The sequence below is a fragment of the Euleptes europaea genome, chromosome 11, assembly GCF_029931775.1.
Source record: "Euleptes europaea isolate rEulEur1 chromosome 11, rEulEur1.hap1, whole genome shotgun sequence".
NCBI lineage: Eukaryota > Metazoa > Chordata > Lepidosauria > Squamata > Sphaerodactylidae > Euleptes > Euleptes europaea.
Window position 1 is genome coordinate 32,646,570 of NC_079322.1, and position 138,596 is coordinate 32,785,165.

General features: G+C 42.4%; 1 protein-coding gene across 1 annotated transcript; it reads right to left on the reverse strand.

Moving 5' to 3' along the window:
* Positions 1-1,804: 1,804 nt before the first annotated feature.
* Positions 1,805-58,546, reverse strand: TGFBR2 (transforming growth factor beta receptor 2). The gene is made up of 7 exons (XM_056857397.1): positions 58,471-58,546; positions 36,303-36,471; positions 32,588-32,778; positions 9,927-10,726; positions 9,366-9,507; positions 3,130-3,257; positions 1,805-1,997 (listed from the first exon to the last, which is right to left on the reverse strand). The coding sequence occupies exons 1-7, from the start codon at positions 58,544-58,546 to the stop codon at positions 1,818-1,820; spliced, it is 1,686 nt and encodes a 561-aa protein (XP_056713375.1). The 3' UTR covers positions 1,805-1,817.
* Between the last annotated feature and the right edge of the window lie 80,050 nt (positions 58,547-138,596).

Consider the following 138,596-nt stretch of genomic DNA (forward strand, 5'->3'; position numbering starts at 1 on the left):
TCCTGTGCAGTTATTTTCCAATGTGCTACCCTGAGAAACCACCACTAGGGGTCACAAGATCCTAGCTCTGTTTAGGAACATTATCGTTATGCCAATATAATTCTACTTTGCCAGCAAGCTTCACAGTTCAGACAGTCTGTGTTGCTATTAAAATGACAGCATGGTTGGAATTTCATTTTCATTGTTGATCTCCTGCCCTCTTAATGCTTAAATATTTCTTTTTCATATAAAAAAGCAAATGCAAAAGGCTTTCTTTAAAAAATAAATATTTTTTCATCATAAATTTTAACTCCTATGTGAATATACATTTTTTCCCCTATTGGCTATACAAAGCAACCGCTTATAGGGGAAAAAAATCAGTGTCCCATATGATAAAAAGATTTAGGATTGCACTTGATAAAAATCTTTTAACTTTGCGGGATTGTTTCTGGGGCTGAGCAATTTAATTATGCGTCAGTAACAAATTCCTTGTTTCGAAAAGGGTGGGGGGAAGGCATTGAAGGCACTTGATGACAAACTCCCTGATCCTCAAAGCTGGCAGGAGCTCCAAAGTTCAGAGACCCTGAATGATCAAGCAGGGAAGCACTGACTGTCGAAATTCCATCAGTTAAAATTCCTCGAGAGGCCAGCTCCAAATCTAAATATTTTGGAAGACTGAAAGAATGTAAGCCATGCCTTGTGGAGATCAAGTTTAGGAATGTGCTCATATTGCCAGCAGTTGTGAATGGCTGCAGGCCGGGGAGACCAGAATTCAAGTTGAAGAAGACTGAAACGCGCCTGCAGTGCTTTTCCTCAGCATCATGTGCTGTCCCTCTTCTTATGCACCAGGCATGAAATCAAGTGTGAACTTAACGGGCTCAAGAAACTAGACATTATGTTACTGATCCCAGAAAAGAGAAGGGGGGGGGGGAGAGAAGTCCCACTTGGTGTCAGAATGCACAGCAAATGCAAAACATCTGTTCCAATTCAAACTGACCCTGCCTGGTTTCACAAAGCAGGGAAGCCTCCCTCCTCCAGTCAGGGAGGGGGCTGTCAAGCAAGCCCAAAGAAAGACAGAAGGAGTTAACAATCCTCTTCTACAGGAACAAAAAGCATCCCCTGACCGACTCCCCAGTTCTAAATCCCGTGAGGTTTTGAAGAAAATTAGACCAGCAGTGGTCAGCTGAATGTGCACCCTCTGGATGTTCAAGAACCAGCTGAAACATCATTGCATTGTTATAACAAATGTGCTAACAAGGGCTCTAGCACGGCCAACCCCATCCCTATCACCTGCCTCTCAACTGCACAAAAGAAGTGCAGCGTGTACAGTATTTTCTGTTTAGCAGCACCTTCCCACTGTTCTTATGCGTTGGGTGAGGCACATCAGGCACTGTTGCTGCCAGCGCCTCGGCAGACGCCCTAACCATCCCTTCTGGGATTCTCTGACCTGCTGTTAGCTTCTCAGAAGACTCCTTGCAGAGCTTTTGCTGTGTGTGTATATTATATCAGTTGCTCTTCCATAGTTATATACAGGCATTGATAAAGTGCAAACATTATTGGCATTTTGTACAATCTTGTCTTTGTGAGGAAACACCAACGTAGCTTATCCTATGACATGGCCAAGGCACCCGCTGCTGTTGCATGACACCGCGCCCTGTTACGGCTTCCCATAAAATACGAACTGTTCTCAGGAACAGCAGAGTAAAGGGAGAGGTGGGAATTCCTTGATGCCACAGGAAGCACAATCCAAATCTAAGGACTGGGGGCTCCTCCTGCTGCAAATTTACGCACAAAGCCAAGAGAAAGCTTCTCTCTTCCGTGCAAGTTTTGGTCTGTTGCTACTTGGCACTGTTCACAGAGCTGTCCTCTGGGATCTTTTCTTCTGAGCTGCTTCTTCCCGACAGCCTGTCCTGGTACTCGAGATCGTTGAACCGCTCAGCCACACACTGCGCAGTGAGACGGGCCTCAGGATCGTGGTCCCAGCATTCAACAAGGGTCTCACAGACCTTCTGGATGCCCTGAAAATACACAAAGGCAATGAGTTGACTCTTCTCCCAAAACATTATACACCATGATGGGGAATATTAACTTTGATTTATTGTCATGAGCTTAGAGAATACACAGGGACGTATGGAGTACCCATAAAAGCATCAGCATGCCACGGTGAGGTTTCTAGGTTTCTACTGTGGGTGCCCTATTCTATGTAACAGTCCTATTTGAGAGCAAATGTAATCTACATCTTACTCTCATAAGCACTTGCTGGACTGTGCTCAGGCAGATTAATTCATTAAATGTTAAGTGTTTGGCCTCCCCCCACACCAAAACAGTAGAAATCATACATCTAAACCCAGCTAATATCAAGAAACGGTTTCATCCATTGTCACAAAAAGTGACACTAAACAGAATTAAAATATTAATTATTCTCATTTTGTTAAAAAAAGGGAAAAGCTTCAAAGCGCTGCCTGACTGTATAATTTACCTAATGGATGATGCTGACAGATGTCAACAGCACAATGATATTGTAAGTATACAAATAATATTCATTTTCTGTTGGCATTGAAATTACCGACATTAAAGTGAAATTAAATATTAAACATTAACGTGAAATCAGTAGTGCAACAAATCTCATTAACAGGGTGAAGGGGGTGGGGGAGAAGCAGCACTGAGCAAAATCCATTTCAGAATTTAGCATTATGAATAATGGGTTCATTACAAAAACACAACTGCAGAGGAGGAGAACGAATATGGAAGAACTATATAGCATAAGCATCTGCTGCAGATTTTTTAAAAGATTTGCAGAAGTCCTAGGAGTATTCCAGGGCAGTCAGCAAACACTGAAGGCTGCTTCATATTGTAACTTTGACTGGTGTTTGATGAGTCCAGTCACCAAATAGACCAGCTGTGGCTGAGGGTCACAAGACACCTATGGTACACACTGCAGCCACAGCTCAAATTTTAAAAGTTTAATCGCATGAATCCATTCATAATTACGCTAATGAAATTATATGCTCTTGAAAGTACTAAGCTCAGTGAGAAATACAGAGGGGAAAGAGTTACTATGGGGAACAAGGTTTGTAGTTCTGTCACCCTAAGCCATTGGCCCTGCCCAACACGGAGAAACAGTTATGATACTCGGGCCGATTCTCTTACCTGATGGTTGAGCCATGAACTGGGTATATCCGGTCGCCCTCTGTCCCTCAAAACGTTGTCCTTCATGCTTTCAACACAAGGATGTTCTCGCACTTTAGAGCCAAATGGTGGTTCATAGTCTTTCACCTCTGCCATGAGAATAAGTTAACACAAGGATACTCAATTAGTCTGACCTGTCAAAATCACATGGGTCTTGAAAGTGGCTGCAAGCTCAGCGCTGCAATAGTCTTTGCTTCAAAAGACACCGAACAGTTAAAAACTGGCCTCTCCACTGCATTAAAAAGAAAACCTAGTCTGGCAACCAGAGGAATAAAACACTCATGCCAGTCAAGCTGGCCAGTTTGCAACCAGAGCCTCATATAATTTTCTTCAAATCTCAACTGGAGCTCAAAATTAGTATTACCTGCAAAATTATAAATGGTGAACAACAGTTTCAAATGTCTATTTTATTATGACTTGATTTGGTTGCTATCCTAACAACATATCCTAGGAAGGACCCAAACAGATGCAGCATCAGGAGGTTCATGATCACAACTTCATAGGGTTTTGAAAAGCCCAATAGTGGCCATACTGAGTCCAATTTGGATTGGGGCTATGGAATAGGGGCCAAGTATTTTAACCCTCTCCACTCTCTATGCCCTCCTTTCTTCTTTTCTAGGACAAAGGACAGCATGTGGGTGGCACTGCTGATTGACAAAACTCTACCAAATGGGAGAGATAAAGTGCTTCTCTCCCCTCACCACTGACTCAACCCAATCAGGGCCCCAACTCAGCAGCTCTGCGCCCTTTAAAAGTGCTGGGAATGCCTAAACCTGGATCTCCCAGCATCACGGCTGTTCTGGACCTTCAAAATGGAGGAGAAGAGAATAATGTAAACCACTTTAGGCCCTTGTGGGGCAGAAAGGTGCATTATAGATAAATGCATTTCAGTAAACTTTACAGCGTTTCTACAGCACAAGCTCGATTAATGTGGCATACTGGAACAACCTGAAAAATTTGGACAACCACCACAAAAACCTGGGGTGGCCTATGTACAAAACTACCTTTCTATCCAGGTTTCTAGCACAAGTTGTTTTCTGAATTTATACACACACTTGCGGTTTCTATACAATCTTGAGATAAAGTATAGTCCACGTTTTATTATGATGACCACTCTACTAAACCTATCACTGCTGCTGAACATACTAGGCAGGCTGAGGAAGGTAATTCCACATTAACTAACTTTCACGTGAAGAGATACAGGCCAAAACAGGAACACATTTCAGAAACAAAAAATGGAGACAAACTTTGTTACATGGAACCAGTCTAAGGAAACAAATATGGCTTGAAGTACAATATAAGGACATTAGAGGAAACGTAACATGTTTTGACATACAAAAGAAAGCAAAAAATCTGCACAGTTATAATTATGAATAACTTCCAGCTAAAGCAATGGGGCTTGTATACTGGAGTCGGTTGCAGCCTACATGTTTTATTTTACTTAAAGGCGGTACAATTAAAGGCAGAAAATAAAACTATGTGGGAAAGCTAACAATCTGCATAGGGTAGTTTTTTATTCAGCTGTTCAGGGGCCAAGCACTAATCCTCTAAGCCCTCTTCAAGCTTATAACATGGACCCCATACACACATGACCCTATCCCACTATACAAACTACATGTAAGAAGAAAATCCTCCATTTGAAATGGCAAAAATTGACCATATTTTGGTAATGCACCTAATGCACAGGTTTGGGCCCTAATAAACCCCTAAGCATGGGCTCCATCTATTATCTCTCAATCCTCTGAGGAGTTTGGGGCAGCATACATGATACACGGTGTCCTTTCTTCCATTTATCCTCACAACCGCCCTGTGAGGCAGGTTAGGCTGAAAGAGGGTGACTGGCCCAAGGTCAACCAGTGATGCTAGAGCAGGATTTGAACCCAAGGTCTCTCAAGTCCTATGCTCTAACCAGTACCGGCTCTCTGTAAGTGCCGTGATAAATTCAGTATCTTTGCTATATCATGAGCTTTCCCTCTTTTTTGGACACCTTGGTCATTTATGCTTGGTAATTAGCAGCGCGTTACAGGCTGAAGAGCCCCGCATATTTTTTTTATTTTTTCACGCTGAACCGTCATTCAGGAAGTGACTGTGAAGCCGGTGCATACTTGCTTCGCATTTCTTAAGAGCCCCTTTAGCGTATGTGTTTGCTCTGCCCCCACGTCGAAGAATCCCCTCAAGGAAGCATGCAAAATGACAGCCACGTGTTAGCTATGCAAACAGCGGTTGGCTAATGGAAGGAACTAAGGAGCAGGCGAGTGGTGGGGTGGAATTTCTCCTTTTGCGTTGGGACAGTGAACAGGCATTTTAAAGTTCGCATTTTAAAAAAGAGCTTTGAGCGAGTATCAAAACTGACCCCGCATAAATGGCCCCTGAGATTCAAGTGGAAGTCCCAGGTTGCGTCTCCTTTCCCAGTGAATGTAACCCTACGCCTTCCACAGGAAACCTCACACTGCCTTTGTGCCCTGACAAAAGAGGGCCTGAAGCAGCCTAGAATCAGTCAGAAGTACTGGGCTTTGGCTCCCCACTCCAAACATACAACTAAGCCCTTTTTCCCACTCTGTGGCTTTTTGTTGTTGATGACAATGGTTTCAAAACTAAGCCGAAGGAATAGTTTTCAAATCAAGCTAACTTCTCTTTTAAGCCTCGCAATATTGCTTAGGAACAGAAGTTGAAGGAACAGAAGCCATTTTGAAAGCTGTTTTCCAGATTATTCCCAGATAACCTTGGTTATTCTCACTGATGTCATGTACTGGCAACAAAGGTCTCAAAAATAAGCGGCTTTTAGAGGGCTGTCAGATCACTTAACGCTCGCTGCGCTTTCCTTTCTCACAGTATCCATGTCAACTGCAAAAGCAAAATGCCTGCATGGAAATGATATTTCTCACAAAGCATAACATCTGGTACACAGCTGCTGTGCCGACTGAAATACCAAGTTAACAGGGCAGCGGAGCAGTTCGAGCTTTCCCAAAAACAGCATTGCTGGGTTTCTAAATATGACTTCTAAATTATACTCCAGTGAAACATTAAGAAAATGATACCCTCCTTCCCACATACCAGATTCTCAGCATTCAGGCCAGCTAGCAGCAGACTGGCCTGTTTCTTCAGCCCACTTTTTTTCCACCTGCAACTATGCTCCTGTTTACAACTCCAGTATACAGATTACAACTCCACGCATTTTAAGCAAACACAGAGTAAAAAAAGATTTGGGATACTGTGAAGAGAGTGCTCAACAAATCGTTGCTTCGCCACACATAGGAAGGAGCATTGTGCATCTTTCACAATCTCATTCCCAAGCAGAGCATAGTGCATCCTTTGTTACAAAAAGGTGAAAGCCATTTACGAATGACACACTGTTCTGCTAACCAGAGACAGAGGCAACCTGGTTGGCCACTGTGTGAATAGACTTGCTGGACTTGATAGGCCTTGGTCTGATCCAGCATGGCTGAGCCAGCATGGTGTAGTGGTTAAGAGCGGTGGACTCTGATCTGGAGAACCGGGTTTGATTCCTCACTCCTCCACATGAAGCCAGCTGGGTGACCTTGGGCTAGTCACAGCTCTGATAGAGTTCTCTCAGGCCCACTTACCTCACAGGGTGTCTGTTGTGGGGAGGGGAAGGGAAGGTGATTGTAAGCCAGTTTGAGTCTCCCTCAAGTGGTAGAGAAAGTCGGCATATAAAAACCAACTCTTCTTCTTATGTTTGTGGCTTCCTTGCCCCCCACCCACGATCTTGCACCATTATAAAAAAAAACCTGCCAATCTTTCCCACCTACCCCTCTTCCCACTGCAAGCTGTGGTACCCCCAACAGCTGCTCCAGAAAGCCAGGGAATCTTCCAGAATGGCATCACATACAGCTCATGGTCTGCGTTGAGAGGAGGAATTGGAAATTCCTATTTGCTTCTGGAGAAAATAAATGCATTTCCACTCCGAGGAGGAAGAGTTTGTTTCCCTGAGTAAAGCTGTTGCTGATACAACAGCTGATGCCAGCTTAGCTGGCTGGTATCTTTGTTTTACCAATAAATATGCAGCTGCAGGTTTATTATACTGTTTTCCACTACTGTACTATTTCGTGGATGTGTTTCACCCATGTGATAACCCATGGTCAACTGTTGCCACAGACTATTTTAAAGAGACTATTGTAAGAGGCCCCACCCTTTTCTAACTCAAGTAGGACATTATTCCCTCCCCCCACCCCACCGGATAAAATCCTGATTCTATTCATTTTAGGCAACTCTGTCACTTCCTAAATAGAGCTGCTGTGAGGGTGGTTCTTACCAAAGGCACTATTCCTAAGTGCTCATCGAAGAAGAAAAGGAAGAGACCTGAGGCATCAGCAAGGATGGAAGAGTCTTCCTGAGCAAACAGCTAGCTCACACATGCCTTAAAAAAGGAAAGCTGCCGACAGCAATAAGCCAGAATTCCAGAAAGGCCGGCACAAATCCGATCAACTTTTAAATCTCTTTATAAGGCATGTTGACACCTTGCAAATTACGAGTTGCATTTTGGGAGGACAAAAGCATATATCAATCAGGATGCCATCGAAATGTTCAAATAGTCACCCCCAACAAAACATCTGAAATTTCTTCAGAGCTCCCCCTGACCCACAAGATCCCATATAAAAGGTAGGCAATGGTTAAGATACACAGCAACTTCAGGAATCTATTTAGTAGTCTAGCATGAAATTCCAATACCTTTGGTTCCCTCCAAGGTGTAATTCAAATCAACTGTGTAGCAAGAGAGATCCCATTTGCTCAGAGAAATGACTTTTTATAGAGTCTCCTATAGATGTGGAATTGTAAGCCATCTGGGTGACAGTATAAGATTAAAAAAATTATGAATTGAAATAACCACTGCATACTGGTAGCTTTTGAAAGGCATGCTAATATCATATACCATAGTTATAAATTAAGCCTAATTCCCACCCTGACCTGGATGGCCCAGGTTAACCTGATCTCATCAGATCTTGGAAGCTAACCCAGGTCAGCCCTGGTTAGCACTTGGATGGGAGCCCACCAAGGGAGACCAGGGTTGCTATTATGCACAGGCAGACAAACCACCACTGTTCACCTCTTGCCTTGAAAACCCTACGGGGTCACCATAAGCAAGCTAGAACTAGTCAGCACTTTTCACCACCAAGCTAATTCCCCATTTTGAACACACAGGTTGCATTTATAATTGCACCTTGATTCCTTCAGCAACATTATGAAAAAGGTAGTCTTGCTGATTTCAGAAATGAACAAGGTACTCAGTACTACACTCCCTTTTATCAGGCCTCTGCTTCTTCACTAGAGACTATATCAACAGGACTCAAAGTTATCAGTAAAGCAATGGATGCCACAATCATTCATGAGAGGGCTAGAAGGGTAAGTGGGAAATCAGGATCTATCATTTTCCTGATATGGTCAACAATGTAAACATTAAAATGTGAATGACAGGTAGCGAGTGTTCATGCTAGGGCTTCCAGAAAAATCCTCCTTGAAGCTCTTTGGTTGTCATTTGTGCCTGGGGTCTACCTGGATGTCACATATGCAGCTTGGAGAATTTTTCCTTCAGATTAGATTGCTTTGCATGAGCTTCACTTGTGTGTATAGGTTTTTACAGCAGAATACTTCTTGACTCGTGCAAAAGATCATATAAATCTGATGTGAAACATCTTGTTCCCTCCTTTACTTACAGCACATCAAAATGCACCTGTGGTGAGCTAGTTTACCAAAGGGTTAAAATTGCACTTTGAAATGTTGCTTATTGCCTATAATTTTTTTTTGTGCACTTGAGCTTGCACTCTGCTTTTCCTCCAAAGCAATCAGAGCAAGTTTCTCCCTGTGTTGTTCTCCCCGCCCGCCCCGCACAAAGCAGTCTCCCATCGAGGCAATTCTCAGGACCGAACGGGGCTTAGTTCCAAAGCAGAAGTTTGCTACACTTGGTCAGTCAAGACAGGTCTCAACCATGTGAACTGTCACAATGAATACAGAAGAAAAAATTGTTAAGAAGGTGCAGGGCAGCTGAGAGAGGGGTCTGGAGACTCAGGGTACAATGCCGTTCCTGAAACTAAGGTTTAGCTCTGCAAACTACTTGGATGGTGGGCCAAGGTGTAATAAATACATAATTAAACAAATTCCTGGAACTTTTAGAGGTCAGTACTTAAATGCCACCTGCAAGAAAATAATTGTCATTCACAGAAAGAGGCTGTCTCTCTTACCTCCAACACAATTGCAGCGAGAAGTCACTTCCCAGAGAACCAAAGCCATGGAATAGACATCAGTCTGCTTAAAGGACTCAACATTATCCAAGTTCATTCTGGATTCCAGAACTTCAGGAGCCATGTACCTCGCTGTGCCAACCTGTAAATATTTTACAAAAGGAACAGTTAAAAAGGCAGTCTGGACAGTTTATGTCACTCAGTAATCTATTCTGGACAGTAAAATGTGTCTAGTTTCCACATGGGTAAATGTAATTATCTGAGGCAGAAATGTAAAAAGGAGGATTGGGGCTCCATGTTAAATTGTTGATGCTGTGCACCAATGTGGGGACAAGTGAACAACAGCACTTGTGGATACCACAGCAGTGAAAGCAAAACCTGCTCTCTGCCCCTGAAAAAGGGCCAGCCAGCCCTAAGAGGTCAGGATCCTGTAGTGAAATACAGAATCTCTCCTATGGTGTGCAAGGCTTATCTCCAAATACAGCCTACCCAACACAGTGGCAGGTGCTTTGCTAGCTTTACTTTAAACACTTTAGCTTTTCTACCATGCTCTCGGCTCACCTGTCCACTGTTAGCCAGATCATCTACAGAGAGAGTAGGATCCAGCCTCAGAGATAGCCCAAAGTCACAGAGGCAGCATGTTAAATCATTTTTCACCAGGATATTGGAACTCTTTAGATCTCTGTGGACAATAGGCGTCTTGGGTCGGCCACAAGGTGTATGGTCACTGTGAAGGTGAGCAATCCCACGAGCCAAAGAGCCACCCAGTTTCCAGAGGTCCTCCCAGCTAATGATGTGTTTTATGAGGTATTCCTGCAAGTTTCCCCGTGAGTGGAAAGCAGTGATCAACCAACACTGTTTGCCCAAATCTGTTTTGCGCTCCTCCGCTGTCAAAAACTGAAGGATGTTCTCATGTTTCAGGTTTATGTCCGAGAAGATGTCTTTCTCCGTCTTCCAAGATGCATATTCTTCAAAAGGGAAGATCTTGACAGCTACTGTTTCAAACTGTTCTGAGGTATTTTGCTTCAGTTTCGCTTTATAGACTTCGGCAAACCTCCCTTTGCCCACAAGGGTGTCCAACTCAATGGGCAACAGTTCAGTATTATGGTTAATGTTGTTGGCGCAAGTAGAACTGATGTCAGAACGGTCATCATCTAACATGATGGCACAAACATCGCTACAGTCTTGTTTCTTGGATTTCACGTTCTTCTCCCATGCCTTGTTGAGCTGCCTTCTCCTCTGAATACGGTAGCAGTAAAAGATGAGAATCACAGCCATAGTAACCACAAGCAATGGGACAAGGCTTATTATTGCAACTTTAGAAATCACATCTTTCACTTCTTCAACACTTTCTGGGATTTCTGGAAGAAAGATAAAATCGTGCTTAAGTATGCTTTGTGTAGATACTTTCTTGTCCTGACAATATGGTAACATGATATTACAAGAAAAATTGAACATGATTTCACATAAGCAATGAATTTTATTTCAACATGACACAGGATCCACAGAACCATGCATTTGGATACACATTCCTGAGGGGAGGCCATGAATTTCAGTTTCTTAAATGGTGGAGTCCTTTACCACATGACAACTAAAAAAGAACCGTTAAAGATCACTGAACCAGTGTGGTGTAGTGGTTAGAGCACTGGACTGGGATCTGGGAGAGCCAAGTTTGAAACCCCATGCTGCCAGTAACGCACTCTCAGTCTAACCTACTGCAAAGGGTTCTTGTGAAGATAAAATGGAAGAGAGAAGATGTAAATAGCTTTGAGTCTCCTTCAGGGAGAAAGATGGTGTATAAATGAAGTAAAAAAAAAACACACAGCAGCATTGCCAAAGGACTTGGGAGAAGATATTTAATCATTGTCCTCTACCCTCCAGTGCCTTCATTTATTGTCACTACCTTTTTTTTTTTAATGTAAAGCTTATATTTATTGGCTCTTATTGTCAGTTACCTTGGAAACCTGTTAGGCATATAAAAGATTAAAAAATCACTGCAATTGCACTGGATGCATAGAAGTAATTGAAATGACCAGAAGTTCTTCAGATCCTGGCCACAGTTTTAACTGTTGTAATACTTACACATATTATGGTAAAACCGAGAATGCCATGCTGTATTACTTTCCCTTCTCTAATACTCTGTATTTTACACTGAAGTTAAAAAAAAAGGAAACTGGTGTAAATATCCGGTGAGTGCATTATGCAGAATGGGGTCTGTCCCAGTTTCTTAGTTCAGCTAGATCACTAGATCTGATTAGTATGAAGCCAGTAAAATTGTTGCTAGCACAGAACAGACAGTCACTATAGGTGACTGTAACTATAGGTCTCAGACTAAAAGAGGACGCTGGCAATACTTCCCCCTCCCAAAAAAGCATAAGAAACTTAGTCTAGACTATAATAGTGTTGCACCTTTATTTTCATTACCAAATTAATTTGTTAAAGCACAATACTTTGAGATGAGTCCTTTGCTTTTGTGTAAAAAGTTTACTCAATAACAAAATCTAGCCTGAGTGAGACAGACATGGAACTGGTAACCCCAGTGGAATAAGTAGCTTGTTTAAACAAACTCTTGGGTTATCTATACCAACTCTCTTTTAAGCAGAGGTTTCAAATACTGAGAAAAAAGTCAGTATTGAAAAGTGGAAAAAAAAAAGAGACCCAAAGCTGACAGTGGACTGTAGTTGGAATTGAAAAGCCACCTAAAATGTCACCGTGGCATGAAAAGGGTTAGCAGCTAAAAAACCCAAAGAGTGAAAAGTAAAGGCTGACAAACCGCCTGGCATTAGTATAACCATAGCCCAATCATCATTTTTGTACAGGAAAAGCCACTTCTGGAGAGGAGGGGGGAGAACTCAGAAGTAACAAGCTGAAAGATGCATAACTTTTGTCCAAAACCAAATCACCCCATCCCATCTACTCTGGTAGAGTTTCGCATGGTTGATAGGGGTGGGGGGAGAGATTTGTCCAGGGAGAAAGGGGACAGAAAAAATGGTTAAGCTACTACTTCTACATTTTATACCACAGAAGCGGCTTTTCCTGTACAAAAAAGGGCCTAGGGCTATCACTGTATGTGTGTGTGTCTCTCTCTCATGTGTAGTTTGGTCCGTCAAAGGGAACTGAGTTGAAACAACCCTAGTTAAACAGTCGGCCTGCACATCACATTTTAATGTTGTTAGGCGCCTGAGAAAAGTTGTGTTTTGAAAAAGTTTCTAGACTGTCTTGTTAGACATTGTTGAGCTCTCAATCTGAAAGATATGCTGAGAACATTCCCTTACTGCAGCTACAGACATCGCTTATCAATGCAGAACATACTCGCTATAGGCAGAACATCAGAACAGTGAAAGTCTTAACCACCCACAAGATGGCTGAAATTACTTACTGAGTTGATGAGCCAGGCTTTCCCTTGCACATCATCTGGTGAAGTACTGCATTTTAATTCCATCATACCTTTTGTCACAGCAATGGTGGTGACGCACTGCACCCTTTTTCCTTTTGCACATGGACTATATTACACATGGACTATATTGACACAGCGGTATAACATGATGCGGGGTGGTATTCCCAGGGCAACAGAGAGTTCTGCCGTGTCTAGACCTGAGGCTACATTTTCAAACAGCCCAGCTGTTTGTGCAGGCTTACTGGGACCCCTGTTAATACAGAAGGAGGACCAAGGCTTGAAGGCTGGTGATCCTCTTGTGGTTGCCTAGCAAAAGCCACTGAGTTTCTTAAAGCCACAGTGCTGCTTCTATTATTTGAGGGAAGTTAATGAATTTGTTTTTCAGATTCTTTTTTTCAGGTTTGTAGAAAGATCTGTCTTGTCTGTTCATGGTTTCAATCTCTGGATTTAGGTATCCACAGATATGGCCACAGTGAGAATTAGGTATATTAGTGATGGTTTTTAGTCACATCAGGTTACCAGTAATTGCAAAATTTAACAATATTTCTGCAGGCCTTCCAACAATACTTTGTGGCTCTAGTCTGACATTTATACTTGCCTCCTCCCCTCATTTTTCTCTCCTGCAACATTAAAAAAACCTCTCACACAGGTATCAGAGGTAGCCAGATGGCCCCTACTCATTCAGTGCCCACCAATTTATTATTTAAAACATTATTAGCCTACATCTTCTCCAAGGACCTCATGAGGCTTACATTTAAAAAACCCCACAGAGTCAAGTTTAACACACCTAGGGCATTTAAAAAAAATTAAAAATACAGATTTTGAAAGCCTTTACAATAGCACCAAAAAGCCACCAGGAAGACCATTCCACAATACCAGGACCACCACAGAAAAAGCCCCGAGCCCAGGCAGCCAAACTTTCTCACCAGCGGGAACCAACAGGAGGCTTCCTTACACACAGCATAACAGTCACGAGGAATTAGCCCGGAAGAAGGTGGTCTTGCATATGTGAGAGCCCTGAGCCATGAAGAGCATGGAATTCCTTATGTGCTCCGCTTTCAGTTGTCCTAAAAATGAGTAGGCAGTTGTCCATATTGCTCTGGCACAGGATTACTATAAAAGGATATATAAACTAGGGTTGCCAGGTCCCTCTTTGCCACTGGCGGGAGGTTTTTGGGGCAGAGCCTGAGGGGAGTGACTTCAATGCCATCGAGTCCAATTGCCAAAGCGGCCATTTTCTCCAGATGAACTGATCTCTATCTGCTGGAGATCAGTTGTAACAGCAGGAGATCTCCAACTAGTACCTAATATAAACTCATGCCACAATGTACCAAAAATAAATTTCTACTAAACCATACTAAAAACAGCCCTCTACCAAAACGTGAGTTAAGCCTTAAAAGTTAAATTACTCAATTGCATGGGCATTTGTTTAAAAGGTAGACTCCCTTAACAGTTCTAAATGGCCTCACATTCACTAAGCTCACTGGGGGTGGGGATGGAAAATGAAAACAATAAAACAGAAATAGCTATCCTGGAATTGCTTGTCCTGAATAAGTATTTCAGCGTATACAAAGACACCCACCAGATTTGCTACTCTGATTCTCAAAACGCTGCAAACTGGAATGTACTCAAAAATTTACTGAGTTATATTTAGAAACTGTAGCCACTGTGTCAGCTACAACATTCTACACTTTTATGCGGGGTTTTGGAAAAGGACTAGTGAATAGTGCATCCGATGGGGTGGACACCAATTCTGATTACACCTTAAAGAGATTAAAGGTTCTCTTTTAAAATTTTCAGACTTTGGTTATAATCCTGCACACAATTAGGTAATGTAATGCCACTGACTTGTACAGTTATGAATTATTCTATCAGATGAACACAGTCTATGTAACTCTAAGCCACAACTTGTAAACAAGGTATAATCCATTACAACTGATGGTAAATGATTATCTAGAAATGATATCCTAATTTAAAAAAACGGATCTCATACTTTAACTTGTACATTTAAGCTCTCTGCTACTGTTTGTTGGTAATTTTCCAGAACAAATCCATCTCACTAGACAGTCTTTGTTCCCCTAGATGACACACACATTAAGCAGTTTTATTACATTCAGCAAGGGTTGGATCCTGCCTCCACAAGTTTTCAGAATTATTGTTTTGCTTCAATTACTGAAATCTCTTCTGAGACAATATCATAAAAGCTGTCTGTGTTCCTGCTTTACAGAATTCGGCAACCAAATTCTGCAAATCTGCTGCCTTTCAATGGAGCTGAAAAGGCAAATTTGAAAAAAGCATTCCCCCCACCCCGATTTTCAGGTCAATTTTACCCTAGGGGAATCTTTGCAGGGCTCTGGGGAGGCTGTGTTTTGAGATAGAGGCACCAAATTTGGAATGTAACTGCAGGAGACTCTCCATACAAGAACCTCCAAGATTGGTGAAGATAGGACCAGGGGGTACAATTTTATGGGCTCCCAAAGAGGGTGCATCATCCATTCTCCATTGGTTCCAATGGAGAAAAAATTGGGTCCCATAAAATTGGACCCCCTGCCCCAATCTTCACCAAACTTGGGAGTTCTTGTAATGAGTCACCTGAAGCTACGCTGCAAATTTTGTGCCTCTTCCTATAAAAATTGCCTCCCAGTGCCCCACAGGGTTTAATAAGCTCCAACATTCTTGGATATTTCAAAAAAGCAACACACAAACACCCATATTGGTATGGGGATTTGGCTTTTTTCGGATTTTCAAAAAAATTCGGGTTTATTAAATCTAAATCCAAAAAATACCAAAAAAAAATTTAGTGCCCACCCCTAGGTGTAACTATTTTTTAAGGATTGTACTGTTAATGTACTCAAACACATAGTCTAGATGCAAGAAACATTCTGGTGTGAAAATTAGTAACAGAAGTCAAACCCTGGTAATAAAAGTCAAACCCCATTCTTCCCTTCTCTGCACTTGCATGCCAGATTAAATGAAAGGCCAAGGCTGCACTCAGAACCAAACTAAGGAAGAACACAGAAAAAAAGTGGTTTAAAATTTCTTCCCTTTCCTTTGAAAGATTCCCGTCCTTTATCTTTCCACATCCTTTCACCTTCTAATTTTTAGCATTTGTACTAATTTGCTTTTTCTGAAGCTTATATTACCTAAAGAAAGAAAAATCACATCACTCTGGAGATGAACTGCATTCTGTAGAATTACTGCAAACAGATACACAAGCAAGTATAATTGGTTCAGCTAAATGTTCCAACAGCTACAAATGAATAGCACATGTAAGGAAATTATGCTTAGTTTGCACCACATTCCAACATGATGTTCAGGGATCATTCCCTGGCTTGACTGATATATCTATACATTCCATTTACCAGTATTCAAGACTTATGAGCAGAGCTGTACACTCCGAAGCCATGTGGCATGCCCTTCCAAGACCAATTTAATGCAGATATTAGGCTAGAGGATGATGTTGGAACGCACTTAAGGACAAGGATTGGTCTGTAGCCAGAAATGTTTAAGCATTTTGGACATTTAGGTTGTTGCTGGTCAAGTTGACTCATAATAGTCTTCCTCCTTCTCAATATGCCTGTATAGCCCCTTGCTATAAGTTAATAAACTTTTAATTAAGCAGACTTTGATTTCAAGTGCCAGGTGCCCAGTTGCTCATGTGAACCCTATATTTTGTGGCAATTAGACTGATATTCCATTCACTACAGAGCATTTTCACCTCTCCAGTGTAGTATTATCTCAGAAAACAATTATTACATTTTGGAAACATAAAATCACGGTCTCATTAGTGGAAGTAACAGTTTAACCAGTGAACTAATCTCATTTTAACATAATTTTACAAATTATGCTTTGCACTGTTTTTTATTGATGTTACCCAACTTAGGTGCCAGTTATCTAGGAGAATGGTGTGTTTACAAATGCTTTACATCAGTGGTTCCCAAAGTAAGCAGTACCACCCCTGGGGGGCGGTGGGATTACCTAGGGGGGCACTAAGAGGCAAGGGGGCAGCAGGGGGCACTAGAGGTGGGCCCCTTCAACCGTGTTGTTCACTAATTTACAATAGATCAAGCTATGGCACCATGCTGGCAAAGTGGTGGAAACTATCAGAATTTTTTTACAGACTTTGAAGAGCTGGTACCACTGGATCAAGTTCATCAGTTTTGCTGAATAAATTTCAACTGGAAAGTTTTAATTTGATTTTGAATAGATGTGCAATTAATTGCTGTTTTGAAATTTTGTTGTTATTATCGTCTTTAGTGCATCATGCAAACCCTCTTCTTTTGAATAATGCTTTTTATAAGGTTGGTAGGGGGTGCTGAGATTGAGTTTGTGGAACCAAGGGGGGAGTGGCCCGAAAGATTTCGGAACCACTGCTTTACATAAAGTATGATCTCTGAAGGAAAATGTCTACAGGCTTAGTATTAAAAAAAAAACCTCAGAAACTGGAAACTCAAAGAATGGGTGAGGTGTATTTTAAGGGAGCTTTGCACCCACACGTCACTAGGCATCCTTCCACCTGTCGCTTTTAAGACACTAATGTTCCACAACCAAAAGAGCCAATGTGGTGCAGGATCTGGGAGATGCAGGTTTGAATCCCCACTCTGTCACAGAAGCTTGCTGGGTGACCTTGGGCCGGTCATACACTCTCCGCCTCATACGGTTGTTGAGAGGAGAATGACCCTTTTGAGTCCCCCATGAAGACACTAAATACATTATATCTTTTGACCCAAGGGATCGTTTAAACATTTCATGGCTTACTTTATGCTGAAGTTTATAGAATTATTATGCTGAAGGTTATACAATTATTTAAATCTTTAAATAAATACCTAAACTGAATCAATTCCTACACTTAGAGCTTAGTGAAATATATATTGAATAGGGCAGTGATGGCAAACCTTTTAGAGACCAAGTGCCCAAACTGCAACCCAAAACCCACTTATTTATCGCCAAGTGCCAATACGGCAATTTAATCTGAATACTGAGGTTTTAGTTTAGAAAAAAGAACTCATTCACATATTTTGCGTTAAAAGAAAAACACAATAACAGAGCTTTCAATGATATAAACAACTTTTTATTGAAAGGTAAAAGTTTGCATTTGGCATGCATCTCTCCAGGACTCGTCCTCTGCTCAGCCTGAACCTCCTCAAGAAGTGCTTGAAACTGTCGACAATTCAGAGCACGAGCCATGATGTAATTCACCATTTTCGTGACATCTTTGAGGACATCATCAAATTTTTTGAACAATTAATGTGATTTTTGCTGTTGTGTGCATGCTGATAATTTGTCTACCCTTGGCTCATAATTTGTAAGTTTGAGAGCAACACATGCAGCACTCATGTCATCTGTTAGCCTGTTTCTGGTGTCAGATTTGATGTAATTCAAAGCTGAAAACAGCTGCTCACAAGCATAAGATGATCCAAACAAAGTCAGGAAAGCAATCCCAAGTGCTTTCATTGACTTAAAATTATTTGGCAGAGAATTCCACACTTTAAGGATTTCATTTTCAGAACTAACTGTGCTGTCCTTTGGCATCCCTTCTATCTTCTCAAGTGTTTCACGCAGGTCATAGAATTTATTTTTCCAGATAGAGCTTTCTTGAAATTCTATTAGCTCCATTTCCAGATTTTCTAAATCTAACCAGTGTAGGCAGGAAAGATCAAGTTCTTCAAATTTGGCTTTATCTGGAGAAGTAAGAAAACACAGGGTTGTCTCCATCTTACAGAACTGTAAAAATCTGTTACTAAAATTCACCTTTGCAGCTGCTACAATGCTAGAAAATTCCTCAGCGCCCTCACTACGGCAACACGGCACAGCCCTAGGCAGACGCCACGGGTCCGCGCGTGCCCACAGAGAGGACTCGGTGTGCCGGCTGCGGCACGCATGCCATAAGTTCGCCAACACGGGAATAGGGTATAATATTCTTTCTTTCTTTACTTCATTTATACCTCACCTTTCTTCCCAATGGCGGACCCAAAGCAGCTTGCGTCATCCTCCTCTCCTCCATTTTATCCTCAAAATTACCCTGTAATGTTGGTGAGGCTGAGTGTGTGTGACCGGCCCAAGGTCACCCAGCAAGCTTCCATGGCAGAGTGGGGAGTCAACGCTGGGTGTCCCAGATCCTAATCTGACACTCTGATCACACCACCACACTGGCTCCTAAAGTGTACATGAGTTTAGTTTGGATAAAAGGAAACTTCAAGTGGTGGTGGAACCCCCAGACAGACCATGTGCTACTTATGACTCTCCCTAAGGTAGCCAAGTACAAGGCTGGCAGCCCGCAGGAGACTTACCAGTCGTGTGGGGCCCATTGGTAAAACCATAGAGTTTTGGCTGAATGCTAGAAGGTTGCTGGTGATGCAGTGACGTTGCTTCCAATCATGCCAGAAGTGATATCATTGAATCACCAGCAATGTCACTACATCACCAGCAACCTTCTAGCATTCAGCCAAAACTCTATGGTTTTACCAATGATGTTGATTGACCCCTATCTCCGCCCTCCAATTTTTCTCCCCCCCGCCCAGCTGAGCAGCAGTGGGAACAGCTGGCAGGCAATAAATCAGGAGACCTGACACCCCTAACTCCCCCACATCTACAACCACCTTGGTGGGGTAGGGTCAACATTTCTGCAAAACTGTCATTGTTTTAATATATATTGCTTAACATTGTTGCAATACACACACACACACACACACACACACACACACACATTGCTTAACACCAAACTCATACTTAATAACTTCTCTAAATTAATTGAGAGACACTGTCCTTCAGTGTTACTCCTCTGAAGATGTCTGCCACAGCGGCTGGCGAAACGTCAGGAAAGAAAATACCAAGACCACGGTCAAACAGCCCGGATAACCTACAAGAACCGATGAAGTCTGACCGTGAAAACCTTCGACAATATAATTGAGAAATATTCCCATCTTGAAATCATGACAGCTAGAACACACAGGACAGGCAAGAGTTGGAAAAAGAGAGGCGTAAGACTCTCCCAATAACCTATGAACCACTGGTCTAGCTTAGCTAAAAGAATAAACACCCTGCAGGGAACTGCAGACTTTTAAATAATCATCAATCATTCTCCTGCGTGTGCACACACGTGTCACCATTCAAGCTGCAAAATACTTTGATGTTAAATCCTACTGCAGGTAAAATCTATCTATGAAAATATTTTTAATCTTGAAAGTACAGACAGAACCTTTATGCCTTATTTTCTACATCTAAGGTTTTTTTTAAATGCTAAGATTTTGGATTGTCTTACTCTCCCCACCCCGGACTTAATTATTCCTACTGGAAGTAAGTGCTACATAACAGAGTACAGGGCTGGCATAATACTTTTGTTTTAGAAAATATTATTCCCCATTGAAATACTGCCAGACACAGAGTCTCAGTTTGTGTAGATTCCTTGCCAACCTGACATAATTTTTGTTTGTGATAGAGACCACACTTTAACCACCATATGCCAGTAAGACCTAAATTTGTTTCCCATCAGGAGCTCCCCCCAGCCCAATATACACACATGCTTTCAAATTTTAGATTTCAAGCAATTATTAGTTGAAAGAATATCTTTTTCCCAACTCAAATTATGATTTTAAACTTTGGTATTAAAATGAATTATATCCATTTTGTTAGGCACACACTTGGTTTCACTGTGCTCCTCCCCTTCCCTCAATGTGGATGATTAAAAATAAAATCCACAAGAAAAGCAGTATTTGGGTTTAATTCTTCCTACTGCAAACATTTTCAAAACCAGGTTTTTCTTGGGGGCTCTCAATAACCCCCATTACTGACAATCCTAGTTAAATAGGGAGAAATGTGCCTTTAGAGACTGAAGTTAGCAATCTCAGCTTTCACAAGATTAAGGACGACAGTTCCTTAAACTAACTTGCCTGTAGCTAAGAGCTATTTCATTAGGGGTTAGTGTCTAGCTTCTCCGGGAAATTAAAATCTGCTGCTGCGTTTACCATTTTCTGCCTTTAAGTCCAAAACAAGTGTGTGTTTCTGTTCTTTAAAGACATGAATCCAATGCATCCTTAACAGTCTGGCACTTACAATTGCTGGTGAAATGAAAAAGTTCGATTAACACATGGGGAAAAATTCAAGTGAACTAGGACCTACATTCAGAATCCATTCACATTACTTTTAAGTCACTTTGCTAATACTGGTAAGGCTGCTTCTGAAAAACACACACCACCCCTACCTATAGGGCAGAAGGAAAATCTAAAATTACATACAACAAAATCCACACTTCATTACACAAGCAGACGCAGCATGCATGCATGGGACACAAGCCACACAAAGGGTGCATCTGGATGACAGTCCAAAAGACAAAATTATTATAGGCTGTTATCTAGTTGTCTGGAGGAGCAGTAGACCAGCTGGTCGTGATGTTCTACTCAGAGTTAAACACAGACAGGAAACCGCATGTCTGATACTGTAAAAATCGTTTGTCTTCCTGCCATTGCTAACCAGGCAAGCAATCCAAAAGGGCTGTTTTCATTTAAACGGAACACTAATCCACAACAATAAAAAGGGAATGACAACGCATCACTTGTGTACGGAGCAAAAACCAGTATTTCACAGGAAGTTTTGCGTTTCATTAGAACATGTTCTAATTAGCCGATCACTCCTTTGGAGGCAGACAGATCCTTTGAAATTTGGCCTATCAAATTTGCAAAGGCAGGTTTTTGAATACAAGAGAAGAATGTTCCTGGATGTTCAGACATACGTAAAACCAGCCAGCAGGATAGTTTAAAACTTCCCCAGTTCAGAATTAGAAAGCACAATGAGATATGTTGCTCTGCTGGCAAGCAGGCTTTCCCCCCATTTTTTAAGTGGGGGTACTTGGAACAAGAACACATCCAGAACAGAAGAGTGAAACAGAAAAAGATCCTGGGGGTCTTTTAGAACTGCCAGACAAAATTATGATTGTGCACCATTGCCCCCTGATTATATAGCCAGAAAGAAAGCTGGACAAGGCTGAATTCTATTCATCTCATTTAGTGGATGCCTATTAAACCTACACTAGCTTAATCTGATACATAATATAAACCACTGGCCCATCTTCAATCCCCCCCCTTCAGCATCTGGACAAGATTATTCAATCATGATCTTTGTTCTGGATACATTATTCTGTTGGGGGAAATAAACAAGGACAAGTCGCTCTCACGACCAACTGACTAACAAGGGAAAAAAGAGCCCCTTTAAGGTTTCTAAAAATGGGGTCAGGGACTGTTTGCCTTGGAGAATGAGGGTGGAACCAGCTTCTTTCGACGTGTAGGAATGCATTTGAACTCCCCCCTCCCCCTGGCCATCACTTACCTAACATCCACATCACCTCAGAGCACTAGCTAGAAAATGTGCTGACTGGTTTACTGGGTTCAGAAAGTTCAGCCCTAGGAACACTAATCAGTTGGCAGAAGTTGCAACATTTGTGCTGGGAAAATTTAAAAAAAAATCCACTTAATATCTTTGATTAAGATCAACCCAACTAACATAGTAAGCTTTTGAGTTAAGAGCTTTTGAATTGGTATGGTGGCTGGAAAGTTAGAATAGGTCTGGAGAAATCTGGATTCAAATCCCCACTTGACATGGAACTTCCTGGGTGACCCTGGGCCAATCATTGTCTCACAGCCAATTTTACCTACCTCACAGGGTTGTTATGACAATTAAATAGAGGAAGGGAGAGTAATGTATGCTGCACTAAGCACCTTGGATGATGGGGTGGGATAAAATGCGCTAAATAAGCTCTTTATAAGGCTGGATGTTAAAATAAAAGGGGGAGATGGGAGACTGCCACAAAGGTGGTACAGGTATAAAAATGAACGGTTTTCACCCTGCTTTCCAGTGCAAATAATTTCAGCGTAGAGACAGACTGACACCTCTGCATCCACAGATGATAACTACCAATGGCAGTTTTCTTTTGAAAATGGCAGTTCCAGTTTGATGTGATGTTGGTCTTTTTTTCTTTTTTTTAATGAACAGCTCTGAACGTTTTTTCTGTGTCCTGTTCAGCTGGTCTCTGGCTAGAAATTATAAACCAATAAGTAAGTTTCCTACAGTTCCCAGGGCCAAGTCCCTTCCAGCCAAGGAGTGACACTACTAGAACTTGGGTCAGGACCATCTGAGCTGTGGCCCTGTAGAATCAGATGCCCTCTGACACCTGACCTTCCAGGCCATGTACAGGCAATAGTAACATTTCACTTAAATCTTACTTTGAAGTACAACTGATGCCATTTTTACTGTATTGTTCTGAGATGCAGGAGCTCTCCATGCGGCATTCAGGCTTGCTGTACACTTTGAAAGAACATGGCAGGCTGACACTAGTGAAGGAAGAAAGGACTGCTTGGAGGTCCGTGAAAAGTGTTAAATCAAAATGGGGGTCCCCAGGGTGCTAAGGTTTGAGAACAGCTGTGCTAAAGACTTCCAGTGAACAATTAGATGGGCACATGCTTGGAGATATGTTGGGTGTCAACTATATTAAATGATTCACTGACTCCTTTCCAAGCTTTTGATTCTCTGAGATCAAATGAAGCTACTTGACTTAGAATAATGACACTCACACAGAGTTCTACATGACACTTTGACCGAACAAGATGTCCTTCCTGGAAATAAGAAAACAGCTCTTGGTGTATTCCTGGGGCGATATTTTGTAAGAACAGAGACAGGAAATAATTCCAACATGCTGACTGTACTCCGTTGTATGTTTTAAGCAAAAGCACGTACAGTATGACTAACTTATGAGAAATCAGCCAAAGTACACAAGGGTGTGTTGGTTGGGTTTGGAATGCAAATCCTCCTGCACTGACATATGATTACAATTATTATTATTAGTCAACAGTGAAACAGCGATTACTTATGGTAATAAGCACTGCTAGACTGGATTTCTAATGGGTAACATGTTAAGAAATGCAAGCATTCTCTGTATGTGTGGGGAAAGTGAGAGGTTTTTGTATGCTCTGCACATAGCACACAAATCAAATAAATGCAGACAACATGCTTCGCACTTGAATAACAAGCCCATTCAGCACAGAAAGGGAAAGCTGTGATGATTACCAAAGAAGGGGAATACAAGGTCCAATTCACTTGTGATAAAATAGTAGTAGGGATAATGCACATTTCTAACGAATTGGTACAAATTTGCAACACCCTGACGCACCATCACTGAAAAGATGCAGCTTGCTACCCATGTACTTTTGCATGGACTAATACTACACATAATTTTTCACCTCACTCTATGTTTTCACCCAACCCTGGCCCAACCTAGACTACACACTGCAAGATTAGCATCTGGTCTTCCCAGGATTTTTTAAAATGGAAATTGCAGTCACAAGAGATTCCAATTTGGATTGTGACTTCCAATGCATACATACCCTGGGGGGTGGAGGTTGTCCTTCCTACCCCATGTGGAATTGCTAGTCAAAGCCAAGTCCTTCCTGTTATTATGTATTTCTTGTATTTAAAAACATTCCAGCTGAAAGGGAGGCAGTTTCAATTGACAAAAACTATACAGGTTTGGAAGTTTAAAGCCCTTCCTCCTGCTGTCGCCCTGATTCAAATTAGAGGATTTCATAGCTCCAGTTTCCACTTAAGGAATGGTGAGAAGATCCTAACATAACATCTTCCAATCTTGTCTGATTTGGCTTTCTCTTTCATTTATGAATAGCTTACCTTAAAAAAAATGGTGAAAGCAATGTCAGAGTACCTGAGTTATAAAAATCAAGCTGGTATGAAATGGAGCCTTGATTACTTACCGTGAAGGCTCCTTCTCTCCTGAGGCTAAGGGCGTCTTGAGCAGTGGGTTGTTTTCCTTGTTCCATCCGGGGAAGGCAGGACTAAAATCTAACTTCCTGTCCCCCTGGTGGGAAAACAGCCTGCAGAAGCCCAGTTACTGGCTTGCCTAGCTCAATGGACAGGAATGAGAACTGAAAACTGATAACATTAATAATACCAACAACAGCAACAGAGTAAAGGGAGAACTAAAGAAACCTTAGTTTGCTCAACTTGTGGACGACATTCGTCCTTGTGTATGCATACTGAACAAATCACTATTAGAAGGTTCGGTATTTTTTCTATTCTTTGCCCAGGGTGGGCAAGACGCCCTTCGCCTCAGGAGAGAAGGAGCCTTCACGGTAAGTAATCAAGGCTCCGTTCTCCTCTGAGGCAACGGCGTCTTGAGCAGTGGGACCTTCAAGAGCTCCCAAACGGGCAGGTTAGGAACCTTCTTCAACCACATGCTGCAAGACCCTCTGGCCGAAGGCTGTTTGTGCAGAGGACCCTGTGTTGATCTTGTAATGTTTAATAAAGGTAGAAATTGTAGACCATGTGGTGGCCTTACAAATTTCTTCTAGTAGTGCTTGCCTGTTAAAGGCTGCGGTTGAGCCTGCACTACGCAGAGAGTGAGCTATAATGCCATCTGGGACTGTAGTCCCACTGGCTTTGTATGCTTCTATGATGCAATGTTTAAGAGTGTAACTAATTGCTGCTGTGGACATCCGTTTTCCCTTAGTGGGATTTTTGATGCCTATGAACATATAGTCCGATTGTCTAATATTGGCTGTTCTACTGATGAATGTGCGTATCGCTCTCCTAAGGTCCAAGGAATGCCAGGCGCGTTCCTTAGAACAAGATGGTTTTGGACAAAAGGATGGTAAATTTATTTCCTGCGATTTGTGGAATGGCGAATTCACTTTTGGACGGAAGGTCGGATCTGGTCTCAGGACCACCTTATCTCTGTGAAACACACAGAGGCCGTCTCTGATGGATAGGGCTCTAATTTCCGACACCCGTCTAGCTGAGGTGATAGCCACCAAGAACAAAACCTTAATCCGAAGATATTTGAGGGGCACTGATGAGAGAGGCTCGAAGGGAGCAGCAGTGAGTGCGCTCAGCACTAGGTTGAGGCTCCATGAGGGGAACCGATGTACAACCGGTGGTTGTGTTTGAGAAATTCCTTTGAGAAAAGCTACCACATGTCTGTGCTAGATGTAGGTACCCCTTCTGTGACGGGGATTACTGTGGTTATTGCCGCTATTTGTCTTTTCAAGGTGGAAGCTGAAAGCTTTAAGTGTACTCCCTCCTGTAGGAATTCTAGGATTTTTCTGTATCCCTGGATGTAAGGGATCGACTTTTTTCCTTCTCGCCCAACGTACAAATGCCTTCCAGGAGGCGTTGTAGATTCGTTGGGTGGCTGGACGCCGCGCCTCCATAATGGTGGCTGCAACCTCCTGAGAGTAACCCTTGTCTAACAGGTGTCCCCTTTCAAGTGCCAGGCGGTTAAACAAAACCATGTGGGGTCTTGGGTGAACTCATGGGCCCTGACGGAGAGTTCCCCAGTGAGTTGGAATCCTCCATGTTTTCTGGACTGACAGCTGTTGAAGAGTTGCAAACCACTGTCTGCGGGGCCAAAAGGGAGCTATTAGTATGACACTGGCCTTCTCCTGAAAAATTATTCTTAGGACTTTGGGTAGAATGGGTAAGGGTGGGAAGGCATACAGAAGGCCTTTGGGCATTCGGATGGAAGTACCTTGTGAAGAATCTTGGTAACTGTTTGCGTCTGAGGCGAACAAGTCTACCTGAGGTGTGCCAAATTTGGTGGTAATTTGCTGAAAGGCATCTTGATCTAGTGACCACTCTCCCTTGCCTAGGGTCTGGCAGCTTAGCCACTCTGGACGTTGAGGGCCCCTTTTATATGTTCTGCCCGTATTGACTTGAGGTGTACCTGTGCCCATGTGAATAATGCTACCGCCTCCAGGTGTAGGAAGGAGGATCTGGTCCCTCCCTGCTTGTTTATGTGCGCTTTGGTCGTGGTATTGTCCGACCTCAGGACATGATGACCTCGGAGGACTGATGAGAACTTGAGTAGAGCTAGTTTGACCACTCTCATTTCTAGTAAATTGATGGGAAGTTTGGTCTCGGCTGGGGACCAGCGACCTTGGGTTATGTGTCTGTTGAGGGTGGCTCCCCATCCCTCCAGACTGGCGTCTGTAAACAGTTGTAATGGCTCGTTGTGAATGTATTGGCTTGCCTTCTGTAGGTTTGACGGGGGAGCCCACCAACGTAGGCTCTGCTTTGCCTTCTGGGATATGCGTATAGGCCTGTCCCTCTTTTTGGCTATGTCTTTTTGGAACGGCCATATTAACCACTGGAGTGGTCTTGAGTGAAAACGGGCCCAGGGCACCACTGCTATACAAGCGATCGTGAGACCTAAGAGTCTTGCCAGACGCATTAGACGGGCCGACTGTGATCTGATTATGGACGATGCTAGGGTGACAATTTTGTGTATCCGTTTGGGAGGCAAAAAAAGGGAATCCTCCTGGGAATTTATCCGAACCCCCAGGTGTACCATAGAACGGGCGGGTGTCAAGGAACTCTTGTTGAAGTTGACTATATATCCATGCTCCTGGAGCACCTGTACTACTCTTGTAGTGTGATGTATGGATTGTAGCCTGGATTGGGCACAGATCAGGATGTCATCCAGGTACTGATGTACCTGGATTCCTTCCTGTCTGAGAGCAGCTATGACCGTTACGAGGATCTTCGTAAAGACTCTCGGGGCGGAAGCCAGGTCAAAGGGCAGGGCCCTGAACTGGAAATAGAATTGACTAGTTGCAAAACGGAGGTACCGTTTGTGTCGTGGATGAATGTGCACATGGAGGTAGGCCTTGGTTAAGTCTATTGCCCTCATGTACGTGCCGGGTCGTAGTGACTCCACGATTGATCGTAGGGTTTCCACTGGATATCCAAAAGGATAGCACTGAAATGTTTCCGTGCTATCCTTTTGTTCACGTACTTGAGGTCCAGGATGGCCCTCCAGTCCCCGTTTTTCTTGGGGATGGTAAAAAAGATGGAGTAGACCCCTTGGCGCATTTTGTGTATGGGTACCTGCTGTATGGCCCTGATCTGGAAGAGATGTTGTACGGCCCTGATTGTTCTGGCACGCTTTTCCCTCTTGAGGGATGTCGGGGAAAGGATAAATTGGTCACGTGGCTGGTGGGTGAATTCCAGGAGGTCACCCTCTGATAGGATTCTGGAGACCCAGTTTTCCGGGTTGAAGGCTAGCCACCTGGTTCTGAAATACTGAAGCCTCCCCCCGACCCCTGTGGGGTTGATATCACTGGGTATTTGGTTTGGTGAACTTGTCACCTTTATCAATTCTGTTGTGATTTTGTGATCTTTGAAACCTTCCGCCTCTTTGAAAGGGCCGGGAAGTATTCCAGGATCCCCTCTTGAATTCAGGTCTATACCTAGATTAGACTCTAGAGGAATGAAAGGACGGATAGTTAAAAGACCTCTGTTTCTTTCGGATTTGTCTAGGCATGGCTTGCTTTTTTATCCTTGGTTTCCACATGGATCTTATCCAATTTTTCACCGAATAGTTTTTCCTCTTGAATAGGGTAGGCCATGAGGGTGTTTTTGGCTCTAAAGTCTGCTGGCCAAGCTCTTAGCCAGAAAGCCCTTCTCAGTGATGTGAAAGAGGCCATGGACCGAACTATGAACGACATGGAGTCTAAGGCGGCATCAGCCATTAAGCTGACCACACTTAACACGCTTTCCAATCCTCCAACAACTCTGTGGTTCTCCTCGGCAACCAACTGAATGAGTTTTTTGACCCAGAGGTAGGAAGCTTTAGCAAAGATGGACATAGTAGCACTGGATTGAATTGCTAGAGCCGAGGCCTCGTGTGCTTTCCTGGCCAGGGAGTCAGATTTTCTGTCCAGCTGGTCGCGTAAGGCCCCCGCCCCATCCTCCGGGACTAGACCTAGGTTTTGAAGGTCAGCCACTGGGGCATCTACGAGGGGTACCTTGAGCACGGACATGGCGTGTGGTGCAAGAGCGTACAGCTTCTTTATATTAGGTGGCACCTGTTTTGTAGAGGATGGATTAGCCCACTCCTCTCTGACTGTTCTTAAAAAGAGTTCAGGGAAAGGAACCAGGTTATTGGAAACTTTGTTTCTGGGAAAGCACTCCTTAACCCCCTGTTTTAGTTTGGGTTTGGATTCATCTGGGGTGACATCCTCTTCGTTTAAATCCAAAGCCAGTATGGCTTTGGCTAATAGTCCCTGATAGTCTTCTCCAGTAAATAGTCTGGTAGACTGCTCCTCTGACTGAGAGGACTCTGCCTCTGAGTTGAATTTCTTTTCTTCTCTCCCTTCATCGGAATCTTCAGATGATGCTGTGGACTCTCTTTGATTTGTCTGTGGCTCTATTCCCTTTGATTTCAGTGCAGCCTTAGTTGGCCACTGAGAGGAGGTAGAAGCCTGTATTTGGAAGGAGGGAGAAGCTTGCGTCTGATTTTGGACTGATTCCTTTTCCCTGTTACTCAGAGAGTGGGAAAGGGAAGTGGAGGGAGACTGCAGGGGACCCGGTCAGGGAAAAGGGGGAATTCTTAATTGGTAAGCCTGAAATGCTTGCCATAGTGCCAGATTAACCAAATCATCTGCCTTCTGCTGGGACAAACACCGATCGCCTGCGGCATATACAAGGGAGGGAGAGGGTACGTTACCAACTCCAGGCAGTGAGGCATCCGAAGAACCCGGGAGGGCAGATAGAGCTGCGCTCGCAGCAAGAGTAGAATAGGAGGGAAATTTCTTCCCGGCTTTCTTGGACTTAAAGTTGCAGTGGCCCGCGGTTTTGAAGCCGTACTTCTTCTTTTTGGCCCCCTGTTGCCACGGCTCGACTTCCTCACTCTGCAGCGTATTTGCAGAGCTGTCGTTCCCGAAGGGCTCGCTACTGCGGCCTTTGGGTGAATCGGACTCGATGCGGGTAGATTTAACTAGCCCGAGTTAGTAGTCCTCTACCGAAAGCAAATCGTCCTCCTGGGGACTAATGGCGTTGGCCATTTTAGATTTCTCAAAAGAACTTCCCAGAGAGAAAAAAGCCACACCGGGAGGGTTGGGAGGGGAGTAGAGGACAGAAGATAGAGTAGGTATGAGGTATAGAATAATAATAGACAGATAGAATAGAATATAATTACCCTACACTGACTAAATCACGGAGCTGTGCTACAGAGCCTGCTTCCCCTTAGAGGCAGGAGGAAACTGGGCTTCTGCAGGCTTTTTCCCACCAGGGGGACAGGAAGTTAGATTTTAGTCCTGCCTTCCCCGGATGGAACAAGGAAAACAACCCACTGCTCAAGACGCCCTTGCTTCAGAGGAGAACTATCCAGAATCAAACATCCGATACTAAAAATATTGTCATCAAAAACAAAATGCACCAAAGCAAATATAGTTACACAGAACACAATAGCAGCAAAAGTTATATACTGATTAACCCCAAGGCCCTATTCAAGTGGCAAATGTGAGGAGAAGCCTAATAGAAACATTTTTCGCTAACTTCTGAAATTAACTAATAAGGATATTTAGCAACCTTCACTAGGGAAAGCATTCACTGACTCAGCACTGCTGTTAAATGTACCTGTCTCACAGGTAGGACCTGGAACAGTCTTTGTCCAAGTGATCTCAGCTGCCAGCGTAGATCAAACGGGAGAAGGTAGTATGGATGTGTGTGCGTGCATATGCGCACATGTGTGCAGGCATGCATGCATATGTGTGGTATCTAGAATATATTGTGCCATGTTCTAGGTCATGATACAGCCAGGCACAACAGTTTATTCTTCTGCTCATTCACTCACTGCTCCTAGAAAGAGAGTTGGATCCATATGGTTCAGATCAGATGATTAAGAAGAAGGTTTGACAAGCAGATGAAACGGATTTCAATGCAGCAGATATGCTTGATGGTCAAGGGAATGCTGTAACAATAGGCCATTGGTGGGTCCTTTGAGAGTGGAGGGGTTATTTCCCCCGGGAGACAGGAAGTCTGAGGTGTTTTAGTTCCTGCCTCCCAGAATACGGATGGAAAATAACCCGAGCTGAAGATGCCCTTCTCTCTCAGAGCAAGAATGCTGTAACAATCACCCATTGGTGGGTCCTTTAGTGTTAGCAGATATTTATAGACGTCATGCCTGTATGGTCATGGGACTAGGAACCATTTATAAAAATAGCTGCATAATCACTACAGATTAAATGGTGTTTCAAGGAAGACCTTGCTGGCAGCAAGTCAGCAGCAGCTGAGTTCCATCTGGGCTAAATTCTGTTTTCCTCTCCTTGCAGGTACTTAAAACCTGGGTGAGGCCAGAGGACTGAGCCCTTGAGTGTGAAAAAGGCCCTGTATGCATACAGGTTTTTGTAAGTGTAAAGACAGTTGTCTTAACAAAGCATTCTAAAGCTAGAAAATAAACTCTTGACTTGGGGAGAAGCTGGGGCTCAGTGGTAACTTAGCATGCAGAAGGTCCCAAGTTTAATCCTCTGCATCTCCACTTCAAAGGATCAGGTAGCAGGTAATATCAAAGACTCAAGACCCTGAAGAACTACTGTCAGCCAGAGTAGCCTGTACACACCTTGACTAACCAATGGTATAAGGCAGCTTAATGTGTTTTTCTGTGTTCAAAAGGACCGTTTCAAAGTTGGCAAGGATATGGCTATACAGGTGGCTCTTGTCAACAGTGGCAGACTTTAATTCAGTCAAATTAATTCCATTAACCAAAGGGCCTCCTCTTTGTGTCTCAGCAGAGCCTCTATATTACTTCTGTGTATGGGGACAACATAGCAACACACGCCACACAAAGGCGTTGTCAAAGACTAAATTGCCATTGATTTTAAAATGCTATCATTCTCATTAGTTTCTGTAAGTACCTTTTTACTCAGTTTTCAAAGAGGAGGGTAAACAACGAACAAGGCATGAATGAAATCATTAAAGTCAGCTACTGGCCCATTATCTACTTGACTGCCCTGCCAGCACTGAGATAATGGGCATCATCAAATAGGCAGACAAGATAAAAAGGAGAGCAAAGAAAATTACAGTAAAAGATCAAAACCAAAGCCTCCCTAAAGCAGCCTCAACAAGCATCTTTATTGGCGGTGTAAAGCTATGGGTTTTACACTTTCAAAGAGCAAGCTTACACCGATCCAGGTAAACCTAGCAATTTTGCCATAAGCCAGTTTCTTACAGAAAATGTATGGTCTACTGTGGTTTCATGCTGTTTGGAGACTCAGCAGGAACATAAAAAAACCTAACCCCCTGTCAAGGCTGGATGACTGAAAAAATCTGCACAGGTGCTGATTGCTTTACTCTCTTTCCCCTTTCCTCCCTCCTGCTTTGTTCATACCTACAAAAAATCCTATTTCTTTCCCACTCCAACCATTGTGCTATTGTACAAAAACTGGGGGGGGGGGGAGATACCACATGGCACAGAATGACACCTTTTCCTCCCTGTTGGTGGTAAAACTTGTGCTAGAAGAAGATGTGCTCAGGGTTTGTGAGCAGGTGGTAGCAGATGAACTGTACCAGACTCCCTGAAAAACTAAAGCCCATGCAAATGCCACAAAATACACCAGTCCCTCCTCCTCAATGCTGTTATCGAGCACAGAGGATGTCAACAGAAATTCCTTAAGAAGGAGACAGTTTGGAAGGAGAACAAACTGCCTTCTCCTGGAGACTAACACGTTTCATTAAACTTCCTATCAACGTTAGGGTAAAGCCTCTAAAGTATAAACTTGAAGCCATTCCAACAGACTGATCAGCTGCAACTCTCAAAATGATGCAACGACTTCTCAAGATCAGTATTCCCTCTAGAATAGCCTCTTGCCTTTTTTCTCCTAGTGGCAGAGGAAGGTCAGAATTTCCCAAAACAGGAAATTCAATAATCATAGGAAATCTTCAAGGGAAAAAAAAATAGCAGCACATTTTCCCGGCAGTACAAAGTGAAGGGTGAAATAAGGGAAGGAAGCTACAGTGGAACACACAGAATGATACCATAGGCACTTACTGTCTGAAAAAATAAGTTTATCATTGCATTCTTCTTCACTGCAGGAGCACATGAACAGCAATTCACCAGCAACCTTCATTTCTTTCATCATACAGTTCTTTGAATTGAAGTCTTCCAGTTTGTTCCCATGGAGCTCTTGTTTGGGATCATGACATATTGTTTCCAAGGTTATGTTTTCATCATTTTTTCTCCTAAAAAAGGGGGGGATGGAAATTTTAAAACAGAAAAAAGAAAATTCAAGGGTGAACCAAGTCCATTTTGCTAACACTGAAAAATTCAGCCTGGCTTAACCTTTGCTACAGCTACCAACTTTTTGTCACTTAACTCCTGAGTAAGTACTCTTCAGCTTCATTGAAACATGTACAATCTGTACTCAAGACTAAATTATTGGAAAAGTGCTTCACTGAGCATCTGATGACAACCTGAACCTGGCTGAATATGTTGCTAAGTCACTTTCAGTTTGGTACATCACAGTTTGTACTGGCCTGATATAATTGGGCCAAAGAACCTTTATATGTCCAAGCAGCTGCTGGCAGACTTACAACGCAACCCATCTATGTCCACTGAAGTAAATGGGCTTAGAAGCCTGCAGCTTTGTACAGTGCCATATATCCTCTTCCGTACTGTTCCCAACCTAGACAGAAGCACTTGGACAGCCCTGGCATTTTGTAGAAGGGATGAACCCATTTGCCCTTTTGGCATTCTTTCTACCACAGACAAATCTCATTCCTAAATAGGACAGCAGATGGCTAGCTGTGTTCTGCTGCAGATCAGAGAAGTTGGTGCCAGACCGAGATGTAAGATTTCCAGTAACTCTGATGTATTCTTTTCCTCAAAAAAGATAATGCCAAGTCCACTTACTGCATTGTGAGGTAGTCACGCAGCTTGGTGGTCTTATTATTAATGGATACAGCATTACACTACATCAGTGTCAAAGAAGGGCTAGATGTCCCAACCCACCACTGTCGTTCCTTGGGATGGACCGAAGGAGACTGAGCGTTGCCATACCTCCATCTCCTTCCCATGTAATATCTCCTCCCACCGCCGCCCCTCCCAACCCCCCTGTCCCTACCCAACCCCCCTGTCCTGGGATCCCTAACTCAATGCTGACCTCCCCTGGGAACACTAAGCCCAAATCCAGATACATAGTATGATATTTGGAATTGAAATTATGTCAACCTCTGATGTACTTTTAGTTATCCTTACTGGTACAAAGTCAAGATGGGCTCATAACTTTAACAGTATTCCTATATAGAAACCGTACTAGTTCCCCATTAGCAGTCCATGGCCAAATTCCTGCACAGTGTGATAGAGCTGAAGGAATGTGATCGCAGCTTCCAGCCAGGAAGAATGAGAGAACTTTTGCAGACAGGAGGACACTCCTCTAAAGACTCTGTACAAAACCTGAATTGCACAACATTCAGTTCTCCAGAACAGTATCGAGTCCTAATGGAGCTCAAACTTTTATTGCTTCCCATGTGCTTCAATCAAGATACACATTGAAATGGCACACATGGTTCTTATGTTATATGAAACTCAGCAAACAGAGCTTTTGATGCTACGAATAAAGCCATGATGAATCACTGTGAGTAAAACAGCTAGCTTGAGTCAAGCTGGAGAAAACCTTTTAAAGTTCCATCTGCTCTCTTGCCCTCTTCAAAAGTCAATGAGACATTTTAAACAGAGTTGTTTAAAAAAAAAAGTTAAACCAACAGGGAATGTTTCTGTTACATACAATATAAAACATTAACTTCTCTGTCCACCTAAAGAAAAGTTCTGTGTAACTCAAAAGGTTACCAAAATAAACAGGTCTGGTAAAAATATTTCACTTGTCAGCATTTTTTTGCATGTATTGGGTTAAACTGAAGCAAGGGTCAGTTGCTTTTTTAAAGTGAATGGAATTCATCCTCACCTTGTGCCACTAATTTTGTTGACATGTCACTAGACATTATTTCCTGTATGCGATGGGGTTCTGAAGTTTGAAGACAAGCGTGTGAGGAAGCCCTCTCCCTTGCACAGACAGCTCTTTGTTGGATATTACGGAAAATGGTACAGGGTGGGTCATGATACCTTGTAAATGGGGCCACTATTACAAAAGCCATTGCAGGACTGGATCTACATGGGGACCCCCTAAATTTATCCAGCTCTGATGGGGAGCGTTTGTTTAATGGCTGTATGCCCCGTACGCCTTTTTGGGGTATCTGTGTATACTCCCCTCTCCCAGGATGTGAATAAAAGTTACTGGGTCCCCCTTTCTCTCATTTCTCATATGATGGTCTATGGAGGGCAAGGCATTTTTTAGAACATAGTCCGGGCACTACCAGAGGGAAGAAGAACTCCAACGCCACTACACTAAGAAGCAGCAATATTAATTAGGCTACAGTAAACTTCCTTGTGTGTGCTGAAATCACTGCATTTAGAAGCCACTTAGTTTCAGTCTATCAGAGGGAGGGTGGGATAGAGAACACACTGCTCAAACTTCACATCACTCGTGCTCTAATGTCATTAAAAAGCCCCAAACCTTCAGAGATCTTGGGACAGTCATTCTCCCTCAGCCTAACTCACTTCATATGATTTCTCAGGATAAGATGCAGGAGGGGAGAGCCATGAGCTCCTTGGAGGAGCAGCAGGATGAAGATGTAATAAATAAATTACCGTGCATGTGCTGAGGTTCTTGTCAAGAACAGCAGGCACAGAAGAAAAAATCTGGGTAATCTGCACTCATTTTACAAGGCAATTGTTCTCATAAAGAATTAAACAAAAGATTATATGTTTATTTATTTCATTTATACCAGGGGCCCCCAACCGTTTTGAGCCTGCGGGCACATTTGAAATTTTGACACAGCATGGTGAGTGCAGCAACAAAATGGCTGCCACAAAATGGCTGCCACAGGAGGCAGAGCCAGCCACACAATGATTGCCACAGTTTAGCTTCAGTAACACACTGTTGATCCTTATGCTGTTGTGGCAGCTGCTGCCAAACCAACATTTTTAAAAAGCTGCACAGCCAATCAGATACTTAATAATCCATCAGAAGCCTTGCTGGGTAAGCCCTGCCTGGCTCCACCCACATCCTAAAAACACGTGGCAGGACCAGAAAAGGTGTCAGCAGGCGCCATGGCACTCATGGGCACCACGTTGGGGAGCTGATTTATACTGTGCCTTTCTCCCCAGTGGGGACCCAAAACAGCTTACATCATTCCCCTCTCCTCCACTGTAGCCTCACAACAACACTGTGAGGTAGGTAATGTTGATTAGCCCAAGGTCAGCCTGTGAGCCTCCATAGCAGAGTGGGGATTCAAACCTGGGTCTCCCAGATCCTAGTCCACAACTCTAACCCCTATACCACACTAGCCCATGCTTATCATAGTTCTGATTAATACTTATGTTAGTAAATAAAATGAAATGAGATGTCTGTCATTCAAACTCCACAACTGTTTGAAAGTCTCAGATTGGTTTCCACTCTGATAATGCAGACAGATGCAGTCAAATGAAGTTAAAATATGAAATGTCTTAGAAAACAACAGAACAGAGCACACACAACAAGATTTTTGGCATCCAACTTTTTAAAAGTTCGCACCTACTATCAGAATGCAATGTGAAGACAAAGAAAAAATATTGTATTTGAAGGAGTATACCTTAAAAGCCCTGAATCTCTTGTTAACTAAAAGGATATTACAAGACAAGTACATGCACGTAGCCAGAACGAACTTACCATACTGCTGCACATACTTCATTCACATTTTCACAGATTGAAGTGATGTTGCAATCACTGAGACAATAGCCTTCATTTGTGCAGGTTGTTGCCCTAACATCACAAAACTTGCAAAGCCCCCGCAGTTGGACTGCACCATGGAGCATCATCTTAGCTGCGTGACCTTCAGCTGAAAAAAAGAAAGAAACATGACATAGCAATTAATGTAATACTCTTAACTTGTTGATCCGGTATATAATATGTGGAAGCAAATTTCACTGGAATAAATGGGAACTCTTCACGACTGCGAGGCCCACAAACCAACAAACATTGTACAAACGTTTTAAAATGTACTTAGCAGGTTTTAATCATCAATAGCTAACTAAATCAAGCATCCAAATTTGTTCAGCTGAAAACCTTACTGTCTTGTGACACATGAAAGACTAACAATGTGGCATAACCTATAACACAGCACAGCCCATCTGATATATATGATTTATTTACTTCATTTATAGCCTGCCTGCCATTTCCTCAATGGAAACCCAAAGCAACTTACATAATTTTCCTCTCTTCCAATTTTATCCCAACAACCACCCTGTGAGAAGTTTAGGCTGAGCAGTCCCAAGGTTACCCACCAAGCTTCCATGGCAGAATGGTTAAACTTTAAGGGACCATGTATTTTCTGCTAAGACAAAAACATCTACCCCCTGAACAACGCTAAGGTCCTTTTTAATGATGCAGACTTATATTTATCCAATTTTAAACACAACTATTGAGCTTATACATTTTCCTTACAAGATTTTCCGTAGAAGAATTTTTATTCTACAGAATTACGTAAATGCATGTAGATTTACATAAATTATACATATGAGTTTTTATTAGCTACCAATTTCATATATGCCCCCAGCGATCAGATCAGATATTATCCAATGATATGAAATTGTGAGCTGTGTCCAACCAACAAGTCAGTTAAATCCAAATTAAAAAGGTAAGAAGAATATAGTTCACTTGTATCCAAAGAAATAAATTTGAAGATAATCAGACCCACGCTGTAATCCTTTGCAATTAATAGACTTACACTGGAAAACTCTGCCTATGATTGCCCTGACAGTCACTTGAAACAATCTTATACTTGCCAAATGTAACCAAATAATGGAATGATTGAAAAGGAACTATTCTTTACAATAGACTGAATGATGGGAAAAGAACTATTCTATATTGCAAGTCAATCATTAGAGAATTCATAACTACACACAAAATCCAAAGAACTATGTTATTCAACTATAAAATCTATTTATTATAAAGTTAAAATGTCCTATATAATCTGGACTCCCACTCCACAGACAATTTATACTTTTGAAGACCATTTTTTTTCTTTTATCTTATGTGTAACTTAACAGCAGCTTTCAGCACAATGACTCAGTCAGTCAGTAGTACTCTTTTTTGGAGTAGCCACTGGAAGAAGGAATTTCCTCTTAAAGAGTTCAGAAATTCCTTAGGGTCTAACACACCAGCATGAAAAAAATTCTCAAACACAGATTAAATTAAGGCAGGTGACACAAAACACTGCCCTATGAACAAGCATAGATTTTCCATGTACATGGGAAGAAGGGGAGAATTTGCAGGTGGAAGGGGAGAGTTTAATCTTTCCCCTGCCTATCAGTCTTTCCTTGAAGATTCCCCATTCTCCCTAGCCAAGATTCCAAGACCAGAAATAATCCCTTTGGGAGACACACAAATTCATGGAATCATATTGGCAGAGGAGAACTCTTACCACCACTTCCTCTTTTCACCTATCAACTCCCTACCTATTTCCCACGTCCTTATACTAGCTCAGCAAACTGATTTAGGAACAAACATCTATTGAAATGATATATAGCTTTGCCCATAGATCACACCCACAAGGAAGTATTTTTTAACTAATTCCATAGAGTTGTACACATGCAAACATTTATAATGATCCAACTGACACGTTTTCCCTGAAACTTCATAAGCAGGATGACAGTCTTCCCATAATGTGCTCAGTGATCTTCCATGGATTATTTCTGTGAATTCTGAATTATAACACAAAGGTTTTGCATGTGTATTCCTTCATGAATCATTGCAATAGCATTCCAGCAGAGGAACATGTGGTATCACAAGAAAGCGTTTTGATTTGCAATTTGTATGTGCTAGTGGTATGGAAGGTTTTGCAGTTTTACAGATCAAACGTGCCCTACATGTTTGTCTCTTTTGGTTTTCTGGTAATTTCACACAGATGATCTGATTCAGACTGAAGCAGGCATGCATGACAAGATTGTACTAGCAACTAACGAACCTAGTACAAACACAGACAGTTCTAAATTTCTAGAAGAATGTTGCTAAGATTTTAAAAACAGAGGGCTTTTTAACAGGAACACATTCTTCAGCAGAGAAAAAACTCAAAGATATCACAAAATTTATCACAGTATCCACAGGGAAGTTGAATCATCTCTTTGGAAACTGGCACATTTCCCACTTTGTCTGTGTTGCCTTTCCCACCAAGTTACAAGTGTCCATATCATATCAGAAAGGGAGGGACTGTGGTTCCGAGGTAAAGCATCTGCTTTGCATACAGAAGACTCTGGTGTCAGTCTTAGGCTTCTCCAGTTAAAAAGATCAGGGAGTCAGTAGATAATGTGAAAGGCCTTGAGACCCTGTAGAGGCTGCCTGAGAGGGTGCTGGTCAAAATAGACAGCGCTGACTTTGATAGGCTGATCTGATTCAGCAGCCCCATGCAGACAACTCACCCACGTATTGATCCACCAAGCAGAGGGGGAGAACAAGCAGGCTGGCCCCACCTCACCTCTGTGCAACTGCTGAGTCACCTGCACAATGCAAATGCATGGAGAGGTGCCCAAGCACATGCTCCCTCCTTGTGATCAGCAACGCTGCTTTCTGAACGCTGTCCATCACAGGGAGGAGATGTACATGTGGGCCCTCCCTCTGCACATTTGTGACTTGGCAATCACATGGAGGCAGGGGGTGTTGCCAGCACCCTTGTGCCTGCTCCCCCCTCCCATGCCACCACTTGTGGACAGGTTGTCTATGCAGAGCTAATGTAAGGCAGCTTCATGTGTTCAGTGTCATTCACTCCCCTCTGAACAAACTTCCCCTATTTTCTTCACAATACACCTACTTCTACAAAAAAAAAAGACAGGCAATACAAAAAATTAGTAGCACAGGCAGTTACACCTCCAAGAATCAGTGCTAGAAGGCAGCATTATGCCCAGTTGGTTGGTCCCTGTTGTGAAAAAGGAAGCTGGACTAGATGAAGCTCTGGTCTGATTCAGCTTATGCTCGTGTTAGAACTGTGCGTATTGATGAAATACTTTCAATGGCTACATTATCCTCTTTCAATGCAAAGTTTATTCTAAACATGTAGTTATCACACATGCTAATTTGTAAGTGATTCTATATACCAAGGAACTAATATCTGTGCTATTGTCAGCCATTGAACACTGGCCCTTTTAAAGTCAAAGGGAGAAACCATTGTAAGGATTTCCCCTTGCTTGAGGAATGAGAATGGGCAAACTGTGTAGGTTCCCTCAAAAAGGACTGACCTCCCAGGGGTCTGAAACTTCAAACTCTTGGTGAAGTATACAAAGGGCTCTTCTTTAGACTGACATTTTGTGGGAGGTACGAGTGGTTTTAACTGAGCAGAGCCAACTCCTGAACTTTTTTGGTGAAATTCTACATCACATATAGGAATGTGTATACTTATTGCAGCAAATTACAGTGCATTCCCAAGAACACCTTCCTGGGAGTAAGTTCCACTGAATAGCCTTGTGTAGGATTCTGAATAGACCTGCTTAGGATGGCACTGCGAGTGCATAATTTGCATTTATTCATATGATTATTAAACAGTTTGGATGTTTGGGTAAGGTAGTATGGATTAATAAAATAGGCAAGCACCATTAGACTTGCTCCAAACATGTGCATGGTAAGATCTTAGAGGCAGAAAAAACTTCCAGTGATGTGGGCAATCTGTTGTTCAACCTTCTGCTTTTTAAAAAGCCCCACTGTAGCAAACAGTCCTGCTGAATAAGGAAAATCAGGCTTGTATGGCTGGCATGTGAGACAAAATAATAAATATTTTGTACATTATAACATGATTCAGCCTCCTGAGACACAGTAGCCTTATTTTCAAGAAATGTAATAAAGAGAATATTCGAATATCTTACTAAAAATGTTCCAGAATCCAATCCTCTACATCAGTAAGGCCAGGTGAAGTATTTATGAGTTTCCACAGTGTAAATATATTCCACGCAGCTTTAAGAGAGCCATGATGAACACCTAACTAAACCCAGCACCAGTCCTCAAAAAAGCTACATCCCCTTAGCTGAATTTTCATTTTCCAGGAGCTCACTGACTTCAGTGTAACCTAGAATGCAATTACAATTGAAGGTGTATCATACTCTTGTATTGTCTACTCTTTGGGAGGGGGAGATATGTTCCATAATGTTTACCAGCTTAAACACTTAACCAAAATAAATAATTTAACCTTTGCCCTCTTTAAAATTGGCTGGATCCAAAGGTTCCATTCTGCTTTTGGCAGAACTTCCCCCATTGGAACAGATGCATTACACTAGTGTAAGGGTCCTTGTGCTGGAGGAATGGTTCCATTTCTAAAATGGAGCTTTTGGATCCAACCAATTTCCTCTGGCTTAGTTTACAATGGGCTATTGGAGGAATTCTCATGTGAGAGAAAAATTATGGAGGATCATCTTGCTCCTGGACATCTAACCGTTTGTCTGTGTGACCCTCCACCTATGGGCATAAGATGCTGGTCACCAGAGACAGGCCTTTTCAGCACTGGTACCCCTGTTGCAGAATACTCCCACTCCACAGCAGCTCACCTGGAGCCTAGGTTGCCCAGCTTCAGGTGGAGACCTTTTCATTTACACAGGGTTTTGGATGTTTTATTTTAATTTTTTATTCTTAATCTACACTATGTGAGTTTCTATGTGCTTTGCTGGCTTTTATGTGACAATATTTTTAAAGTGATATTTTTATCTGGAATTTTGATTTTAAGTTGCTAATAAGGTGCTTTGTTTTACTAGAGAACATTGCAGTTGTATACCACTAACCTAACGTTTTGTGATGTAAAAAAATCCATTATATAAATAAATGGTATGGAAAACGTAGGTAGACAGAATGGGGTATTCAGACACAAACCCCTTGCTTTGCTGATAAGATAAAGCATACATGAGAATTTCTTCCAAATATAGTACACACATAATCAACCTTAAACAACATTTAGGATATGAAACAAACAAACAAAAAAGACAGGAAATTCAAAGACAGGGATGATTTTTTCATTTTCACTCACAAGCCCACACTCAGCCATTCTGAAGATGGGATGTCAGTCTTAACTTCAAATTTCCTGTCTTTTGTTGCAACCATAAAGTTAAATATGAGTTTATGCTTCATTTCCTATGTGGTTTTTTTTAAAGGCCACAAAAGGTCATGAAATGCATATGATCTTCCTGAACTGAAACGGTTTGTCACTTATCTTTACAGTCTCTTGAGAAAGCTGTGTTGTACACATAAATACACAACTATGGTAACCATTTGTAAGAGACAAGTGCCTTTAAAAGGCAGATTACATAAACTGCTAAATATGTATTATTGCAATTTAGGGCTGCCATTACGAAGTTCCTCTATGAAGATAAGACTTATGCGAGACTTCCTGAAATGGTAGTGTATTATTAAATTTAACAATCCAAGAGTGGAATTCTGTGACTGAGTTTAGAAAGGCGCCTCTTCCCATTAATAGATTCAAAAAATTTAATTTTACACTAATACAAATGTGAACTTTTAAATGGGGAAAATATGAATGTTTCAAGGAAACATGATTTTTTTCACCCTTGCTTTTAAATGTCTGTATTTGAGAAAGCCTCCTAAAACAAAACAAAAACTCAAGGATCTGAAGTGAAGTCAGCACTTTGTAATAAAAGTTCTTCTAAACTGGTCTACTTGGTAAAGAGGCCCTTTTCCTCTTTAAAGCCATTGTCTGTCCTGAAAAAACAACAGAGGACAGACTTAGATTATCAGGTTGCAACATTATCTTCTTAGCAAAGTTAAATTACAACTTAAATCTTTTGGGACAAGCATCCTTCAATATATTTTTGGGACTAAAAACCAGATGTAGCCTTCCCAGGATATGATTGTTGGATTTCCTGACAAAGGCAAACAGAATAGGAAAGCCTTTGGGATATACTTCCTTGATAGATACTGTCATCTGAAATTAACAAGAGATCTATATAATAAAAGAACAGAACTTACATAAAGCAACTTTTAAAGCAATCTGGACTATTCTCAGGAAAACGCTCTACAGAACATGCTTACTTGGAAGCTCTCATGATCCCTGGAGAATTATAAATACAATGATACACTGTGTCAATTATCAAGGCAAGGAAATTGGTTAACACTTTATCTGCTGCTTGTTTGGTTACCAGCAAATCTATTTAATGTCTCATTGCTCCCATCAGAAGCTTCCTTTTCATGTTGCTTAAAACTTGGACCTTTGAGCAATCTAACAGACTCTGAATTAATGTGTGTAAAGTGCCGTCCAGTCACAGCTGACTTATGGCGACCCCTTATGGGGTTTTCATGCAAGGGACTAACAGATGTGGTTTGCCAGTGCCTTCCTCTGCACAGCAACCCTGGTATTCCTTGGTGGTCTCCCATCCAAATACTAACCAGGGCTGACCCTGCTTAGCTTCTGAGATCTGACGAGATCAGGCTAGCCTGGGCCATCCAGGTCAGGGCCTGAATTAATACCATGTAGTATTTAAACAGAAATCTAAGTGTAACTTTGTTTTTAGTACTGGCACATGCCTTCAGATAACAAGGACACACACACACCTCTCAAATCAAGGAAGATCTCTGAGGTACACATGGAGCTTACCTGAACAACTTTCCCATTCACTTCCACAGGAAGAAACTTGTCCCTCTACTGAAATTAATGGGACACCTACTCATACAGGAAAACTGAAATTGTTTCATATTAAGCAAACAAGGAGCAGCAAAAAGTAGGAAGGCACACCCACTGCATTTAAGAGCATCTTCCAACAACAAATTCCAAGTAGTCATGTAAAGATATACAACCAATAACTATTCACATGCATTAGTGCAGTGGTTCCCAAACTGTGGGCTACAGAGTTATTGCAAGAGGTCCGCAGCTGCTGGCTGGGCCTTACAAGGTAACAGATGTCTGAAGATACAAGTACATCAGGGCCAAATCTGTATGAAGGCAATGGGTTAACTGTAAATGCCACCAATGATCTGAGTGGGGATTTTTTTTGTATTATAGAAGATGCTTTGGTTATCCATGTTAAGCAAGAACCTGAAACAAAAAAGTTCAGGTTGGGGAGGGGATATTCTGAGCAATGGATCTTGCTACATCAAGAAGTTTAAGATGACGTTACGTGACAAGTGATACCAGAATAAGCTACAAGACTATGGATGTAACATAACAGTTTGATATTTTGAAATGGCCACTAAGATTCAGAAAACAGAAATCTGGTCATATTTGGTGAAGGAAACAACTTCAAGTGGGGAAACAGCTTATCAGATAACCACTATGCAAACTGTCCTGCAAATCGGCCTTTGACCTACTAAAAACCCTCTTATCCATACTTATTTTATTTATTTTTATTTTATATATGTGTTTGTGTGTTTATTTGAAATTCTGTTCCGCATGTTGCATCTCTGTATTGGGCTACCCAATCAAGAGAAATTAGCAGATTCGAGGTTTTGATCAAAGACTGCTTTTGTAGTGACATGTGGTAGAAGCTGCATGCCACGGGAAATCCCTAGTAAGGATCGATCTATTATAGCAACTAGGGCTGTCAAAAAAAAAAAATCCGGTACAGTTCGGATTCGGCCGAATTTGACCCTTGTGGGTTCGGTACGTGCCGAAGTCCGAACTCCCCCGCTTCGGATCCCCGGTAATTCGGGGGGATCCGGAGTTCGGGGGAAAATTCGGCCCCAGCGCGCCTTCAGAGGGATTCCCTGAAGGCGCGCGGGGGCCCTTTAAACTGATCTGAGCCTCCCAGCTGGGAGGCGCAGATCAGTTTAAAGGGCAGCCCGTACCTTTCAGCGGGCTCCGCTGGAGAGGCTCGGGCTGTCCTTTAAACTGATCTGCGCCGAGGCTCAGATCAGTTTAAAGGGCAGCCCGAGCCTCTCCAGCGGAGCCCGCTGAAGGGGGGCGGGCTGCCCTTTAAACTGATTTGCACCTCCCGGCCCGGGAGGCGCAGATCAGTTTAAAGGACAGCCCGAGCCTCTCCAGCGGAGCCCGCTGAAAGGTGCGGGCTGCCCTTTAAACTGATCTGCGCCTCCCAGCTGGGAGGCGCAGATCAGTTTAAAGGGCAGCCCGAGCCTCTCCAGCGGAGCCCGCTGAAGGGGGGCGGGCTGCCTTTTAAACTGATCTGTGCCTCCCGGCCGGGAGGCGCAGATCAGTTTAAATGACAACCCGAGCCTCTCCAGCGGAGCCCGCTGAAAGGTGCGGGCTGCCCTTTAAACTGATCTGCGCCTCCCGGCCGGGAGGCACAGATCAGTTTAAATGACATCCCGAGCCTCTCCAGCGGAGCCCGCTGAAGGGGGGTGGGCTGCCCTTTAAACTCATCTGCGCCTCCCAGCTGGGAGGCGCAGGTCAGTTTAAAGGGCAGCCCGCGCCTCTCCAGCGGAGCCCGCTTAAGGGGGGCGGGCTGCCCTTTAAACTGACCTGCGCCTCCCAGCTGGGAGGCTCAGATCAGTTTAAAGGGCAGCCTGAGCCTCTCCAGCGGAGCCCGCTGAAAGGTGCGCGCTGCCCTTTAAACTGACCTGCGCCTCCCAGCTGGGAGGCTCAGATCAGTTTAAAGGGCAGCCCGAGCCTCTCACGGGCTGCCCTTTAAACTGATCTGTGCCTCCCGGCCGGGAGGCACAGGTCAGTTTAAAGGGCAGCCCGCACCTCTCCAGTGGAGCCCGCTGAAAGGTGCGGGCTGCCCTTTAAACTGACCTGCGCCTCCCAGCTGGGAGGCTCAGATCAGTTTAAAGGGCAGCCCGAGCTTCTCCAGCGGAGCCCGCTGAAGGGGGGCGGGCTGCCCTTTAAACTGATCTGCGCCTCCCAGCCGGGAGGCACAGGTCAGTTTAAAGGGCAGCCCGCGCCTCTCCAGCGGAGCCCGCTGAAAGGTGCGGGCTGCCCTTTAAACTGATCTGCGCCTCCCAGCCGGGAGGCGCAGATCAGTTTAAATGACAGCCCGAGCCTCTCCAGCGGAGCCCGCTGAAGGGGGGCGGGCTGCCCTTTAAACTGACCTGCGCCTCCCAGCTGGAGGCGGGCTCCCCTGAAGGGGGGCCGAATTTGCCGAATTTATTCGCGAACTCCCGAACTCGCTGAATTCGGCCCCCCCGGTTGCCCGCCAGTTTTGAGTTCGGATCCCTCCGAACAGAAAATCACCGAATCAGGGGAAATTCGGTTGATTTTCAGTTCGGACCGAACCGAATTGACAGCCCTAATAGCAACTGTAATAGTTGTGAGAATGAGCCCTCAATGTTGAGGGTTCTCTTTAAGTGGGAAAGTCTACCTATATAAAGCTGCCATAAAATGAGACAAGTCCTAGAATCCTACATATCTGAAGATAAATCTGTTTTTTCTCTTTCATGGCTAGTCTTCTACAGAAGGGATCCAACACATGTTTGACATTTGGGCCACTAAACACTTGATTTTCATTATGGTAAAGGGTTACAGGTTGGCATTACTTAAAAACAGAATACACTTGCTGTTGAAAACTCAGACAATTTTTGGAAAACCTGGTTTTCAGATGTCTAGATCTATGCTGTGGAGAAGACATTAGCTTACTGCTTTTGGTTGCCACATCAGAAAACTGGCTAGTCAAAACTTATTCTTTTATAATATGTTTTTATTTTTCAAACAAATAAAACAAAACATCCCAAACATACACATCAAATCCTTACACTGTACTGGAACTTACTTTATAACTTCTATTCTATTATCCCTTATTTGAGTTATTATATTTGCATATCTGACAGTGCATTCCTTACTTAAATTCTTACATTCTGTTATTTTTATTGGTTAACAGCTATATAGTCAAGGAATACTTTCCATTTTTCACTGAAATCAGAAGTTGCACTAAAGATGTTAACTTAGCCATAGTTGCACATTCTGCTATTTTATTTGTCCATTCAATTACATATGAGTAGTCTTCGCTTTCCACCTTCTTGCATACTCCACTCTTGCCGCTGTCACCATATACTTAAATAGCTCATTATATATATTTGGCATATTATATGGCAAAATATTTAACATACTTTTTGGAGCTAACACAAACTTAATTTTCAATATTCTTTCCATTTCATCATGTATCATTTCTTAATATTTTCTTGCTTTTTTACAAGATCACCACATTTGGTAAAATGTTCGCATTTCCAACATTTCCCATCAAATCCTTGCAATATCTTTAGGGGTGATATACCATTTAAAATACATTCTATAACAGTTTTCTCTCAGCATTTGACTTTCCGTAAACTTAATTTCTTTTGACCATAAATTCTCCCATTGAATTATATCTATAACTGCTCCAAAATTTTGCATCCATTTTATCATACAATACAAACATTCAAAATTTGTCTTTTCTCTTAAAAGTACACCTTCTTTTTTCCCTGTTCTTTCATTATTGGACCACTTGATGATATAGTAGTATGTTATTTCCTTCAACTTTAATCTTTTGCCAGGTTTTTATTTTACCCCCCTTATCCATCATATTCTCAAAAGTTATATAATCTGTTTGTCTTCGTGTAGCATTATCACAATATACATCCACTGGCAATGCCAGTGGCAAAACTTATTGATTCTGCCATGGCCCTCAGTTTGCAAGACAACAGGTTGTTTCCAAAACTACAAGAGTTTCCAAAACAACAGGTTGTTTTGGAAGTCATTGATTAATAGGGTCACCAAGACTCAGAAGCGTCTTGAAGGCACTTAACACATGCACACAATATTTGTCATCATTATGTCTTCAAATATTTTCTGCTTATATTTAAACTTAGTCCAATAGCCACATAAATGAACACTCAACATTATTATTCATACTTAGAAGCCTATTCATATATAGGTTTCTCATTAAAATATGATTTGGGAACTTTAGACCATCAACCAATGACAGAAAGCCCAGTCCAACTTTCCCATTGGGAACAGTCTTCTCAGAAAAAGAACAGAACATTCACCAACCTGGCCTTTAAAAAGTTCAAAAGGATAAACAAGTAGGATATGTAAATGAATTCTCCAACCACTAATACATTGATTACTTACCCCTCAAATCCTGAGCAAACTGCCTTCTCCCACTTTCACTTGTGAAAAAGCCAACAAACGCTGCCTATTTACTGTTAAACGCAGCATTTTTTACTTCCAGTTCCTTGGCAGAAGCCACATAAGAGGCAGCCTACAAAGTGAGGAGTTCAACTTTGTTGAATTCATAGCAGTCTTATCTAAAGAATGAACCCATGGAGTTAGTTTTCCAAAGCAGAAGTATACTTGCTATAAATAAAGCACTTTCCATCTCCAGCTTTGCTGTGGTCTTTATAAGTAAATATCCCCAATTAAATGACATCCTTCAGGCTACTGGCTGAATATCTTAAATAACATTAGAGCCTGCTATATTTTGAGCTACCTTCAAAACAAAAATATTGAGCATAAAAATGAACCTAATTATAAAATATTAATGTCCACAGAGTAACAACGTCAAATCAATTACAGATTATATATAAATTACTAACAGATGTCAAAGCAATAGAAAGCAACAGACACATGTTTAAAACTACTTTTCAACAATTTAAAAAATCATTAAATAAAGTCTTTGAATGCTAAATTATCTAGTGCAAATATCATGTTGGGACACACAACACAATGACAAACTTGGCATTATTTTCCCCCCATTAGATTATTCCAGACAAATATCTACCCAAATATCTTCCCCTTCACATAAATCTTTGTTTTTCCATTTTGTCTGGTTTTTAACCTATTTTGTCTGCCTCTTAGTTGGGATTGTAATATCATTCTTAGTGTGCTGTTCTGCTAAGCTTTAGAGATCATCGTTGTGCAGCAATGATCTTCTGGAGTTGATTTTGGTCCAGGTTCCAAATCCATATATCTCCCCTATGCCCCACACTCATTAACCATCCCTATCTCAGCAACAATGAATTATTCTGCTCTCTCAAAAGCTGCTCTCTCCCTCTATTACATTATTTTCACTTTCCACCAAAAGGTGAAAGGCAGATTTTTATGCATTAATATCGGGGTGGGGGAACTATTCCAGCATATACCACCACCAAAAAAAAGTGGAAACTTTTTTTCAAGGCTACTTTGGCTGCTTCCAGAAGGAACAGTTTGCAGCTACGTAACACACTCAAACATTATGACCAACATCTTCATTCCACACGGGGATGTGTGTGGGTCCCTTCAACAATTCCATCCCTTCTCCAAACATTTCATAATGCCACACATGAATTTCCCTTCATTTTATCCACTTAACAGCCCAATGAGCACCCAGTGAGAACTTCATAGCAGTGAGAACTTCATAGCAGCGTCAGGGTCACCTGAGTTGAAGTTCATCACACTATATGCTGGATACAGTGGGTCACACTGACAGCCATTAAGGTGAAGCGTCGTAACTAAGGTTTAAGCTGTAAAACAGTCCCTAGTTCAAATCTCATCTCAGCCAAGGTACCCTGCCAGACATTAATATGGAGAAAACAATACCTACCTAACAGGGTACAGATTAATATCCTGTATGTGAAGTATTTTAACACTCTAAAAGTCTAAAGTGTGCCCCAAAGGCTAGTTTTATTATAATACCAAGCCAGCTCTCCTAAATTAATTAGCTAAGGTGGCAAAGCAACCAGCATGCCCTAGCAGCACTGAACCTCTTATTTGGTATTATTCAGACACCGGGAGAAAGGAAGCAGAAGCCACCTGGAACAACTGTTGGGTCAACTGAACCTTCCTGTTTCTTTCTGTATTTAAGGATTTTTTGGACAAAAAGGAAGAAGAAACAGACCTGAAGATGGCTCTTCTATCTGAAGCCCAAGGGCTTTCTATGTACAATTATGATAATGATTAATTAGGTTTTTGGCTCATGCTTTTCAGCAACATTTCTGGATGAAAACTATCATTTTCAAGTCAAATTAAAAACTCAACAGTAAATGTACTATTTTTGGTGAATGTGTCACTTGTAAATCTATATTTGTTCTGTGGATGCTATATTTAGGTTGTTGCAAATTTCTACAATAAAATACACAATATTTTTAAAACAACTTCAGTGGGGCTAGGATCACTTTCTTCAACAAGTTAAAAGGAATGGTGGTGGTCTTCTCTGCTGACACTAACCCCTACTCTGCATGGTTGTGCGTCATTTCTGTTTCACACAGCTTGCTGAGCAACAGGTTTGTGTTATAAAGTCACATATCTGCCAGCTTCTTTCCTGACTAGTGTCTACATGGTAAGGAAATACTCCAAGCATTATGGTATTAAAGCTTCCTGGGAGAGGCATTAAAAATAAGTACTGTTGTCAAATAAAGGTATCCGAATGGGAGGTAAAAAACTGGAACAATATATGAATGCGTAGACTGTTGTAGACTGTGTATATTAATTTCAGCAGAGCGTGAAACAATTTCCTCCAACTAGACTGTATAGGCTACATTCAGAGGTCACAACAAACTCTTATTAAACAGAGGTTTTGTCGGTGTTGGGCACAATCACAATTTGGTACACTTACACATTCAACTTGCTCCTACCGCCTCCTTCTCCCTGTAGCGCGCAGAGCTTGATTCAACACTTCCTGGTTTATTCAAGCCATTTGCCATAAAATACAACGTTAATTAATTTGCCATGAAATACAACATTAAGGCTCCTTGGCAAATGGAGGTTGTTGCCCCTCCCCACAAACAAGGATATCTTTCAAGCTCAAGAAGTGGGGTCCTCTGGTTATCCACAGGTATCCCCGATTAGAGTCTAAGGCTCCTTTGGAAACCTAAAGCGTCCCTTTCAAATGAGCATGAGCTACCAAATACCAGATTCATTTCAGATCTAAATACAGCTCATATTTAAACTTGATTCTCAAGAATAACAAACAGTTAAGCCATGCTGCTAACAAGCCCCCTGAAAGGATATTTCAGATGTTTGTGGGCTGCAAAGTTTAGCATTTCAGAAATTTAAAAAACGTCTCTCTTCCTGTAGAATGCTTGTTTTTGGCACAAGCTAAAACATAGGAGGCTTACGTTACCTTGCCCCTTAAATTTTCTAAGTCCTTTCTGTTTACATTTTAAATTAAGTAATGTCGTGTTTGCAGAAAGGTTCCAGGTGATAGCTCCAGATATTCACCAGGCACACAAGGAGGGAAATTTTTGATTACTCAGAGTAGCTCCTGTCCAAGAGAGATGTCTAGGGCCTCTCACAAGACACATTTAAATGGGTACCTCAGGTTTTAATGGCTGAACAATACCTATCATTAGAAATAAAATAGTAGGTGTTCGAGGCCATTAACTAGTAGACATGTACAATTTTGCCTCAGAATATCTGTAGATTTGTAAGCACAATTTTTTAAAACCCCTGCCCCTCGGAACTACCTATGCACAGGGTTGCCAACCTCCAGGTGGGTCCTGGAGTTCCCCCAGAATTACAACTAATCTCCAGACTACAGAGATCAATTCCCCTAGAGCCGTGTTGGTGAACCTATGGCACGCGTGCCGCAGCCAGCACGCCGAGCCCTCTCTGTGGGCATGCGTGGACCCGTGGCGTCTGCCTAGGGCTGTGCCGTGTTGCCATGGTGAGGGCGGTGCTCCTTCTCCCCAAGCCCATGCTCCCCAAGCCTACGCTGGCACCCTTCTTCTCCTTGCACCCAGGGCAAGCCCCTCCCTCTCTCAGGTGAGCTGCAGCCGCAGCTCAGCTGTTTGTCGGGGCGCCCTGCCTGTCTTCAGTATGGACCGGGAGGCTGTGGCCGAGCACCTTGCCAGCCCCCCTCTCAGCTGAGCTGCGGGGCATTGTAGCAGCTGCAAAGGTGAATTTTAGTAACATATTTTTACAGTTCTGTAAGATGGAGACAACCTTGTGTTTTCTTACTTCTCCAGATAAAGCCAAATTTGAAGAACTTGATCTTTCCTGCCTACACTGGTTAGATTTAGAAAATCTGGAAATGGAGCTAATAGAATTTCAAGAAAGCTCTATCTGGAAAAATAAATTCTATGACCTGCGTGAAACACTTAAGATAGAAGGGATGCCCAAGGAAAGCACAGTTTGTTCTGAAAATGAAATCCTTAAAGTGTGGAATTCTCTGCCAAATAATTTTAAGTCAATGAAAGCACTTGGGATTGCTTTCCTTACTTTGTTTGGATCATCTTATGCTTGTGAGCAGCTGTTTTCAGCTTTGAATTATATCAAATCTGACACCAGAAACAGGCTAACAGATGACCTGAGTGCTGCATGTGTTGCTCTCAAACTTACAAAGTATAAGCCAAGGGTAGACAAATTATCAGCATGCACACAACAGCAAAAATCACATTAATTGTTCAAAAAAATTGACGATGTCCTCAAAGATGTCACAAAAATGGTGAATTACATCATGGCTCGTGCTCTGAATTGTCGACAGTTTCAAGCACTTCTTGAGGAGGTTCAGGCACAGTATAATTGTTTACTTATGTACAATAATGTCCAGTGGCTGAGCAGAGGACGAGTCCTGGAGAGATGCATGCCAAATGCAAACTTTTACCTTTCAATAAAAAGTTGTTTGTATCATTGAAAGCTCTGTTATTGTGTTTTTCTTTTAACGCAAAATATGTGAATGTATGAGTTCTTTTTTCTAAACTCAGTATTCAGGTTAAATTGCCGTATTGGCACTTGGCGATAAATAAGTGGGTTTTGGGTTGCAGTTTGGGCACTCGGTCTCTAAAAGGTTCTCCATCACTGCCCTAGAGGAAATGGCAGCTTTAGAACAAGGACTATGGAATTACCTCCCAGCTGAGCTCCCTCCGCTCGGAGGCACTGCCCCCAAATCTCTAGTTTTCCAAGCCGGAACTGGCACCTACCTATGAAGTAACTGGTAGCCACAACACACAGTACTGCATGCAGATCTTAAAGCTATATGTTGTAATGGCTTCCTTTAAGATCCTTTAGTTTTCGAAACAGTGGGCAATTATAGTTGCTAGGTATTTAAAGTAGAAACATACACTGCTACTCTGGGCTGGGATAGGAGACAAGCCCACCTGGGAAACTGTCATCAGATTTTAACATCTCTGAGAGGTGCATGGAATACTAAAACGATGGTTTCAACTTCTCCCTTGTTTAATTGGCCATTTTGTGCTAATTAATAGCTTTGCCATAAGCAAAGGAAAAATTACTAAGCTTAGCAACAATCTCTGTCTAAAAGCAGCTTCAAAAGTGCAAACCTACAGCAACTTCTGTGCATCTAAGGCATATTTAAACAGACTAGACAACATGGGGAAAACATTCTAATTACAGTAGTTTCTTTGATGCAGCTTTTAAAAATATAATTCATATATACCTCTTAAACTGGGGGAAGTGCTAAACCAATTCATTTTTTAATATAAATCTGTAAACCTTGCTAACAGGTATGAGCTTAAGATCCTATCTCAGGCCAAACACTTCATAAACATCAGCTATAAACTATAAATACACTAGTTAATGGGATGTCTTCTGGAAATTAAAAATGCAGACTTCTTCCTCCCTCTTATTTAACAACAATTTTAAAAAGCTAGAAAATCTGAGATAGTCCATGCTCTGGTATGTATGGATTGCCTTAACATTCCAGGCAGAAGCTCCGTTTAACAAAATGCCTTTTAAAATGAAAATATTGTTTTAAAATATGTTTGTTCATACACACAACACACCTTTAGTCACACAATTAAGATCTTTGTGTTGTGGTGGCAGCTGCTGCCAAAGCAACGTTTTTAGAAATCTGTACAGCCGATCAGATCTTCAATGGCCAATCAGAAGCCCCATCTGGCCCCACCACCTTTCTAAAGACCCTTGACAGATCCCAGCAAAGATATCAACAGGCATGCTGGAGACCACTCAATTAGAACTTAAATTTCCGGTGCCTGGAAACCCAAATATTTGAGAGGTTTGCTAGTCTCATTACAAAGTCAAAAAGTACACTCTGCATAAAGCAGTCTTACTATAGCATTGTAACATGCCAAAAATGGTGATCCCAGTTGATATGAGTTAATTATCTTGCAAAAGGATTCTCAATGGAACTTTACCCTGATGGGGTGAACAATCCGTCCACATAGTGGGGGAAGGAATTCACAAATATTCACCACAGGAAAACAATGTGGTAAAATCACCTTACAATGATTTTACCCTGTCAAGAAACAACACGATGACAGCCCTTTAGGACCCAGTGTTGTTATACAGTTTTTCTAAAGCAGTGGTCAGCAATTAGTTTGTGTATAAGGCCTAAAACCAGATACAGAAACAAGACGACGAAACCCATCCCTTTTTTTATGTGTCCCTAATAAAAAACTTCAGAAAAACGGTATTAGAAATGGTTCTTCCTCGCTTTAGGTGACATCATCAATTCAATTCAATCCAATCTAAATAAATGTTTAAAACCCCACCCTCCCACACACATACCTTCTAACGCCAAATTCATCCTAAAGATACTCCAAGGCATTTGTTTCATTTAGGCAAGCTGAACATTGCTACCAAGGCTAAAGTAATGTGACGGCTTACAAGATTTTGAAACCAAAAATAGTTAGCTGGTTTGGCAGATGCAAGGTAAGAGTGTTGAAGGAGCCTCCTGATACCTCTGAGCCAGATACAGCAGCAAAGGCATTTAATTATCTGGTTACCACAAAGTTACCATACAATCATCATGCAGTAATAACAGGTGATATGATAATATGAAAAATAAAAGTAGATGGCTAGGAGCCCACCTAGGCTCGACATCTCTCTGCAGGGCCACATCAGCAGCATTTTGTGGGCCCAGTGCAAAATTTGTTCAGCTTCAGCTTTACTCCCCCAGCCTGACATACGGTTCTGGGAGGAAACAAGGGGTGAGGAAAGTAACAAAGGCTAGTGTGACTGCATACAGGCATACAAACAGATCAGAGCCACTGCAAGTTCCCGATAACTCTCCCTCCCTTTCTGTGCCCCACAAAACAGTATTTTTTGTCCTGGGGGGTGGGAATCGCTCACACATTTACAAGGATTCCTGGAGGAGTATCATTTCATTATGAAAATCTGGAAGAATAGACATGCAGCAAAGTTTTAGACCAAAGGAGTTTCACATAGGCTTACAGACATATAACCAACCTGCTGTTATCCCTTATGTGTATGAATCTGTAGCTGTCATGTTTGCTTTCAAAGAAAACAGCAACACTGTACTTTGAAAGATAATTTTAAATTATTTAATCACTATATTTACTATCCTTGGACGCAGTCCATTTAATATTCCAAGTAAAAGTCATTTGTCTACAGATCACTCATAACACAGAAGGGCAGTGGTGGAAAGTGCCATCAAGTCACAGCCGACTTATGGTGACCCCATAGGGTTTGCAAGCCAAGAAATGTGGTTTGCCATTGCCTGCCTCTATGTAGAAACCCTGGACTTCCTTGGTAGTCTCTCATCCAAGCACTAACCAGGGTCCACCCTGCTTTGCTTCCAAGATCTGATGAGATCGGGCTAGCCTGGGCCTTCCAGGTCAGGGCAACACAATATACATGATCATAAACAGTTATTTCATGCCAGTCTACCAGCTACATGCTTGTACTCAAGTGTCCATCTTAAAAATTAATGAAATCCTACTGTCATTATAATAAATAGCTTCCAACCATTTTTGCAATGCTGTTGCAAGTTGTACTCATAACTTCCTAAAATAGTTTAGTGCTTCCTAGTTTTTTCCCACCTGTTTCTTAATTCTGTGCACGTACTTGAAAGACTGAAAAAGAAGTGGGAGGGGAAGAGGAAGGCAGTGGAAAGGGAGACTTAAGAGCTTTGAAAACCATTATACTGAAAGCTATTATATGCAACCTATTAGGTCTAATAGATGTCACAGTAAATAAAAACCAGAGAAAACGGAGCATATTATTAAAAGGTCACCACATGTTGTTCAATGATTATTATGCTAGTGCCCCAAAACACTGGCTAGCACCCAAACAGCAGCATACTAAAAGCAGAAGATTCTGCTGCCTGCAAGTAAATGACTTATCCATTTTGTTTTCCAACTACAGAACTTTGTTACCATGTTGATTCCCACTGGAGGATCTCCCAACCTTCACAAGCAACTTTCAGCAAGCACAAGAGGTAGCATTTGAAAGGGGCTGGGAGGGAGAAAGCTACAAGTATAGGACAAAAAAGTGACTTTCCAGATATCTCTATTGGCTCTTTTCTGCTAACTGCTTTCGGTCACTGACTTCACAGACAATTTACTGCATGACGTTTATACATTTTATGCTACAGGGTATAAATATTTCATCATCGTATGAACAGAATGTGTATAGTCTTAAGCGCTAACCACATACACAGTCTGAAACATTTTGCATTTTTACCCAGATATGCAAGTATCAGCAGGATTAAGACTTTAAATGATAAACAGGATGCATGACTATGATCCAAGTCAAACACTTATTATGTTGCTCATATAAAGCTAGCATTTAAAAAGTCGTAACTTTTGAACTTTCAGGTTTTATTTGAAAACTTAATGATTAATGGTTAACATTGTATAGGCCGCTATTTGAATTTTAAAGTGCATATCTTTAATATATAATGCTCGTTTTAAGTAGTTTTCTTTTTTACTTCCTTACTGACAGTCAATGATACAGAAGTATTATTTTTATATGTGTGTTTGGGGTTGGTTGTACTCCTACCAGGAAAGGAAAAAAACTCTGCAAAATACACAAATGGGCACTGGTATTATTAATACACATTAATCAATGCATTTGACACAGATAAACATAAACTGAGATAATAAGTCTCTGTCCAATATAGTTTACAATCTAAATTTCTACAGTGGGAGGAGACCAAAGGATAATGGAGGCAGAACGAGAGGAATGAAGCATGAATATTCTGAAATGCAGTTGCACATTCTTAGGTTTGAAGTGGATTTTGAAGAGGGATCTGATCTAGAGGAGAAAGAGATGGCATGAAGCGAGTATTGAGATAAAATTCCAGGGATAAAGGAGAAAGTGTAGTACCATTTAAAGGATCAAGAGATTTATGGGCTGCTGCTATAATTTTAGGCTAGAACTCTGTACTCCAGCAGTCTATTTTTTTCCCCAAACTGTCTAATCTCACAGCAAAATCTTAGTTCTAACTGAATAAATCAACCTGCAGTTAACATAATACAACACATCCTGGGATACACAACAGGTAGAAACTATCCCACACTGTCCCCTTCCACGTAGTGACAATTGTTAAACCATGAATTGACTTTAAGAAAGTTTAAATAATGAAATTCTCTCATTTGTTCACAGTGCACACAACCAGCACATCTGTAGGCAGTAAAAAGGTTTAGCCCATCAACAGTCTGCAGAGATCCACATGTATGTGAACAAGACAGAAAGCAAACACAGAACATACACACAGTCACAAATTATTTACACAAGCTTAAAAGCTGACCACTGATTTCAACATATCAGCACACTTAATATCAGCTGTCTTAAGAAGGAGGCAGCAGTGTTGGTCCACAGCAAAATCCAAAAGCGCAAGTCACATTAACACCTTTTATTAAGACCAATCCACACGTGTTGTTGTTGTATTGATACCGGTCATGATGCACACCTATTATCTTCAGTATCAGAGGAGCATGCCTGTTATATTAGGTTCTGTGGAACACAGGCAGGACAATGCTGCTGCAGTTGTCTTGTTTGTGGGCTTCCTAGAGGCTCTTGGTTGGTCACTTGTGCGAACAGACTGCTGGACTTAATGGACCTTGGTCTGATCCAGCATGGCCTTTCTTATGTTCTTATGTTTTGTAACTGCTGGTCTAAATAAAAGGTATTATGTGGATTATGTCATCCATTTTTTAAAAGCAAGCTTCACACCACGCTATCACTACCATCCCATGTTTGTGCTTAACATGTTTCCATATACAAAAAGAGAGGGAAACAGAGCACATGCAGCTCCATGCAAGTTCAATGTGCAGGTGCTAACAACAGGCAATAAAGCCCCTTTAACTAGCACTGCTTAAAGGAAAAGTCCTTCAGAGCTGCTCAGTCCATTTTTGCGCAATTACGGGAAATGTGAAGTTCTCAAACAGTAGATCTTGTATCCCCCGGGGGAATTTCGATTTTAAAACCGCCAGCACATGATACAGTTCCTTATCCTAGGGCCCAGTGCCCCGAATGCCAAGCCCAGCTATGCCAGGCTCAACCCACCATTTTTCTACACAGCACCTCACCCTTGGCCAGGTGTGGCTGCAGCAGCTGCAAGGAGAAGCAGCTGCCGGCTGCTCCCTGCCAGATAACCCAAGGCCAGGATGAAAACTTCCGAACTACTCTTTCCTAGGCTGTCATCCCAAAGCCAAGCCCAGCATTTGGGGAGGCTGCTCCTCAGCCTTCAAAAAAGAAATCCATTTTCCGGAGTCGGGAGGCTTCCCCCTCTCCCTGGGTGGGGGGCTCATTTGCAATCTCCAAAGTGTCCCCCCAGTTTCTTAGTGCAGCGCCATTCCCAGGGAAGGCAAGTAAAGAGAATCATACAATCATAGAGTTGGAAGGGACCACCAGGGTCATCTAGTCCAACCCCTTGCACAAGGCAGGAATTTCACAACTACCTCCCACCCCCAGTGACACCCTACTCCGTGCCCAGAAGATGGCCAAGGTGCCCTCCCTCTCACGAACTGCCCAAGGTCATAGAATCAGCGTTGCTGACAGATGGCCATCTAGCCTCTGCTTAAATACCTCCAGGGAAGGAGAGCTCGCCACCTCCCGAGGAAGCCTGTGCCACTGAGGAGTTGCTCAAACTGTTAGAAACCAGAACCAATGTTCTTCCTAATGCCTAGATGGAAACTCTTCTGATTTAATTTCAACCCGTTGGTTCTGGTCCGGCCAAGGACGGCGGGGGGGGGGGGGGAAGAGAGCCAAGCCTTTTCGGAGCAATACTTCCTCCCCCCACCCCGACCCCGAGGTAAAATGGAGAGAGGGGGGGGGCTGGCTTACCTGTCACCCGGACCAGCGGGTGAGCGGTGCTGTTGAGGAGAGCCCACAACAAAACGCGCTTGGGGAGCCAGCTCATGGTAAATCCGTTTTTGCCGCTCGGCGGCGACGCAGGCCCGGGGGGGGGTCTCCTGAGGGGGGCGAGGGGAGGCGGCCGGGGGCTGCAGAGCAGTTTTGGGAGGGTACGAGAAGAGCGGGGTGGGGGGGGGGAGACAGAGAGAGCGTGAGGCCCCGGCGGCGGAGGCTGCGGCTGGGCGCGCGTGTGACTCACTCGCCTCCGCTTCAGCCCTGTCTGAGGGGGAAACAGGAAATCTTAAAAGTTCGCAAAAACAGCTGGGCAGGACTTTCTTAACTCTGACCAAAGTTCCTTCTCGGGCCCGCCCTCCTCCTCCTCCTCCTGCTGGGCTTCAACATGAAACCTCCTCTGCCGGCTCCGTGTCAATCAGGGGCTTTAGGCCAACCCCCCTCCCCGCGCGCTCTCTCGCCTCAGGCCCCTCACGCGCTGCGCGAAAATATGAAACGGAACGCTGCCAACGGTCGCCGCGCGACCGTTTCCCTCGCGGGCGTTCCTCGCGCCCAAACGGGCGGCGCTGGCTTTCCCCGCCCGGGTCTGCAGCGAGGGCATGACACGGAGTGGGGTGGCGTGCAAACGGGGCACAGGGACGTGGGCCTACCTGCAACGGGGCACTGGAATGGGGCCTGCGGTCCGACCTGATGTACTCGTGATAGGTCGGTATTATTGTCTCCATTCCCAGGGACAATAACGCAGTAGGAGGTCGAGAGGTCAAAGCGGTTTGTTTATTAGGCCCGATAGACACACCGGGTGAAAATGGCCCCAAATGCGCGGGACAATTCGCACAAACATCAAAGGAGCGCAAGCACGGATATAATATTGTCGAAGGCTTTCACGGTCGGAGTTCATTGGTTCTTGTAGGTTATCCGGGCTGTGTGACCGGAAAGAAAAAAAATATACCAAGACCACGGTTACAGCCTGGATAACCTACAAGAACCACAGATATAATCTTTGGTAATGGGAGGTACAAAAGACGACATATGTGGCGTCAATACATAGAACCAATAATTAAGGATTTGAATACCCTATTAGAGATTCGGAGGCGTTACATAGAAATGGTGATCTCATTCTCACTAATGAGCAGTGAAGATCCTCATGGTCAGGTGCTTTTCTATTTGATCCCCAATTACTGCAGTTCTTCTTATCTTGGACCCTGGCAGTGGCTAAGAGGATTCCTAGCTGGTTCTTATCTCTGGAAAACCAGCTTATGCAAGCATACTAAGGCCTTCTATGGATTCTTTAATTAGCTTCTAACTAAGGAGCAACAGTGGGCCTCTTATACTTGAGGCCTGTAACATGCAAGTGATTGGTGTAATTATACAAGCCCCCTCTAATATGCTGAGTGTGGTATGTTCATGAGTGTGGATATACTTTATTAAGTACAAAGAATATATTCCAAATCAAAGAATACATTTCCCATAGCATATAATGATTTCAGGCATTACACTCGAAGCTGAACCAAATCGTGTAGAGGTCAATAGGGCTTGAGTGGACATAGGACTTGGACTACTCTGCCATTCCCCCCCTCCCAATCCATGCTCATTCGGATGAACGCATACACCCCCAACATCTTTGCCCATAATCCACCCTCTTATTCTTGGCAAAGCCATATCACCGGAATGGAATGTATGACTGATCCTCAGTCTACAGAGATCAGCCTCCCTAGAGAAAATGGCTGCTTTGGAGGTTGGACTCTATGGCATTACACCTCACATGAAGCTGCCTTATACTGAATCAGACCTTTGGTCCATCAAAGTCAGTATTGTCTACTCAGACCGGCAGCGGCTCTCCACGGTCTCAGGTAGAGAGGTTTTTCACATCACCTACTTGCCTAGTCCCTTTAACTGAAGATGCCCAGGATTTAACCTTGGGCCTTCTGCATGCTTGCCAAGCAGATGTTCTACTAGGGTTGCCAACTTCCAGGTAATAGCTGGAGATTACAGTTGATCTCCAGCCGATAGAGATCAGTTCACCTGGAGAAAATGGCCGCTTTGGCCATTGGACTCTATGACATTGAAGTCCCTCCCCAAACCCCGCCCTCCTCAGGCCAGCCCACCCCTGCCGGTTGCAAAGAGGGACCTGGCAACCCTATGTTCTACCACTTAGCCACAGCCCCATACCCCTCACCTCAGTAAGGTCCCCTCCCGAACCCATCCACTCTCCCTGGGTTCTCTCCCTGGGTCCCCTCCCCAACCCTTAGTTGGCAACTCTAGCAGGTATAGATGTATATATGTATCTGCTTTATGCTACCTGACTGTGTGAAACTGCCTTAATGACTGATGGTCCATCAAGATCAGTATTGTCCACTCTAATTGGCAGTAACTCGCCAGATCTCAGGTGAAGGACTTTCATATCACCATCTACAGATGCCAAGGACTGACCTGAGAACTTCTGCATGTAGACTAGATGTTCAGCCACTGAACCGTGACCCCAGAGAAACTCAATAGCTGGACACTTTTTGTGGTGCGCACTATGGTCCTGGTTCAAAAAATGATATGGGAAAAAACACCTTTGAGCTTCTTTCAAGGTACTTGGGCCTGCGTAAATAGTATCAATGTGGAACAAAATATGGGTAAATCTCAAATGTACACTACAGTAAATGTTCTTGGCCGTTTTTATGTGTGCACATTATGAACTGGTTTAAATAATCCCTCAGGTTGTGTACATGCTGCCACTCTGCAGGAATGCAGATAAAACGGTAAGTGGACACAATTCAGTTTTCTGAGAATCAATTATTTCCATTTCTTTTAAGGAGCATGTGTCTAAGCCTTAGGACTGCAAATATATGCTTGAGAGGAAGCTAGAGAGGAAGCTGAATAAAATTTCCAGTGGTCAAGGGTGGGTCTTGCCCCTTTCATGACTAAACAAGCCATTGTTATGGAAGTTATGGAAAATTAGGGGGAAATGCAAAACGAATCATACAAAAGCAAAAAATACACAGATTTTCAAAGTGCACATAATTAAAGCAGTTAACAGAATGGAATCTTTATTGGGGGCACGGGAGAACCAACTGAAGCCTGTGTGAAAATGCTCTTAATTCTTTTCACGGGGGTGGGGGAGCAAATTGAACCTACCATACAGTAGTCATATTAGGGATGGTTCTTAATAATCATCAGAAATATACATGGGGGATTGATGTTCACTTAACCACTTATTATTCGGTCTTTTATGAGGATGATGAAATGAATCTCCCGTAGTGTGGACTATGTTCTCCAGTTAGCATGTTCCCTTGCCCTCACTCCACACACAGAACTGACACCAAAGCCTTTCTGGTTTAAAAATAAGCACAATGTATTGTGGTTTGTTTATATTAGGATGCTTGAACAAATTGTGGGTTGTTTTGTACCTATGAACAGGGATGGTAGTCTAGTTTGTCAAAGCAGCCATATTTGGACATCACAACAACTGCTATACTTCCTTGTATCAGAAAGGCTTCAATCTCAGCTCCAGATTCAAAGAGAAGAGCGAGGAGGGTCCCTTGCAATCCTCAAAGTATGGTGAAAAGTGCCATCAAGTCACAGTAGAGTTGCTAGCCTCCAGGTACTAGCTGGAGATCTCCTGCTATTACAACTGATCTCCAACCGATAGAAATAAGTTCACCTAGAGTAAATGGCTGCTTTGGCAATTGGACATTATGGCATTGAAGTCCCTCCCCTCGCCAAACCCTGCCCTCCTCAGGTTCCACCCCAAAAACCTCCCGCCAATGGCGAAGAGGGACCTGGCAACCCTAAGTCACAGGCAAGTTGTGGTGACCCCTTAGGGTTTTCAAGGCAAGAGACAGAAACATGCAGTTTGTCATTGCCTGCCTCTGCATAGCAACCCTGGACTTCGTTGGTGGTCTCCTATTGAAATACTAACCAGGGTGGACCCTGTTTAGTATCTGAGATCTGATGAGATCATGCTAACCTGAGGCCATCCGAGTCAGACCCCTCCCCCCAAATATAGACCAGGTTTTTTTTCATAACAAATGAACTAGAGTTCTGTGATAACTGAATCTAGCCTATTCTTCCCCTTCCCTTCCACCTTTATCTCCCCACTATCATCAAATTTTTAGTTTTCTTTATTTTCCTGTAGCTTGTTTCTTCTATTATATGCTAAAATATATAATAGTGATCTCCATCATCGTCTGTATACCACTAATGTGAAACAATATGCTAAAGAGAAATCAAATGTACCTTCTTCATCATAAAAGTTATATTTTATTGTATTGTTTTAGTTGTGAGCTGCCTCAACCGCTGGAATATTGTAACTTGCTCAACACAGGGCTTTCCTTGAGGTTGCTCCAGAAACTCCAACTGGTCCAGAATGCAGTGGTGCTGGTCCTGACAGGGACCCCATGGAGGACACATATACAACCTCTGCTCCGCCAGATTGAGTACCTGATCACATTCAGGGTTTTGTTACTTACCTTCAAAGCCCTAAATGATGTGTGACCTTTGTATCTTCGGGACCGCCTCTCCCAATATACCCCCAGAGAGATTTATGCTGCTGAGGAAACAACTCACTAGTGGTCCCTGGTCCCAGAACTATCCGACTGTCCTCAACCAGGGCCAGGGCCTTTCTGGCTCTGGCCCAACGTGGTGGAATGCTCTGTCTAATGAGACCTGTGCCTTGTGGGACTTAGCTCAATTCCGCAGGGCCTGTAAGACAGAGATGTTCTGCCGGGCATATGACTGAGGCAGAAACGGTTCATTAGATCAGCTGGCTTCCCTTCTCCTTCTCTCCCTCCTTTTTCTCCCTCTTTGAATTCCTGGGTTATTGTTGGCCATCTGTTATGTTTGCTATAAACCAATTCGCTATTGGGAATGATTGGTGTATGTATAGTAAGTTTGTAAGTCAGAGTGCCAGCTTTTAAGATAAATCAGTAATTTGTAATTTTTTATTGTATGCTTTAACTTGTATATTATATTGTATATATTTTGATGGAAATAGTCCAATATATATTGTATATATTTTGATGCCCTGAGCCCGACCTGGTTGGGATGGGGTCGGATATAAATAAAATTTAAAAATAACTAAAATTTAACTTTATACAGATTTAAGCACAGGCCAATGCCCTTTAAGAACCTTTGAGCCTCACTTCTATGATATTAGTGAATACTAATGTAGGATAGAAATGATAGAATGCACAAGATGACACAATGTCATTGTAGGTTGTGCAGGTTACAGATGCCGGAAATACAAAATCTGCCTTTAATATCATGTATGAAAACACACTTATACCTCCATACAAACATTTTTTACATAACTTTTTCAATTTTTTATTCGGCGTAAAAGCATTCAAAGGCATTTTCACACACAGCATTTAAAAGCACTTTTGAGTTGTGTGAAGATATTGTTAATGTCAGAAGCATTAAATTTTTAAGCTGGTGAGGAACACAGCCATGCTTGGGTTGCGGGAAGGGTTTGATTTAGAACAGACAAATGGCCTGACGGGGAAGACTTAAATGTTGACTCTGTTTTTTCTGCTCCAAATCCTCTAGTGTTTTTGTTGTTGTTGTTGTTGTTGTTGTTAAGGGCTGGGCTCCATTAGACATATTTGTGCATACAGTATAGTTAGTGTCTGAGAAACGTAAGGCCTGTTTCAGCCACTCTACTTTCCTAGACTTTCACAACAAACCTAAACAGCCAATTAGTCAAAATGTTGTTGATAGTTTACTTTAAGCAGAACAATGTTGCAATGAGATCACGTTTTCCTGTTTACAGATATAAATTGATTGCTCAATTCTTTGTAGATTCAAATTTTGAATAATTAACTTCACAGATGAGAGAGGAAAACCAATCTAATATAGTTCAATGTCTGCCCAGCTTGGAGAAGTACTTCCACAATATCAAGGGGTGGAACCATATGGTTCAGTATTATTTTCCCCAAGGGTTAAAAGAAACCAGAATGCAATATTGTGGGGCATAATTTAAATGGGCAGACCAGTGGGGATGGAACAGAGAAGATCTTTTTAACTCATTCCCCATATGCTATTTTCTTGCCAAGGTTACTTTTACCCCCACTGGGGAAAGTTTATAGATATTTGCATCCCCCCACCCAGCATGGGGCAGGGGGAGAAAGGGGTATGACTTTTCAGTAACTAAATTACATCTGGAAGAATAGCTTCTGTACCCCTCTGCTTCTTAAAATCATAGCCCCATAGCTGTATTCTGTTAAAAGAAAAACCTCGGGGAGGATATATTTCATAGACCATGCCTTGTGCCTTTTGATGCAAACGTAGAAATAAAACAACAATATCCATTAAGTTCTTAAAATCTTGCAACGTAATATACAGTAAACCCTATCCTGGGACATTCTACTGCTTTAGAAACCATGTACATTGTAAACGTGTACATTTCTAACCACTTACACATGGTGTTCGTGTTCAACAAATCGTATTGCAACATTCCACTATGAATTTTGGCACATCACATTTTTTGCCCTTTGAATAATTACTTCAGGTAGTTCAGGCTTGCTCTTAGGAATTCGTTCATCTTTTTTCTAAGTTCTGCCTCAAACAAGGCCATTTACAAAAGGTTACTTACTGAAAGGTTTCGTAAGTGTCTGAATTCAAATGGTCAGTAATGTGCACCACATTATGCTGTTCTTAGTCATACCTAAATAAGAACATCTGTTGTGTATAAGAATCTTTCACAAAGTATGTAATTTGTTTGTCTCTGTGTCAAACAAATCACATTCATTATCTGCTTCTCCATAGATTATGTTAAACGCTTGTGTTAATTTAGCAAAAATACTAAAATATATGAAAATATTAAAACAACGATAATAAAGCAGCATCAAAATGCATCGCAGAAAATTAGCAGGATGCTAAAATGCAATACAAAATGGCAGATATAACAGCAAGGTAAAACTGCTTCCACCTTTGGGGGGTGTCAGCAAGGGCCATACACAGCATTACTAACAAAAGTAAAGTAAAAACATTTTCACCTGGCATCTAAATAATAAAAGACCAGGCACCAAGCAAATCTTTATAGGGAGAATATTCAACTGCTGAGGTGGATAAGCTTGAGGACATATTTGCTTAGTTGCCTAATGTGTAAACGACAGTACCAAATAAACCATTGACTTGTCAGAATATTATTAAAATTAACATTCCACTCTCTATCCTTTTTGAATGCCTACCTTGATCTCTTTCCCCTGATTTGTAGCATTTATTTCTCTAGTTATATTCTGCTTTTCTCCATCGGGGGACCCAAAGTGGCTTATAACATTCTCCCTCCTCCATTTTATCTCCACAAAGATAAAATGGAGGAAGGTTAGACTGAGAGAGTTTGAGGTCACCCAGTGAGCTTTCATGGTAATTTTCATTTTCAACCTTTTCACTATAACGGAGCCAGCATCATATAGTGTTTAGGAGCGGTGGTTGGGAACGGTGGACTCTGGGTTTGATTCCCCACTCCTCCACATGAGCGGTGGAGGCTAATCTGGTGAACTGGATTTGTTCCCCCACTCATACACATGAAGCCAGCTGGGTGACCTTGGGGTAGTCACAGATCTCTCAGCCCCACCTACTTCACAGAGTGTCTGTGAGGGGAGGGGAAAGGAAGGTGATTGTAAGCCAGTTTGATTCTTCCTTAAGTGGTAGAGAAAGTCGGCATATAAAAACCAACTCCTCTTCTTCTAATGCTGCACGAGTCTGACTTTGGTAAGTTCATAAGCAGGAACTAATTCAAAATGTGGTGATCTGCTATCTGATGCTGATGGATTGCAAGAATATGTTACAGAGGTGGACCAGGGTCTGCACTGGTGTTCTGTTTTTCCCTGTCCTGCCATCTGCTGGACTTCAGAGTCTAGATATGCCCTAAGAAGCACTACATGATTTGAGATGCTCTTGATTTGATTGGCTGCATCTATTCCTAGTTATAATGACCTTTAAGAAGAGGCCTAAACTTATTTTATCGATGCATCAGGTCTATAAGATCAGACCATCATAGAAAGCTGTAACAGCTGGCTGTTCCCTTTTTATAGAATTCCTGTCCTCTTCAGATTCACCAAAGACTAATGTTAATCTCACCATATGGAGGTAAGACATGGTACAGTTCTTCCTGGACAATACCACTTCAGAGTGCAGGTGAGGGGTTGTCCAGGATAATTTTTCCCCAAGTGCATGAAAAGCTAACATGTCAAACAACCTAGTCTTCTCTCTGATGTTCTACTTTCCCGCATGCACTGGAAACAGTTTCCAATAGCACTACGAAGTGGTACAGCCCAGGGATGATTTCATCACGTTCTGATTCATGTTTGATTCAGCCCTCAGTGTTTTTTGAAACATCATTTGAGACAGCTTCAACAGTGGACATTACGCCAGTACTTCACATTCTGCGATTTAAATGCCCTCCATGGGAGTGACTGAGATTTGAATGTCCTCCATGGGATGTGCTAAAATGTAAATATACAAAAACACAAACTTTATTCTGCAGTTTGGTCCCAAATTAGATTGACCTTAATTGTGGCTTCCTGTATTTCTTTACCTTACTGTCAGTCCTTAGTTTCAAGCTTGCCAACAGCTACTAAAAACAGAAGTGAATCAGAATCAGCCAGGGTTGCCTTTGAAATACTTCTGGGCGAGTCAGCTTCAGGAAATATCAATAATTACACAACAGAATGTGCTTATCAGAGAATTCCTGTCCAGTTTGGCAGAAGGCAGCATTTCAGAAGAGACTTGTGTCCCTAAAGTACAGTGTACAATGAAGTGCAACGGCAATGCATTACTATTGAGCACTATTTTCACCAGTTATATTGTCAGCATTATTCAACACCCTTTTCATTATGTGAGCATTAGGCTGGATTTAAACACAGTGCAATTGAAAGAGCTCACCCGTGGGACTCAGGACTTAGCAGGAAAACATCATCTTGTTGAAACTGGGCTGCTACCCGTGGAAAGCAGCTACCAACACTCAGTTTACACACCAGAACAATATGAGCTAGCGTTTTAGAGTATCAGACTAGGGCTGAGGAGACCTGGGTTTGAATCCATGCTTGCTGTGAAACTTACTGAATGACTCTGGGCCAATTGACCTAACCTGCACCACAGGATTATTGTGAGGATAAAATGGGGTCTCTTGACACTCTGCCTGCAGTGGTAAAGCAGGTGGCAACTAGAGACTGCCCCCCCCCCATCTGTAGCGGCATTTTGCTTTTGGAATGCCCTCCCTCTTGAGGCTTGCCTGCCTGGTGCTCAATTTTGTTTGTATGCTACAGTTGAGGGCAGCCGCGAATTGTCCATCGTTCCTGGCCTCCCCATCTCTCCCCCCACTCTTGTCATCTGTGGGGGTGTAATCTGCTTATCTGGTGTCATTAGGGTTGCCAACCTCCAGATACTAGCTGGAGCTCTCCTGCTATTACAACTGATCTCCAGCCCATAGAGATCAGTTCACCTGGAGAAAATGGCCACTTTGGCAACTGGACTCTATGGCATTGAAGTCCCTCCCCTCCCTAAACCCCACCCTCCTCAGGCCCCACCCCAAAAACCTCCCACTAGTGGCCTGGCAACCCTAGGTGTCATGGTGGCTATTACTGTTTTATTGGAAAGCCATCTTATTTTTACTTTTGTTATGACTGCGGTCTTAAACTTGTATGCCTTTATGTTTTATGTGGTTTTAACGGTTGTTATCCTCCCTGAGCCCAGTTTCACTGTGAATGAGGGCGGGTTATAAGTTTGAAAAATAAAATAAATAAATACTACACAGACACAATCTATCTGTGAGTGACTGGGCTAGCCGGGCATCACTCATGGAGGACAAAGGCAAGGGAAAGGAAGGTGTCAAAGGGGCCAAGAGAGTCCTCAAGAGAATCAGCTGAGCATGGCCTGCCCTGAAGACCTGTGGCCCAAATATGGCCCGGTTCCAATCAGCTGGGCTGAGGCTAGAGGGCATTCACAGCTGTGATGGGTGGAGAGGAGATTCCCCCAGGGTGTGGCATGATGAGTGGGTGGGACCCAAGACTGGGGGCTTGTCTGTTCTCTGGGCTACTCCTTAAGAGTTGTTGCCCTGAGGAGCTTGGGGTGAGTGTACAAGAGTGGAGGTCGAGGCATGGAGTGCAGCCTAGGGAAGTAAAGTACTTCCTTCAAAGGGCAGGTCTGCTTCCCTTTTGCCATACAAGACCATGCTGCCTAATAAAGAGAAGCTGGAACTGCATCCCTGAGTTTGAGCTTTATTGTAATGAGAGAGGCACGCAAAATGGAGAAGTGTCCACGTCCCAGACTGCTGTAGCCTTCCGCACTCACAGTCATGTTTTGTGGCTGCAAAAACATGTCACAGCTCTCTCAGCTCCACCTCTGTTGTGGGGAAGGGAAGGGGAAGTGATTGTAAGCCAGTTTGATTCTCTCTTAAGTGGTAGAGAAAGTCAGCATATAAGAACCAACTCTTCTTCTTCACACGTGCAAATAATGCCCTTAGTAATCCAGACTTGGGTAATCATTACACTATTGTTCTACTACTTATAGCATATAGCAGTGATGGTGAACCTTTTAGAGACCGAGTGCCCAAACTGCAACACAAAACCCACTTATTTATCGGCAAGTGCCAATACGGCAATTTAACCTGAATACTGAGGTTTTAGTTTAGAAAAAAGAACTCATACATTCACATATTTTGTGTTAAAAGAAAAACACAATAACAGAGCTTTCAATGATACAAACAACTTTTTATTGAAAGGTAAAAGTTTGCATTTGGCATGCATCTCTCCAGGACTCATCCTCTGCTCAGCCACCGGACATTATTGTACATAAGTAAACAATTATACTGTGCCTGAACCTCCTCAAGAAGTGCTTGAAACTGTCGACAATTCAGAGCACGAGCCATGATGTAATTCACCATTTTTGTGACATCTTTGAGGACATCGTCAAATTTTTTGAACAATTAATGTGATGTGTACATGCTGATAATTTGTCTACCCTTGGCTCATAATTTGTAAGTTTGAGAGCAACACATGCAGCACTCAGGTCATCTGTTAGCCTGTTTCTGGTGTCAGATTTGATATAATTCAAAGCTGAAAACAGCTGCTCACAAGCATAAGATGATCCAAACAAAGTAAGGAAAGCAATCCCAAGTGCTTTCATTGACTTAAAATTATTTGGCAGAGAATTCCACACTTTAAGGATTTCATTTTCAGAACTGACTGTGCTGTCCTTTGGCATCCCTTCTATCTTCTCAAGTGTTTCACGCAGGTCATAGAATTTATTTTTCCAGATAGAGCTTTCTTGAAATTCTATTAGCTCCATTTCCAGATTTTCTAAATCTAACCAGTGTAGGCAGGAAAGATCAAGTTCTTCAAATTTGGCTTTATCTGGAGAAGTAAGAAAACACAGGGTTGTCTCCATTTTACAGAACTGTAAAAATCTGTTACTAAAATTCACCTTTGCAGCTGCTACAATGCTAGAAAATTCCTTGTAGATTTCCTAATGGCTTGTAGGATTGTCTGCAAATGTTGTAGAATTTTCTAAATGCTTTTTTAGATTTGGAAAATATTTCAGCTGCAGTTTTCTCTCAAATGTTTTGATATCACAAAACATTCTTTCTGTTCTTTTCCCTACACCTTGTAGTTGTTAGTTCAGTGCATTAAAGTGTTGGGTAAAACCTGTAAAAAACATGAGGTTGGTAAGCCAGGCCGTATCAGTGAGCTGCGGATATTCTTGCCCTTTTCCATTCATAAACAGCCTAATTTCATCCAAGCAGGCTACAAATCTCTCCAGGACTCGTCCTCTGCTCAGCCACCGCCCTGAAAGAGCGGGGCAAAGCCTAGAGGCAAGCGCGCGGCCAGGAAGAGCTAAGCCACGGCCGCAGCTCAGCAGAGGGAGGGAGGGGCCCAGACGCAGCCTTTTGGAGCCCTGGAAGAGCGGGGCAGAGCCGAGAGGCGAGCGCACGCCCAGGAAGAGCTGAGCCACAGCCGCAGCTCAGCAGAGAGAGGGAGGGGCCCAGAAGCAGACCCGGGAGGCCTTTAAAGGATGGGAGGCTCGGGAGGGGGCGGACGCTGCTGCCGTGCGCCTGGCCCTCTCACGCAACCGCAGCAAGCCACTTACCCGCGCGTGCCCATAGAGAGGGCTACGTGTGCTGGAGTCGGCACGCGTGCCATAGGTTCGCCAACACGGGCATATAGCATGATGTTTTTCTGTAGTCCCGTTCCAATTAATGAAAGCTATAACAATGACAGATGTGGAAAAAATGTCTTTGTACTTTAATTATAAGTCTCCCAGAACTAATGAGTCATAATGTTCTACATTTCTGGTGAACGTAGCGGAAAGTGGTGATTCTATCCTGATTTACGTAACTGGTTTTAAAGATTAGCTGATGTCATTCCATGGTTGTGGATAGAAAGACTTGATTCCAGATGGATAGCTGTGTTAGTCTGTAGCAGCAACATACAACATGAGTCCGGTGACATCATCTGAACATATGGGAAGAAATCTATTGGGAAATTCTACCCGGACTTCAACAACTTTCATTCCACCATCAGCCTGAGCAACATACTGTTCCATGCAGCAGGTATATTTTCTGGACATCACTGGACAACTATGTGATGGTTCCATGCAGCAGGTATATTTTCTGGACATCACTGGACAACTATGTGATGGTTCCATGCAGCAGGTATATTTTCTGGACATCACTGGACAACTATGGCATGTATATTTGTGGTATGAAAAGGATAAAGTAAATAAGGACTTTAACCAACACATTATTATGGCTAGCCTATTACAAGTCTGGAAAAGATATAAGAGATTCTTAGAAAATAAAATTCCAGGCTGGCTCAATCCTATTGAAGCATATATGAAAAGAGGAAATCAACTTAACTTAGATCTGGGCAGTTATAGAGATATTTTTGATTATATTGGAGAAGATTGGCAACTTAAATCAAGAGAAGAGCTTAAAATTAAAGATTGGTTTATATATTATAAACTAAATGATATATTTATTAAAGACAAATGCTTTAATAGAAGTAAATCTAAATTGGAATTAACTACAGGAAATAAAGGTCTGATAGGCAAGATATATAGATTGTAATAGAAATGAATTTAGAACAAGAGAGGATTAAATCAGTGGTGATAAAATGGATGAGAGACCTAGGCTACAATATAGATTTAGAGGTATGGGAAATCTTATGGAAAAGAGAATTTAAGTTTACAATTTGTAATGAAATAAGGGAGAACATGTATAAAACATTTTATAGATGGTATATCACACCAGTATTGGCAAATAAAATGAGAGTAGGTAATACAAACTTATGTTGGAAATGTGGAATTGAAAGTGGAACATTTATGCATGCTTGGTGGTTTTGTAAAAAGATTAAATTTTTTTGGAGAAAGGTAGTTAAGGAAACCAATAATTTGATTACTAATAAGGTAAAACTTGATCCGGCTTTTTGTTTATTGGGGATTGTAAGGGAGAAAATTAGTAGAAGTGATAGAGTCATATGCCAATATAGCTTTGCAGCGGCGAGAATTATAATAGCAAGATCCTGGAAGCTGGTAAATAGACCTGCACTTAAAGACTGGAAAGAGAAACTATGGTTTTATGTGCGAATGGCCAAACTAACAGATTCCCTACACGGGAAAGACATGGAAGAATTTAAACAATCTTGGTCAAAGGCCTTTGCATATTGGGATAAACTGGCAAAGATGAATCTTACTAATTTTGTGAACGGGCTATAGAAATAATTTTCTTTTTCTTCTAAGTGTAGAAATTATTGTTGTAATATTAACCTGATAAGACACCTCACCGGAAGTTATGCATGGTGATGGAGGAAAATAGGGGGTGTACACTACTGCTGGGTGGTGGGTATTAAAAGCGCTATATATGGAATTATTCTTTTTCGAATTTAACGAATATAATTCAACTTTTTGTATTTTACTATTTTGCTTTCCAAATTGATTGTTTGTATTCTTTTTTTTATTCATGTAAAAACAACAACTATGTGATGGTCACATAAGCATCACCTTATACAGGAAATGCACTGACTGCCATACCTATGTGAATGCAGCAGACCAAACTATCCAATCAAGCGTTCTGTTACAAATACATTTGTTCCAGTTTTAATCATCCAGGGCGTTCTATTGCTGATCTAAAAGTCCTTGTTGTTCTACAAAAGAACTTCAAAGGGGGGAACCAATGAAAAACTGCTTAGGATTAATCTAGATGTTCAACACTATTTCCCACCCCCAGATCTGAACAATCACTTTGGATTCCTCACTCGCTAGAGGTGCTAATATCTCATTATAGGTGCATATCCCACCTTTCATAGATGTTAATTCAGCTATATATTAATAGCGAAGTAGGCAAAATCTGAGGATACATAAATCTGGTGACTGGAGTTGTGAACAGGCAAGATAGAACTTTCTACAAAGCTAAAAAGGGCCCATTGTTTGCAGAAATATGTGAAATCTAAAAAAAAAAAACATTCGGGAGGTTTAAAAAAATCCAAAAATAATAAAAGGAGCACCTGTAGCTTTTAGCAAGGTTTCCTTCAGTGGCTGTTGCTAGGCAACCACAATATTTCAAGCTGGGTCACTGTGAGTAAAAAGTCAGGGGGAGAGGGCAGGGTCCTTTCCAGATCTACTTTGGCCTTTGAGGGGGGACTCGTTGGGGCTAGGCCTGAATAGGGTTGCCAGTTCCAGGTTGGGAAATTCCTAGAGATTTTATGGTACAGTTTGGGGAGGGCAGGGTTTGGGGAGGGGAGAGGCCTCAGCCAGATATAACGCCATACAGTCCACCCTGCAAAGCATTCATTTTCTCCCAGGGGACAGATCTTTGTCATTTGGAGTTCAGTTGTAATTCTGGGAGATCTCCAGGTCCTACCTGAAGGTTGGCAATCCTAAACCTGGAAGCATCCTCTGGGTAACTTGATACCACCCAACTTGCATGATTCAACCAGGCCTAGCTGTTTGCTACTGTTCAACAGCAGCCACCCTATGAAAGCCAGTATGGTGTAGCAGTTAGAACTTCAGCGTAGGGTCTGGGAGACCCTTGTTCAAATCTCCATCTTGCTGCAGAAGCTCACTGGGTGATTTTGGACCAGTCACATATTTTCAGCCTAACTTACCTCACAGAGCTGATGTGAGGATAAAAAGGAGGAGAGGAGAATAATGTAAGCTGCTCTGGTCCCCACTATGGAGAAAGATGGGGGTATAAATGAAGTTAATAAATAAATACAGCTGAACATGGGAGGCAGAAGTAAATAAATATAGCTGAAGAAGGGGGGCAGATAAAGGGTAGGTTGGTGAATGGCTGAGAAGGAGAGAATGAGGAAGGGAAAGGGGAGAGGATTTGGGGGTTGCCAGGGGGAGGGAAAAATAAAATTATGTGTGGAGGGGCATACAGGGGCAAGTGAGTGAGGTGCCTTTCCACAAGTCATTGAGGGTTCCCTACCATGCAAGTGGGCCTGGCCCAGAGGCCAGCACCACACAACTGGGCCAGTTTTCCCAGGTAGAGGCTGCTTAGTGTGGGGGGAGAGGGAACACTTAAGACAGAGGGGTGGATAAAGACAAATTGGCTGTTGGGTGGGAATGAGATGGGGTTACCAACCTCAGATTAGGAAATTCCTAGAGATTTTGGGGGTGGAGCATGAAGAGGGTGGGGTTTAAGGAGGGTAGGGACATCAGAGGGATATAATGCCATAGATGCCACCATCCAAAGCAGCAAGTTTCTCCATGGGAACTCAGATTGGCAACCTCCAGGTTGGTGCTGAAGATCACCCAGAATTACAACTACTCTCCAGATGACAGAGATCTGTGCTCATGGCCACCATACATCCACTGGAAGTGAAATCCACAATTTAATTACTCATTGAGTAAAGAAGTATTTCCATTTATCTGTCCAGTACCTATTGCCTATTAATTTAATTGGGTCCCCTCAAATTCTAGTATTCTGGGAGTGGGAGAAAAAGCTCCTTCTATCCACTTTCTCTACACCATGCATCATTTTTGTCATCCCCCCATCTATCTTTTTTCTAAACTAAAAAGTCCCAGACTCTTCATCCTATCCTCAAAGGAAAAGTGCTCCAACTCCTTGGTAGTCTTGATTGTCCTCTTCTGTACTTTCCCCAGCTCTGCAATATCATTGTTAAGAACTGGATTTTTAAAACTATGATTTAATCAATCGTCTTTTTTGTTCAAGAGTCTTAAACTGGCGTGATTTGTGTGGTGGGATGTTTTTGCAATTAGTGAGACACAGACAGAGAAAGTAAATATGATACTTAAATACGATATGATATTATTGGACTAGTTTCAAATGTTTATGTAAGCTCTCAAACTGGGCAGGTGTTTTTCATCTGGAATAGGTGTTGGATCCAAATAAGAAAGTTAAGAAATAAATTCAATATGGTTAGCGCTGGAAGTCTGGAGCCTTGTCATCTTCCAGATGTGAAGATGGCTAAATCCCTTCCAGAAAATCACAGAGAGAACGCATCCACCTTTGCCCTGCTGCTGTCTTGCTGGTTTTATAAATTGTGAACTCAGCTCCCAGACGCCCCCCCCCCCCATGTTAACTCAGAGGAGACACAAGAAAGGGAGTTAGTAGGTGACAAAAGGGTACTAAACCTGTTTGCTGGCAATGATAGCGGTAGGAAGCAGAATCAGGAACTTGCTCAAGCAGCCCATGAAATGCTGCCACTCGCGAAAGAGAGGACCCAGGATGGAGGGAGCAAAAGAAAAGTGGTGATCACAAGGATGAGGCAGGAAATGTGACAGAAGTCTCTTGGATTTTGCACAGCAAAAGAACTGAGAGTCACAGAACAGTCCTGAAGGGGCGATAGCTCTTAGGAGCTGGCGGGCCCCTGCTGTGGAATTTGTGCCACTTGCACTGGCTAAACTGGCACACCACCACAGGGACACTTACGCTGTCTCCAGGGAACAGCGTGGCAGCGCGAGCCATGGGTGCCGGCACAGCCTCGCCAGCAGCATTTTCCTGGCACAAGGGCTCACACTGGTGGCAAAGGGGGCATTCCCAGGGTGGAGGCTGACTTTAGTCAGCTCCCAAAGCCCTTTTGCCCCGGGAACACCACAAAGTTGTGCCAGCAAAAAGGCAGGTGTAGCCCCGTGAAACTCTATGGAGTTTCAAGGGATTTTTCAAAAATTACATTTTTTACCTGTATTTTCGGGCCGGCAAGCCACTCAGGAAGCAGATCACCTGCACCATCCTCGGGGCTGACCCAACTCCCCCCCCCCCACTCAGGATTGCGCTGTCGGTTGCATAGGCAGAAAATGGAAGTGCTTCTCACATTAATGTGCCTAGCCTCTCCCCAATGATGAAAATGAGCATGTGGCATGATTTTTTTTATCTGCACCTATTGACAGGTCATAAATACATGCATATTTATGCTATAAATTGATAAGGAACTCGTTTCCATTTCAAATGGTATCCAATATTTCTCCCTTTATGACATTTCGTATGGAAGTTGTGATCTCATTCCTGTTGAGTTGCAACTGTAGCTTGGCGAATGGTCCTTAGGTATTATGGAAGATGAAGATGACCTTTTTGTTTCTTTTTTTTAATGTGTTGTCATCACAAGCTTCTTTTGTTCATTTTTCATGGTAGGTGTTTCTGTATGTTCATTTCTATTGTGCTGTTTTCCACCACTGATACACCATTGTATGCAATTTTTAAATCATTTATAAGAAATCGAGGCAAAAGTGGTATCATTTAATACTCCTATTGAATGTTGTTAGTATGGTCTGGAACAGAAGTTTTCCCCCAGACAAAAAATGGGAGGTATCACTTCAAGTTCAACCATATTCTTACAGTGCATTCCTAAGGAGAGTTACTCCAGTCCAAGCCCATTCATTTCAATGGGCTTAGACTGGAGTAACTCTCCTTAGGAATGTACTGTCAGTGGTACTCAATGCTGATCCATACTGGTTTACTTTCACCCTTTCACCACTCTAAGCTTGCCTCTGGAACGCACACCCAGACCTGTGATTCATGTAGCACCAAGGGGACAGGTTTTTCATTGTTTCTAATTTTTATTCTTACGTACTTTAAAAAAAAAACTTTTCTCAGGGATATAAATGAAGCGAGACTGCAATTTTAATTTTAAAAAGATTGGGCCTCAGCTACCAGAAGATTGGGAAACGCAGCCTCGGAGAGAGCAATCCAAGAAAAGCCGAAGATGCCAAAGCCTCATTGAGATCAGTGGGATTTAAGGTGTGCTTAACTGCACATTTAATTCAGCAAGTCTCATTTCCTCAGATTGCTTATAGGATCTGGTGGTGTTGAATACAGAGACATCTTTCCCTGTGAAGAATATGCTCGGAATAAGAAACTGATAGTGTAGTGAACGTATAAGAGGGACATGGCTGTGTGCAGCTTCGTTTGGGAGAAACACAGAATGAGTTCCAACAGAAGCTTGAAGATGAGGGATGTTGTGGGTTAGCATTGTGAACAATAGGCCCTCTTGCTATACTGACTTAATTGTGTTGTTGTTCATTTAGTTCCCTTGCTGTTGGTATTTGGATCCAATTAAAGACACATTGTTTAATTAAAAAGGCATGATTAGCTGATTGGATTTGGGCAGATAACACAGTGCTTAGAGCTGGTACGTTTCTGCCTGTCACTAGCAATTTGATCAATTTGAAATCAAGGCGTGCTACAGATTCCAAACACTGTTTTTTTGTTGCTTTGTCTACAACGTAAAGTTCACAGCCCTCTGCTGCATTGCTGTAGTCCTTTAACACCTCTGGCACAGAGATCATAGGGCCAAAGGATTTCGATCCTTACCAGGGTTGCCAGTCTGCCTCTTCACTCCAGAGGGGAAAAAATGGGAGGAGGCAACATTGCAGCACCATTTCTGGTTGTACCTGGAACTGACATCACAACACCTTAGGAATTCCCCAATCTCTATGACAAAACTATAGAGATTTGGGGGATTCCTAAAGAGTTGTGACATCATGTAATGTTGCTTCCAACTGCCCATTTTTGCTCCTGCTGGAGTGAAAAATGACTGAGGGGGCTGGGAGCCAGGACTGGGAGACTAATTGAACATAAGAAGAGCCCTGCTGGATGACACCAGTGGTCGATCTAGTCTAGCATCCTGTCTCCCACAGTGCCCAACCAGTTCCTCTGGATGGTCAAGAACAGAGCCAAAGCCTTCCCTAATGTTGCCACCTGGCACTGGAGATCTCCCACTATTACAGCTGGTCTCTAGGCAACAGAGATAGTTCACCAGGAGAAAATGGCTGTTTTGGAAGGTGAACTCTGTGGCATTATATCTTGTTGAAGTCCCTCCCCTCACCAAACCCTGGCCTCCTCAGGCTTCACCCCAAAATCTCCAGGTATTTCCCAACCCAGAGCTGCCAAAATAGCTTCCAAGTATCCTCTATGGATTTGACTGTGTTGCGTTTCCTTGTCAGCTTCCTTTTAACTATTTCCCTCATTTTTGTCCCAGAAATATTTGGGATTAAGCGGGAGTATCGGGAACCAGCATTTTAAGTCTCCCAGTACTGGTTTTTTTTCTTCTTAATTTTCTTTCTTTTTGTATCTTCCCAGGCTTGGTATGGGCTGGAATGGTTGATTTCTCTTAGAAAAGTCATAAACATTGTTTTTGTTGACTTTGCACAGTTGTGTTCTTTGTGCAAATTGCTTTGTGTCAGGTTTGCTTTTTGCCATGGATTCTTCGGTTTGATATTGTTGTAGATTCTCACATTGTACATTGGCTGAATTCTTGGCTTTTACATTTGCTAGGCTTTCAACAGCCTTCCTATTTGGTTTTGCTTGGGCAATTGTCAGGTTGTACATTAATGTGAATTCTTGAGTTTTACATTTTTAAAAACATTTTTCCTTATAGGAATCAATGGAGGGTGTCTGGAGGAAGCTTGTTCAGGGGACCTCACTTGAGATTTGGGGGTTATTTAAAGGACAGGCACCAGCAGCTCTGCTGCAATTTTGGTGCCAATAGCTTTAAAAATAGCACCTCCAGCCCCCTGGAAAGATTCCCCATAGGGAATAATGGAACAAAAAAAAAATCAGAATCCTGAAAAAAACGACACCTGGATGCAAATACCAAACCCGGGAATATTTGGAACCCAGAAAACTGAGAATACTGATATTTTCCAGCTCCTTGATATTCAGAGCCAAAAGGTACTAGTGTGTTTTGTTTCTTACCTACACATCCCTGATAAATACTGAATATTATTATTATATTTGGAATTCTACTGAATTTAATACACTAACAGCTCATTCCTAAGCCTTGTGGCGGCCGGGGACAGCATAGCCGAGGTGCTGCCGCGGCACCTTCAAAAAGTTCCTCGGCTGCCGAAAGGCTTAAAAAAGCCTTTTTAAAGTTTGTAAAAGAAAATGGGGCTTTTTTCCTCATACAAACAGTAATGCTGCACCAAGTAAAACCTGGTAAAACCTGCACCAGCTAAAACCTGCACCAGCTAAAATCAGCTAAAACCTGGTGCAACAACACTGTTGCTGGAGGGAGCGTTCCCAGCCTGGAGGGGCTTTGGAAGCTCTGCCCCGGGAATGCCCCCCCCCCATGCCGGCACTGCATTTCTCTTCCAGGGTTTAGGTCCTGGAGAGACTGTGGTGTCGGAGGGGCGGCGGCAGCTTTGTGGCACCCAGGCAACAACGGAACTGCCCCCACTGCCAGCGTAAGTGCCTCTTATTCCATGATAAGCCACTTACGCTGGTGGCAAGGTCACCTCTGAGAGCTTTCAGCCCCACACCTCAGGAATGCACTGTGTACTCCTAAGAGTCTCCACAATCATGGTTTTCTAGCCCACCATTACCAGGTTCCTTTATCTGGTGTAACACAACAGTGATTTCAGTGTTGGGCTGGCACTACCTGCCTCCAGTTTGCTCCAAAAAGAACCTGGACTCCTTTCTTGGCCATCTGCTGGATTGGCTCTAGAGTGGACTGGGCCTCTGGGAGAACCTCACAAAGGCACAGGAGGGGCTACATGGAAACTGGGGGGACACACACCATACTTCTAAGGCTGCCAACGTCTGTCGGAAAAATTCCTACAGACTTGGGTGTGGTGCCTCAGGAGGAAAAGGTTTGGGGAGGGAGCTCAGCAGGGATATAATGTCATAGAGTCCACTCTCCAAAACTGCCGTTTCCTCCAGGGGAACAGATCTCTGTAGCGTGGAGATCAGCTGTAACTCCAGGAGAACTCCAGGCCCCACCTGGAGTTTGGTAACCCTAAGTACTTCAAAAACATAAGAGGTAGATTCCATATGCTAGAGACTGGCAGAAATATCATTAAAAGGCACAGAAATGGGAGAAATGAGAGTGTATAAAGATAAATCATGAACAATACTAAAATGGCTCAATGGGGAACAATCATAATGACCTTTCAACCATCAGAGAGCTGGCTACCTTGGTGCAACTCTACCTACTCAATATACTGGGATAAACTTTTATAATGGAATTTTGGCTAATTATCACATAGCAAGGCACATTTGGCTCTTATTAAATGTATTTATATACCTCTGAAATGGTTTGCTGACAATCCAAGATAAATAAAAAATAAAAAGGAAGGGGAAGAAGAGGGAAGAGGAAACATGACCATACAAATAGTTATAGATTTACACTTGAAGTATACTGAAATAGCTACATTGGCTCAAATTGTTCTTATTGCAGTTATTCAACAATGTTTGAAGAAGAGTGCTCCCAGGAGTATTTTCAATTTTGAAATATCTATTCAGAAAATACCTGTGCCCTACCAAGAATTTAAAACTCCAACATATTCCTTCTTTCCAATTTCTTCCGTTTCTTCCATAGTTGCACTTCCTTTGCATCATTCAAATGAAACAACTTTGTATAGTTCTTTATATCCCACTTCTTTCAATTGTTAGCAAATAAAAGCTTGTTGGCTGCTTTGTTCTTATATTAGCCCCTGCTGTTGCACCTAAAAGCATCATAGGAAAGACAAGGAAGTGGTGTAAAAAATAAATAGATGTCTTTGATGAATAGAAAGGAAATGTGCCTCTGGATCTCCCAAAGGCTATACTGGCAGCAACCACATCATTTCTGCTCTAGCTAATGTTAGAAATCTTTTGCAAACTATCAGTCTGAATTATACATGATCAGAAAATTGCTCTGGTGGTTTGCAGTTGTTTTCATCCCCCTGCCACATTTTCTTTGTTAAAAGAAATATTTTAATACCTTTTAAAAAAAAACATTTTAAAATACAGTATCTTGTCATATATGTAGGTATATTTGTTTAAATTACCCAAATGATGAGACAGTCTGTGGGCTGTATTAAGCTTCTGCATCAAAGAATCTACTAGCCTTTGTTGTTTTTGTGATAGCAAAAAACTGTTTTCAGACATTCCGTTTGGTGTATTAACCACACATAATGGGAATCTGCGGTGGGGCAATGCACATATTTTGCCATGTGCATTCAGTTTCAGTGGTACCAATGCATACCGTCCAAACTCCAGTGTTCTGTTAGCACATACCAAAGCTGACAAATAAGTGCACCAAAACCAAACATCTGAAAAGGGCTAACCTACCATGTATGCCAGTTTTGTTCTTTTGATGAATAGAAAGGAAACGTTCCAGCGTGGAGTAGTGGTTAAGAGGGGTGGGTTGGAGCAGTGGACTCTGATCTGGAGAACCGGGTTTGATTCCCCACTTCTCCACACGAGCGGTGGAGGCTAATCTGGTGAACTGGGTTGGTTTCCACACTCCTACACATGAAGCCAACTGTGTGACCTTGGCCTAGTCACAGCTCTCTTAGAGCTCTCTCAGCCCCACCTACCTCACAGGGTGTCTTTTGTGGGGAGGGGAAGAGAACATGATTGTAAGCTGGTTTGATTCTCCCTTAAGTGGTAGAGAAAGTCGGCATATAAAAAACCAAGTCTTCTTCTTCTAATGTTTTTTAATTTCATTATTTCATATTAAAAATATTTCATAAAATGCAATTTCCATACAGTCTAACAATCTAGTTTTCAATTTAAAAATAAAGATAAATAGTCTATCTGTAAATTAAATGTTGACCTATAAAGGTTTCTAAAAATGAGGGAACTTTGCTTTGACTTGCCTTTGGTCTTTCAAAGAAATATTTGTGATCAATTTAGTCCTCTTTATAATTTGCCACATTTTAAGAAAGAGTGGCAAAAGTATGCCAGTATTTTGTTTTTGGTGGTGTTGTATTGTTCTACATTGTTCATGAAGGATTTTTGTTACCCAAGCAGCACCATTCTAAGCACGCTTTCCTAGGAGTAAACTCAATTGAATAGACTTGCGTAGGATTTCAAGTAGCCCTGTTTAGGATTGCTATCTTAATTCTACCTATTAGGAATAGTAACTATCAGTGCAATCCTAAACATGGGGTTTTTTTGCCGATAAGCTGCAGCCCCCTTAGTGCGATGTTATAGGGTTTTCATGACCACAGACGAACAGAGGTGGTTTGTCATTGCCTGCCTCTGTGTCACAGCCCTGGAGCCAGCGTGGTGTTGTGGTTAAGAGCAGTGGTTTGGAGCGGTGGACTCTAATCTGGATAACCGGGTTTGATTCCCCACTCCTCCATGTGAGTGGCGGAGGCTAATCTGGTGAACTGGATTTGTTTCCCCACTCCTCAATTGAAGCCAGCTGGGTGACCTTGGGCTAGTCACAAACTCTCAGCGCCACCTACCTCACAGGGAGTCTGTTGTGGGGAGTGGAAGGGAAGATGATTGTAAGCCGGTTTGATTCTTCCTTAAGTGGTAGAGAAAATTGGCATATAAAAACCAACTCTTCTTCTTCTTCTGGACTTCCTTGGTGGTCTCCCACCCAAGTACTAACCAAGGCTGATGCTACTTAGCTTTTGAGATCCAGTGAGATTGGTCTTTTTCTGGACCATCCAGGTCAGGGCATCTATACTCAGAAGTAGATCCCATTGAGTTTAATGGGACTTACTTCTCAGTAAGTGTACTCAGGATCACAGCTTGTAAAATGGACACATGCCAAAAATTAGGAGCTGTACCCCGTAAGGGTAGAGTGGGAGCAAATGAGAAAGTTCAATGATTGTGTAAGTGCTCTTTAGTTAACCTATTAACTTTCTCCATCAAAGTAAAACAGGTTGTTCCTTGGTGCACCTAACAGCAGCCAGCCACCCAAGACTCACATATGTAGTGGTAATATAATCCAAGCTGTTATTTTGAGTTGCTACCAGTGCATGTCAGGGAAAGGACAGGGGAAGCAGAATGAGGTCACTGAAATTTGGCACTTCCCTTGATGTATGTCACCAAAGAGTTAAAACACAGCTTTTGCAGTTTTTTAGTTTCTTTGAAAACCAGAACGTACTTTTTTTAAAAAAAATTGGAAATTTCTTTCAACAAAGCGTACTTCAAGCATGCTCAAGACGGTTGCCTCAAGTTTTGCTTTCTGTTTGTTCCATATTTTTAATTCTGTTTCTGAAGTAACAAGGGTTTTGTACCTGGTTTATTTTTGCTTAGAAAATATGAGGTCATCGTAGAGGCTTAAAGACATATCCTGCTCTTAAAAAGTGCCAAGTGGACAGCAAGCCAAAAAAAATGGATTATTACATCAGATATAATTCTTTTTAATAAACAAAACCAAGTCAGGTTCCCATAAAGAAGAATCTGACTACGTGGTCACATTAAATCACATCCATACACCAGGTTTGAGGTCCTCCAAAAATATATTTTTTTAAATGCAAAAGAGCTGAAAGGCTAGGAAATATAAGTGACAGTAGGGAGAAGGGGTAAGAATATTTTAAACAAACCATGGGGGTGGACTGAGCTGTTAAAATGGCGTGGGCACAAGCAAAATTAAATGATCCACGCAGAGGTGGTACCTCTGGAATGAGTAAGCAGCAAAACCATTGTTAGGCATAGGCTTGCTTGTCACCTGCTCCTGTAGAGAGGTCAGTCTATACATTGAGCCATTGTTTTGGCTGGCTGGGTCTGAGCCGAGTGGCCCCTAAAGCCAGGCCTCAGAACTAGGACTTGGTTTGGCTTGTTCCTGGCAGCAGTTGACTTCCAGGGCAGTGGTCCACCAGGAATTTTCAGTTACCAGGAACATGCCAGTCTGACCTTGAAAAGCACATTTTTGAAAGGCATTTTTGGCGGCTGCCCCCTTTTCCTCTGGAGACCCACTGAGTTAGGGTTGCCAACCTCCAGGTACTAGCTGGAGATCTCATGCTATTACAATTGATTTCCAGCCAATATAGATCAATTCACCAGGAGAAAATGGCCACTTTAGCAACTGGACTCTATGGCATTGAAGTCCCTCCCCTTTCCAAACCCCACCCTCCTCAGGCTCCACCCCCAAAACCTCTTGGCGATGGTGAAGACGGGCCTGGTAACCCTACATGGAGTCCATACTAGGGTTGCTAGCTCTGGGTTGGAAAATACCAGGAGATTTTTGGGGCCGAGCCTGAGGAGGGCAGCTTTTGGGAGGGGGAGGGACTTCAATGCCATACAGTCCAATTGCCAAAGCAATTGCCAAAGCAATTGCCAAAGCGGCCATTTTCTCCAGGTGAACTGTCCTCGATTGGCTGGAGATCAGTTGTAATAGAAGGTCTCCAGCTAGTACCTGGAGGTTGGCAACTCTAGTACATGCCTAGATGACTTCCAGACATTAAGACTTCAATAAACAGAAGTAGGTCAAGATGCATCCCTCAGTGATCAGGAACAATTGATGTGATGGTTTCCATTGTATTCTGGAGAGATTCACAGATTTTTAAAAACCTGGAAGTTGAGGCACTTGTTTAAGAGAACAGATTTAATTACGAGAACAAACATGGCCGTGATTCTTTGTCCGCAATTCTATGCATAGTTGCTAAGAAGCAAGCCTCAGCCCCACTGCCTAAAGCGGGACTTACTTCTGAGTAGACATGCCTAGGATTGCAGTCTTTCATTATTAGGGACATAAGCTAACCATATAGGCTTAGTTTGACAGGAAGATGCTGTGTTTTGCTACTGTCTGTGCTGTTGCTGCCTCACAATAAAGTTTCTAAAGCTCAGCCCCAGCCCAGGCCCAACTGTGGTAAAGGAAAACACTTCTGTCCTGTTGCTATGTACATTGGCACACATACCATCCAGAAAACCATGCTCAAAGCATTCTGGAAACACCTGCCAGCAGACTGTTGGGAAACGCTGTTTAAACAAACATATCTGCCAACTTTTCAATGCTATCAGTATCATGGTGCCAAAAAACACGGATTATTTTAAACTGATGTGATAGATTACAGGATTTGGGCCATAGAGATAGACAGAGAATAGGCTTCTGATCTTGCTTATAATCACCCTCAGAGCTGTAGTAATCTAACATACAGATTTCACAGTATATAATGGCACATAGCGGCTTGGATCACAATATACGGTCATCGTGAGAGATATGATGGATCTTGAGAAAGATTATGCTCTGGGGTTTCCATGCTTCACTATATGCAACCATCCTGTCTCTTGATAAGTTATTTCTTAGGTTTTAGGATATCCCAAAAAGAGAGAGACTGGTTCAGGCAAGGCAGTTCTGAGAAGGTTGGTCCACAGGAATCTAAAATTATCTAAAATTAAAGGTGCACATATTATACGTTTCATATCAATTTCTTTATCCTGTACTTTAACCATTATTGTGCAAATACACTAGAACCCTGTTATCTGACATTTCTTTCCCAATAATATGTGTACACCATGTGAAACATATCTAGAAATACATTTATTTCTTATACTTGGGATATGTCTAAAACAATTCCCAGAAGGGAAACTGGCGCCATACCCATTTAATTTAGTTTATGACACAGCTGGGCAGAACTCGGTTATGAACTCAGCAGTTCTAATGAAAATTATATCAAAAATCTAACAATGAATGTAAGGGAACTAATTTTACCCATGCATAGGGCTGTCAATTCGGTCCGGTCCGAACTGAAAATCAACCGAATTTCCCCTGATTCGTTGCTTTTCTGTTCAGACGGATCCGAACTCAAAACTGGCGGGCAACCGGGGGGGCCGAATTCAGCGAGTTCGGGAGTTCGCGAATAAATTCGTCCAATTCGGCCATCAGTAAGCAGCATAACCGTCAGTAAGCAGCATTCTCCTCCCCCGGCCAATCGGTGGGCAAGCTGGGTCTTCTTCTGGCCAATCAGTCAGGATTGAGTACTGGAGGAATCAGCCGATGTGCGGCCCGGCCAGGGAGAGAGAGAGAGAGAGCGAAATCCTCGTGTGTGTGTGTGGGGTGCTTGTGCACATTCGCTCCTTTCTGTGGCTGCAGGGGGCGCATTTTTTGGGGTGCACACACAAAACTTTCACTGGAACTTCAGATGAAGCTTCTTAAGGTACCCCCCAAGTTTTGTAAACATTGGGTCAGGGGGTCCCGAGATATGGGCTCCCCCCTTTTTCTTTCCATAGCTGCAGGGGGCGCATTTTTGGGGGTACAAATCCCAAACTTTGAGCGGAGTTTCAGACCAGTGTTCTTAAGATACCCCCCAAGTTTTGTAAACATTGGGTCAGGGGGTCTCGAGATATGGGCTCTCCCCCTTTTCCCTCCCCCCCTTTTCCATTTATGTGGCTGCAGGGGGCACATTTTTGGGGATATAGCCCCCAAACTTTTATCATAGCTTCAGTGAATTATTCTTAAGATACTACCCAAGTTTTGTAAAGATGGGTTCAGTGGGGGCAGAAATATCGCCTCCCCCCCTTTTCTCTTTCCATGGCTGCAGGGGGCGCATTTTTGGGGGTGCAGACACAAAACTTTCACTGGAACTTTGGATTAAGCTTCTTAAGGAACCCCCCAAGTTTTGTGAACATTGGGTCAGGGGGTCCCGAGATATGGGCTTTCCCCTTTCCCCTATTGGGATGAATGGGGCAGCCGATCCGATCCTGTGTGCATCTCTCCAGAGCAAAACGTTCCGTGCCTAATTGGAATCATCTTGGATTACAACCCGTCCTGCTGGAACAGAAGACAGCCACAGTAAGACCCCTTTGGGGGCTTTAATCTATAATTTTTCTCCTGTGTATGTGTGTGTGTGTGTGTGGGGAAAGCAGAGTCTGTGTGTGTGTGGGGAGGGAGCAGTTTCTGTGGGTGGGGGGGAAGCCAAAGGGGGCTTTCGTCGGTTCTGCCTGGGGTGTGTGTTCCCCCTCAAGTCTCTCGCTCCCTGGTTTGAGGGGGGAGGTTTCAGTTGTGTGTTGCAAAGGTGTTGTTTAACAAGGTTGTGTTTGCAGTTGTTTTGCTAATTTCTCCGCTGTTGTCGGGCTGGGAGCTTTGTGCGTGGGCGGCAAGCTCTGCTGAGAGATGCACAACATTAAAGGTGGGGGGGACCCCTTTCAGGGCCCATATCTCAGCCCCCCCTGACCCAATCTTTACAAAACTTGGGGAGTCTTTCAATAAACGTTCTTTGAAGCTCTGCCAAAAGTTTGGGACCTCTAAGCCCAAAAATGCCCCCCCCAGAGCCGCGGAAAGGCGCGGTTGTGTTTTTAATGGCTTTATTCGGCCGAATTTGTTTCCGAACTTTGAATTCCCGCCGAATTGAACAGATCCGAAGTGGGGGAGTTCGGACTTCAGCACGTACCGAACCCACAAGGGCCAAATTCGGCCGAATCCGAACTGTACCGAATTTTTTTTTTTTTGACAGCCCTACCCATGCATGAATTTTAAAATGAACAAAAAATATGGGAACAAACATGGTATGGGTTAAGGTCAAATAAGCAGGAAAATGCAGAAATGGCACAAAAACCAACCAAAATGTAGGAAATAAACAGAAACAGTAGAAAACAGTAAAATAAATGTGGTGAGATTCTGCCAGCAGCCTGTGTGTGTGTGTGTGTGTGTGTGTGTGTGTGTGAGTGAAGTGCCATCAAGTCACAGCCGACTTATGCAGTGCCAGAAAGGGGCTTTCAAGGCAAGTATGAAGCAGAGGTGGTTTGCCATTGGAGAATCGTCTGCAGAATCTTCCTTGGTGTTCTACCTTCCAAGCACGGACCCTGCTTAGCTTCTGAGATCAAATGAGATCAGGCTTCACCATGCCACCCACAGCCTTTATAAAAGGTAAAGGTCCCCTGTGCAAACACCGGGTCATTCCTGATCCATGGGGCAACGTCACATCCTGACGTTTACGAGGCAGACTGTGCTTACGGGGTGGTTTGCCAGTGCCTTCCTCTATACCTGAACATAATTCTTTGCTAAAGGGAAACACACATTAAAAAATTGCACACTTTTCAAGGAAAGCTGATACTTCAACAAAACTAAGTGAGTGGATAGGAAAACACATTCTTTGGTCTTCCATACTTGCCTGCATACCCTCTTTACCACATCTATCCCCTGGTTTAAAGCTTGGCTTGAATTCCGATCATGATTGTTCCACTTTCTGCCCTGCTCAGTGTTGATGTGTTGATGTCTGCAATAGAGCCAAGTTTGCCCAGATTTGACCTGGACTCTCCATCACATGATCCCTCCACTCCAAACATGTGCTTTTTCTTCCTGACTTTTTGGCTGCTTATATAACATAGAACATTGTTTCCCCTGATTGTGTGGCTGAATATAATCCATGTTCCTCATTTGTCATCTCCCACAGGATATCATCCGATCAGGCTTGTCTATTTAACATGGCCAGTTGCAGGACTCCAAAAAGCAAGATCTAAAGAAGTTCTTCTTTCAAACTGTTCAGTTATCTGGCTGATGAGGGTGCTTCTTTCCATCTTGTCATCCTAGGAACTGCCATTCTTTAAGAAGAGCTTTCCAATCGCAGTATCTAGAGTCCCATTTTAAAGGCACGGCTGTTTTATCCAGCTTATTGTGCTGAACTCTGATTCTACCACCCCAACACCAGGTTGAACTGAAACCTTGAAAGGCTGCATGGATTTTCTATAACCCAGAAAAATCACAGGATCCTTCATGATGTCATGTTTCTGCTCTATCTAAGCCTTATGGCTCACTTATGTATTTCTACAGTTGTGATGCATAGCTTTTGGATATCTTAAACATCACTTTACAGTCTGTTTTCAGCCTGATAAATGTTTAAGAATCATGTTAAGCTGTGTGGTGTTTTATGTTGTTTTATGCTCCGCTGTGGTTGAATGGTGGATTTTATGGAGTTTTATGATGCTTTATGTTTTCATTATATTTTGTTTTGTGTGCCGCCTCAGGCAGGTTCCCTGGAGAGGTAGCATAGAAATTGTCCAAATAAATAAATGCACCTGCAACTTCAAAGTTGGGTTTCTATACAAGCACAAAGTACAATTCATGACAATCCTCCAATGCAAATGCTCATGCAGCCCAATACTATGCATGTTCATTGAGGAATAAGATCCACTATATGGACATACCTCGCTTTATTGTGCCTCACAGATATTGATTTTTCGACCAACTCTATCTGCGCCATTTTTCCAACAGTATGTGCTCTGTGTGTTACATGTCTGTGTGTTACATTTTGTTAATTCTCACAATATTTCAAACTTTTTCATTATTATTATTACGGTACATTTTTTAAGACAATGCTATTGCACACTTAATAGACTACAGTATAGTATGAACATAACTTTTATATGCACTGGGAAACTAAAAGATTTGTGTGACTTGCTGTATTGCAATATTCGCTTTATTGCGGTGGTCTGGAACGAAACCTGCAAGATCTCTGAGGTATGATTGTATTCAGTTGGACTTACTTCCAGGTAAGTATGGATAAGATTTCAGACTTAGGCATGGTCCTGTATCATTCACATGTTTCTTAACAGAGGAGAAGTTTTGAATGTTCATGTTTACTCCTAAGAAATGAGTAGGAACAGCTGATGCCCCTTTACTAGAGAGACCTTTACAGTGCAGCCCTAATCAGGGTTATACCCTTTTAAGTCCACTGAAGTCAGTAGACTGTGTCAATGGACTTAGAAGGGTCTAACCCTGTTTAGGACTGCACTGTTAGGCTGTTTGGATGAAAGCAAAAACAACATGGTTAGCTAGTTTGAAAAGGGGCAAAGTTTCCAAGTGTTTTTGTTTTTCCACTGACAGATTTCTTCTTCCAGTCCTTTAGCTCTTTTCACTGTCCCATTATTTGCTGTTTAACATAATTTTTGAACATTTTGTTTACCAGCTATAGTATAAAATTAATTGAGCTTCACTAGTGGAATGAAAATACCCCGTTGCATTTTGCAAGTATGGAATTCCATCTGGAAACATTTAGTTCTGTCTCATCCTCTCCAGCTACAGTTTGGTCCGTTGACTTCAGTAGGAACAGAGCAAATCTCCTGAGCACCCAAGGAAAAGCTAGCGATTCCTCAAATTTAGCCACAGCAATGCCATGTCTCAGCATTACTGCAACCATATTTATAATAAGTGATGATTCTATGCCTATTTCTCCCCCTTACAAAATATGCACTACTCCACTAGCTAGAGCATTCTTGAGCTGTTTTCATGGCCTTAATCAGCAGCCAGCACTAACCTTCCAACACTTCCATGTTTCCCATTGCATAGAACTCACATAGAACCATCACATGGCAATACAAGTGAAACTGACAAGTTCATATTGATTAATGAACTGACCTAGAAGGTTAGCATTTAGTCATAGCCCCAGCATGGTGCAGTGGTTAAGAGCGGTGGTTTGGAGCGGTGGACTCTGATCTGGAGAACTGGGTTTGATTCCCCACTCCTCCAAGTGAACGGCGGAGGCTAATCTGGTGAACTGGATTTGTTCCCCCACTCCTACACATGAAGCCAGCTGGTTGAACTTGGACTAGTCACACTCTCTCAGCCCCACCTACGTCACAGGGTGTCTGTTGTGGGGAGGGGAGGGGAAGATGATTGTAAGCAGGTTTGATTCTCCCTTTAAAATCGGCATATAAAAACCAACTCTTCTTCTTCTTCTTCTTCTTCTTCTTCTTCTTCTTCTTCTTCTTCTTCTTCTTCTTCTTCTTCTTCTCCCCTATTGCCATCACATAACAAAGCCCAGTTGTTCATATACACCGCATTTTAAAATCAAGCTATTCTTTTTAAATTAACTTAATAAACCAATTATTGCTTTCTAGATAATTACAGATAATTACATTGCAAAGCATGTAATGTTCCCTAACAGCTGAGTAATGTGGCAAGGGGCGAGGGAGATATACTTGAAACCCAACAAATGCACTAGCATGAAAATCAAGGAATATGAACACATGAAACTGCCTTATACTGAATCAGACCCTTGGTCCATCAAAGTCAGTATTTTCTACTCAGACTGGCAGCGGCTCTCCAGGGTCTCAGGCAGAGGCCTTTCACGTCACTGTGGTGAGAATTTTATATTAAACAATATTTTATATTAAACAAATATTTTATTTTATATTTTATATTAAACAAAATTTTATATTAAACAATAGTTTGGCTTAAGAAGAACCACCTTTATACCTTGTTATTTTAACCTTCAGTTTAAAACCCACATGAAGCTAGCTGACCTCAGCTTTTCCACTAGGCTCCTGACCTTAGAGAGTAATGAAAATTGCATCTAGGAGTTGATTAACCCAAAGCACATTAGGTGCCTGAAATTATGTTCAAGGATAGGAAGGTCACTAGAACCGGCAACAAATTATCTGCATAGATTGAAAAGGGATTTGTTTATGCACACAGGCTGACGAACAAACAGTGTCAGAGACTCTGAAACTGAGTAACTTGTTTGAGAACAGGATATTTCCAAACAAAATTAACAATGATTTCTGAAAACTCATCTCCTGAAGAATTTGAAAGGAGGTGTCCGGCTGGGACCCCTTCTCACGGTTTGGCCTATAAGAGGCTAGCCCAGTTGTCCAGTCGTCATCCTTCCCAGGGAGAGACCACTCTGTCTCTTCTTTGGAATGACCCAGAGCGGCTCTGTTGTTTGTTTGTCTGTCAAATTGTGTGTGGGGTTTTGTTAAATCTGTCAAGTATTATCTTTCTCTTTGCCTTATAACTCTCTGTAAGTTCAATTAACCTATATGCTTTACTGCTATGTGTGTGTGGTCTAAGACTGTCCTAAGTACATGGTCTGTGTTTCCTATTACATTCTCTGGCTTTGCTTTGGTAAGAGGCAGGCAGAGAAATCCATACCAAAGAACTTAAGGATGGGAAAGAAAATTCCCACGTCAGTCACCTGCTTGCCTAGTCCCTTTAACTGGAGATGCCGGGGACTGAAACTAGGACCTTTTGCATGCCAAGCAGATGCTCTACCACTGAGCCACAGCCCCTCTCCACATGGCTCAGGATCTTCTCTCAGACAATGAGACAGAAAGATGTTAAAATAGTATGGATTCCTTAATTTATTTTCAAAAGCTTACATGATGAAATTAAAATGGCTATCTGTATTTCATTATCCATGGGTAATTGCAGCTCCTCATCAGGTATACACATGACATCTATTAATTATGGCTCTGAGAAGGTTCTGTACATTCAGATAGTCAAAGGATCATAACAGATTGGATCCAACCAGTTTTTTCCACTCAGTCTCATCCATTTTCTCCCTCCGTACTACACACATCAACCTACACAACTGTCCTATGATTCTCAGTCCCACAATTCTCAGACCAGGCAAGCCTCAAGGGGGAGGGTGTTCCAGAGGTGAGGAGCCACCCCCCAAAAAGCCCTGTCTCTGGCCACCATCCACCTTGTCTCTGCAGGCAGGGACACAGAGAACAGGGCTTGCAAAGAGGAACTGAACTGGAAGGGCTTAGAAAGCTCAATCCTGAATAGGACTTGCTTCCAGGTATCTATTTATATAATTAGGACTGGGTGGTGAAGCCCGCTGATTTCGGTGGAATTTAGTCATGACTTTTGGTGGATTGAGCCCATTGATAAAATCTGTACTTTGGCATTCATGTTAGCTGCTTTGACCAGGTCTGTGAAGAAGTGACATGTACATGCATTAAATAAGTAAATAACTATTACTGGTAATGTGTGTACAGTTGCTGTAGCTAAAGAAAGTAGTAAATAATAACAATAAATTAATCAAAAATTAATCAATATTGCAATGCATGCTGCATTGCAATATTGATTATTTTTTGATTAATTTATTGTTATTATTTACTACTTATATTTGAGGTTTGGCCATAGCGGCTGTGAATTCATTATATTATCCATTAGAACAGCACTAATTTTTCTTCTTTGTAGCTAAAGAAAGAGCATTTTCAGATCCTTTATCCTTAGGATTTCAAGCTCCCAGTTGGGAAATACCTGGAGATTTTGGGGGTGGAGCCTGAGGGGGGGTGGGGTTTGGAGAGGGGTGGGACTTCAATGCCATAGAGTCTAATTGTCAAAGTGGCCATTTTCTCCAGGGGAACTGATCTCTGTTGCCTGGAGATCAGTTGTAATAGTGGGAGATTTCCAGCCACCACTTGGAGGTTGGCAACCCTATTTATCCTAGGTGTTACATCAACATATCTGAAGTTCAAAGGGCTTGACTTGACCTACAAATATATGAGCATTTCATCTTATTGGATATGCATTTTTGTAAGAGGGCTGCTACTTCTTGGCAGGGCTATTAAACCATCCAAGCTTACATAGCTTGCCTGCATAAAAACTCATAATGTTTATATTTCCTGTATCACAAAGCTGAAATAAAAGCATGTTCATTGAACTGTAATTAATTTTGTCTGATTACAAAATGTCAAAATACAAATTGATACTAATTTTAACTCAGCAGAAGCTCTCCATGTAAATGAGGTGACCCTGTAATTTAAAGGAGGCAGTCATTAGATCTCTCTCTCTCTCTCTCTCTCTCTCTCTCTCTCTCTCTCTCTCTCTCTCTCTCTCTCTCTCACTCTCTCACACACACACACACACACACACACACACACACACCCCTCTGTTCTTTTAAATAAATAAAACTTCCTTATGGTACCTTTTGACAGGCAGAACATACAGGAAACACAGTTCTAGCTACTCTTTGGAAGTATCATGACTGTTAAAAAATTTAGATCCCATAATGATCACAGATATTGCTTGCAGTTAATTGGCTTTCTTGACAAGGCTCAAAATGGGTCTAGGAAATGATGGAGGAAATAGGTATTAAAAACTAATTCTTCTGCTTTTATATTTGTGATCTCTGGGACCTTTTCATACACTGAAGGGAGAAACCCATAAAGCTGCAGTGCATTTATAAAATTTTAAATGAATATTAATGTGACTATTTACCACCACTTTAAAAAAAAAAAAACTCAGCCAGTATATACTTCATGTGTTTTGCGGTTTCCTCATTGGCATAAGATGCAGAGATCTAAAGGATTTCTGAATTGCTGTTTTCATTTTATTTTCTTTTTGTTCAAGGCACACAGAGTCACAGACTGAGGGAGCTGCCAAGCCTCTGGGAAATCACTGGGCAGATAGTCTAGTCCCCAAGGATACTACTTCTGTGGACTCACCAGGAACATTTGAAAGCCTGGACAAGGAATTCTCTATTGGAGCAATCCGTGTGTGACTAGGTAGCAAAGAACACTATGTGCTTGAGCAAAAAAAAAAAAAAAAAAAATCACAACACAACCCAATCCCCTAAACTCGTTTTTCCATAAACATGACTGGGCACAGAGACATAACTCTGTTTAATGCTGTCTGGATGACTTCATTTGCTAAACATTCTGAAGCTCACCAGAGATCATGTGATTCACTCAGCTTCATTCACTTTGGAAACTGATCTATCCCTTTGATTCTGTAACAGCAGAATGGTCGTTTATCAAGCCTCCACAAGGAGTGCATCTATCTCAGCCTTAATGCCCTGAAGGCAGATTTCGTTCTCTTCCTTATAATCCTGTGCTCTTTCTTATTTGTCTTCTCTTTTTAAAAATAAATAAATCCCTGTATACTTGCAACTAATGCTCACAGGCACATTTGATAGCAGGTTTGATGATATGCAAGTATGAGCTCCTTTATATTAAGCCAGCCTGTTGCTTTTCTAACTGGCGGTGGCTTTCCAAGGTCTCAGGCAAAGCGACTTCCCTCCCAGTCCTTCTGCCTGAAATTATTTCACTCGGAGATGGTAGGGTTTTAACTGGTGAACTTTTACATGAAAATTGTGCACTGTACAACTTAACAAGGATCTTTTGATATCTGGGGACATCTGGCTGATTGGGATGGGAATCATCAGCCCATATTGATGATGATGCCTACCCAACTATCCTATAAAATAGATGGTTTGCATGAGAGGACACAGCCACAACAAGCTACGCTGCATTTCAGATCCTGGTGACAGTTACAGTCATTTGCTCAGTAGAATGCCTCCAGTCTGTCCATTGAAGTCACTGAGCAGTGTTCCTCACTCTATGCCTTACAGAGGACCACATTTGCAATCTCTGTCCACCAAAGGAGCCACATACTACAGTGTGCCTTGTGCGCCACCCCACCAAACTCAAAATCCAGTAGAGGTAGTAATTTATAATGATAAATATAACCATATACATTTTCATTTCAACAAAACTAAATATTAATCACTTATTCATTGCATGCATTTACTAATGGGATTGGAAGTACAAAACAAATCCCAAAAATCCAAAATTAGAAGACAAGCTGGCTGTGGCATTTGAAAGAGCCGGATGTGGCTGTGAAGCTACAGAGAGTATCACTAGATTACAACTCTGCATAACCAAAAATCATATAGTAGACTGGTTGTTATTTAATCAGAAAAAGCCGTTTTTGGCCAAGTGTATGCATAAATGGTGAGTGTGAATTAATAATGTAAATCCAGCAGTTTTCTATCATCATCATCATCATCATTACAGGTTGAGTATCCCTTATCCGGACGGCTTAGGACCAGAAGTGGTCCATATTTTGGATCTTTCCGTATATTAGAATATTTTGGAATATTTGCATATTCATAATGAGATATCTTGGGGATGAGACCCAAATCCATTTATGTTTTATATATACTTTATACACAGAGTCTGAATGTAATATTAAACAATATTTTAAATATTTTTTTCTACATTGAACCATCAGAAAGCAGAGGTGTAACTATCACCAGAATACCTGTATCAACTGTTAAAACAAGAGCAACAACAAACAACAAACTAACTATGGCAGGCTTTCACTCTCCACCTACGATGCAGTGTACCCTGTATTTTATTTCTTTAGGTGAGAGGAAACATTGACAGTAGGCAGCACAGGCCTGCCTGCATGCCAGCTTGAAGGGTCCGGTTTTCAGATCAGTCTGGCTATGGGATGCCTGGATAAGGGATACTCTACCTGTACTATTATTTTACTGTCAAGTCACAACTAACTTATGGCAACCCCATAGCGTTTTCAAGGAAGAGATGTTCTGAGGTGGTTTGCCATTGCTATGCACTCTGCATAGTGACCTTGGTGTTCCTTGATCTGACAAGATCAGGCTATCCAGGGCTATCCTGGTCAGGGCACTTCCTATTATATAGGACAAAATAAAGGTGGTATTGAGAAGGTTGCATCGTAATGATTACAGTGTCAGACTATGATTTGGGACAGTCAGGTTCGAATCCCCACTCTGCCATGGAAGCTTGCTGAGTAACCTTGGACCAGCCACACGCTTTCGCCTAACCTTTTCCACAGGGTTGTTGTGAGGATAACATGGAGGACAGAAGAATGTAAGCTGCTTTGGGTTCCCATTGTGGAGAAAGGTGGGGTATAAAGGAAGTAAATAAATAAAATACTTTGGAAGGGGAAAGGCTGACCTTTTAATGAGACCCTATGCTCTACTCAGTGGTACACTGTGTATCAACTATATATGGACTATTTGATTTTGATAATGGAGGGAATTCCCTTGGCTCAAGATTGAATCAACTTGATATTTATTGCCTTTCTTGACAAACCCTTGGGGAGAAAAAAAGGTAAAGGCAGTCCCCTATGCAAGCATTAATGACCCATGGGGTGATGTCACATCCCAACATTTACTAGGCAGACTATGTTTATGGGGTGGTTTGCCATCACCTTCCCCAGCAAACTTGTTACCGATCTCGGAAGGATGGAAGGCTGAGTCAACCTTGAGCCGGATACCTGAAACTGACTTCAGTCGGGATCGAACGCAGGTTGTGAGCAGAGCTTTTGACTGCAGTATTGCAGCTTACCACTCTGTGCCACAGGGAGAAAAACTTTTCTTTTTTCCAAGAATCTAATCCCAACTCATCATTTTGGAACATATTTAGTGCTCCTGATGGTATATGCATGCTATGTTGCTGTGTTGCCTCCTAGGAATTGTGAGTTAGTTTCACCTGGGCTGCACCCACTTCACAACACAGGCATAGCAGACACCTCCTTGGAAATATAATTGTCCTCCTCCAAACACACATATCTGGGACAAAGAGACATCTTTAGATCTGAACGGAAAACAAATAGCAACATCAACAACAAAAAACAGACTCAGGCATATTCACCAGACAAAAAGCTGCTTTGGTGGTTGGTTATGATTAAATGGTTCATAGGAATCCATGGGAGTTTCAGTGACAGTAAGCAGTTACTCTTAAGAGAACTTCTACACATCTACCTACAACACAGCTGGCTTTGTAGTTCTTTTATGGTGCAATCAATGAACACAGACTGGAGTAATCGTCCATAGGGTTGCACTGTTTGTTTCACAGCAATCACAGAGAGTTAATGGGTTAATATTACGTAAGTTCTGAGCATGTGCCTAGAAAGCTGGGGGTGTTTAGTCTACTGAACGCTGTGTCCAGATTTCATTTAAAATTCTGAGCAGGAGAAGAACTTCTGCAGGAGCAAACACTTGATTGCTAACACATTCGAGCATTAGGAACCAGGTAATTACAAACTCCGGCAACATCGCTGTTTCTTTCTGCTTCTAATGCAATAGGCCATTGAAAGAAAGTGCTCCAACATATTCTTAAATATTCTTCCCTCTGGGTTTCTTCTGGGTTGTTAGACACATATGATAAGCTGAGCTTCAAAACAACTCGTGCTAGTAAATTTAATTGGGTTTGACCTAGGAGAAGCTCCAAAACAAACAACTCCACCAGATGTCCAGTTTACCCACTTAGTGGTTTTAAGAGTTGGCCTAGTTTATACTTCAGTCTTTTTCCTCTCACAATGCTCTTTTCAGAAGGCAGGAGGAGATTCATTTCTTGTACCACAACGAAAAAGAAAACAAACATTATGGTCCATAGTTGGTGAAGTGCCTCGTATACTGAATCGAATTCTTTATCTCTATCCCCCACTTTCTTTCATTTTAGGAACTGGAAGCCTTAAAACAGTTGTCCCTCTCCCCTAGCAAATGGCTTTCAGAGATATATTGTCTCTGAATAGAGATATCATGACAAGTTAGACATACTTGCCAATAATTTATCTAATCCCCCCTTTCAAGTCATCACCCAATGGCTACCATAAGATAACTGATGCCCTCACTTTTGTTGCTTTAAAAGAGAATGAGGAAATTCATGTAATTTGTGCTGATCAACTACAACTGTTGCTCTCACATAGACTCCCTTATAAAACATTTTATTAGCGACATTTTTATTGTGCCTTGCTTCAATCATGGGACTCGAGATAGTACACAGTAGGTCCATGGGAGATTTATCCATTTGTCTGGCAAGCCTGGGCCTAGCCACTGGAGAGTCTTGGCGTAACATATACTGCCAGATCATGGCAAGGGGCCATTCTCAAAGTTTCATACAGGGGACAAGAACAGCATCTTACCCTTGGTAAATGAAGCCACTGAACATTGTTTTAAACAAAACATGCATTTTACAGACTTGCCTGAAAAATAAAATATAGAGAAGCGGCTAGATAGGAGAGCTGAACTCCATTGTCTGCAAAAGAATCAAATTTGTTGGTCTGTTGGAATTACATATTTGATGTGCTAGGGATCTGAGGGCAAGATTCAGCTAAGTGAAGCTCTTTACGTTTAATTGAGAGAGATTGCAGCATATATTTTACTTTCCTACTGAACAGGACTTAGAAAGTGGATAACTTTGGCTAGATTCGCCCTTCATGATTAGTGTTCTTACTGAAACAAGGAATAATTTTCCTACTGTAGATGCTGCATTGGTAACTTCTCCCATTCACTTTATGGAATGTTCAGTGAACTTCAGAAATGTGCACACACCAGTCATGATGGAAAGAGGCCCAGCTGAAGATTAAGGCTGTTGATTTGATAAAACGAACCAAAAAAATACCAAAAAAATTCCAATTCAGCAAATTTCTGGTTCGGGTATACCAGGGGTCGGCAAACTCATTAGTCAAAAGAGCCAAATATCAACAGTACAACGATTGAGATTTCTTTTGAGAGCCAAATTTCTTAAACTTAAACTATATAGGTAGTTACACTGTTTATTAACTTAATAAACTTTAATTAAAGTTTTAAGTCTTAATTAAACTATAGGTACACTGAATAAAACACCTGATCTCTCTCTCTCTCTCTCTCTCTCTCTCTCTCTCTCTCTCTCTCTCTCTCAGGCGCGCCGGCTCTGCAGCCCGGCTGCCGGTGCGAGCGGGAGCGAGAGCAGGGGCTCCAAACCAAGTTCGGAGAGCCGCACTCAATGGGCCAAAGAGCTGCATGCGGCTCGGGAGCCGCAGTTTGCAGACCCCTGGGGTATACCAAATGAACAAAATCTGGGAGGTTGCAAAGCCGAATTTGCCATTCCCGAATATCCGGCTTTCTGCAGCTCCTGCAGGGGCATTTTTGCAGGTAGAGGTCCCAAATTTTCAGGGTAGCTAGAAGGGACTCTCCTTGCAAGAACCCCCAAGTTTGATAAAGATTCAGGGGGTCCGGAGTTTTGGGGTCTGGAAGGGGTCACCCCATCCTCCTCCATTGCAACGCATTGGAAAAGTGGCTGTGTTCAGACTCTTTAATTTGACCTTAGCAATGTATCTCAATGGGGAAACTGGGCTTTAAACGGTGGGAAAGTTCACCCTGCACCTCCATAGAGACAAAGTGTATCACATAGTATCTCTATGGAGGCGCCGGGCGAACTTTCCCACCCACCGTTTAAAGCCCGGCTTCCCCATTGAGATACATTAGATCAGATTAAAGAGTCACCTAGCCACTTTGCCAATGCATTTCCAAGGGGGAGGATGGGGGCGACCCCTTCCAGACCCCATAACCCTGACCCAATCTTCACCAAACCTGGGGGTTCTTGCAAGGAGAGTCCCTTCAAGCTACCTTGAAAATGTGGGACCTCTACCTGCAAAAATGCGCCCCCCCCCCAGCCGCGGAAAGCCACGAATGTGTTTAAATGGCTTTATATGGCCGAATTATTCGGGAATCCCAAATTTAAACTCAAATTCCTACCTATACCGGTATAGGGGAATTCAGGATTCGGGATTTCCCAGGGGCGGGGGGAAACGCCATTTAAACCCAAATCCAAATTATACCGAATTTTTTAAAAATTCAACAGCCCTACTGAAGATACCACCTTGGCTATTTTCATCATTTCCTTTGACATGTTTGACATGATTGCTTAACAAATTGCTCATCAGCTTGACATGTCTCTTGGCAAGAGGCAGCAATGGGAATCTGTAACAAGTTTTTTTTTAATGTGTTTCTTCTCCGAGTCTGTGTTGTATCTTGCAGTTGGAAACAGTTGTACTTGGGTCTTTTCCCTGATGAGTTTCATTTCCTGTACATTAAAAAAAATTCTTGTAACTCTTGATGTCTTTAAGGAAATGAGAAGTGGGTTTGCTGTGTCAATGACCTCATTTAGATTATTATATGGACATCTTTGGAAAAAGATGTCATGAGATGGTACCATATTAAAAAATGAGAACCTTCCAGCCCCTCCGCTAGAATGAATAATTATGAGATTCAGAGTTGCTAGCTACTGACACAGTAGAAAAGAGCAAGAGTCCAGTAGCACCATAAAGACTATCAAAATTTCTGACAGAGTATGAGCTTTCGTGAGCTACACAGCTCACCTCTTCAGATACAGCTCACTTCTTCAGATATGGTAACTGAAGAAGTGAGCTGTGACTCATGAAAATTATGTTTGTCTTTATGGTGCTACTGGACTCTTGCTCTTTTTTTACTGCTACAGATTGACTAACATGGCTACCCACCACGATCTAGCTACTGATGGAGAAATATGAGGAAGTGGTATATATAGACTATTAAACCTTCCTCTAGAAAAATGTGCATTGCAGCTAGAAAGGCTAAAGTACAGTATTTTCTACTTTTTTAACAACAAAAAAGTTTGGGGCCAGAGGATGAACATGACACAAAATTATTAATGAAGAAGGGGTTAGGGTACTACTACATTATCAGGAGCAAAACTGTATGTGCATCATTGGCAATGTGGGAGAATCAAAGATTGCCAATCAGCAAGAAGCTTGTGCAGAATGCAGTCGGTTCTTGGCTTAGAAAATTGGCAGATGGCTCTAAGGAACAAGAAAATGAACAAAAGAAATACAATACCTTCAACTGTAAGGGGGAATAGGTGTTCCCTGAACATACAAAGAAGCACGACCACTCCATCAAGACACCTCCACAGCTCTCCTGGAAGAGGAAGCCACTAGGGCTTCTCCCAGGTAAGGGTTCAAGTAGCAGGTTTTTTGGCAAGGGGAAAGCAACCAGGAGAGCAATAGGAAACTCACAACAGACCCGCCCTATCAACTTCCCAGTAGCTCACTGAAGGAAAGTATGTTTTGTGGGAAACAGAAGTAACAGATTCAGCATGGTGGCACTGAGGTGGTAGCGGTAGGGTTGCTAACCTCCAGATGGTGGCAGGACATCTCCTGCTATTACAACTGATCTCCAGCCGAAAGAGATCAGTTCACCTGGAGAAAATGGCTGCTTTTGCAATAAGACTCTATGGCATTGAAGTCCCTCCCCTCTCCAAACCCCACCGTCCTCAGGCTCTACCCCCAAAACCTCCCACCAGTGCAGAGGGACCTGGCAACCATAGGTAGTGATTAAGGTGAAGATGGCTACTTGCCTCTGAGCCTCCCTCATGACTGCTTCCTCCTGCTTACAAAGATGTTGGCTGAGATGCAAGAATGGCAGCAGCCACTACAAGCATGCTGGACCACCATCCTTATGAGGAAGGAGAAGTGATAGTCCTGTTCCTGAGGAGAAGTCTGGGTTGTCAATCCATGGGTTGGATCCAGACTAAACTGGCAATTTCTACTGCTTCTTCCATCCCAGTGTGGACATCCCTCATGGTGTTCCTCGGGGTCCTCTATGTCTGAGAGAAGCAGTTACAACAAGATCAATGGGAAGCGGGAAGCAGGAAAGTTCTATTCTGCCATTTAGTCTGGAACCAACCAACAAAAAACCCTTTCTCAATTAAATGTAAAGTGCCTCACTTAGCTGAATCTTGCCCTCAAATCTTTAGCACATCAAATATGTAATTCCAACAGACCAACAGATTTGATTCTTTTGCAGACAATGGACTCCAGCTCTCCTATCACTGTGTGTTGTGTGTTAAGTGCCGTCAAGTCACTTCCGACTCATGGCGACCCTATGAATCAATGTCCTCCAAAATGTCCTATCTTTGACAGCCTTGCTCAGGTCTTGCAAACTGAGGGCTGTGGCTTCCTTTATTGAGTCAATCCATCTCTTGTTGGGTCTTCCTATCTCCTATCCAGCCACTTCTATATATTTTATTTTTCAGGCAAGTCTGTAAAGAGCATGTTTTGTTTAAAACAATGTTCAGTGACTACATTTACCTAAGGTAAGATGCTGTTCTTGTCCCCTGTATGAAACTTTGAGAATGGCCCCTTGCCATGATCTGTATAGGTTACGCCAAGACTCTCCAGTGGCTAGGCCCAGGCTTGCCAGACAAATGGAAATATTTTGCCTAACATTTCAAAGGAATAAAAGGGGGAAAAAACTTGACTCAAAGAGTTTAAACACCACCGATATGACAGACAAAGACGAATAATGCGAAAATAGAAAAGTTTTAATATAACCATTTCTAAAAGATGTGATTTAAACCTCAGCCTTCATATTATTTAGATGTGAATGAATTGAACTCCACCATTCAGAATGTAGTATGAAATTGCAGTTTTAAAAGATATGAAAGAACTGTGGAAAAATTAATATTCATATGCTCATAGATCCTGATGATAAATGATGCCTCTGATGTAGATTGAAAATTGACTTCCATTTGCTTATCATGGGTTTTACATTTTAGGTTGTTGAAGAAAAAGAAAGGCATGCCTGGAAATACCTGTTATTAGGGGAGTTTGCTGTAATTGGAATGTGTATCCACTTTCATTACTTGTCTCTTTCTGGGTTTGTGAATGACTCATAAATCACAGAAGCTAAACCCAGTGGGTACTTGTCAATTCATAACCAACCAGCTGAAATATATACATTATTATAAGCCCACTTTAGAAATTTCTGTTAAAATAAAGTTTAGGCCCAAACTTATTTCATGTCTCCTAGTAGCTTACAAAAACACAGCTATCAACAGAATAACACTGTTGAATTGCAGAAGGAAAGACCGCATAGCTTAGAGAAGCCCAGTCCTTTTAAAGGTCAATCTGGGTCTCAAACCATGAATTCCCACTTTTTTCTAATCAAGCATGACGTGGCACTGCCCATTGCTTACAAAGTGGCTTGTGCAGCACACCTGGAAAACATGGAAGGATGGTTTAAAGTAGAAGTATAAACGGGAGAGGGATGTTAAACCTACCTTCCACCTGTCCTCTTGTCCTCAGACCTGAATTCTCCTAGCTGTGGTTCTCTTGGCTGAATTTATTTCAGGTCTTGGAGTCTAGCCAGAAGAAATGCAGTTGAGGAGGTGCAGAATAGGGAAGTGGTAAGCAGGGAAGAATTCAACACTCTTCCCTGTCTCTTCTCTACTTTAAATCCCTTTCCTCCACATGCACATACAAACTTTATAGCTGAATTCTAATATACCTGCCTGAATGTGTCGTATCCAGTTGGAATCTAAAGGCACTGAAACAACAGCAGTGTAATGGATACGGTTATAATCCAGGGAATGAGCCCTTTGCACACATGTGAGGTTCTTGCATTATTGTCTGTGGAAAAATGTAAAGTATTATTGTGCACCTTGGGACACTGATCTCATTCACAAAGAGCCAAAGATGGCTCTTTTGTATTGGCCTTGGGGGTGGAACAATTAACAGGGAGAGGCTCTGAAACTTTCTCTAAATCTCTGAAACTGGCAACCAGGTGCAAGTCCAACTAGCAAAGGAAAGGATGCCAAAAACTGTCAGGGTGGCCTCCCGCCAAGTGGCAGGGCAACCACACAGCAGGCTCCCATCCTAGTGGGTCTTGCATACTGATAGGCTACTCCCAGCAGGCGGGCTGGAAGTAGGAGGTACATCATCGGTCGACAGGCAGGTCGGCCGATGCCCTGGATCCAGCCCCTATGTTTCTCCGATGCCCTAATGCTGCAACCAATAAAAGTTGTGGCCCTTTTCATCCCAGCAAGTTGTCTGTGTCTTTAATTGCAGGCCAGGGGCTTTGTTATCTTGGGGGGTTTCACGTACTATGTAGCCTGCTCCAGTCACTCCCCAGTTAAGTACTGGATCAGCAAACTGGAGACCGACCAAGGGCAAAGCAAGAATATTCTGCATGGTATGAAGAGATTGGACAGGGAGAAGCTTTTCTCTTTCTCTCATAATACTAGAATGAGGGGTCATCTGCTGAAGCTGGAGGGTGAGAGATTCAAAACAGAACACAAAGTTAAATTGTGGAACTCCTTGCCCCAGGATGTGATGATGGCTGCCAGCTTGGAAGGCTTTAAGAGGGGAGTGGACATGTTCATGGAGAGGGCTATCCATGGCTACTAGTAAAAATGGATAGTAGTCATGATGCATACCTATTCTCTCCAGGATCAGAGAAGCATGCCTATTATATTAGGTCGTCTTGTTTGTGGGCTTCCTAGAGGCACCTGGTTGGCCACTGTGTGAACAGACTGCTGGACTTGATGGACCTTGGTCTTATCCAGCATGGCCTTTCTTATGTTCTTATGTTCTGTTCAAAGATGAAGAACTGCAAGGTCAAAAGGAGGGATCTAAAAGGCAGTTAGAGTTCAGGGATGGGATCAAACTGGAACTGGAACAAGCAAAGGCATGATTCCTAATGAATTATGGAGAACTATATAAGTGCAAGGCTGGAGCTAACCTGGAAATCTATAACCAACAGAGCTCAGGAATAACCAGTCCTAGAGGTGGAGATGCAATTAGATTCTGAAAGGAATCCTTTGGATTCAATGACATGATGGGATAGGTTGGAGTATCTTAGAGAAATCCAGTTGTTAGAGGTGTATCTCTCTTTTGTTTTAAATTCCTGACATTTTTATATGTGGTATTTTACAGTTGTCTTTGAAAAACAATATTCTGTTATGAAATATAAGAATGCGTTGTCAATTTTTAGGTTCAGTCTTGTAGTAATACATCATTTATGTTTGGGCAGGTGATTGATGTTGCTCCATGAACAATACACCTACACATACGCCCACTAACTATATCTTGTACAGCTTACATTTGGACAGAAAGAAGGTGTTTTTCTGTTGGTGTGTTTACAAACATCCCCTGTCCCGTACAACCATTAAAGGTCCTTAGCCTCATGGGAGCCTATATGTATTTCCACAGACAAACAAAAGGGTTCTCCTAAGATCACAAGTCAGAATGATCCATCACTGACTTCAAATCAAATTGTCCTCTACGAAGGAAGCTCCCTTCCCACCAAGTACTCTTTGTGAGCTTTCCTGCATTATGGAACTGCAAAGTTACCCAGTTTGTGTGGTTAAAGTGCTGGCTGTACTGTGTGTGTGTGGTCAAGTCACAGCTGACATATGGCAATCCCGTAAGGTTTTCAAGGCAAGAGACATTTGGAGGTGGTTTGCCATTGCCTGCCTCCCCATGGGCTGAGAGAGTTCTGAGAGAACTGTGACTGTCCCAAGGTCACCCAAGCAGGCTTCATGTGGAGGAGTGGGGAATCGAACCTGGTTCTACAGATTAGAGTCTGCTGCTCTTAACCACTACACCACACTGGCTGGTACAAGGTTGGAAGTTCAAATAACATCCTTGAACAGTGCCTTTTCATCTAATTTGACACTGACCTTCAGAATGAATGCTGCTTTGCTTTGTTATGAAGTTTCTCACACTTTAGACCCAGCATCAGTATTATTTTTTAATGTATTGTCCAGGTCTCGTTTGGGGAAGCAGAACAAAGTATGCGTACACAGAAATAGAAGTTCTACTTCATCATTTCTGTCGGATTGGTTCCCTGCTGACTCTGGCTTTGGTAAGGTCGTCAGCTGTTCCTTATTTTTTTTAAAAAATATATATATTTTATTGATGGGTTTGGAGTACAGAAATAAAAAGGGAAGTTGGGGAAAGGGAAACTAAAAGATAATTAACTTTCAATATCCGAATTCAGTTCATGAAAATTTTACAGTATACAAAAAACAAATTAATCTATTATGCACCCAGTCAAATGATAGCTCACTTAGTAATCATTACTTAAATCTACACAAATATTTACACTAATGGTATATAAAGGTAAAAAGGTAAAGGTCTTCTGTGCAAGCACCAGGTCATTCCTGACCCATGGGGTGATGTCACATCCCAATGTTTACTAGGCAGACTTTGTTTACGGGGTGGTTTGCCAGTGCCTTCCCCAGTCATCTTCCCTTTACCCCCCAGCAAGCTGGGTACTCATTTGACCGACCTCGGAAGGATGGAAGGCTGAGTCAACCTTGAGCCAGCTACCTGAAAGCAACTTCCGTCAGGAACGAACTCAGGTCGAGAACAGAGCTTGGATTGCAGTACTGCAGCTTACCACTCTGTGCCACTCTCATTATTTTTAAAATGGCCCGTTTCCCACAAGAGAAGACAATGAGCATCCCAGATTACAATACCACACTTACACAGGACATACTGGTTACCCTCTTATTTCATACTCCACACCTTCCCCCACCCTTGTTTTTTGAGCTGGCAATCTTTGTCTTCGGCTTCCACATGTAAAAGATTATAAAAATGAGGTCATGCTAGCAATCTGATCACTGTGAGCTATAGAAATTAGGGATCCTATTACAGACTTCAAGGGAATGGCTCATATATTCCTTGAATAATGCATGCAACGTCATTTTAGAAGGCTGGAATTGATTCCCCATCACCAGAGGTAGTACAAATACTGTGCAGAGGAAGAATATTTTTTTCATACAATATTTTGTCGTGTCATCTCGATCAGAACTGTAATGCACTTACTTGCACTGGGTAAATTGTGTTATTCATCTGATTAGAAATAGTCTCAAAAGCAGTTCTCGGACATTCAGACCCAGCTGTTTTCAACAAACCCAAGGTCCTGTGTGCACTGACAGAAATACGCTTCCTATGCACACAGAGTTACCTGTATTCACTTCACTTGCAGTGACTCCATATTTTCTTCTTGTTATGTACAGAGAAATACAATCTTCAGTTTTTAAAAACGGGTTTGCTTACACACAGAGAATTTGGTTCCCTGGGAGGATGTCAACATGTATTTATTTGAACACTTATATCCCACTTTGATCCAAGACAAACATGAAAAAGGAAAGCCTCCCTGAAAGTTATCAGCAGGGCCGGATCTAGGGAGGCAAAGGGGCGCTTGACCCCAGTGGCACGCAGAGGAGGGCAGCAGAATGCTGCTCCTGCTGGCCGTGACTCTGTGCGCTGCATCCCCGCCTGAGAGGGAGACAGCGCACTGGGTGGCGCTCCTCACTTAGCTCACATCCCCTGGCTGGCTCTGTGCCGCTCCTTCTCCCCCTGACCTTTCCCTGGATCACTCTCCATGCCTCTCTTCCTCCCCAGCCCCCTGCCTTGATCACTCCCTGCACCTCTCCTCCTCCCCTGCCCTCTGCCTCAATTGTTTTCTGCACCTCTCTCCACGACTCTTCTCCTCCCCACCCACTGCTTTGATTGCTCTCCACACCTCTCCTCCTCCCCCACCTGCTGCCTCAACAGCTCTCTGTGCCTCTCCTCCTCCCCAGCCTCCTACCTCAATCACACTCCGTGCCTCTCCTACTCCTCCCCCTTGCTCTTCCAGCATGGTTAAGAGTGGTGGTTTGGAGCAGTGGACTCAAATCTGCAGAACCGGGTTGGATTCCCCACTCTTCCATATGAGCGGCGGATGCTAATCTGGTGAACCGGGCTGGTTTCCCCATTCCTACACATGAAGCCAGCTGGGTGACCTTGGGCTAGTCACAGCTCTCTTAGAGCTCTCTCAGCCCCACCAACCTCACAGGGTGTCTGTTGTGGGGAGGGGAAGGGAAGGTGATTGTAAGCTAGTTTGATTCTTCCTTAAGTGGTAGAGAAAGTCAGCATATAAAAAACCAAAACCAACTCTCCTCCTCCTCCTTCTTCCTTGCTGAGCTTGCAGTGAAATGTTTTAGCAAAGATCACAGAGCTGTGGAATGGTTGGGTGATATTCATTAGGCGAGGGGCCTTCTATATTCTCTGGATCCTCAGGTCAACAGACAAGGTGGAAAGCATGGAGAGAAGCTCTTGAAGGAAAGCAGACTCTTGGCAGAAGTTGCTTGGTCAGTAAGTCACTAGTCTGGAAAGGCAATTATGTCACATCCTTCAGTGGATACTGCCCTTGGCTGCCAATTCCTATCAGTTTCAATGATGTCAATTTTGCCAAGGGCAGGTTAAGCTGGGAACCGCCTCAGTGTCAGCTGCAGGAAACTCCTTTCAACAGTTGCCGCCGCGCTCCCCCCCCCCCACGTGGCACCTCATAGGAAGCTCGCTGAGCGACCTTGGGCCCATCACAAAGGCTCAGCCTGGCCTACGTTGCAGGGTGGTTGTTGTGAGAAAATAGTGGAGGGGAGAATGATGTTCTAAGCTGCTTTGAGTCCCAGCTGGGGAGAAAAGTGGATTAGAAATAAACAAGTGCAATGCAATGCACCACTGTCAGCCTGGTTCTATTTGCTGAGCCTTCTGCATCCAGGGGTTGGCTCTGTACTAACATCTGGCTCTTGAGCACCCTAGTTTCTGCACCAGAATCAGGACAGAGTTCCACCAGTGCTTCACGGCTTCTGTCCCTGCCTATATCGCGGTGGAAGGAAAAATATCTGAACACAGCAGGCTCCTGTCATAGCAGCAGTGTTAGGTAGGGTTGCCAACCTCCAGGTAGTAGCTGGAGATCTCCTGCTATGACAACTGATCTCCAGCCAATGGAGATCATTTCACCTGGAGAAAAGGGCCGCTTTGGCCCTCCTCAGGCTCCGCCCCAAAAACCTCCTGCTAGTAGCAAAGAGGGACCAGGCAACCCTAGTGTTAGGGTATTGCCAAGGGCTAAATGGGGGTGGGAAATCAATGGTAGAGGGGCTGTGGCTCAGTGGTATAGTATTCGTTTGGCATGCAGAAAGTCCCAGGTTTGATCCCTTTCATCTCAAATGAAAGGATCAGGTAAAGACCTCTGCCTGGGACCCCAGAGAGCTGCTGTCCGTCTGAATACAGTATATATATAACTATGTGTATAATGTATGGGGGGGTGCCATTTCGTACTTTTGCCCCCCTTCAAAAATATAGATCTGGCCCTGGTTATCAGAGATGGCATCCTCCAACAATCTATTCCATAATGTCAGTCCAAGGACTGAGAATGCCTTAGGCCAAAAAGAAGAGGAACAAACAGATCTGTGGGAAGTGACATCATCACTAGCAGGAACCGATCACTTTACACCAGCTTTGAGTGTTACATTTGAGTTGACGAGAACTGAACACAGTACTTTGGCGCCTGTCCCTTGTTCTCCGACTCATTTCGTACATTTGTATGCCACAGATATGGGGACTGGTTTAGACAGTCAGATTCCTTGACACACAAATAGTCAATTATATAGTTGGGGAGGGCAATGATAGTGTGAACCGGCTGAACATAAAAACAGGCATCCGCAGTAGCTGTTTTAATAATGGCAGGCCTGCAAGATATCCCAGATTTTTCTCCAGATGCTGCAGTGACTCATAGCTGTGGCTGTCTGTGCACAGAGTTCATACTGTTTTCTCATATGTCTCCAGGCTCATCCATGGCTTATGAGGGATCAGGGCTGTTTACCAAAAAGGGAAACTAACTGTAAACCAGACATGCTTGTCTCAAATCTAGCTGAAAAATACATTTTTAAAAATCCAGAATTTTGCATAACTTGCTGCGATACAAAATAAGAATTGCTGATATTTTACTACTACTACTACAAGAAGAAGAAGAGTTGGTTTTGATATGCCAACTTTCTCTAACTTTTAAGGAGAATCAAACCGGTTTACAATCTCCTTCTCTTTCTCTCCCCACAACGAACACCTTGTGAGGTAGGTGAGGCTGAGAGAGCTCAGAGAACTGTGACTAGCCCAAGGTCACCCAGCTGGCTTTATGTGTAGGAGTGGGGAAACCAACCCAGTTCACCAGATTAGAGTCCGCTGCTCATGCAGAGGAGTGAGGAATCAAACACGGTTCTCCAGATTAGAATCCACCGCTCTTAATCACTACATCACCATGCTGGCTTTACTACTACTGCTACTACTACTATGTGTATGAGTACTACTACTACTGCACATTGAGACCATTTTCTTCAGCAGTATTCACAGATTATATATGCTGTAGACAATCACGGCTACCTACTTCAAAATTCCAAAGTACTGAAGCCACCACACAAAAGGCCCTGGTGGTCACCCACTGTAGACACATACAGAAGGCCTTCTAATGATGACAACAGGCAGATCGGCTCATATGGAAGAAAATGGACCTTCAACCTGATCCTAGGCTGTGTAGCGTTTTATAGTCAATAACCAGCACATTTGAATTGTACCTGGAAGCAAATCCATAGCAGTAAACTGGTGAGATATGGTCCCACAAATGCAACTGCTGGCTGCTTAGCTGCTGCATAAATAGTGAGGCTATAGGTCCTCTTTCCATTCAATTAACAGTTACTAAATACAGATACTGTTCATTTTGCTAAATAAGTGCAGCTTGAGCCTGAGGGCACTATGGAAGGGCAAATCATGGCCATCTGAATCTTTCTTTAGTGAAACAAAGAGTAAAACATTGCTTCTAAGTACTTTACTGTCTTTCAGCCCCCCCTCCCCGAAATCAATGACTCTTAATATGAAGAAAATGGTTTTTGATCATTACAATACATCATTTATTTCTGACTAACTGAAGGAATCCTTTGGCTGCTTTCACACACTTTGGATAAATACATTTTTGATGCACTTTCAATGCACTTTTGCGATCGTTTGCATCTGGATTTTCCTGTGTGAAACAAGAAGATCTGATTGCAAACAATTGCTAAACTGCATTGAAAATGCATTATCCAAAGTTTAGTGCAATGCGTTACCCTGGAATTTATTCTGCAGATATTTCACAGCTACATAATACCAGCCACAATCAATCCATTCCTATAACCAAAGGCCAAAGAATAATGTGATGAATGAACACTACCCTCCACTGAAATTTTAGTCTTGCAACTGAAAAGGAATCTAGCCTCAAGCAAAAGAATGATAAAGACAGCTTATAGCGTTGCTGCCTCCCCGCCTGCAAGTTCTCCCCAAACAGATCAATTCAATTCTTCACCATAAGTGTTGGCGATTTAAGATTACAAGAAGGATATTTTGATTTGATTTGAAGGATATTTTGGCAGCCCTGGGAAAGACGTTGCCCTCATTTTCTGGAACCACATTTTGTTCCTTCAAAAATGTTGTTTAGTCTGTTGAGAAGCACTGGATTAGATGTTTCCAGAACCATGAAAGAAAGAAACAATCTATGATCCATTAATGGTTGCCTTCACAGTCAAGAATTTCTGCAGTACCAGCTTGCCATAGATTGTACTGACTGATAAAAAGGATCTGCTCATCTGTATCCCTGTATATTTTACTGAAATCATTTGCTGCATGTAGACCCCTGGCTCAATAGCATCACACCCTGTATTTTGTAGGTTAGATTAGGTATGCTTAACTGCATACCTGATTATGAGTCTCAGTGCAGTCCTAAACAGAGTTATATCTTTCTAAACTAAATGGACTTAGAAGGGTGTATGTCTGCTTAGGATTGCACTGGCTTTTCAACTTGCATGCGCATCTCCAGTATAAATGGACCACCATGCTTCTCTGAGACGGGGAAGCTAAACATTGCTGTAAAATGCTGCTCACCATCTTTCCTTGGGCATGGAAGCTACAGAACGAACGAACGAACGAATGAATGAATGAATGAATTTTGCATTTAGTCATAGGCCATTACAAACATGTCAAGGATACCACAGATACATAATAAAAGGAAATATTAGGTTAATGAAATTCTGGATTAATAATAAATATATATAATAAAACTATGCTAAATCGGTGCATACAAAAAAACCCTAACAATTGGGGTGGTGTCCCAATCGGCCAATGGGAACTAGCAACCATTAAAATCATCTTGAAGGATCAGCTCCCTTAGCAGCCATATTGGCCCTTATTTTCTTTGCTGCCAGAGCATACAGGGCAGTCCTATGAGAAACAAACCCATCGGTATCTTTTAACAAAAATACTAGTTTCTCTGCACTAGGACAAATGTTTAGGCCAGAAACCAACCAAGCAAGAAATTTAGCCCTGGGTTCCACATATAGAGGGCATTCAAATAAGTAGTGGTATAAGTCCTCCAGAGCAGATGTTCCTCAGATGCAAAAACATTGGTCTGGCAAGGAAACTACAGAAAGTACTGCTTCTCTGTCTCCTCATCCACCTCAAGCCAGAACCCTCTTGTGGGCTCTCCAGAGCCAGAAAGCCACTTGGCCTATGGATTTTACTGATCAAATGATTCCGAGCACCATTTTTGTGGTACTTCATTGACATATTTATACTTTCAGCAATTAGACATTGCCCTTTTCTTGCTTTCTTGCTTTGTTAAATGAGAGTTATGATGTGAAAGCTGTACTTTACAATGCAAGTCATGTGTTGGGTTAATTAGCTTATTTTATATACACGGCTACACATACATTGACCACAGAACTGGTTACTTTGTGAAATGTGGCTATCACAGACTTCCTTATTAAAACCTCCATAATTGTACATATTTAAAATAAACTCAGCTGCAGTATCCTCTTCTCTCTCTCTCTTTAAAACACAGCACAAAATGGGAAAATCTGCTAGAATGTAAGGCGCCTCTGAGGAAGATTTTTAAAAAACCATTAGAGCCCTAAATCACTTCAACTAGCTTGGGGGAAAAGAATGTTTAAATCTCTAAGTGGTAAAAGAGAAAGAAAACTATTCCGAGATCTTTGAGTATCTTCCTGATTGCAATGGAAAACCTACGAGTGCTCAGCGGCAATTTAAATCTGCATTTGCAGTGATCCCTGCTGAGAGTGTCTAAGATGAAACAGTAGGTTTGAACCTAATTTACTGCAGGAACTACTCAAGACAGCTCAAACAACGTATATAGTATTTGTAATTATTTTTATGAATACTCCTTTGCCAATTGCCAATTTAATTTTGTTTTTGGAGGGGGGGAAATGAACTATTTTAAACTCATTTCCAATCAGCATAAAAGACAAGCAATGGGTCTAAAAAGTATAAATCCTAACAGCTTTGCACACAGTATCCAAGCTGAAAAAAATATATAAAACCAAGACTCTGCAAGGTATGGTTTCCAGGGGACAAGATGGACTTATGTGTAGTTTTCATGTAAGATGTTATACCTTATCCAGAAATTGTTGCCATGTAGGTAGGGTTGCCAGATCTGGGTTGGGAAATACCTGGAGATTTGGGGGGTAGAGCCAGAGGATGGTGGGGCTTGGAAAGGGGAGGGACTTCAATGGTGCATAATGCCATAGAGTCCACCTTACAAAGCGGCTATTTTCTCCAGGTGAACTGATCTCCTGATCAGTTGTAATACCAGGAGGTTTCCAGCCACCACTTGGAGGTTGGTAAACCTACATGTAGGGGAAATGTCATATGGGGATGTAGGAAGTGGGCGAAGCTCAGTATGTGGTCCAGAATGCTCGGCCATATTATGAATCATTTTCCCCTGAAGTTCTTCTCTGGCTTGGGGAGTAAAACCAGATTCTGCATACACCCACAAGTCAATGTCGTACATTGATCAACATGTACAAAAATATGTTCAAGGAGAGGGAGCCATTTATTGAACAGCTAAGCAGGTCTGATTTCAGGGCGCTCCAAAAAGAAGGTGAGATCAGTATGAGAGACCTCAGGCAGAAGCAGAATGCGACAAAAATCCAGTGGCACCTTCAAGATGAGCCACATTTATTTCAGTGTGAGCTTTGATGAGTCTCAGTTATCTGAGGAAGTGAGCTGTAACTCATGAAAGCCCACACTGAAGTAGACGTTGTTAGTCTTTAAGGCGCCACTGGACTTTTGCTATATTTTGCTACAACAGACTAGCATGGCTACCCCCTTTCTAATCATCATAAAAGCAGAATGGACAGGCAAGGTTAAAAGATCAGGAAATACCCCTAATTCATTTATTTGGTTAATTTATACCCATCTTCTCTCACCAACGGGGACCGAAAGTGGCTTAAACATTCTCTCTTCCTGCATTTTATCCTCACAACAACCCTCTGAGGTAAATTAAACCAGACTACATTGATTAACAGTACAATCCTATGCAGATTTACTTCCAGTATAAACCCACTGATTGCAATGGGCTTCGGCTGGAGTAATTCCACACAGGGTTGCACTGTACGTTTTCTATACAATAAGCCAGACAGCAAGAGACAAACTAGTATGGTATGGTTAATATGCAGCAATTTGATGACTATACGTTATCTGGCTCGAGGCTCAACAGCTGTGCTACATCGTGTTAGAGATGAGGTGAATGTTGAATGTTTGACTCCTCCCACTGACACAGGTACATGAAACTCTGCATTTGGAAAACTCACACGCCAAGGGAAAGGTCACAACCTTGACATGCTATCTATCATTCTATGAACAGCAATTCCCCCGCCCCCCTGCCACAATTGTAGAACACCGCAACATCAGGCCTCTCTCCCTGTAACATGAAGCCAAGGAAAACCTACATAAATTGGCCCTACATAAAGGATGGAAAGCCCTTCCCTGGATGGCCCAGGCTGGCTTGATCTCATCAGATCTCAGAAGCTAAGGAGGGTCAGCCCTGGTTAGTATTTGGATGGGAGACCACCAAGGAATACCAGGGCTGCTATGCAGAGGAAGGCACTGGCAAACCAACTCTGTTAGTCTCTTGCCATGAAAACTCCAAAATGGGGTCGCCATAAGTCGGCTGTGACTTGATGGCACTTCACACACACACACAAAGGATGGAAAGCAGTTTCCCAAGTTAAGTTCACAAGATCCTGGATGTGCTACATAGTACCGTCTCTAATGGCCACATATCTCTTTGTGGTAAAGCTCAACAGCAAATTAGGTAGGATAGCTCAGCCTCAGTTTCGTAGTAAGCGTAATTTTTCCCCATTAATCTCATATTACCTCTACTGTATCTGTTCCATTCATATTCATTGTACATGCATGGACTTTATGTGTATGTGCACCGAGTCATACATGTGCATGTATCATTATGCAAGAACTGAACCAGAATTTTTCAAGGGACTGACCCCCTCCCCCCCGTACAAAACCAGAATGAACATGAGTATTCAGACATCCACATAAACAACTTGACAACCTAAATGTATGCCTGCACAATGTAAAGTGTGAAAAGTTCTAATATTAAATACAGGCATATCTTGTTTTATTGCACTTTGCTTTATTGCGCTCTGCAGATATCGCATTTTCGAGCAAGCCTATTGGCACCATTTTCCCAACAGCATGTGCTCACTTCATGTCTCTGTGTCACAGTTTGATAATTCTCACAATATTTCAAATTTTTTCATTATTATTACAATACATTTTTGACATAATGCTATTGCACACTTAATAGATTACAGTATGGTGAAAATATAACTTTCATACGCAATGGGTAACCAAAAAATTCACATGACTCACTTTATCGCAATATTTGCTTTATTGTGGTGGTCTGGAACCAAACCCACAATATCTCTGAGGTATGCTTGTACGTTTTGAATATCAGATTTTGAATATCACCAGATTTTTAGATCAAATTCTGCCCATGCGTGTTTATTTGGTTACAAAATATTGTAATCCCCCCCTCCATTTGGGGAGTGTTAAAAAAATGGAGAAAAAGAGGACAAGTCCAGATTGGCATTGGAGTCCAATATCCATGGGTTTCAGTCAGGGAATCTGCCATGAATTCTAAAATATGCTGAGTACAGTCAACTGCCCTGCACAGCTGTTTATACAGAGACCTCCATGACTTTGTTTGGATAAGAGGTATTTAACTAAAAAGCCACCCTTTCTACAAAACTGTTGATACAGCTCAATCCTTCACAGCCAGCAGGAAGCTGTGGGCAATGATGCATTTTAAAGTCCACCATTTTGGATCCGGCAATGAACCATAAATAAGCCAAGGCACATAAAAAGTCCACAGTAAGATAAAATCAACCAAGCACAGCACACATAAGCAATACTTTAGAATGGAAAACCTTCCCAACAGTTGTTGCAGCGACTTCAGAGCTCTTTAACATGTCAGACGCCTTATGAAGCACAAGAATAATTACCCAGAACAGTCAAAAAGAGGCAACAGGCACCTAAAAGGCCAAAAAGGATGCCATCTCTTACTCTTGGCGTGTGTTTTCATTGCCTGGAACATATGAAAAAAATAACAAAAATGTGATGATTTTGAATATATGCAGAGGCCAATAGCAACCCTGAACTTTTTTGGTGGCCTCCCATGCAAATACTAACAGGGCAGACCTTGCTTCGCCTCTGAGACCTGACAAGATTGGGCTACTCTGGACTGTCCAGGGCAGGGCAGGCTAGAGATAGAAGGAGTGCAATAAATAGGAGAGGAAAAATAAAATACAGGTTCGTTTTGCCTCAATGCGGTGTCCAGGTTGTTAATTCTACATGGAGAGTAGATAGGGTTGCCAACCTCCAGGTACTAGCTGGAGATCTCCTGCTATTACAACTCATCTGTGAGCTTTTTTCCTTGTGTGTAATATTTCTGTCAGTTTCCTGCCCACTTCTGTCCCCTGTATGCTGAATACAGAAATTAGTACCAACCCCCCCCCCAAAAAAAAAACGTTGCTTCAAAGCAGCTATGGAGGCAATTGGGCCTTTGGATGACAAAGCAATAAAAAGATTGCTTAAGGAAGATAAGGACATGGCAGAGAAACTGAATTAATTCGTTGCATCTGTTTTCACTGTGGAAAATGTGGGGCATATACCCACATCCCAACGTTTACTAGGCAGACTTGGTTTGCGGGGTGGTTTGCCAGTGCCTTCCCCAGTCGTCTTCTCTTTACCCCCCAGCAAGCTGGGTACTCATTTTACCGACCTCCGAAGGATGGAAGGCTGAGTCAACCTTGAGCTGGCTACCTGAAACCAACTTCCGTCGGAATTGAACTCAGGATGTGAGCAGAGTTTGGACTGCAGTACTGCAGCTTAACACTCTGCGCCACGGGGCTCCTATTTTACCTATTTGTAAATTTTAAAAAGGTAAAGGTCCCCTGTTCAAGCACCGGGTCATTCCTGACCCCTGGGGTGACGTCACATTTCGACATTTACTAGGCAGACTTGGTTTGCGGGGTGGTTTGCCAGTGCCTTCCCCAGTCATCTTCCCTTTACCCCCCAGCAAGCTGGGTACTCATTTCACCGACCTCGGAAGGATGGAAGGCCGAGTCAACCTTGAGCCGGCTACCTGAAACCAACTTCCGTTTCAGGTCGTGAGCAGAGCTTTTGACTGCAGTACAGCTTACCACTCTGCGCCACAGGGCTCCTATGAGCAAAACAACAACAACCACAAAACCTGCAGCAAAAAACAGCTTTTTTTGCTACTCACTTCTGTCCGCCTCCATCTCACTTTTCGACGATTGGACTGTCGTGGTCAAACCACTCTGCCTCCCTCCCCCAAACTGTGAAGATGACTGGTTTCATTTTCTTTTCTTTTTTTAAGGCACTAAAATTAGGGTTGCCAACCTCCAGGTGGTAGCTGGAGATCGCCTGCTATTATAACTGATTTCCAGCCAACAGAGATTAGTTGACCTGGAGAAAATGGCCGCTTTGGCAATTGGACCCTATGGCATTGAAGTCCCTCCCCTTCTGAAACCCAGCTCTCCTCGGGCTCCACCCCAAAAATCTTCAGGTATTTCCTAACCCGGAGCTGGCAACCCTAAGAGTAGAGAGCCCAGGAAACGTGAGAAAGCAGTCAGGAGTACACAGATAACACACAAAGAACCCACAAAGAGTTGCTGCAACCACCATCTGTATATTACTGTGACAGCACCAGACTTTGGGCAGAACTGCACAATATGATTTTTAATGAGCCGTGTACAAGTTCCTTGGATCCGACTTGCTTTCCCCACAGCCACAGTGCAGGGAATGATTTTTTTAAACTCTGTGGGAGTCCTCCTTAGCTCTGGACCTCAGTGCGGGGGGCATTTCCCCAAGCCAAAACAACAGTGTGTGTGTGTGTGTGTGTGTGATTTCCCCCATTTTGGAGCTGCAGGCCCCCATGGAACCTGAACTCATATAATTAAAAATTGTACTGTGTAGTTTGGCCATAAACGGACTAAAAGTCTGTTTCCAAAAAGCACCTCCAGCAGAATTTGTTTTCCAGCCCCCTGAAAGTTGGACTTTCTGGAGAAGCAGATTCCACAGGTGCTCCCAAATCTCTGGCCTAGACTGCCAGATGAAAAATATACGTTCTTTCAGTGGGACTTGCAAAAGCCCAGATGAAACATTTCAAAATAGTCAAAGAGGAACAAGAGAAGAGTTACTTCACTACAAAATAATATTTGAATGGTCCTGATTTCACTACTGCAAGCAAGAGCAAGTGGTGTAGCAGCTAGAGGTGTAGCAGCCCTGGACTTGGTTCTGAGCAAGGGTCAAGAGCTGGTGAAAGATGTAAATGTCATTGCACCAGTTGGAAACAGTGACCACAAAGCCATTGAGCTCAACATTCATGCCCACAGAAATTTGCCCCCAAAGTCCAAACCAATCACTTCCAGTTTTAAAAGAGAAAACTTTGCTAAAATGGCTGGACTAGTCAGAAGGAATTTAAAATGGAGAATCAACAGAATCAAATCCCTCCAGGGTACCTGGAAAATATTTAAAACTAGACTGATTGAGGCCCAGATAAAATGCATACCTCAAATAAGGAAAGGTATGAGCAAGTCAAAGGATGCCTGCATGGTTAACAACTAAAGTCAAGGAAGCCATAAAAGGCAAAAAGGCTTCTTTTGAAAAGTGGAAGGTTTCCCCATTGAGGTGAACCGAAAGGAGCACAAGTTCTGGCAGAACAAATGTAAAGTGAAAATAAGGCGGGCATTTGCGGAGCAGATGGCCAAAAACCTTAAGACTAATGATAAGCGTTGCTTCAAAGCAGCTATGGAGGCAATTGGGCCTTTGGATGACAAAGCAATAAAAAGATTGCTTAAGGAAGATAAGGACATGGCAGAGAAATTGAATTAATTCGTTGCATCTGTTTTCATTGTGGAAAATGTGGGGCGTATACCCACACCAGAGCCACTATTTTTGGGAAAGGTGTCCAAACAACTAAGTCAAATTGAGTTGATGAGAAATGAAGTTCTAGGACTACTAAGCAATATGAAAATCAGTAAGACTTCAGGTCCATATGGCATACACCTGAGGGTTCTTAAAGAACTCAGATATGAAGTTGTTAATCTACTAACAAATATACGTAACTTATTGCTAAAATTGGCCTCTGGGCCAGATACTTGGAAAATAGCAAATGTCACCCCAATTTTTAAAAAAGGGGTCCAGAGAGGATCGAGGAAATTACAGACCAGTTACCCTAACATCTGTTCTAGGTAAATGAGTAGAAATTGTCGGTGGTGGATCTACTATGAAACTAATGAAGCTTAAGCTTCAGGGCCCCTAATCCCGGAGAGGCCCTGAAGAAACTTTTCTTTTAAATGAGTGAATTTTTCAACAAAATTGATGGAATTTTAAAAAGTGTTTGTTATTAAAATAAGAAGATTTTAGTGATAGAATCATAAGCCAATGGGTTGAAGTACTTAATATTGACCTTAGAATATGCTCTAATACCTATTTCATATGGCCTCAAAATGTCCCTGTAATTGGTCATATTTCAACATTTTCTTGGGGCTTGCAGCGCCTGAGCCCCCAGCTGTATGGGCTTGCTGAGCTTGCCAGAATCTATTCATAACCTACATTTTGGCAGCTGGATCCTCGAATCCTTCATTGGTGTATGGCTTAATAGTTCTATAGCTCAGCCCTTAGGCTACAGCCCATCGGAACCATAAAAAGACATCTGGATTCTCAGTTCAGGCTTCACTCATCTAGCTTGTGTATTTTAACAAAAATCAGATTTTCACCTCTTTATCCTCTGAGCCCCCTCTGATGACCTCCTACCTCTCTATTAGATAATGAACCAATACGTCTGCCATAGAACAACACCATGGAAGAAGATAGCAGCGGTTACCCAGACCTCGTTGCTGGTGGGAAGGGGCTCACTATATAGCCCATTTTCAAGGACTCCACCCCACTACCCTGTTCTCCGCCATTTGGGCCTCGAGGTCCTTGCAAGGGCAGCAAGGCCCTTTGGACCTTGTTGGATGTTGCCCTATTGTTGCTGTTTGCAAAGGGGGGCCCATAACAGTTCAAGCTTCAGGGTCCCAAAAATGTACGTCTGCCACTGGAAATTGCTATTAAAGAGAGAATTATAAAGCACTTTAAAGAACAAAGCCTATTGAGGGGAAATCATCATGGCTTCTGCAAAGGGAAGTCCTTCCTCTTAGGGTTTTTTGAGCAGGTTAATGAGCATGTGGATAAGGGTGATCTGGTAGATATCACATACTTGGACGTTCAAAAGGCTTTTAACAAGGTGCCTCACCAAAGACTCCTGAGACTGGTCCTCTCATGGATTAAAAATTGGTTACATGGCAGGAAGCAGCATAGGAATAAATGAATAGTTCTCACAGTGGAAAGAATAAGCAGTGGGCCCAGTACCATTTAATTTGTTCATAACTGATCTGGAACTGGGGCCGAACTTTACTTTAACAATACTGTTCATATGGCCAGTTCAACCCTGGGGGCACTTTGCCTCCATAGCCCATTCCATTTGTCACTGGTTATCCTCTTTTCCTCTCTTCCGCTATCTAGACTCTCTTCAGAAAGCATTGCTTAACTATCAAGGTGAGGTAGCACTTTCCAAAGTTACCCAGCCATCTGTGTATACCCCAAAAGAGCACCTTTCCATCTTCCTTCTTTCTTACTCCAGGCGTGTGCTTGAGCTAAGCATCACTTCCAAAAGGATATTGCAGTACCTACAACCTTCAGTCATGATCCTGTTTCAAACCATGTTTGCCCATACTTCATATTATTTCCCTTCAACTTTGAGTTATGGTCTGCATTTCTAACTAGGTTAATATACATTTCTTCATTATCTTTTTTTCAGCTGGCCTTTTGTATTATGTCATATGGGACTGTATCAGTTACAGTGATGATGAGGGTTACCTTGGTGAATTAAAAGGTCAAATAAAGGGGGAAATAGAACAGGTTTTCTCTGTAAAAGGAAGCAAAACAGCAATTATGGAATTGTTTCTTATGAACTTTTGTGGCCAGTAATCCATAACTTGTTATACATTGCAATTTTGAAGATGACATATGCTGAGCACAAATATTCCCCCACAGGCTATGTTTTGCTGTCATGCATACTTGGGCTAACTAAGGACTGTTTCACACTTTGGGGGCAGGTGTGAAGGAATAAGGAGAAAAAAATAGAATTCATCAAGAAGTTTGATACCATTTACAAAGGACTCAACAAAGATTGAGATTGTTTTATCATCAGTTTCTGCTGTTGTGAATGGTTTTTATTTTTTTTTGATTACACTAGATTTTCCACATAATTAGTGTTCATCCTGGACTTCTGCTGCTATTTCATTGTCTTGTGATGCTGCAGTTTTGCTTCATAACCTTGTATATATGGGTCTGCCTGGGGATGACATACATCTGACTAAGCAGGCTGAACTCCATTCAAGCTCAGGCCAGAATAAAAACATGTTGGTTTCTAAGGGGTCACAAGATTCCTGTTTATTTTTGCTGCAATAGACTAACACGGCCATCCTTCTGGAATTGTCCCTATTCCTGGTAGCACAGTTTTGCAAGTTGTTGGGCTACCATGCATTTTTCATGATGCAGAGTAAGCCCAGCAAGAGGTGAGGTATCACACAAATGTAACCTCTCGTCTCCACAACCCCCGTCAGAATTTAGAAGAGTCCCATCACAGCATCCGATACAAACCTGGGGGTGTTTTCTCGTTCAAGTATCTGATTATTTTAGTGCTGCTACCACGTGGTTTGGGCCAGTTTGGATTTCTAACCAGTACCAAGCAAGCTGCTGTCTCTTACACCTAATGGATGAACTGGCTGAGCTTCAAACTATGTAAAGTTTTAGCACATTTGCACACGAGATATTGTATTCATTTCACTGAACACAATGAAGCTGGGGAAATTACTCTTTTGTGTCCATATTTTTGCCTTGTGTGGTTATTGTGTTCATTTTTTTAAAGTGGGAAAAAAACAGACATTACAGAGGGTTTGGGGGGTTGAAATTGAATATGCTATGATCTCTCTCAATGGAAAAATCTTTTGAAAAATGAAAACAATACTAGTATTGTTGGCATCAACAATACAAGTCAAGGACTACACATTCCTGACAATGTATTCACCAAGTTGGCAAAACTGAAGTTTTGTGTGGTTAGGGGAAAAAAACACTTTAAAAAGTAATTGAACAAATGTCCTTTTTAACAGTGCATTCCCTAGGGGTTAGCAAAATGGCGAAAGGCTACATTCTTGGTCATGCCTCAGCAATTTTTTGCATATGCAGCACTAGAGAATAGAAAATATAACTTTGTTTCACAAGGAGTTTCCTCAGTCCACAGAGTAATAAAGTGATTCTTCAGTCTAACAAAGACTGAACATTTTACCAGAGAGCTGAGTAAATTCCTCAGGGATGAGTATCATGACCGATTAGAAAAGGCCCATTTTGCAATTAAAATGGTGCAGGCTATTTACAACTTGAAATATTTTGGAATTGTTTCACAGAAGGCTCAGAGCAGCTGTCAAGTAAAGAGGGTATTTTCTCATAAATGAGTCTTTCAGAATATGAGCCACCCTATCTAGTTCAACATACTTTTGCCTAGTTGGAGATTTTTAATAGCAAATATAAATCAGAAAATTTCATAAAGAGTACAGACAACTCAGGGTTAGTTTAACATGTACAGAGCAGCAATTATTTGCTTGGGCAACCTTTCCAGTGCATATACATAAGGGTTTTTTTATGAGTTGATGCCATATAACAATAATGGATTTTGGAAACTGCTTGCTCTTCTGTTTCCATAATAGCTTTGCCATTCTTCGTTCTCAGGGATGTAGATACTACAGTAAATGGAAACGTTTAATTCTTCCAAAAATATTCTAGCTCAATTATTAAAGAGCTATGTTGGAAACATGTTGGATGTTGGGCTCTGGGAAGCTATAGCTAATTTGATTATTTTATTAATATAATAGGCCATTTTACTGACATTCAGACATGCGACCTTATGTCAGGAGTGCAGGTTAATCTTCCAGCCAGCAGGTGTGAGTAAGAATTATGATCCAGTCAAGAACATAGTTCAGATTCCTTTAATAGAGCTCAGGCTATTGCTACACACTTTATAGAAAGCTACCCAAAGATTAACTTCAGTGTATCCTGTTGGTGACAAATCTGAGGGCTTTTATGCATGGGATTTTTTGTCAGTTCTGGCCCCATACTGCTTGAGTTTATCCCCTGATTTCTGCATGCATTTTTGTGCCTTTAGTTTTCAGTTCTTTTTTGATTGTTCCCCCCCTCCGTTTTGTTCCGGTACTTGTGAGACTGTTTTTATGCTGATCTTTTTCTGGAAGCCGATTTTGAGTCGCTTTTTTTTAGTTGAGTTTTTGAATCTCCAACCCAAATTCAAAAACTCAACTAAACACAAGGACATCGCCAAAGATTGTATCTCCCCGCTGCATAAGACAAGGCCTTTTCAGTTGGGACACGTATTCTGTGGAACTCCTTCTGAGAGATCATTTAGAGCCCCAATTGTTAGCGGACGAGTAATACGAATGTTGCTCCAGAAGGCACTAGGATAACTTGTCACTAATTATTGCCCTAAGTAATTCTGTTGTTTTTGTTGCTGCTAGTGTTGTAATTTCTTCTATTTTTTTGTTTGTTTCTGGTTTAATTTAACTTTTTAATTGGTTTAACATTTCTGTCAAGCCACCTTATGTGGATAGAAAAAGTGGTGTGTAAGCAGTTGTTACAAGTAAACAGTTGTAAATATAAGCTGAGGGCTCATGATGAAATACAGAAGGCAGAACAATCTTAAAATCTTACTCTAGCTGTCAAAATATCCCCTTCCAGTATTCGTTAACCTTTCAGGAACTTGAGCAGGCTGATTAGTCATCTCTGTCCCTTTCCTTTAACAGATTGTCAAGTGCCTTCACAAATCCATCCCTTCTGGAGTATATTTACTCCATCGGGCATTTTCTCTTTTTCTTTTGATTAATTCACAAAGTTATGTTTTCTGCCTACCTGGGAAACAACCAAAGCATGTCAGTGACCTGGTTTTGTGGCTTTCATCATATACTTGGGAGCAAGCCAGTTTACTGTTAGTTATAGCGACAATGCAGAGCAGAGACAGGCACCTTTTCTTGATCCACAGGCTGAAAAATATGCATCATCTACCTGTGAAGACATTAGTAAACCCTGAATATCTTGGTCTGTTTTGGCGTACAATTCTAAAGAAGGGTCCAATTAAATCTTTTATATATGTGTTTTAGCATGTTCTATTTTTAACAGTAATTGGAGGCCAAAAATTGGGATTGGGGTTTGAATTTCCTCCCTCCCTCCCTTCCATGCTGGACATAATTAGTCGAGGAATAGAGAATAAAACTGCTGATATCATACTGCCCTTGTACAAATCTATGGTGAGACCAGTTCTGGTTCTGTTTGTTCATCTTCATTTACTGTAATTTGAACTGTAGACATTTTTTACACAAATGCACACCTACTTACAATGCAATCGTAAGCAGAGTTATACCCTTCCATGTCCATTGACCTCAGTGAACAGTGATGTACCTCTACTTAGAATTAAACTGTTGCACATTTATGAACACATATTAAATGTTTTGTTGAAAGATCTGTTTGCCTCTAAGCTTTTGTCTAAGAGAATCATTTTGAACTTATCCTGGTAGTACAGCTGAGGGTCCGTGTCGATTTTATCACTTGTGACTTGGCATTTAATGATTTATGCATAAGCGTGTGAACTGCCTGTTTCAAATTAGAAGACCCTTCAAAGCACGTTTTGGGTTAGATCTGATTCAAGTGTGACTCAGTGCTCTTGCTGTTCTTACATTTTTGGCCTTTAATGTGCTGCCAAGCCACATATGCAGGATTGAGAGAGGAACAAGAGCAAAAAACAAAGAGAAGTTCTCTCCTGGATGCACAAAATACAAACAAGTGGGGAAAAATGGGAAGCGGCTTCTCTACATACTGATTCCATGCAAGCTTCTGCAGATACAAGGAGTACTGCCCCAATACAGATTTATAGGGTTGCCAACCTCCAGGTACTAGCAAACAACAAAGCAGCAACAAGGCTCACACTAGAATAATAATTTACTGACTATAAGACAATTCAAATCATGCACATTACAACCATGTACATAACCACACCGAAATAAGGTACTGTGTACTGTAATACAAAGAAAAACAAACGAATGAAGGTTACATCACCATAGAATGTTTGCAACAGCGCAGCAAGCGCTACGGGATCGAAGTCCAAAGTAATGAGGGTAAAATCGCCTCAACGAAATAATAGTCCAACGTAAGGTAAGGTCCACAAATAAACAAGACTCTGATTCTCCTAGAATTTATGCTTCTTTAGAATTCACTCATTTAACTAAGGACATTCAAAAGATTGTCTGTAAACATTGGCATATCTTACGCAATATACTGGGTTGCCAACAACTTCCCCTCTTTGGGTTAAGAAAAACTTGTTCTTTGAGGAATTCTTTGGTGCACACCGATGATTTAGAAGGTAAATCAAGAGTTAAAGTCTTGGATCATCATAAGTGTGGCGCATGCGCATTTTGTATGTACAGTCTTTCTGTGAAAGAAATTAGTCCTTCGGCATTTAATTTCAAATATCAGCTTAAGTTTTTTAGTAATTGTTTGAAATCCAATGTCGTGTCCCTGTTTTTTAATTTATATTGGATCCACCACGAGACAATTGAAACTCAGAATTAGTGAACACAGGGCGCGCAAAAATTTTAGATGCCCCCTTAACAGGACATTTCCTTAAGAAAGGACATTCTGAGAATGATATCAAGTTTTTTGTGCTCTGGAAATATCAACAACGGCCATATCAATCAGAAGATATTAATAAAATACTTCATAGACAGGAAATGAAACTGATTTTTTTATTCAAAACCTTGGCCCCTGCTGGCCTTAACAATGAATTTGATTTAACATGCTTCCTGTAACTTTAAGCTCTAACAATCACTGACAGCTGTGTCACAAGTGTTTAGCATTTAATCAGCTGGTGAAATCCAATAGCTAACCTCTCGGTAGGAATGAGAGCCCTCCTGGCCATGATTATAGGTAAGGTTACTAATCTAAAATTTAAATATTTATAATTTTATGTTTATAATGGATAACATTTTATGCAGTAGCGTATGTTTATGATTTTAGAGGCTTGTTGTGCCCATTGACGTGAAAAAGACTGACTGAAGAAGCCATACCTTTGCGAAACGACCACTAATCTAGAAGTGTCGTCTCATCTATGTTCTCTGTGTGTTTCCTGGACGGCGGCACCGAGTGTATGTGTGACCAGCGGACCTGGTCTTTCTTTGGGGTGATGTAACCCAAGTCTTCTTGTTTATTTGTGGACCTTACCTTACGTTGGACTATTATTTCGTTGAGGCGATTTTACCCTCATTACTTTGGACTTCGATCCCGTAGTGCTTGCTGCGCTGTTGCAAACATTCTATGGTGATGTAACCTTCATTCGTTTGTTTTTCTTTGTATTACAGTACACAGTACCTTATTTCGGTGTGGTTATGTACATGGTTGTAATGTGCATGAATTGTATTGTCTTATAGTCAGTAAATTGCTATTCTAGTGTGAGCCTTGTTGCTGCTTTGCTGTTTGCTAGTTCACAGATACAGCATTGGTTACTAGTTGTTTGCCAGAACCTCCAGGTACTAGCTGGAGATCTCCTGCTATTACAACTGATCTCCAGCCAACCGAGATCAGTTCACCTGCAGAAAATAGTTGCTTTGGCAATTGCACTTTATAGCATTGAAGTCTCTTCTCTCCCCTCCCCAAACCCAGCCCTCCTCAGGCTCCACCCCCAAAACCTCCCACCGGTTGTGAAGAAGGACCTGGCAACCCTACAGATTTACCACTTGGGAGGAACCAGAACTTTGCCTTAGGTCACTGGCAGCTTAAGGAGAAGAACAAGAGTGTTTCCTTGTTAGGCTTTTTTGTGTATGATAATGTGCTCCGTGGTGGATTATACCATGAACCAGGTGCTGACCAAGTTCTAAAGGCTTTTAAAATTGTTTCCAAAAATAAATTTTACAGTGTTCTATTTATTCATAAATGTTTCATATATTCTAAGGAAGAGAAACAGTAGGAATTACCTTAGGGAAAGCACTCCTTAGCAGGAGTGAAAGAGCACCACAGGCTAGGACAATTCAGCCCCAGTGAAATCTAGGATCCCTACGTGTTTTCTTTGATACCCCTTCAGTACTGACATTCTGTGTTGTGGTTCAGTACAAAGGGTATATCTCTCTTCTCAATCCTCCTGTCCAAGACTGATTGCATTAAATTGAACTAATCCCAATAACAGTGACCATATAATTATTGCACAATTTTCTCGCACTTCTGAGGAACAGGCCCATCACATTCCTCAGGATGGGGTGGCAGGAACTTCTGTGCAAATTTTCAAAACAGTTCAAAAGAATGTATTATCAAGAGGCATAGAAAAGGGAACTATGGAGATAAGAGGCTCTCAGCTGATTTTTGAGGCGAGGGAGCAAATAAGATTTGTCTTCACAGTGTGTGGTGGAACATGGTAGAAAGAAACCATCTGCACCTCAAATAAAGGTGGATCTAAGTAATTTCCATACAATTATCATCACTAAATAGCAACTTTGAGCAATCCTGCTGTTGATGCGTTGGTTATGACCAGTGGGTTCAGACTGCACGAAAATTTTGATTTGCTGCCACCTCCACAGTTTGATTTTTTTAAAGAGCACTGATAAGACCAATAACCAATAACCAGAGCCCAACAATCCAACTCCTGGTGACTGTATCAGCCCATTCCTGAGCTTTTGGCATGGGGTGACAAAGGGGAGGAGGTGCCGTCACAGTACCTCCTAAGAAGTTCCCCACACGCCATAAGCATGAAAAAAGCCTTTAATTGGCTTTTTCGTGTTAAATGGGGTAAAAAGCCCCATAGAGAATAATGAGGCTGTGCCTCCAAAAAAGCAGGCGCAGCAACACCATTCTCAGCACCAGCATCCGGGGCTGAAAGGGGACAGGAGGCTGCCTAACTGAAGTTCCTCCCCCTGGAATGCCCCAGGAACGCCTCCAGGGATGCGAGGACACCCCCTGGAACACCGGCGGAGGCCTTTAAGCTGGTGGGAAGCCAGCGGAAGGATCCAAAAGTTTTCCGGGGCGGTGCTGCCGCATCATCATCCAGAGCCCGGCTTCCGGGTCTCCACACCGGTGCTGGGGCCACTAACGCCAGTGTAAGTAGCCTGAGCGCCTGCATGGGGGCCCTGAACACTGGCATGGCCCCTTCCTGGCCTTCTAAGGGCTTTCACTCTTGAAGGTCAGGAAATTCTAAGCTAAAATGGGTACGTGAATGTGCCATCACTAGGATTGCCAGGTCCCTCTTCACCACCAGCAGGAGGTTTTTGGGGTGGAGCTTGAGGAGGGCAGGGTTTGGGGAGGGGAGGGAGTTCAATGCCATAGAGTCCAATTGACACAGCAGCCATTTTCTCCAAGCGAACTGATTTCTGTTGATTGGAGATCAGTTGTAATAGCAGGAGATCTCCAGCTAGTACCTGGAGACTGGCAATCCTAGCCATCACTGCAGTGAGATCCATGATGCATGTGGACGATCTATTAGATCATTGCAACACATATACTGACAAATGTGATAATCAGTCCTATCATGGGATCATGACAACCTCTGGTCTTGGTCCTTTTAAATTTACTGTCGATGTTGCAAGATGGAACTTTCACTTCAAAAACTTACCAATCTAATTAGCTGCTGAGTATAATGAAGTATCGAAAAACTTTCCTAGGATTGCAGCCAACAAATGCATTTTCGTAGGGAATCCTTTTGCAAAAGCGAAAAAGACAATGTGTGAGGGATACAGCAATTGGAGTCTGGTTTTGTGAAACTTTAACACTGCAGCTGAGATAAATTGGAATGTGTGAGCCCTGCACTGGGGGCAACTGTGGAAAATCTGGAATCTCCATTTTGCACTATAGCTGGTTCTATGAATGATGACCTCATATATGGCAGCTGCCTCGTTTCAGCCAATTACTTTAAGCAAATTGTGTGCTGTTTCAACATTTGACCTTGGAAGCATTTTTAAGAGGCAGGAATGAAAATACATTATATCTGAAACAAGGAAGGGGGAATCACTTTTAATATTTTTTTTTAAAAAAAACCTAGAGTAGGAAACAGGCAGCTGAACAATACAAACACTTCCAAACCACCCAGTGCTAATAAACAATCATGAGGCCAGGAAGTTGGTTATAAGTTTAAACACATCATTCAACGGCCAACAATCTTCTCCTTTAGCAATTCACAAATCAAAATTACCTCCTTATGATTCAATAGAATTCCCTCAGGCATTCATGAGACTGAAACAGGGATTTTGTGAACTGTTTTGATTGTTCCTAATGTTGCAAATGCACAATGCTGTGGCCGCTGGCCACATAGCAGTTAAACTAAGGGACAAAATACACAATACACCCATCACTAAGAATGCTGCTCCACCAACAGAACTGCTCTTATGCTGATGGAACAGCAATTGAGGATTCAACCCAAAGGCTAGCACTAGATGATGCGATGCACGCAAGGCTGTCAGTGAAAACAACAGCCACTTCTTTACTGTTTAGCTCCTCACTCAGGGTCTGCAACGTTTAGGGTGTAACTACAAAATACACCTGACACTTCAGGTCATGTGTTCTAGGAAAGACACGTGGAGTCAGAGAGAAGGGGTGAAAAATCCCCCCTAGGATTGCCAAGCTCCAGGTACTAGCTGGAGATCTCCTGCTACTACAACTGATCTCCAGCCGATAGAGATCAGTTCACCTGGAGAAAATGGCCGCTTTGGCCATTGGACTCTATGGCATTGAAGTCCCTCCTCTCCCCAAACCCCACCCTACTCAGGCTCTGCCCCAAAATCCTCCCGCCATTGGCGAAGAGGGACCTGGCAACCCTATCCTTCCACCCTTTCCACTGACAAAAGAAGGGGGGAGGGAAACCAGAAGCTCCTCCCTGCACAGAGCCAAGTGAATGAGCCTTTCTTAAGGGGAGTTCTCCTGATGTATGTCTGACTGTGAATCTGGCTGTGTATCCATGACCCAACATGTATCCATCAGTATAACAGTAGTTCTGCTGGTACAGTGGTATTTTCATTGGCAGAGGAGGACAGGGTAATTTCCACCAGTCCCATCCTGACCATCTGTGCAAGGGTACGTAGAAACATTCTTAACTGGGCAATTCCATAATTGTAAGAAAGATGCATACCCATGCGGGAGCTAATATTATGTCTCAATTTAGGTAGACAATTACACTTTTGGAGTACAAATTGCCTCAGATTTTAATCCAGGAAAAAAAAAACTGTGGCCAAAATATCAAATGTGTGGGAAACACTGCTCTAGTAGAAATGTGTTTGTGTAAAAGTGGCCTGCACTATCTTCTCCATTTCCTTAAAATGAAGTAGTCCGAATTGCTTTCCTACAGAGTTGGACCTTTGGCTGTCAACAGGTACCCATTTTGCAAATCTTAGCCTTAATATATTAGCAGAGATGCCTCCAAAATTCTCATCTGTATTCTAGCCAGATTTTTTGAGTGCAGTGGAATGAATGCATCAGGGATAGATCAATGTTCCATTTTTTGTGGGAAGCAACCCAAGGATAAATAGATGCAAAAAGGTAGACAGTTCCGCATGCCTGAAACACCCCACTTCCTGAGTGCACTGTGCACTGTTTGTGGGAAACAGAAGTAACAGATTCAGCATGGCGGCACTGAGGTGGTAGCGGTAGGGTTGCCAACCTCCAGGTGGTTGTACCTTATAGTCTTGCTTTTAGCTGAATAATTTGCCTCTTTGCGTTATAGGAATATTTTACTTCCGTGAAGTTCTGCGGTAGTGACCACTCTTTCTTTTGAACCAGTGGGTAAGCTACTTTGTTTTGGTAATTGCCAGGCTTACATTGTAAGTGTGTAACCAACTCTTATGTACTTAGTTTAGCATTTTGACTTCTGTTTAATTGAGACTAATGTTTTAGAAATATGTTGCGACAACATTTTTGTAATTATTGATGGTCCCTTTAAATACTTCAGGTTCGGCAGGCTGACGAAGATTTCGGAATGCGTCCTTGTGAAGGCACTGGTAAACCACCCTGTAAAACAAAGTCTGCCTAGTAAACGTCGGGATGTGACGTCACCCCATGGGTCAGAAATGACCCGGTGCTTGCACAGGGGACCTTTACCTTTACCTTGTGACGAACCTGGCTTAATTTTTTTACTACTCTTCGTGATTGTGCAAATTAAGAACTTTTCTGTGAAGTTATAAGCCATTGGCTACATTGAAATAATAATTTTGCTATTGTAATTATTTAAGCTAGTTCTGGCTACATTTAATTTTGCCTTAAGCCCTACTAGGCGCTCGCCTTAAAGCTCTGCGAAGCAATTAGTGTGACTTAACACTTTTCTAATTTGTTTGTTTTGGTTGGTGATTTTGAAGTAATACACCTTTTGCATTAAAATCAGTTTTGTTTTGATGATATTATTTAAATTTTGAGCCACGTGCTGCCTCTCTGTATAGTTGCCACTAATTTCAGCATGGGTTCCTTTCTCTTCTAACTAACCTCCAGGTGGTGGCAGGACATCTCCTGCTATTACAACTGATCTCCAGCCGAAATAGATCAGTTTACCTGGAGAAAATAGCTGCTTTGGCAATTGGATTCTATGGCATTGAAGTCCCTCCCCTCCCCAAACCCTGCCCTCCTCAGGCTCTGTCCCCAAAACCTCCTGCTGGTGGCGAAGAGGGACCTGGCAACTCTAAATCTCTGACAACTATGAATTGGTGCTATGTGACCTATAGTGTTCAACAGCGATGAATGAATACTTCTAGTACTCCAGTATGGATACATCTCAAGTGACTATGACTAACTACACTGTTTGGAAACTTTCATGAGTAATGTATATCTAAATGTACATGGAATAATTTTATGTTTAAGAAGATAATTGAGAAGTTCAGGGTAATTGTTGCCAAAAATTGTGTTTAGCAATGCTTCAGTTTTTGCAGAGAACACAAACAGCTTAGATTTCACAACGCAGTAACTGTGAACCATTTGAAATGCTCTCCAATCGTAGGACATCTGTTCTCATGGTTTACAAAAAAGACTGCCTTTGGATTCCGTTTAAAGACTGGCTAGAAAATTCAATAATCTGCCACTTTTGCTTTCAGTAAAATATATATCTATTTTTTCCTCTCATTTAAGCCTGTAGTTTCACCACTGTTAATTGTTTGGATTGTGTTTGATTTCACAGATGGTCACTAAGCTTTAAAATCTGATATTAATTTCTTCTAAGAGAGCCCATTCAAAGCCATTGGAACAAAGCAAATACTGTTTTTTAATTTAAAAAAAATATGCAACACAGAGTCTTTTTTCCCTTCTGAGGACAAAGACTATTTCTTAGATATGAAAATGGCTAGCTAAGCAATCTTAAGATTTAAAGATATGATTGTTCTTCCCACACATGCCCCATGTGAGTAGGCGCACACATGCTAAACTGAACTTTATGGTGCTTAAATAGAATGAGCCCAGTGTTACAATGCATGAACAGTACATGTGAATAACAAGAAAGATATTCTCTTTTCAGTGGAACCTGACCACTGAATCCTTTCAATTTGATGATTCTGCTACATTTTGAGAATATTTCACACACTGAATAAGATTATCTCAAGTTAGCAATGTATAAATCAAATGTAGCAGGTTGTGTGCGCTACTCTCACTCACTCACTAAAGGGAACAGTTTATCTGTTTTCATGAAATTCTCACAATTACCACTAGATTATGTCCTCAATCACAAATTATGATAATCACTAAGATACCACACCCACCAAAAACAATGCAAAACCCTATTCAATTTCCCAATTTTTCTTATCTATTTTGCATCAAGGTTTTTCATCTAAAGGATTTCATGAGTGTTGGGTTCAATTTCTAGGCCATGTTAGCATTTAACTGACTTTGGTTCTAACTTTAAAAACACACATGCTATTATTTTTTAAAAATTGAGATGATAAAATATTTATCCTTTCATTTTAGAGCCCTGATCTGTTGTGTCTGTGTCAGAAGAATTTCTCTTTTCCAATTGCTCAGACAAATTCATTTTTTTCACAGGAAAAAAGTTGGACCATATTGGGAAAGGAAGGGTCTTTGGCTCTACTGAATTAAAGACATGGGTGGCACCTGTCTGTGATGGTATGATGTCACTTCCTGTAAATACCAGAAGTGATGTCACACCTGTCTAGATATTGCTGGAAACTCTGTGGTAAAACCATAGAATTTTCAGTGATTCCTAGAGAGGGCTGACATCACTTCCAGGTTTGGAAGTATTGAGTTCATTATCCGAGTAACTGAGCTTGTCTGAGCTTCACATACTTGGTTCATCTGAAGTAAACTTTAAATGGTTTTTAAAGGAGTTGGAATTATAGGGGTTAAATGTTACAAGATGTGTACTACTGATACACACACTAACTCGATTTCAGGTTTAATTAAACTAACTATGGTCAGTATGATCATCCAAATGTAGTAACTATGATTAGTTAGGGTCCCTCAAACCAAGGTCTGAACCTAGGGTTTGAAGTTGGTTTATTAACCACTGTTAGTCTACACCAGGGGTCGGCAAACTCATTAGTCAAAAGAGCCAAATATCAACAGTACAACGATTGAGATTTCTTTTGAGAGCCAAATTTCTTAAACTTAAACTATATAGGTAGGTACACTGTTTATTAATTTAATAAACTTTAATTAAAGTTTTAAGTCTTAATTAAGCTATAGGTACACTGAATAAAACTTGATATCATACTTAATAGTGATCTTATTTATTGATAAAAATTAAATTGTAAGTCCCTGCCATTTCCCCCTCCCCGTCCGGAGTCCTCGTCTGGAGGCTTGGTCTACCGCCATAAAAGCCTATTGGTAGACCTGGCCTCTGGCTGAGTCCCATTGGGAGGCCAGGTCTACCCATTGGCTTTCTTGGCAGTAGACCTGGCCTCCGGAGGCCCATAGAAGCCAATTGGTAGACCTGGCCTCTGAAGGGGGACTTTTTTCCCCTCCTCGGAGTCCAGGTCTACCGCCAAGAAAGCCAGGGGGTAGACATGGCCTCCCAATAGGACTCAGCCGGAGACCAGGTCTACCAAAGGAAGCCTGCCCTGCCCAACAGCTGATAGGTGGGGGGGCAGGAACCGCCGAGCCGCCCGATCAGCAATTGCACAGCTAGAGGGGAGGGGAGGCTTTAGCCTCCCAACCATTGAGGGCAAGGGAAAGGGGGACCCGGCCATTCTCCATGGAGGGGGGGGGAGAGACAGCACGCCCGCTCGCCCGCTCTCTCTCTCCCTCTCTCAGGTGCACCGGCTTTGCAGCCCTGCTGCTGGTGCGAGCGGGCGCAAGAGCAGGGGCTCCGAACCAAGTTCGGAGAGCCGCACTCAACGGGCCAAAGAGCCGCATGCGGCCCGGGAGCCGCAGTTTGCAGACCCCTGGTCTACACTACACTTTCGTATCACACATGACTATAGGTCTAGCTTGTTCCCCAGTGCTGCCTTGCCACAATGCAATACAAACAGGGACACCTGTTGTTAGAGTTGCCAACAGGCCTGGCAACAAATATCCTTTTATATGTGGCAAAGGGTAGTTGAAGCTTTTGATGGCATGAAGGTAAATTATATTATGAGGGAAATAACATCTCCGTAAGCCTCAATTAAAGGGACAGGACAGTTTTTTTCCAGGCCTGTGGGCAACCCTATCGTGTTTGGGGTCTGTAGGGGAAAGAGTGAAAATGACAAAATTAGCATTTGCTGGAGCAAACCAGGATTTGGAATGATAATATGTAAGCAGATTCATAGCTAAACTTACTTAAAATAAACCACAATGTTATGTTATATCTGATTCTATGTTATATATATTTAAGATATATATTTTAAGATATATAACACTTTAATTCATGCTATCATGTTCCCTATTACTATGTATGGGTGTGACAGCTGGACAATGAAGAAAGCTGATAGGAAGAAAGATTCCTTTGAAATGTGGTGTTGGAGGAGAGGGTTACGGAAACTGTGGACTGCCAAAAAACCAAACAAATCAGTGGGTTATAGATCAAATCAAGCCTGCACTGACCCTAGAAGCTAAAATGACTAAACTGAGGCTGTTGTACTTTGGTCACATTATAAGAAGACAAGAGTCACTGGAAAAGACAATCATGCTAAGAAATGTTGAGGGCAGCAGGAAAAGAGGAAGACCCAACAAGAGATGGATTGACTCCATCAAGGAAGCCACAGCCCTCAGTTTGCAAGATCTGAGCAAGGCTGTTAAAGATAGGACGTTTTGGAGGACATTGATTTATAGGGTTGCCATGAGTTGGAAGCGACTTGACGGCACTTAACACATACACACATATAACACAGCATGGAGGGGCTGTGTCTCAGTGGTAGAACATCTGCTTGGCATGCAAAAAGTCCCAGGTTCAATTTGTGGCATCTCCCATTAAAGGGACCAGGCAAGTAGGTGATGTGATGTGAAAGACTCTGAGACCCTGGAGAGCTGCTGCTGGTCTGAGTAGACAATACTGACTTTGATAGACCAAGGGTCTGATTCAGTATAAGGCAGCTTTATGTGTTCATCAAGATAAAGCAATCAATATTGTGGATTTTGCAAAATAGTAATATCCTGTGCTGGTCATTGACCGTAATAAAGAATTGTATTGTATAAATAGTAATATCTCCAAATTAAAAATAAACTCGTTCTCTTGCTGAAGCAAGAAATATTGAATTTAAGAAACAGGAACGAGGTTTTTTTTAACTATCAAAGTAATTTCCAAACTCAAACCAAAAGAGCACGATGTAAATAAGGCAGAAAAAAGCACAGCTGAATAGATCATACTATATGCAAATGTCAGGCAGAACAAAGACATGGAGTTTTTCTTAAGTCTGTGACCTTCTCAAGGGATATGGCGATTTTATGCACTGCACGACATGGGGTCTGCCTAAGTAAGTTCATGCATTAATGAGTTCTGCTTTGCAAAAGCTTAATGAATTGTAAGCTAGTTTTAATTGTGGACAAAATGCATAAGACTGCAAGATTTTTTTTAATGTAGTGCCTCTCGATTAGGAGTTTCATATTTTCGTAACCATGCAATTTCCTGAATCTATGATTGCGATGTATGTAGGGCAAGAGGACCTCAATTGTAGTAAAGAACTCTTCCCCTTACAAACAGGTGTGTGTATATTCATTTAAGCAAATGAATAAGGTCTTGGAAGCACAAGGAGGACAATGAAGCTGGAAGTTTGCAGTAATGGTGTAATTTTAAAATCATGGTATCAGCTCCTAAGACGAATCTCCCCTGCTTGCAATGCTCTTTTTATTGTGAGTCATTCTGCCCATTCCTTAAACTAAATACTCCACCACAATTGAAAAGAATACTTTTTGAGCTTATGCGTCTCATTTGCACCTGTGCTTTCAACTGAGGCTTCTAGCCACTGTTGGCTCCGGCTCAGAAGTGAATTTTATCTCCTTACTTGGTGTCAATGAAAAAATTCTGATTACTGAAACCGACCTGTGAATTATATTCCCATTTACAAAATCCTGCAATATCCAGTCATTAGGGTTGCCAACTTCCAGGTACTAGCTGGAGATCTCATACTATTACAACTGATAGTACAACTGACATATTCATGGAGGAGAGGGGTATTCATGGCTGTTAGTTAGAATGGATACTAGTCATGCTGCTTACCTATTCCCTCTAATATCACAGGCAGGATGGTGCTGCTGCACTCGTCTTGTTAGTGGCTTCCTAGAGGCACCTGGTTGGCCACTGTGTGAACAGACTGCTGGACTTGATGGGCCTTGGTCTGATCCAGCAGGGCCTTTCTTATGTTCTTATGTTCTAACTGCCCCAAACACCTCCCGCTGGTGGCAAAGAGAGGCCTGGCAACCATAAAAGTCATATACCTCAAGCCATCAAGATATATTTCCTGCACCACAACAGGAATAAAAAGGTAAAGGTAGTCCCCTATGCAAGCACCCATTGGGTGACGTCACATCCTGAAGTTTACTAGGCAGACTTTTGTTTATGGGGTGGTTTGCCAGTGCCTTCCCCAGTCATCTTTCCCTTTACCCCAAGCAAGCTGGGTACTCATTTTACCGACCTCAGAAGGATGGAAGGCTGAGTCAACCTTGAGCCGGCTACCTGAAGCCAACTTCCGTCGGGATCGAACTAAGGTCGTGAGCAGAGCTTGGACTGCAGTACTGCAGCTTACCACTCAGCATCACGGGGCTCATACCACTAAATACAGAGCATGCGTAAGCAGCTCAACCAGAGGCAATAGCCTTGTAATGCATACAGTGTACAGAAAAGGAAAGGGAGGAGGGTTTTCTAGGCGATGTTTTCCTTATATACACTACAACTCGTGAACAGCAATCCCAAAATGTGCATGGATAAATATTTGCAAGCCTGTTTGGAACTGTCATTAAATTATGATGCCATAGACCTACCAAGGCCACACCTGCTAGTAATTCCTAATGCAATCACTGCAACATAGAAACATAGAGTTGGAAGGGACTTCCAGGGTCAACTAGTCCAACCCCCAGCACAATGCAGGGCATTCACAATTACTTCCCCCCAGATCCCAGTGACCCCTGCTCTATGCCCAGAAGATGGCAAAAAAGGATCCCTGGCCAATCTGGCCTGAAATAAAATTGCTTCCTGGCCCCAAAGGGGGCATGTGAAATGTATAGGGATCTCTGAGTGACACATAATAAAAAATCCATTCCCCACTGCACTATCGTTTTTTCTTCTCTGCTTTGAATCTAGGGCTTCCAGATTTCCCACAATGGGGGAACACCTCCTGCTGGCAGCACTGGTTGTACACACTGAGGTAAAAGAGGGTGGAGGTGGCATCATTTCAATGCTACAACATCACCTTCGGGGCAACCCTAGAACAACTGACATCATCATGTTAGGGCAACACTCTAGGACCATAAAGTTTTGGGTGAGTTCTAGAACGTCATGCTGATGCAACCATATCACTTCCTGGGGCATTAGGGTTGCCAACCTCCAGGTACTAGCTGGAGATCTCCTGCTATTACAACTGATCTCCAGCCTACAGAGATCAGTTCACCTGGAGAAAATGGCCACTTTGACAATTGGACTCTATGGCATTGAAGACCTCCCCTCCCCAAACCCCGTCCTCCTCAGGCTCTGCCCCAAAAACCTCCCACCAGTGGCGAAGAGGGACCTGGCAACCCTATGGGGCGTGGCAGAAGTGATGTTGCAGTGTTGGAACAATGCCTGCTTGCATGTTCCTGCCTCCCTAAATCTTCTGGGTTGTATTAATTTCTTAAGGCGAAAAGTACAGCCTGCCATCTGCTGCGTCTTTCAAATTCTGTTCTAAGATCCTCAAAAATCTGCTGAGATGACAAGAATTCTGAGAGGTGACTCTAATCAACATAAGCAAAGTCTCACACCTGCACGGTTTCTTGAGCCTAGAAGAGCGTCATTACCATTATGAGGCCTGTATCTTCATTGATTAGAGCAAACACATATGCATGCATGAGTATTTTCAACTTAGAAAAATAGTATCACTCAGATCAAATTGGACCTTGTAAAGATGTTCTCTCATCCCTTCCTTACCTGTACTTTTATATAGTGTAACAATAGGATATGGTTTGAGACTTTGTAAGTATGTACAAAGAGCCCCGTGG

Bases quoted from the DNA above. Each gene is read 5' to 3' on its own strand.
- TGFBR2 (XM_056857397.1), bottom strand. From the start codon at position 58,546: ATGAGCTGGCTCCCCAAGCGCGTTTTGTTGTGGGCTCTCCTCAACAGC. The intron at 9,508-9,926 runs GTGAGCCGAGAG...AAATATTTACAG, and splicing joins ATCTGGCTAACAGTGGACAG to GTTGGCACAGCGAGGTACAT. The intron at 3,258-9,365 runs GTAAGAGAGACA...TTCTCATGGCAG, and splicing joins TCGCTGCAATTGTGTTGGAG to AGGTGAAAGACTATGAACCA.